This window comes from Centropristis striata, chromosome 11 (genome assembly GCF_030273125.1).
Source record: "Centropristis striata isolate RG_2023a ecotype Rhode Island chromosome 11, C.striata_1.0, whole genome shotgun sequence".
Lineage (NCBI taxonomy): Eukaryota > Metazoa > Chordata > Actinopteri > Perciformes > Serranidae > Centropristis > Centropristis striata.
Genome location: NC_081527.1, coordinates 5,822,460 through 5,966,638, shown reverse-complemented (window position 1 = coordinate 5,966,638; position 144,179 = coordinate 5,822,460). Strand labels below are relative to the sequence as shown.

Sequence of the window (144,179 nt, the reverse complement as noted above, 5' to 3'; positions counted from 1 at the left end):
CCAAAAAAAGACACAAAATTACAAAAAAAGACACAAAATTACCAAAAAAAGACACAAAATTACAAAAAAGACACAAAATTACCAAAAAAAAATTATTAAAGGGACCTTCCACACCAGTCACTCACATTAAACTTTCATATCAAGGTGGGGGCCACAAAATATCGTCACGAGGGCCACAATTTGGCCGCGAGTTTGAGACCCATGCTCTACATGTAATGAATCTATATAATATACAAGTTTCACTTTCTGGAATAATTGACAAAAAAAAATTGAACTTTTTCACAATATTCACATTTTTTTTAGATGTTCCTGTCATTCCTTTGTCACAGCCTCATGGAGCCGCTGCAGACGGCCGGGTCGCGGTTACCTCCCTGTGATCTCGTCATAAATCTGTTTATTTAATTAATTAATGAATTAATTAGCTTGTTGACTGTTTTTCTTCTCTCTATTTCCTCGTCTGTTCCAGCTGATCGATGACGCTTCTCACCACGTGTACGCTGACGAACCAGAAAAATTCAACAAAGTGGTGGAAAAAATATGTAGCTCTGTTGACTGACGGCCGGCCAGTATGTGTGTGTGTGTGTGTCTGTATGTGTGTGTTTATAAAGGACTGAAAGTACAAAGACACTTCCTGGATGTGTAACTGCACCACTGGGACTCTAGCATGGGCAGAAAGCTGAACAGTTTTGCGTCGGGGCATATCAAGAGTTTGAATGTCATTTTGTTTTGAATCCTGTTCTGACAGGTTATTTATATTATTGTAGTCAAGCTATCTTGTCATTTTTAAGCAGAATATGTTCATTGTGTTAGTTAATGTGATCCTACAGAGCAATAATGAACCACTGCTTCAGTGCTAAATTATATTGTTCATTGTTGTATTTTAACATTAAGTGAAACACGCTCACCACTCTGGATGCACTGGTTCATGTTTTTACTTTTTATGTGCCTGACATGAAGCATTAAGTACTGTATGACATGTTTCTATTTAATCCCTGATTGTCTCTTAAATGTTTGCCTCGAAGTCAAACAGCTGTTTTTTATTTTATACCTTGAAAACAATAAAAGCTCATTATACAAAAAAAAAAATCTCCATGTGATGCACTTTGTGACCCGGCCAATAGAGGGCAGTAACAGTGTGATTTAATTAGTTTGACAGAGTTCTTCACGCTCTACACCAGGGGTCTCAAACTCAAATTAGCTGAGGGCCGCTGGAGGCAGTATCAAAATGACCAAAGAATGACACAAAATTACTTAAAAAAGACACAAAATGACAGAAAAAAACTAAATTACTTAAAAAAGACACAAAATGACCCAAAAAAAGACACAAAATTACTAAAAAAAAAACACAGAATGACCAAAAAAAGACACAAAATTATTTTAAAAAACACACAAAATGACCCAAAAACAACACAAAATTACTTAAAAGGACAGAAAATGATAGAAAAAAAATGAAATTACTTAAAGACACAAAATGACCAAAAAAGACACAAAATTACTTAAAAAATACAGAAAACGACAGAATAAAACTAAATTACTTAAAGACACAAAATGACCAAGAAAAGACACAGAATTACCAAAAAAGACACAAAATTATATTTTTTTAAAAGACAGAAAAAGTAAAAAAAATGACAGAAAAAAATCTAAATTACTTAAAAAAGAAACAAAATGACCAAAAAAGACACAACATTACTAAAAAAAAAAGACACAAAATTACCAAAAAAAGACAGAATTACCAAAAAAGACACACAATTATGAGAAAAGACACACATCAAAGTGGGGGCCACAAAATATCATCACGAGGGCTGCAATTGGCCCGCGGGCCGCGAGTTTGAAACCCATGATCTAGACTGTCAGCACTGGAAAATGTATAGTGAAGGTATATATATATATATTTATATATATATTTTTGTATATATTATATGGCAACATACGAATATTGTTTTTTAAGCATTTCTGTTAGCAGCATTTTACTGTTGTCCAGGTATTTTAACTACTTAATATACAGTTATGTGTCTTATAAAAAATCTTATAAAAATCACTTTTAATTGATCATGTTTTTCATGTTATTACTCGACCTGAAAAGTAATTAAAGCTGTCAGCTAAATGTAGTGGAGTAAAAAGTACAATATTTACCTCTTAAATGTAGTGAAGTAGAAGTATAAGGTTACACAAATAGGAAAAACTCAAGTAAAGTAAAAGTACCTCAAAACTGTACTTAAGGAAGGTGCTGATTAGACTGCAGCTAATGTAGCGGCAGTGAAAAAAGAGATTACAGCACTACATTGTGCAACAAATAATAGGGGAAGAATGAAACTAAACCCCAGTGTTCCTCTAGGTCATTGATAAAATATTACACATTCAAGTAGCTGTGACGATGTAATAGTCATGCTGAATGTCGAAAGACAGCCACGATGTGTCACCAGCTACAATCAGTATACTTTAACCCTGTGGAGTCTCCAAAAGCTCCAAATCCAGACTTGTTGACTCCATCCAGACTAGAAAACAAAGCAGCGTGGAGCCCTACTGTAAATTTACCTCTAAAGTTCTGGCTGTAAACTCCATGAGGCCAGTTTCAGTTTGATGATGATATACCAAGTAAAACTGGAGACAAGCTCAAATATATTTAGTATAAAATGATAGAACTGGATGGAACCCTCTTATATGTTAGATTTGACACCTTTGGTCACATTTGCAACATTTCAAATTCTTTATTGAGCATGATAGTGTTTTGACAAAAAAGATTTAAAATTGCATTTTATGTTGGACTAAAGGACTAAAAAAGACAAGAAATTACCCCAAAAAACGACACGAAATGACCAAAAAAAGACAGAAAATGACTAAAAAAAGACAGAAAAAGACAGAAAATGACTAAAAAAAGACACAAAATGACTAAAAAAAGACACAAAATGACAACAAAAAGACAAAATGACAAAAAAAGACTAAAAAAAGACACAAAATGACTAAAAAAAGACACAAAATGACAAAAACGACACAAAATTACTTAAAAAAGACAGACAAAGACACAAAATGACTAAAAAAAGACACAAAATGACTTAAAAAAGACACAAAATGACCACAAGAAGACACAAAATGACAAAAAAGACACAAAATGACCACAAGAAGACACAAAATGACAAAAAAGACACAAAATGACTAAGAAAAGACACAAAATGACCAAAAAAGACAAAATGAAAAGACAGAATGACCAGAAAAAAAACAGAAGACACAAAATGACCAAAAAAGACATGAAAAGGCTTCAAAAATGGACAAAATAGCCCAAGGCTCCACAGAGTTAAAATGAGTCACTATACAGCAAATTATCCCTCATTCAGCAAACTTTTTCCACATGAAAAATGGTCGATGCAGAAATGGAAAAGTACAGGTAGCGACTTGCTTCCTCTCTGATCTCTGGATTACGTTATATTTTCTCCCTCTTTCACCTTTATCCAGTAAAGACTTGTCTAATGATGCATGGAATCAGTCAGTCAGGATTTCAGCTTAAGGTTTATTACATCACAGCGCATACAGTAGAGAGAAAAAACACATTCCAGGTAGATATGGTAGAAAAATAGTGTAATGTTAATAAAAATTCTTTTCTTTCACATTTTACTTTGAGTGCTCAAGTTAAACAGACAGAACCAGGTAAAGCTAAGGTGAATTACAAGGTGGTCTGATATGCTGCAATTTACAGCAAGTCCAATTATTCAGATATGCTCAGTGTTATAATACACACATGATGGAGAAACACACAAACACAAACACACACAGGAAAACACACAATCAACAACATCTGGTAGAATTCTTCAGAAGGGAACATTTAGGTTTTGATTTTATAGTTTCAACGTGGAAATCTACATCGTTAATTGGTGGAATTAGTTAATGTTTTTAATAATACTGAAATACAAAAATCTAATAAATTAATTAAAATATCAATGCAGATTCCAGAGACTGTTTATTATAGGAAGTGGATACTGGACCTAAAGATGGTGCCCAATCAGTCCAGTGAGAATTGCTCGTTTGGTGCATCCACCAAGATTTTTCAAATGCTTTTTCTTGGCTCGTAATCGTGAAAAGAATCATAATCGACCAGTTCAAAGTTTCCAGATGTCTCCTATAATGGTAGTCTATGGAGTTATACCAATTATTACTCTGTATTTTTATTACAATCACAGCTAAATAAACCAGGGAGGAACAGGTAACTAACATTCACAGCACGGCATTTCGCATGGTGCATTCAATATCAGAACAGCTATGGTGCTTTCAACAGCATGGGACATATGAAAACTGAATGGAATTTAGTACAATAAACAAGTAAACAAAACTTTAACAGCGTGGGCTTTCTAACAGGAGGTAAAACATTTCTTGCTGCCACTTGGAAAAAATTGCTGCAACACTGAGCGGTGGGACTGATATCCAGTTCTATAATACATCCATGGTCCTCCCCCCAAAAAACAACCCCTATCTCATTTAACACCCATATTTACATTTACTGTTAGGCGTCGCCCTCTAGTGGCCGTAGTAATTATGGAGGGAGCGAAGGCAGAAGTTATGCAGCATGCAGGACCAGTATTCTAGTCAGGCAGCTTAGGAACAGATTTGGGAAGAAAGGCGACACGTCGGACAAAAGCACCATAAGTTTCAATTTTTGATTGGAGCCATTTCATCAAGATTGGGGATCTGAGATGGCAGCCATATAAAATCTATGAGAAGCAATATATCTTCTAAGCCACTCAGAAGGTCAATCTTAGTGTCAAAATATACATTTTCTGGGTCAAAGAATGATTTAAAGGTACTGAGAATATCACTAGATGATCAAATCAATTTTTATATATTTTTTTATATTTTGTATTTTATTGTACTTGAATATCGGACTGCTGTGACAACCGAATTTCTCTTCCGGGATGAATAAAGTAATCCATCCATCCATCCATCCATCCATAAATAGATATGTTCATTTTGGCTACGTATTTACGTAATAATTAGATTCCAAACATTTTCAGCTCAGGATTCCCTGCTGCAGCACTTGAAGTGAGTCGCCTACCTGGGTGAAAATGAACATATCTATTTGATCAAATAATCATCTAGTGATATTCTTAACAGCTTTAAATGATTCCTGGACCCAGAAAATGTAGATTTTGACACTAAAATTGACCTTCTAAGTGGCTCAGAATATATATTTGTTCTCATAGACTTTATATAACTGCCATCTAAACCTAACCAAGTCATTTTGTTGCCTAAACCTAATCAAACTGCGACCATTTCACGTTAACCACATGTTTAAAACGGCAACTGTTACTGTTGATTTTAGGACGTGCTACCGGTGCTACAGGGGTGTTAATTTAGAAAACTTATTTCAGAACAGGAACCAACAACCTGTGTGGTCATATGGTTTGGAGGACTTGCTGTCATATTAACATAATTCGCTTTAAATTCACCTCACAGTTCCGGTCCTTCATATTAGCCATGTAAGATTCATTTTGTCTGACAACACTTCACAAACTCATCTTCCTGTGACAAGCTTTTATAGGAAAAATAAACAGACTGTATTAACACTCGTGTTATCTGCTATTTGACAGTGCTTGGTAATTAAAACACTTCATTTTCTGTGTGCGTGGTTAAACCCTGCTGCATTCTTCACCACAGTTTGACCATTTCAGAGCAAGGCGAGTGTGTAATTATATTATTTTAAGTTTAAAAAATAATACTGACAATGCTACAGTTGATAATTGTCTATTCATAGTTGTAAAAAATAACAAAAATGTTGCTGTAACACAGAATAAAAAGTATAGTTTAACCCTTTATCAGGAAAAGAACTATATTTGGTAACTTCAGGTAATATTTTGATTTAAAGTGGCAAATCTGCACGAAATAGTCGCAGATTTACGAGAAAAAAGTGGGAAAAAAGCAACTTTTTTCTCCCAGATTCACCACTTAAACTCTTAATAGGGCACTTATTGAAATACTTGCAAATTCCAAATTTCAACCCTTGAGAATATTGGAGGATATTACATACAGCCAGAATGTGTAAAAAAAAAAAAAAGAAAATAATATTTTGAGAAAAAAGTTTACGAGATTAAAGTGGCAAATCTACGAGAAAAAAATGTGCAGATTTATGAGATTTAAAGTGGTGAATCGGCGAGAAAAAAGTAGCTTTTCCCCCACTTTTTTCTCGTAAATCTGCGACTTTTTTCTTGTAGATTTGCCACTTTAATCTAGTAAATTTTCAACTTTTTTCTCGAAATATTTCCCGAAGTTACCAAATATAGTTCTTTGCCTGATAAAGGGTTAAGATACAGGAACATAGCACACATTTCATATAGTTAGAGGCTCTCACTTCATTTTATAAAGAAAAAATGATTTGGCAGGAACTGATGTTTCCCCTCATTACTCAAGAACGACAATATCAGCCACTCCATGCACTTGTGTGAGCTGTTTGCAGTCAAGAGACGCCACCAGCTTCCTGGGTCCGGGCTGGGTGGGGACGAAGTGCTCCGTCAGAGTCACTGTAGAGTGGCCGCCTACATCACTGAGAGGGGAAAAAAGAGGAGTGGAATATCAGTCTCCAGAAATGGAAATGTTGAGGGAAATGCGTGGGTGAAAAAGATAAGGAGGCACAGCAGAAGTAGTAGAAGTCGTGTTTTCTTACCCGACAACCACTTCATGGCCCTTCTGCAGACCCAGGCCCTCCACTCTGAACACCACGGCCTTCAGCGTACGTGGTAGAGGGTTGGTGAATGTAATCTTCGCTGCCATCTCCTTTCCAACCACAGCGTCTCCCAAAGGCTAGAAGGTAAATTCAAAATGAGTCAGAAGGGGTGAATTAAACTGTTTTAGTTTAGTTTTTTAGTTTAGTTCAGCTTTTTTATTTCGAACATGTGCGAGTAACACAACAAAGTAAACTGAAAAACAAACGAATCCGAATGAGAATAATCAAAACAAAAATAGCAATAGTCAAAACAAAAGCTATAATGTGAATGCAACATGTCCGAAAAGGAGTAGTAAACCTACCCCATCTCCACTACTCAATTAACATTTTTTTCCCTAAACATACATATTTACATAATACAAATTTACAAAAAATGTTTTTCTCAGAACTGACATGCTTCTTGACAGTTTGCTTTGTACATGTTTTATATGAGACTTCCAGTTTATTTTATCATCAGTTGTTACCCCAAGAAACTTGTGTTCATATACTCTTTTAACGTCCACCCCATCTATTTGTAACTGTACTTGTGTATTCTTATTGCAATTGCTGAATAACATGAATTTGGTTTTATTTAAGTTCAATGATCATTTGTTTCTGTCAAACCACATTTCAGTGGTGATCCTCCCCAGTAGATCCTTTAAATCCCCCCCAGAACAAAAAATACTAGTGTCATCTGCAAATAACTTTATGTTTTACTTTCTAATAATACAGAAGAGTGAATCAAAGGCCTACCTTGATGCTGAGGTCAGGTGTTCGGAGCCTGAAGGTGGTCTGGTTGGCTAATACTTGCTGGGTCTCACTGACTCGTCCAGACAGGGTCAGCATCAGAGCGGCCTGATCCACCAGCTGGTTTTGGTACTCTTGGTAGGGCAGCAACCACTCAATGGTCTTCTCTGTGTGGTAGAGGAAAGGGTTAAACATTTTTATGATGCAAGTTTCTATTTTTATTTTTTTAGCAATATTTGCTTATTAGCTTAACCTAAAGTCTTCAAACATCTAGCAAAGCCTTAAAAATGCTAATGCAGAAATGCCTAAAACCTGCAAAACTGATTGTATAGAGGTTTATCTATTTTATGTGTGGTATAGAAAAGGGGTTAAACATTTTCACAATCTAAGTTTCTTTTTTTAGGGCAATATTTGCTTATTAGCTTAACCTAAAGACTTGAAACAACTAGCAAAGCAGGAAAGACCTTGAAGCCTTAAAAGATGACAATGCAATAATGCCTAAAACCTTCAAATCGGATTGTATAGAGGTTGATGAGAAAATCAGTATTTTTTTACATTGAACATGTGATTATCTATAGTCTATAGATGGATATAGTCAGATTGCAAGAGAAATACAGTAAGAATTTCAAGAATTTACAAGCACTTTATCCAAAATCCAAGCACTTTTTAAACCTTTTTTCAAATACAACATTTAAATTCAAGCATTTTCAAGAGAAAAACGAAAGAACCCTGATTGTTCGTATAAAATGTTGATTAGAGCAGCTTTAAACCAACCTTCATTGGGCAGCAGCTCCACAGGCAGCTGCTGCTTCTTGAGGGTTCCCTTCAGCACACCGGTGTAGTACATGACGGCCACCTGGCTGTGCAGAGTGGTCTTACGAGGCTCCGAGCTCATGTTTTTCACCAGGATGCTCAGCTGGGCGTCAGCACCCATCTTGGGCCCCTCACCCTCCATCTTCACTTCCACGGTAACATCCTCCGCACTGGGCGCTGAGTAGACGTTTGGCTTGGTGCCGTAGCGACTGGCATTCTCCACAGCGATGCGTTCTTCTTCTGAATCTGATACGGAGGGAGGAGAATGTGAGTAAACCTCATTCTGTCTGATGTTTCAGGACTTATTGACAGATACAAGAAATATGTCACACAGTCTTTCAAACTAAGCAAACAGAGAAAACTATTTGAATGTTGTGAAGAGCAGGTGAACAGTTGAGGGTTCAGATGAGGGAAATGTACAGCAAAATGATCTACACAGCAAGAAAATAATAAATCATTACATTTTAAGATAGTTCCAGGTAAGGGAGAAATAATTCTGTCTAGTTCTGGAACATCAACCTGGGGTAGAAATGCAATTCATTTTTTTTAGATTTTTTTTTTCTTGTCCTGTCCTTTTTGTTTCATCTGCTTTGTTGATTTAGGGCTCTCCTTGTTTACGTGATATTTATTTTTGTCATTAGTCTTTTTTGTCAGGGATTAGTTTTTCTCACCTTCTGTAAAAAACAAAGGAAACATAACTGTCGACTGTTAATTTCTCTGTTAACCTAGTCCTTACAATTTAATACCACAATTTACAGCAGGGCTCTCAGACTCAAATTACCTGGGGGCAGCTGGAGGCAGTATCAAAATGACCAAAAAAAGACACAAATGACAGAAATAAAACTAAATTACTTAAAAAAGACACAAAATGACCAAAAAAGACACAAAATTACAAAAAGACACAAAATAACTGAAAAAACACTAAATTACTTAAAAAAGACACAAAATGACAAAAATACACAGAATTACCAAAAAAGACACAAAATGACAGAAAAGACACAAAATGACAGGGGGAAAAAACTAAATTCCTTAAAAAAGAAACAAAATGACCAAAAAATATACACAAAATTACTAAAAAAGACAAAATTATTTTAAAAAGGCACAAAATTACCAAAAAAGACACAGAATTACCAAAAAAGACACAAAATTATTTTAAAAAGACACACAATTATTAAAATAAGACACAAAATTACCCAAAAAAGTAATTAAAGGGACCTTCCACACACAGCACCATTTATATATAAAACTAACATTAAACTTCAGGTCTTAAACAATTAATTGAGCATATTTGTGGTTTTTATTGTCATAAATGGTATCATTTTATTTCAGATTTCATGATTTTTGTGTATTTTCAGGCTCAATATGTTAATAAAGTGGGTTAAAGTGAAAAAATAATTGTCAGATCATGTTGTGCTGAGAAAACACCAATTAACAAACATGGGTATAGTATTTGTACAGGAAGGTGTTACATCCTGCTGGGCATTGCTGCCTGTCGCACCTCCTCCGGTGCCCATGGGTCGGGAACCACCATTCACCAACGTTCCGCTACTTTAATCCCGGAACGTCTCCTGGTGGCGTAGAAGTGACAGGGACGTCTCCCTGTCACCCCCTGCAGCTGATAGATGTTGTCCCTGCGGCTGTTGTCTGGGGCCTAGGTGTTGTTCCCCCAGCTTCTGTCCTTCCTCCGCAGCCAGAGCCAAAAGCTCCCTTTTTCCGCCTCCTCCGCCAGTTCCTTTGTTGCCTTCTTTAGCCTTCCTCCAGTGACTCCCACATCCTTCAGGAGGCGTATGGTCGACAACCCCATGAAGCCTCGGCATCCGACCTCCACTGGGTAGATCCAGCCCGCCTCCCGACACTCAGCAGCCAGGTCGGAGTACTTGGCCTTTTTCCGTTCAAAGGCTGCCTCAATCCCTTCCTCTGTTGGTACAGTGAGCTCTATGAGGGCTACCGCTCTTGCCTTTGCAGACCAAGCCACTATGTCTGGCCAGAGAGATGTGGTGGTGATCTCTGTGGGAAACTGAAGCTTTCTGTCCAAGTCCACCTTCATGCTCCACTCCTGGCAGGGAGTGAAGGGCCTTGTTGTTTCTTTTTGCCTGATGCTTCCAATTCCTCCTTCCGCAATAAAGATGGTGGGGTCCTCTGCTGGCGATGGTATTCTGCTACCCTGTCTGCACTCCCCCAGCACCTCGGCTAGCTTTCTCAGGACCTGGTCGTGGCGCCATCTGTAGCGGCCCTGAGAGAGCGCGATTTTGCAGCCCGACAAGATATGCTGGAGGCTTGCGCTGGGAGCACTGCAGAGTGCACAACATTCCTCCTTTCCGAATCACTGGCTGAGGTTCCGAGGACAGGGAAGCGTGTCATACGTTGAGCGGATAAGGAAGCTGATTCTTGCCTGTGGGATCTTCCACACGTCTGACCAACTGATGTTTCTGTTTGAGATTCCCTCCCAGATAGTCCAGCCTCCTTGCCGACCCTGAGACACGGCCTTGATCTTGTAGCGGTCTTCCCCCATCCTTGTCACCTCCGCCATCACCATCTCCTTCCTTTCCTTGCGGGGGGCCTTGGACCAGAAGCGTGGTGCATCTCCCCATCCTAGGCCTGCTCTTCCTACCTGGACTCTTCCCATGATTTCCTTGTGTTGCAGCCGACTGACAGCTTGGTCGACCTCGGTCTGGGCATTCCACTTGCGGCCAGTTAGGACCCTGGCGTTAGCTTTCCTCACTGACTCGTCTGTGGACTCCCAAAGCTCGAGCACCAACCTGGTCTTTTCTTGCCTGTAGCCCAGCTGCAGAGATTTCAATGGTAGCTGGAGCATGTTTCTCCCGAATAGGCCGGTTTCGGAGAAGCACCGTGGCAGCCCCAACCACTTTCGGATGAATGAGTTGGCTTTCCCATCCATCTTACTCACAGTCGATGAGGGGATCTCACTCATTTTCAGGGGCCACATTACTCTCTGGTAGAGAGTGTATTGGTAGCACAAGACCTTGTACTTCCCCGGGAGTTGGCTTTGGTCGATCCTCGCCAGGCCGTCAGAGAGCTGCTTCATGACAGCTTTCCCCATCTGCTTATCAGAAAGCTCGGCAGCTTTTGATGGGTTGCTCTGCGAGTAGTGGGATCTTTTCAACAAAGGTGGTGTTGACGTTCCTGGCTCCTCTCCTGAGTGACAGGCTACGGGACTTGGAGGGCTTGATCTTCATTCTTGCCCATGACATCAGCTCATCAATCCTCTTCAGAAGCCTTGATGTACATGGCGCTGTCTGAAGGAGGGTGGTGACGTCGTCCATGTAGCTCCTTAGCGGGGGAAGCCTCTGGCCAGTTGGCAGTTTGATTCCTCCTGCCATTTGCCTAGCACCGATGAGAATTATCTCAAATGTTGCGACAAATAGTATCGGAGAAATGGCACACCCCATCGCTATTCCGACTTCAAGCCGCTGCCACCCAGTGGTGAAGTCTTGGGCAGAAAAGCACATCTGCAGGTTGTTAAAGTAGCATGCTATCATGTTCCTAATGCAAGTGGGCATGTGGAAGAACTCCATGGCGTAGGTGATCAGTTGGTGTGGGACTGATCCATATGCATTGGCAAGGTCAAGCCAGATGACGTGCAGGTCTGTCCTGTCCCGCTTAGCTCTCTGGATCTGGTCCCAGATCATTGTGGAGTGCTCCACACATCCTGGGAAACCTGGCACTCCTGCCTTCTGGCAGTTGGTGTCGATGTAGTTGTTTTGGAGCAGGTAGTTGGTCATCCTTCTGGCTAGCACTGAGAAGAAGATCTTTCCTTCTACGTTGAGGAGGGCGATGTTACGGAATTGGCCAATCTCTGTGGAGTTTGCTTCCTTGGGAATGAAAACTGCTACAGCTCTTTGCCACTCAGATGGAATGAGTTGTTTTTTTCCAAATGGTTCTCATTAGGTACCATAGTAGCTCCAGTACCTTGGGGCAGTTCTTGTAGAGCTTGTAGGGGACTCCGTTGGGGCCTGGTGCAGAGGAGGACCTTGCCTTCTCCACAACTTGCCTGACCTCGCTGAGCTTGGGAGGCATGATGTTGAACTCAGCTGTTGGTTGTGCAGGCCGCGGTACGTATCCTGGTGTTCCTAAGGGGACACTCCTTTGTGGATCACTATACTGCTTCCTGACGTGCTGTTCCAACTGCTCCCTGGTGGTTTCGAGCTTGCCAGTCTTCTTTTCCTCCAGCAGCTGTCTGGCATGCTTGAAGGGGTCCTTGAAGAAGCTGTCTCGCTCTTTTTGCTTCCGTTTGCTGCGTTTTCGGATGCGTTCAGCTCTGCGTAGCATGGTTAGCCTCTTCCTGACCTCCTCCCACAAGGCTTTCAACCCTTCTTTCTCTGCCAGCGTTGCCTTTCTCCAGTTCTTGCGGAGTTGCCGTCGCCTTTGCACCAGTTGGAGGATTTCCTTTTCTCTCCTTCCCTTCTCTCTTTGGATGGTCCTCTGTCTGGGAACAATCTCACCAAACCTGTCCTTGCAGGTCCGGTATATGATGTCCCCAATTAGATTGAGCTTGGCCTCTGCCCCTCCATGCAACGACTCCTCAAGGATCTTGATCAAGTGTGTGTCCAGTGTGCGCCATGCCTCTGCTTCGCTAGACTTTTATATTATGTGGTATATAAAGGGCAAATAGGCTCAGACCCCAGAGGGTTAAGTGACTGGTTTCCCAATAAACATACTGAAACAGAAAAAAAAGAAATGCAATTAGAAAAGTATGATGTTTGCCGTTACCTTCTTGGTGTTTGTACAGGTGTGTGATGTCGGCCCGCTCCTCAGAGCCCACTGCTTTGGTGCTGATGTGGTGGCCGACAGCTTTCTTCTCACTGTGGATCTGGCTGAAAGTACCGTCCAGATTCCTCTGCCAGTAGATTTTATCACTGTTTACCTGATGGAAAAATACCAGCAAGCGCATGAGAAATTTGCCTTTTCATAATCACACTGTAAAAAAAATCTGTTGCTTTTACAGAAAAAAATGGCAACTGTCGTTACCAGAATAATTCTGCAAAAAAATACAGTACAAATGTAAACAACTGAATGTTAATTTACTGGTATTCAATGCACAATAAGCAAAATCTTCATGTTAATTTTGCATAAATAATTAGTATAAAAGCAGCATCATCCTGTTAAATTAGCAGTAAAGGACGGTATAATCTACAACTTTTATTTTTTTAATTATTTTTTTTAATTGCTACAGTTTTAGGATGTAAAATTTATAAGTTGTTCTGTAAAGATGTTGACATATGTACTGCATTTTTTACGGAAATATTCTGGTAACCACAGCTGCCAGTTTTTTTCTGTAAAAACAACGGGACATTTTTACAGTGCATGATAAAGTTGAACCCAAGTATGCATGTTCATTCTCATTTACTATTCATATTTTCTTTGTACCAGTGGCTAGGGAAGAAATCTATCTCTGCTATTCCCCTGTGAATAACATGGCCGAGAATTGGGGACCTATTAGTAGTCCATTTTAGGAAAAATAATGCATGCTGTTAGAGAAAGTGCCTGCTGAGATGCACTAAATTATATCCATTAAATCTAAAAGATTCACAATTTATGCTTGATAATGTAATTCCAGCTGCAAAGTCCCTCTTTGATCACAGTTCTCTCACTTTGGTAATACATCAAAATGAACCTCGAGAAATCTTAACTCTACGCAGTTTTGGGCTATTTTGTCCATTTTTTAATCCTTTTTATCCTGCCTGTATACACCATTTAAAAAATGTTTAAATGCCATGTTGGTATATATTTTTTTCACCTATATGACCTAATGATAATTGATTTTTTATTCTGACGTACTGGATTGAAACATTTTGAACCAAAAAGAAACAAAGAAAAACCAACATAAATGTGATCTTGTGATTGTGTGTGATTCTGTCATCAACTCTGGTTTTTATTATAGTGGGACTCTATTTTATTTGTGTCTTGTGTGTTTAGCGTAACAATTTTGGTCATTTTGGGTATTTTTTTTGTGGGTTTTTTTGGTCATTTTATGTCTTCTTTTTTTCCCTTTTTGATCACTTTGGTCTTTTGTTGTGTCTTTTTTTGGTCACTTTGTGTCTTTTTTTGTCATTTTGTGTCTTTTTGTGTCTTTTTATGTCATTTTGTGTCTTTTTTGGTAATTTTGTGTCTTTTTTGTTATTTTGTGTCTTTTTTTGGTCATTTTGTGTCTTTTTTTAGTCATTTTGTGTCTTTTTTAGTCCTTTAGTCCAACATAAAATGTGATTTTGAATCTTTTTTTTTTACTTTCAAATCGCTATCATGCTCAATAAAGAATCAAACTGAAACTGGCCTCATGGAGTTTACAGCCAGAACTTTAGAGGTAAATTTACAGTAGGGCTCCACGCTGCTTTGTTTTCTAGTCTGGATGGAGTCAACAAGTCTGGATTTGGTGCTTTTGGAGACTCCAGAGGGGTAAGGACAATTTCTAGCACTCACCTCAGCGAAGACGAACGGCGTGTCGTGTTTGAGGTAGACCTGGCCGGAGCGGATGGCGTTGACGGAGGCGGGGCCGCAGCGGAAGGTGCCTTGACTTGTTTCCTGGGGCGTCGAGTCAACGGCCTGCCAGCCTCCGTGACCGGGGGGCAGGTCGGGTCTCGCCATCCAGCAGTCGTTCCATACGTGGAAGTTCCTACATGGGGTTTAAATTCTGTTATTCTGAGGTCCTATTTAGAATAATTATTTGACAATTTGAGAAATAGGCTTTTTGGGCAAGAGTTAAATATATTAGCGTAGTGTAAAGTTAGCTAGCTTGGCTCTGTCTGCTTTTTCAGAATTGAAAATTTGAATTTATATGCGATTAAAATGCGATACATTTTCGATTAACTAATTGCAAAGCCTCTAATTAATTAGATACATTTTTTTTAATCGAGTCCCGGCCCTATTATTTATAAAAATGAAGCTGGCTAACACTGCTACTTTTAGCTACACTGCAGCTACTACACTTTATGTCATGCATCATTCTATAGGGGCGTTTTAAGGACACAGTAGCACCAGATAGCAGAGGGACACCAGATTAGCCTCCGCCGCCTGAGAGGAGTTGCAAATTATTGAACAAGCATGACGTCTCTGAGGTTTCAAGTTAGAGGGGACTGCTAAATATACGGCGCATTCCTAAGGCAGCTATTCTCAACCTTGGGGTCCCGACCTCAACTGGGGTCCCGAGATGATTTCTGGGGGTCGCCAAATCATTTTGGAAGTCAGCTCTGTCTCCACGGTGTTAAAGTGTTCATGTGTTTTAGTCGTTTTGGTCATTTAATGTCTTTTGTTTTGGTCATTCTGTGTTTTTTTGGTAATTTTGTGTCTTTTCTGGTCATTTTGTGTATTTTTTAGATCATTTTGTGTCTTTTTTGGTCATTTTGAGTCTTTTTTGGTCATTTTGTGTATTTTTCTGGTCATTTTGTCTTTTTTAGATCACTTTGTTGTCAATTTGTGTATTTTTTGGTCATTTTGTTTCTTTTTTGGTCATTTTTTGTCTTTTTTGGTCAATTTGTGTCTTTTTGTGGTCATTTTTTGTCATTTTGTGGTCAATTTGAGTCCTTTTTTGCTTGATTTAATGTATTTTTTTGGTCATTTTGTCTCTTTTTTTAATCATTTTGTGTCATTTTGTGGTCAATTTGAGTTTGTCAGATCTGAACTGTGAGATTCTGTTCAGTGAGACAACATGCATGTTAAATTGGGGGTCGCCACTCAAAAAGGTTGAGAACTACTGTCCTAAGGTATGGATTTAGCAGCAGGCTATTTTCCTAGCATGCTGTCCCAGCCATGTGAAGTTACACATACCACACAGAGTCACTATTGAGGTAGTCGATCGGCTCCATGTCCTCATCGAGGTACACATCTGTGGTGAGGGACACGTCGGTATCATGAGCCGACTGGAAGTTGGTCACGCTGCGGGCGGGAATGCCGAGACACCGCAGCACTGAAAACACAAGACAGACAGAGACAGATTAATTAAAACTCAATTTACGAGGTCATTCGATAATTGAATTACATTCCCAGATGCTAAGTCTTGAGCATAATGACTTCAGACATTTTTTACTATGGTGGCATTTGCTTGGTTGCATGGAATTTTATTATCCTGAGTGACTGAAAGCAACACATGTGACTCTATTGGTGACAAAAGTAGGTGGCATGACAGGAATGCCAATGCGAGCTATTTATGTGTATATATATATATATATATATATATATATATATATATGCACATGCTATGAGGTGTTAAGGTCAGCTAACTACCATGTGAAGGACCCTACATGCATGCACAATGAATGAAGTATTCTTTTGCAGAGAGATAATGAAAAGGGCCTGATAGACAGGAAGCCCTAATCATGATCTTTTGGCTGGGAGCTTTTTGGTGCTCACTCATGCACACAGCCACATTCACATGAAAAGCAATACTAGGTCTTATGACATGCTTTGGTTAAAAGTATGCCCATTTATCTGAATTGTAATTATGCATTGCATTCAGTAGCATACTTTTATCACATGTACAGATGTGTTGCCAGCATTCCATTTAATAGGAATTTGGTAAAATTACAGCCTCCTGCATGCACAGAGTCTTCTTCTAACATGTGTTAGGAGAAAAAGACACAGAATTACCAAAAAAGACACAAAATTATTAAAAAAAAGACACAAAATGACCCAAAGAAAACACAAAATGACAAAAAAAGACACAAAATGACAAAAAAAGACACAAAATTACTAAAAAAGACACAAAGTTATTTAAAAAAGACACAAAATTAACAAAAAAAGTAATTAAAGGGACCTTCCACACACAACACGGTAAAGTGCCATTCATATAAAACTCACATTAAACTTTAATATCAAGGTGGGGGCCACAAAATATCGTCATGAGGGTCGCGAGTTTCAGACCCATGATCAAGCATAACATAGAAACATTTTATTCACATTATTTTCCATTAAATTCCCATTGATTTTCAGATTTTCACACACACAACATGCTCTCACATCACATATCCTCCCTCGTACTTGCCTGTGGTCGTGATCCCAGAGAAGACCCAGCATTGTCCATATGACACAGGTGTTCCTCTGGACGAGAGGTACTTCCTCAGGATCTCAACGCTGCTGCTCCACGCCGAAGGAGACACTCCATCAGAGTAATCCCCAGACCAGTTCCCCACCAGAACCCCCAGGTCATCCTGAGCATTTATCTGAAAAAGGATGGAGAAACAGTCAGTTAGAAACGACCGAGAAAGGCCAAAGCTGCTTATGAAAACACTTTGTCCCTGGATTGTTTCTCTTTCATAATCTGGAGGGTATTTCATATAGATGTCTCTTGTTTATTTGGTGCACTTGCTGCCATGTTCACATCAGTATACGGGGGAGATAATAAACCATAGAGCATGGGTCTCAAACTCGCGGCCCGCGGGCCAATTGCGGCCCTCGTGACGATATTTTGTGGCCCCCACCTTGATATATGAAAGTTTAATGTGAGTTTTATATGAATGTCTCTTTACCGTGTTGTGTGTGGAAGGTCCCTTTATTGCTCCAGCTGGAGCTTTGTTTCACTTGTTTCTATGAGGACGTAAACAAAAACGAAGGCAGCTACTACCGGACCGTTTATTATCTGCCATGTTGATGTTACCGGAAGAAGTGAAGTGGAAGAAGACGTTTTTTTGGTAATTCTGTGTCTTTTTTTAGTAGTTTTGTGCCTTTTTTTGGTAATTTTGTGTTTTTTTCTAATAATTTTGTGTCTTTTCTAGTAATTTTGTGTCTTTTTCTAATAATTTTGTGTCTCTTTTTTAGTCATTTTGTGTCTTTTTTTGGTCATTTTGTGTCTTTTTTAAGTAATTTAGTTTTTTTCTGTCATTTTGTGTCTTTTTTTTAGTAATTTTGTGTCTTCTTTTGGTCGTTTTGATACTGCCTCCAGCGGCCCCCAGGTAATTTGAGTTGGAGACCCCTGCCATAGTCTGTATGCAACTTCTGATTCATCGTTTATGGCTTACAGTAACTTTGCTGATATTCCTCTCACGTTATGTTTGTTGTCAATCAAAGTTGACAGCTGGCCTTCGGTAAGTAAGTTCCTGACATTTATTCAACTGTTATTCCACTGGGGAACCAGATGAACAGTAAAAAAAAATTCAATTCAAGTAAGCAAGCTGAAAGCTTTTGGCAGAATGATCAAAATCAATATATTTAAATGTTACAACTTCTGGACCAAAAAATACACTATTTAGCATTTTTTCCCCAACATAATTTCATGCCTGGCAGGCTTTTTAAACCATTTCATGTTGGCAAACAAAATCCACAGAAATACAATTGAAAGGTTAAGTGAATAAATGAAACATGAGCACTGGGGGACTCAGAGTCATGACCTCAGTATTTCTAATATCCGGAGATAGTGGGATGGTAATATAAATCTAAACTCACCATGGCTGAAATTACTCTGACCACATTGATAGGATCCCCTCGACCAGATGGAGGCATGTCACTCTTCTCCAGGATAAACAAACATGCTTCCAGGATTCCCTCGTGAAACTACGGCAACAACAAAAAGATCACAAATCATCAGCAAAAGGAATACGTTCATTGAGATGGATGGGGATTTCAGTCATATTATTGGGTACAATTTAAAGACATGTTAGTATTTAAATATTACTACATGGCTTTGTTGAACACTTGATTCTGATTGGTCAATTATGGCATTCTACGGTTATTTCTGAAGAGCAGTCCATTGTTTTGTATCGTACACTGTTGCTATGCAATCATATCAATCTGGATACATTTTTTTAGAAAATATAACACTGAGAATTTTCTACCAGTCTTTAAATGTCAGTGTTTCACATAGATAGATAAATGGATGGATGGATGGATGGATGGATACTTAGATAGATAAATGGATGGATGGATGGATGGATGGATGGATACATAGATAGATAGATAGATAGATAGATAGATAGATAGATAGATAGATAGATAGATAGATAGATAGATAGATAGATAGATAGATAGAAGAGCTTTTCCATTAGAATGGACTGGAAAACCTGCTGCTTGAAATATTCACTAGTGCACCAACTGTGCATTATTCTGCAGATGAAAATAGTCCCCAACAAATACAGCGTTTTCTCATGTTTGAGTAACATTGAATAAAGACTTAAGTTTCCAGTTGTTGTAGAAAATTGCTTAGCATTTCCCAAAAATAAAATTATACAGTTGTGTCCCTGTTTTCAAGAGTGCCACAAGCAGGCACATAATGATCAAAACTGAACGAATCTTTATAGTGCGTACCTGTCCATAGTTCCATGTGCGGGCTCCTATTTGTTTCTCTGTGCCATAGTAAAGCCTCCCAATGTCATTCAGAACATACTCCTTTCTCTCCTCCTCGTCATCCAAAAACACAGTGTCCTCTGAAAAGACAACAACATTATATTATAGCAACTGGCATTATAATACTGATGTTATAGCAGTGAGAGTACAGTTTTGCATCCAAAGCAAGTTTTCCTCACTTTTACACAAAACTAAAGTTAATCCTAACTTCTTAGTTAAGTAGCTTGCTAAGCTAACTACTTAGCTACCTTCTTGGCTAAGTGGCTTGCTAAGCTAACTACTTAGCTAACTTCTTGGCTAAGTAGTTAGCTTAGAAAGCTACTTAGCCAAGTAGTTAGCTATGTAATAATACAAAAACTATTTTTCTTCCTAAAGTATGAGATGCAAAATGGAAATAATGATCTGAAAGATATTTAAAGAATACTTGGAATATTCAATCATAAAAAGAGTTGGTATCAAACAGAAACACACAGCAGCATTAAATAACATGAGAAATGAATGAGACCCATATTGTACATTATAAGGGGGGTCAATATGTTGTGCATCAAAGGGTTAAACCAACAGAAAATACACTTTTCATTTGTAGAATTTTAGGACTTGTTTCAATGATTAGACACCAGTCTAAGATTTTGACTTGCTCTCTTTTTCTGAAACTTAGCCAGATTTCAGGCTTTAATCACCTCTTCAGTGACCAAACCCTTCAGGAATGTGATTCCTTTTCACAAATTCTGTGAAAGAATCCCCAAGGCCAGGAAATGGTTAAGAAACACAATGACTCCATAGACCTTGCAGTGGGGCCCACATTCATTTACGGGTCTATTTTGAGTGACATCACCCTACAGACTTTGGGCGTGCAACCTCCCAAATCCGTGTCTTTGTTTTTCCATGGCTTTTATCTATGCCGCCGTGATTACCAGTGGGTGGTGGGAGAAAAAAAAGCAGTAAAATTATCAGAGTTTTTTTAAGATAGACATGAGAAAAATCAAGTGGAAGGAAGAGGTTTAACAAAGTCATGAGGGACGAGCAAGAGAAAGAGGGGAAGTTATGCTTGGGAGGGAAAGAGAGGGGGAGGGAGGGGGGAGCGTAACAGAGTGTCTTGAGATTTAACAGCAGAGAGTCGAGGCTGACAGCATCTGGCAGCTGTGATAATTATGTTTTTCACTTCTTCTCACTGAATATTTCTGCAATGTATGGAGAAACAGGCACACACACACACACACACACACAGGAGGATATAAAGGAGGAGGAGGAGGTCAGAAAACAGAGCAATGAAGTGAGGTCCGGGTCATCAGATAGCAAGAAGGGAGCAGGACTGGGTGGGAGAGGCTTATAAAGGCAGGAAATACACATGGAGGCAGTAAAAGCCAGGCAGAGGACAGGTTGTCACCAGCTGCAGGATTACTGTGAGCTCGCCCCATGGCGTTTTTATACAGTAATTGTAGGATTTTGAATTTTATGAGCATGAGGGAGAGATTGGTCTTGGGAAGAAGAGATTGAAAGAGGGGAGAGGCGATTGGGCTTGCTGCCAAAAGCAGCCACCCTGTAATGGAAGACAGAGCGTCTTTTTTATCAAATCCAGGCCCACAGTTTTTTTGTTTTTTTTTCCCTTTTGTTGCAAATATATTTCTTTATGTCAAATATCCTGTGGGGAAAGTTTGCAGTGCTCAGCAAACTGCACTCAGCAGAATGAACAATAGATCTAATTCCCTATGGCTTTATTATGTGAATAAGAGAATAATAAGTATGCATAATTAAAAAAAAAACAATTCCACTGACCCACTTAGTGAATTAGACCTACTGAAGAACTCGACAGTCTTATTAAAAGGTGATAATCATAAAGTACATTTTTTTAAAAGTTGGCATTACCATGATGACATCACACATTGGGTGTTATACTGTTTTGAAGCCTCAAGTTTATAATAACAAATGTATACATACTCTCAACATAATTCAAGAAATATTTGGAGAAATGTAATGTCATGCCTTTTTCGCTCTCTTTCTTTCTTTCTTTATTTATTTTTTCCCTCCTTCCCTTTTAACTTAATTATTTTTATTATTCTGTTTAATTTACACCTTTATGCACTTCATTCACTTTGTCTCATATTTATTTATTTTCAGTTTTGTGATGCCAGACTTTGTTTGTTCCATCCAACATGAATGTTCTGACTGTATTTGAATTTCTCAATGAAGTTAAAAAAAAAAAAAAAAAAAAAAAAAAAAGCCTCAAGTTTGAAACACCCTGTGAAGGAGTCTAAGTTGTAAGCCAAAAGCTCACCGAAACAAGTTTAAATGTAAATGTACGCAGTGCTCCATGGTAGCAAATTGTCAATCATAAGTTTGTTTTAGTCCTTAGTCATGCCCAGTTTTATCATCTATTTTTCTCCAAATGGGACCATTATTTACAAAATAAAGTCATGCTGTATTAATGAAAACTTGGAACTGGTGATTGAGACCATAAACTAGTAAGGAAAATGTTTATTGTGGTAATAAAACAAGCTAGAAGAATAGTAATTTTCTCTTAGACTTCTATAAAACTGAACTTCGTGGTCGTAAAAGTGAAGCAAATCCAGAAGTGCCCTTAACCTGCATTGTTTTTAATGGCCAGCAGGGGGCGACTCTGCTGGTTGCAAAAAATAGTATGGTCACTGCTACCAAACTTAATGCTTCAAAACTGTAGTCCAGCACCAATAATGTGATATCACGGTGGCTACATCCACTTTTTTTATTCTGTCTATATTTCAAACCAGTTGACTCATAATAAGAATATTTACTGAGGTCATAAATCAAGTGAGAAATAGAGTCCATGGTCATTATAAAGACTGCAGGCTTAAGGCACTTCTGCATTGGCTTCACTTTTACGACCCAGAGGTTTCTCCTTAGCAATAATAGGGCAGTTGTGTTTGTTTGTTTATGCTGCCCAAAAAAATCTGGTAATGCAGGTTTAACCCTCTGGAGACCATCTATTTATTAGAAAATACACGTTTTATTTACAGTAATAACTTTATTTACATATGATATGTAGACAAGCTGAGAAAGCCAGTTGAAAGTGCATCATAGGAGCTTTCACAGTGTGCCATTTATGTTTCTAGACCATTTGTAAATTGTGAATTGTACTTCTACAATGAAAACTATTACTATTTTTAATTCACATGCAAATAGACTTTTTTAGTTTTATTTTTTATTATTATTTATGCTGTTTTTGTGTGTATAAATGGTAAAAAAAAAAAAAAAAAAAAAAAGGTACATTTCCATAGACACCTGTGTCTTTTGTTTCTGGCAGCTTTATACTTTGTTAATTAAAATAAAATGAAAAATCTGACTGATAGCCAAGTTTGTGTGGAGAAAAAGGAGCCATGCATGTGATGTAAGGACAGACTGAAAGATGCTAAACAGAGACAGAAATTAATGCATAGGAAGTTGACAAATTTCAACCAAAATCTCCTGGACTTCAGAGGTTTAACTAAATAAGAGGAAAAAATACACCTATATCATCTATGGAAAGTTTGAAAATATGAACATGCTGATAAGCCACTAAAATCAGGCCACTGAAGGTCTGTTTCATCTTACACACAGACTGTTTTGAACCCAAACGTAGTTCAACATTGTGCTTAAGTGGCATAACCAAGTGTGCCAGCCGTATTGGATCATAGCCAGAGGAGTTACACAACTCTCCTAGTTCCACACAGGGTCAAGCTGCTGCTTTTTGATGGACAGCAACATGCTCATGGGCTGAGTTGGCCTCTCTCATCCATGTGTTACATTATATCAGGACTCCTCTCACAGATTAAAACACAGTCTGTGCCAGTATGTGCTATCAGAATACTGATGCTTTTCATATTACAGCAGCTATATTCTGGGAACACTTTCTCTGGTAATTGGGCTGTATCAGACAGTTCTTCTGCTGGAAAAACATTGGCTTTTTGAAGTTTTTTTTTGCCTAAAACCTAATAGCAAGCCAGATAATAAATCCTTCTAGGCATGTTATGTAATGCCGTCTGTCTTTTCTGTCTACATTTTTTGCCTCTTGTCACCTTATGACTCTTTTTCTTTCCTTCCACTTTCCTGCCCTCGATCTGTGTGAACCCTCTGCCCCTGTTCAACACCTCCTGCCAATCTTACCTTCACACCAGGGGTTGAAGAGCATGACAATGTTCTTGTCGGACTTGTGAATAGTTGCTGCTTCATCCTTTGTAGAACTAGTTTTCACTGTGAGCCCGTACAGGCCAATCACAGCGCTGGCGGGCGAGTTGATGGACAGCTTGATTTTCTTGTCGTTCTGCTCTACGATCTTGGCCTCCCAGCGTTCGTCCTCCAGGTTGTCCACCAGCGGGATGATGACATGGGTGCCTTTGGACACCAAGGGCTGGGGACCTACACCACAAAGGTTTATATTTCAGTTATGTTGTACCAAAATGATCCAATTAAGAAGAAATGTAAAGCAAATGTGATGAACACAAAGGCTAATCACCAGATTGTGAAGGGTCATCCCTATGTTCACGGGGAACATAGGACCTTTTTTAGAAAAAAGGTCCTATGTGGGTTGGGGTTAGGTTGGGGTTAGGGTTGGGGTTGGGGTTGGGGTTGGGGTTAGGGTTGGGGTTGGGGTTATGTTGGGGTTAGGGTTAGGGTTGGGGCTAGGGTTGGGGTTAGGGTTAGGGTTGGGGTTGGGGTTAGGGTTAGGGTTAGGTTTAGGGTTGGGGTTAGGGTTGGGGTTAGGGTTAGGGTTGGGGAAAGGGCTAGGGTTAGCTCGAGACCTGCAGGTTTGCCACCCCTGACCTAATTTTTCCTCGTCTAGGCTTTTTTGCCATGGAATTTGGCAGTAATGGTGGAAAAACTAACAGACCGGGGAACATAGGACCCTTTTTGGGAAAATAAGGGAAAAAGGGTCCTATGTTCCCCAGTCTCATACAAAGAGGGGAACATAGACACGCTCCCCTAATTAACACAAACTGTGAGTTAGCATCACTGTATCCCACATTGGACAGCTTTTGGCTAACATTCTGTCCAAATTTCACATTAACTACTAATATAAATGATCATGTTATGTTTCCAATTAATTAAGTCGTGTGAAACTAGAGTCTAACTTCTCACTTTCAGACTGTATATATTGCTTCAACTGTGTATGTTAGCCTCTGGTTTACCAGAGTCGGAAAAAGTATGCTAACACTGGTGAACTAGCCGTGAGCTAACTGTATCCCACATTGGACACTTTGATCTCCTTGCTGTAAAACAATGGGGGCTGCTGAGTTTTTCGGGGGAAATTGGATGTTTCTGGGTAAGCCAAATAAATAACACCGTTATCAACCATCGTGTTATAACGTGTTTCTCCAAAAGTTAATGTTGTTTTAACTTTTCTTTGCAGACGCACTACTTAAATTCAACTGAATTCACGGGCTGGTGTATCTTATGCAACACCTCATTTGGTGTGTATGCAACCTACCTCCTTTAATAAGCTTATTTCCCAAAAGGTTAAGATTAAGATTAACTGTATGCAACTGACTAACTGTGAGCCACTATTTAAGTAAACTAGCTCTGTCTCTTGCTCTATACTGTCTAATCAAGACAATCATTTCTTGATTCTCAGCTGTACGTGAAAAAGTGGATTAAATAAAGTTATATAAAATAAGCAGCAGTGGAAGGAGTTCATTGTAATGTGCAGCTGAGAACGGAGAATGTATTATTCAAGTCACAGTAATTGTTAGTCTGTTCCCACAGTGGAGGACCAACCATAGCAAACTGTAAAACACATACAGTATGTACTGCAGCCTTTTCACCCAGCTGTGCATAGTTTGTCTGTGTAAACAAAATTCTGGCTTTGGAAAACCTCCCACACTGCACTTACGCACACATCTTTGCAGCCTGGAATCCATTTCATATATAGCTTGATGTAACAAGCAATGAAAACAACTTAGTACAATCTTTAAGAAAACAAGGTTTAATCAGAGTTCATTCTAACTCATTAGCATGATTACAACTTATTGGATGCTTTCCTCTCAGCTATTTGCTTTGTGGCAGCGTGCAGGGACTTAGATGCCATTTGCTGAAGCGAACATGGAGTTCATCAAGAAGCTATTGTTCTTCATCCGACCTCAGCCAGGACTTCCTCTCTACCTCTGTGCACATGTTCAAAAGGAAATCAATAAAAAAAATCCTCTCTTTTCTGCTGGATGGACCGTACCTTTATTGAAAATTGACTCGAAATCTTTACCCAGCATCCTAGCTGAACAAAATAACAGCTTTGGAAGCAACAATAATACAAAGCATTGCTTTTAGTGCAGCACTTTCAACAATTCACAGCAAATGTTGCCTGTGAAAGCAAAGGTAATGGGAGTCTTTCAAATGTGGATGGCTCACATGGTTAAGTGTGTCGATTCTGTTTCTCATCCACTCCTCCCATGTCACTACCTAAACAGCAGCTACAGCAAATCACCTCTGTGTGTTGATGTAATGGCCATTTATTCCCAAGTGTGCAGTGGAACGTTGTACTATGAGGCCTGTAAATACCAGAGCGAGGTGTCCGCTCTCCTGTCGACTTCACTCCAAATTACAGACTTGAAACTTTCTCCAGTTCTTTGTTTGTCGTTCCAACGTCATGTAAAACCAAAGATATGATTGTTTTAATTTGATGGTACAGAAATATTTATTCAAGTATAAAAGTAGGATGGGACGAGGCAGGCATGGCATTTTGTAAAAATGGAAAAAAAGGGGTCTAATCATCTAACACTGTTCCTATAAATAAATATGCATTAGGGTAATTTTGCTTAGCCTGCTGACCCCGCGACCCGGCCCCGGATAAGTGGAGGAAAATGGATGGATATTTGCAACCACTGTTTTACATTTTTCAGGTCTGAAACAGTTCATTGAGCATATTAGTGGTTTTTATTGTCATAAATAGTATAATTTTATTTCAGATTTCATGATTTTTGGGTATTTTTGGGCTGCAAATGTGCCTTTGATATGCCTTTGTGTCTTTCAAATGTGGATGGCTCACAGGGTTAAGTGTGTCGATTCTGTTTCTCATCCACTCCCATGTCATTACCTAAACAGCAGCTACAGCAAATCACCTCTCTGTGTTGATGTAATGGCCATTTATTCCCAAGTGTGCAGTGGAACGTTGTAGTATGAGGCCTGTAAATACCAGAGCGAGGTGTCCGGTCTCCTGCGGTCTGGAAGCTGTAAACACTGGGGTGGTGGGTGGAATCCAAAACTTGCGGTGTCGCTACGGTTGAACTGCTGCTCGATTTAAACGTGTTCGCTATGCACATTTCCCATACTTTGTTTTGAGTCAGTCTTCCATTCCTCTGCTTTTCACATGGGCTTGTAGCAATTCCTGGCTAAATGGGACACTCTACCAATTCAACACATTACAGTTTATTTATCATGGATAGTACTACCCACATATTGGAAGCTGTGGTGTATAATTCCTTCTGTGGCTCTAAAACTGTGGTTCACAATACTTTTATTAGTCGTTTTTCCACGGGACTTCCTGAGAGGATCTGCCCACTTGAGAGCTCCCCCGAGAACAACATGCATTTACTCTCCCAATGGGAGCGTTGAAGTGACCCAACCGTTCACCAGCCGCCATTGAAACACATTCATTCATTCATAATCCTTAACCGCTTAACCCTTATTCACACTCGGGTCGCGGGGGGCATGTGCTATAGGTTTTTCCTTTACAATGTGTCTCTGTTTACAGTCCCTTACTTTTGTGATTTGTGTGATGTCCTTTTTTTTCGTTTGTTTGTTTGATGGGTGCATGCCTTGGTTGGTTATTTATTTAATATTTATCTTTTTTACACTGACAGGAGAGCTGTGCCTCAATTTCGTTGTGCTAACGTATTTTTTATACTACTGTGCAATGACAATAAAGACTCTATTTTATTCTATTCTATTGGGCGAGAGGCGGGGTTCACCCTGGACAGGTCGCCGGACTATCACAGGGCTGACACATAGAGACAGACAATCACGCTCTCATTCACTCCTATGGGCAAATTAGAGTCACCAATTAAACCTAAGTGCATGTTTTTGGACTGTGGGAGGAAGCCGGAGAACCTGGTGACAACCCACACTGACACAGGGAGAACATGCAAACTCCAACCAGAAGAGCCGCAGACGTGAGTTGAACCGGCGACCCTCTTGTTGTGAAAGAGTGCTCATGGAAACACAGATATATGCAAATAATCTATCAATAAATTTGCTCATTTTATGTTGTTGTTTGTGTTTTGTTTTGTCTATTCTTCACAAAGCAAATACTTGGTTAGGTTTATGTCTGGTTAGGACACAAACAACAATAAGTGAAGTGAAGTTGTTTGATCCATCCACCCTAACTGCCCCCCTATGTGGACTTTCTCGCTCTTTATACTATGTCATCTGACTTCCTCTGGCAGATAAAAAATTACGCTATGTGACAAGTTAGGAATGAAAAGTGCAATGCGAAATTGCTGGAGCGGCCATTTTTTAAGTCTTATTTAGTTTCATTTTCTGAGCTTGCTCGTTTCTGTTTTAGGCAATTTCACCAAGCCACTACAATATGCTGTGATGTGTTTTTTAACCCCCAAACCATGTAATGCCCCCTGGCAGCTACTCTCCTAAATAGTGTACCCAACACTCAACCTCTTCTCTCATTGCTATAATCATATTGATGATTTTCTAACCCTAACCCTAACCCTAACCCTTTTCAAATAATTCTAAGATTCTATTGTAGAGTATGTTGACACCAGTGGTGTAGTCTACGTGATATGCAGGTATACACGAGGATTATAGGGGAGTGACTTGCGTATACCCAGTGGTTTATTCTGCATGATATGCCGGTATACGCCCTATATACTCGCTAGATTTAAAAAACATTTTTTTTCATATATCGGTATATATACGACACATGTATAGACACTGTCCGTCCATTGAATACCTGTGATCAGGTCCAGATGCATCTTGTCTTTGTCAGCGTTGAAGGGCCTGTTGAGCTCCAGCTCTGCCTGGAAGGTCTGTCCTCTGCGGATGATCAGCTCGTCCCCCTGATACAAGTCGGTGTGGTGCTCCAGTCTGTTCTGACCCGTTCTGGAGCTCAGCAGGTCCACAGAACACACCGACAACTTTATTTCTGTAATAGGAAGGTTTCAAATGAGAACATGTCTGTATTCAATCATCACAGTCAAGTTCAACTGAATCCTCTGGGGTCTATGATAACGTAGTTTTTTATAAAGCGCCGTAACAAAAAAACGAGGTGACGTGGAGTGCTGCTGTCGACTTCACTCCAAATTACAGACTTGAAACTTTCTCCAGTTTTGTGTTTGTTGTTCCGAGGTCACGTAAAACAAAAGATATGATTGTTTTAATTTGATAGTACAGAAATATTTATTCAAGTATAAAAGTAGGATGGGACGAAGCAGGCGTGGCATTTTGTAAAAATGGAAGAAAGGGGTCTAATCATCTAACACTGTTCCTATAAATAAACATGTTTTTATAGTAATTTTACTTAACCTGCTGCCCCCGTGACAGATAAGCGGAGGAAAATGGATGGATGGATGGATATTTGTAACCTATGTTTAAATTTTTCAGGTCTGAAACAGTTCATTGAGCATATTTGTGGTTTTTATTGTCATAAATAGTATAATTTTATTTCAGATTTCATGATTTTGGGGGTATTTTTGGGCTCAATATGTTAGTAAAGTGGGTTAAAGTGAAAAAATAATTGTCAGATCATGTTAAAGTTGTGCTGAGAAAATACCAAATACTAAACATGAGTATAGTAGATATTATGTGGTATATAAAGGGCAAATAGGCTCAGACCCCAGAGGGTTAACCTAGTCCTTACAATTAAATACCACAATTTACAGCATGGGTCTCAAACTTAAATTACCTGGGGGCAGCTGGAGGCAATATCAAAATGACCAAAAAAAAAGACACAAAATTACAAAAGAAAAAAGACACGAAATGACAGAATAATAAATAAATAACTTAAAAAAGACACAAAATGACAAAAAAAGACACAAAATTACAAAAAAGACATAAAATAACCAAAAAAAGACGCAAAATGACCAAAAAAGACACAAAATTACAAAAAAAGACACAAAATTACTGAAAAAAACTAAATTCCTTAAAAAAAGGACACAAAATTACCAAAAAGAAAATACACAAAATTACTGAAAAAGACAAAATTATTTTAAAAAGACACAGAATTACCAAAAAAGACACAAAATTATTAAAAAAGACACACAATTATTGAAAAAAAGTAAAGGGACCTTCCACACACAACACCATTTATATATAAAACTAACATTAAACTTTCATATCTAGGTGGGGGCCACAAAATATCGTCACGAGGACTGCAACTGGCCCGCAGGCCGCGAGTTTGAGACCCATGACATAAATTTACAGCGAAAGTCAGTGACATTACCTTCCATTTCCGTTTCCGTTTCCTTTTCCTTTTTCTTTTCCTTTGCCTCTCCGTTTGGTTCCAGCTTTGGGCCGGGGGGGACTTCCGGGGCTACAAGTTTGTCTGTAACATCGTAGGAGATGCTGTTCTGTCTCTTACAGCAGCACGGACACATCTTCCTGAACCAGCGGCGGCAGCCTCCCTCTTCCTGCATCTTCTCGCCCTCTTTGTGAATGGTCAGCTCCACCCTGGTGGGCGGGGCTGCTCCGGGGAAACGCCCCACCTCTCTGCCTCTGATTGTTGACCGCTCGCCTGGCATTCTGGAGACAAATTAGAAAAATGTTATTTCAATTTCAGGAATAAAATGACATGCATACCAATTAAATCATTACTCTGTTATTAGAGCTGGGGGGAAAAATCGATACAGCATAGTATCGCAACATTTTGAATGGCGATATTATATTGATTCATGGCCGCCAAGTATCGGTATTTAGTTTTCCAACGGCTTGTTAGTCAGTATTTTTGCCGCTCACTTTTAGGAATATACTGGAGATACTGGTATCATATGAAACTAGAAGATCTAAGGAATCTATAGGCAGGGAATTTGGTGAAATAATGCTGAGAAGTTCGGCTTTCCTTATGTTTCATTCCAAAAAAATCAGAGCAGTGAAGCTTAAAGTTTTTGAAAGTTTGATAAAATGCTGCAGTTGTTATCGTCCATACATGTTATTATGTAACTTTATACTTTATACTCCACTACATTTTGAGGTAAATACTGTACTTTTTACTCCACTACATTAAGCTGCCAGTTTTAGTTACTTTTCAGGTAAAGATTTAACATAAAAAATACATTTTTCTTTAAATGAAACCTCATAACTGTATAATAAGTAGTTAAAATGAGCCTAGTCTATACACAATTAAAATGCTGCTCACATATGCATCAATTTATTTATTAGAATATAAATAACAATCTGAGTGGGTCCATTCTGCATAACGAGTACTTTTACTTTTGATACTTTAAGTACATTTTGATGCTGATACTTTTGTAATTTTGTGTTGAATGCAGGACTTTTACTTGTAGTGGAGTAATTTCACAATGTGGTATTATTAGAAGCTATTAGCTATTAGTACTTTTACTGAAGTAAGCAATCTGAATACTTCTTTCCACCACTGTCGTGTCCACTAGGGCTGCAACTGACGATTATTTTCATTATCGATTAATCTATCGATTATTTAAATTAATTATCGATTGAATTAATTGATTAGTTGTTTGGTCAATAAAATGTTGAAAAATATCAATCAGTGTTTCCCAAACCACAAGATGACGTCATCAAATCTCTTGTTTTGTCCACAAACCAAAGATATATTCAGTTTATTGTCATAAAGGAACAAAGAAACCAGAAATATTCACATTGAAGAAGCTGAAATCAGAGAATTTGGACTTATTGTCTTTAAAAACTTCTTCTTCTTCTAAAAACTTCTCAAACTAATTATTTGATTATCAAAGTACTTGACGATTCATTTAATAATCGATTATTGTTCAATTAATCGATAATTGTTGCAGCTCTAGTGTCCACACTGAAGAGGTCATTAGCAGAGTGCTACAATTACATTTAATTCCTCTAAGACTTTGTATGTTTGCATAATAATCTGGTTAAAATAACACTCTTCCAGTTCTTCTCCCTTCATTTTATCTTCACATCATGAAACAACAAATGCACTTTCACTTTGACTTTTTTTCCCACAATTACCACATTCCAGACTTCCAGTCTCAAAGCTTTTCTCAAATCGTTCTACACTCCCTGAGAAATCTAACAAACCTCGTACAAGCAGCTGGATTCCATCTGTCTCACCCCAGCTGTTGCGGAGTAATGCAGTTTGTGTGTGTGTCTGTGTGTGCGTGGACATATGGGTGTCGGTGTCCGGTACTGTAGATCATATGAACATTTATCACACTGTCACATCCACACCCTCTTACAGTGCGGTGATAATCACAACAGAATTAGATCATTTGTCACGGTGAAGATAAGTCCGTCCTTCCTGCACATCTGCAGATTTTAAAATCAGATTCACAGGCACCAAATGTCAACATTAGGAAAGAGGAGAAAAAAAATCTGTGTTACATTCCACCACTGATAAAAGGAAGTAATGTAACAAAGTACATTTACTCAAGTACTATAAGATAAGCGGTTAAGGATCAAGGTTATTGTAGTTAACTAAAACTAACTGAATAACAGAAACAACATTTTCGTTAACTGCAATAAAAATAAAAACATGAGTTTTTTTTTATAAAAACGATAACTAACTGAAACTGTATTGTGTGGTTACAAAACTAACTAAAATTATACTGAAAGTGTCCTTCGTTTTCATCTTTGTCAACTTTTTTCATTTGTAAACCTTTTTGGTTGATATGAAATCTATTTCATCTATCTGGTTTTATGACTTAATAAACTTATTTGGGGCTGAGATGGATAATAAAAGGAAATTAAGGCAACATTTATTGTGATTTTTCTTAATCTGGCACCCAACAAATACCCCATTACAGAAAAACTAAAACTAACACTAATAAAAACGAAACTAAAACTAAGCATTTTTCAAAAAATAAAAACTAATTAAAACTAGCAAACTCACTCTCAAAACGAATTAAAACTAACTGAATTTGGAAACAAAATCACAACGAAATTAAAACTGAAACTGATGAAAAATCCAAAACTATTATTACCTTATTAAGGATAATGGATGATTGAATGTACTTAAGTACAATTTTGAGGTACTTGTATTTTACTTAAGTATTTCCATTTTATGTAACTTTATACTTCTACTCCACTATATTTAGAGGCAAATATTGTACTTTTTAATCCACTACACCTAGCTGACAGCTTTAGTTACTTTCCAGTTTGAGATTGAACATAAAAAACATGATAAATGAGTAGAGTGAGTATATAAAGCAATATAAAGCACTGCTCACATAAATGCATCAATACAAATAATCCAATAATATATTTTAGAATATAAATAAAAAGTCTAAGTGGGGCCTTTCTGCATAACAAGTACTTTTACTTTTGATACTTTAAGTACATTTTGATGCTGATACTTTACTACTTAAGTAAAGTTTTGCATGCAGGACTTTAACTTGTGTAATTCTGCAGTGTGGTATTAGCACTTTTACTAAAGTAAAGGATTTGAATATTTTTTCCACCACTGCCCCTTTATCAACATCTGCAGCTTCTCCAAATTAACATAAAAGCCACACAGAGCTGTAGTGTAAAATATTTAACATATATTGCCCTTAACATTAAAGCACCATAGGAGTTTTATTAGCATTCTTTAAAACACCCATAAAGTGTAATGAGATGCAGTAATGTACATAGTCAGGAGAAATGCATGGTGGTGAAGTTATAGCAGATGTTTGGTTTATAGCTACTTAGCTAGCACGACACATATAGAGATGATAATAAAAAGTGGTTGCAGACTTTTAAAAAAAGGGGGGGGAAGGGTCTGTGATTTCACACAAAGGTATGCAGAAGCAAGATTACTATTTTCTAACCATGATAGTATTATTTTCCTTTGAAATGATAGCTCTAGCTAGCACAGTTTACCATCTGCAGTTAGCTAGCTCATTAAGGGGAGTTAGCATCACTGTATCCCACATCGGAGAGCTTTTGGCTAACATTCTGTCAAAATTTCACAAAAACTACTAATATAAATGATCATGTTATCTTTGCAATTAATTAAGTGGTGTGAAATTAGAGTCTAACTTCTCACTTTCAGACTGTACATCGTTTTAACTGTGTACGTTAGCCTCGGGTTTACCAGAGACGGCAAAAGGATGCTAACGTTGGTGAATTAGCCGTGAGCTAACTGTTTCCCACATCGGACACTTGTATCTCCTCGCTGTAAAACAATGGGGGCTGCTGAGTTTTTTCGGGGGAAATTGGATGTTTCTTGGTAAGCCAAATAAATATGATGTGAGGGGCAGTGGCTGAAGAAGTATTCAGTAAAAGTACTAATACAACACTGTGAAATTACTCGACTACAAGTAAAACTCCTGCATTCATATTTTACTTAAGAAAAAGTATAAAAGTATCACCATCAAAATGTACTTAAAGTATCAAAAGTAAAAGTACTTATTGTGCAAAATTGGACCCACTCAGATTGTTATATTTATTCAATCAATCAATCAATGATTTGATTTGATTTAAATGACTTATAATGATAGGGCTCATTTTAACTCTGTAATATAGGTCTACTGTTATGAGGTTTAAAATGTCTAATCACTTTAATTTTTATCATGTTTTTATGTTAAATCTCGACCTGAAAAGTAACTAAAGCTGTCAGGTAAATGTAGTGGAGTAAAAAGTACAATATTTGCCTGAAAATGTAGTGAAGTAGAAGTATTAAGTTACATTAAATGGAAATACTCAAGTAAAGTACAAGAACCTCTAAATTGTACTTACATTCCAGTATTTGGGTAAATGTACTTAGTTACATTCCACCACTGGTGAGGGGTCACCAGAGGCACATATTTCATACAGATAACAGTGAGAGTCCGTGATAAAAGCGCTACTCCTTTTCTATTGATTTTATGGTTAAATATTTGCACAGGACGGGCGTATCCAACAGGCTTAACATGCTGGTTTTTTAAGAAAAAGGCAGTGATAGTGAAGTTATGTGGAAGAGTTCAAAGGGCAGGCAACAGCTGAGGAAGAGGAGGCAGGGAGGGGCGCCTCCCAGTATAAGACTCTCAAAATCCATGTGTGAGTGGAGAATGTGTACGTGTTCACCATCTGTGTGTGTCAAAAGATGGTCACTTCTGATTTCTCAACTCCTCGACTTCCTAAGTTCATCTCCCGGTCACATGACATTTCCCTCCCTTCAAATCCTCCAAATATTTGGCAAACATATTCATAATCATTGTGATAGACACAATGGATGGAGTCAGCTGTGTGTATTGCAACATGATCTCCACCCAAAACTAAAGTCACGCTCATTCACCCCTTCGGTGCTGCTTTGGCTTCTAATTTTAGTAAAAGGGAACCAGTTTCTATAGTTATACACTATGTCTTTAGCAGATTTTTTTTTTTTTTTAGCTAAACTCTTGCTCTAGGAGCACCTTGCTTTCCACACAATGGACTTTTTGTTCAGTACTGTAACAGGCTTTCTCTAACTTAAACTTACTAACCTAATAATTAATGTCGTTAGCTTATATGCTACTTGGCTTTGGAGGTAACACTTGCATTGGGCAAGCTAACGTTTGTGGCTTATGTTATAGCAGATAAACACTAGTGATGTGCCAATGAAGCCTCATGAACCATTTCTTTATTTTTCACCAAAGGGCTGAAAGTACTTCTAATGTTAGTAAAAGGGAACCAACATGTACTCTACAGGCCAAAAGTTTGGAAGCAACTTAAATTTTCTGTTGGGTTTCTTAAAAACCAGTATGGATTCTTTGGATTTCTGGATGTTTACTGCATGATCAGACTTTACCTTTATTGAATTGAACCATTTTTATCAGTTGACCTTTAGGTAAACATTGATGTTAGCAGACCATTGGTGAGTAAATGTTACCAACAGAAAAGAAGGGCTTAGTTTTAGGATTGAGAAGATTTAGAAGAGTCACAACTTCAGTGCAAAAGTAAAAAAAACAAATCACAGTCTGCATTATTCGCTTTAGCTCTTTGGCTTTTAAGAGTTTGGATACAAAAATCCCAATAAATCAGAGTAAAGAAACAGATTTATACATTAAGGAAAGAAGGATACACAAAGTCTAAGCAATAAAAACCCAAAGACCTGATAATTATAGTAAAAATGGGTTCTAATAAGTGACTCCTTATATATTATCACGTTTATTTTGTTATAAAAGTATACCAATGAAACTATGATCTTTTTTTGTACAAATGTGATCTTGCTTCCAAACTTTTGGCCTGTAGTGTACATTGGAATGAGGTGGCAGAATTCAACACATTTGGGTTAGAGAGCAAGGAATCTAACTTTGTAATGTAAACTTTCCTTTTTCTACAGCTAATTGGTGAGAAATATTTGTGGTGATAAAATACAAGATACATTTATCTTTGGGCAAATAGTCCAGCAAATACGGATTATTTTTCAAGTGTAACAACTTAGCAGAAGCTTTCAGGCTTTTTTCAGTAATTTGTGTCTTCACAGACTTTAATAAAGCCAAGTTATCTCACTGCTGCACCTTAGGTGGCCTAAAATTGCCCAATTAGAGTCATCCACTCAACCCCCTAAAACCACAAAAAGCCATTCCACAAGCCTAATTTTTGGCAGCCTTGCTCTTCCCTTACACTTTTATGCACAAACTGAAACAGATTTACAACACAGCCAGCAACCAAGCTTGAAAACAAGTGTTACTTCTTCATCTTCATTTCTCTCTCCCCACGCCTCTCTATCACTACCGCATGTATCACTTCTTCCATTATGCCGTGCACTCTCCCTCTGTACTTCTCTTCAGCCGGTTTGTGTTGGCATGCAGGCACCTCTGGTATGCTCACTGGCCCCTGAGATAAGCGCTTCAAATTCAAGTCACTGTTTCCAAACAACAACATCAGGTTTAAATGGCTCGGCTTGTTTTTTTTCCCTCTATTGGTCCCATGATGTAAAACGAATGAATTGATTAAATTAAAAAAATGTTACAGCACAATAAAATCCTTGAATATCATCAGATGCGGAAAAAATAACCAAGAAATGCTTTAAAGCATGGGTCTCAAACTTGCGGCCCTCGTGATGATATTTTGTGGCCCCCACCTTGATATGAAAGTTTAATGTGAGATTTATATGAATGGCACTTTACTGTGTTGTGTGTGGAAGGTCCCTTTATTGCTGGAGATTTGTTTCACTTGTTTCTATGATGACGTTAACAAAAAGAAAGGCAGCTGCAACCGTTGCTAATTTTATGTCTTTTTTTGGTCATTTTTTTGTCTTTTTCTAATAATTTTGTGTCTTTTTTTTGTCATTTTGTGTATTTTTTTAGTCATTTTGTGTTTTTTTATAAGTAATTTAGTGTTTTTCTAGTCATTTGGGGTCTTTTTTGGTCATTTTGTGTCCTTTTTTAGTAATTTTGTGTCTTGTTTTGGTCATTTTGTGTCTTTTTTAAAGTAATTTAGTCTTTTTTTCTGTCATTTTGTGTCTTTTTTAGGTCATTTTGTGTCTTTTATAAGTAATTTAGTGTTTTTCTAGTCATTTTGTGTCTTTTTTTGGTCATTTTGTGTCCCTTTTTAGTAATTTTGTGTCTTGTTTTGGTCATTTTGTGTCTTTTTTTAAGTGATTTAGTCTTTTTTTCTGTCATTTTGTTTCTTTTTTTGGCTGTTTGATACTGCCTCCAGCGGCCCCCAGGTAATTTGAATTTGAGACCCCTGCTTTAAAGCCACATCTTTCAAGGTCTCTAAGAGAAGAAAAAAGTGAATCAGCTGCAGCTGGTTGGCCACCAACCAAGGATGAGGGCATGAAAATACCTCAGCTGACTGACTGTGTTGTTTACTGAACATGGAAAATGTTTGAACCTGTTCAGATCCCACAGTGATCCACATTATCTAAAGTGGATTGCTATTGAGCCACACACCCTTTTTCAGTAGTCTTAATTATATTGATGCCTCTGTATGACCTCCAAACAGTCATGGAAAAAAAATATTAGACCACCCTTGTTTTCTTCAGTTTATTGTTTGTTTTAATGCCTGGTACAACTAAAGGTGCATTTGTTTGGACAAATATAATGGCAATCTGGTGCTCATGGAACACAGTTGCCACCAGTGATGTCCAAATGAAGCTTCATGAACCATTAGTTGTATTTGTTGACCCCACTAGATGGCGTTCTTGTTTCAAAGACAAAGACTCAAGAAAGGCTAATTCAGTGTGCTTTTAACCCTTTGTTGGACAGATAGCGCCATAGAAAATGGTTCATGAAGCTTCATTTGGACATCACTAGTTGTCACCAAGCTCAACTCAAAATGAAAGCTCCTTGTAGTTGCGTGAAAGTATAACTTTTTTAAATACATAGGCGTTAACCATCCATGAAATATCGATAAACCATGATTTTTGTGGAAAAAAGGTATCTTAAGATTATTTATTATTCATTTTTACTGTTGGTGGTTTCTCACGCTAAGTTCATTGGAATGGACAGTGGAAAAAAACAAAATAATAATAATAAAGTATTGGAATCAAAATGGTTTATTGCTAATAGTTCCTACACTGTAAAACCCAACTTGTTGTTTCAACTTAAATATTTGAGTGTCCACGCTGCAAAAGAATTTCAAGACAACAAAGACAAAGGAGTTAACTCAAATGAATCTTGCAATTTGACTCAATATTTTGGGTTAAAAGGACTTTTTGCACAAATCTTTGTTGTATTGAAAATGAAAAATTAGTTATAATGACAAACAAGCAACATTGGCTTTTACAGTGATAGGTGCATTTAGAGTAGAAATGAACAGTAAAAACATTTTGTGTGTGTTTGTAACATTCTGAAACTGAAAAAAGCTATTCTTGGGTAATTGGAAGGATGGGAGGGTCCACTTCTTATCAAATGCTGGAATTCAGTCAAACTGATAATGGTTTGTTGCAACAAAGTTTCAGCAAGTATACACTGTAAAAAATGTTTGTTGATTTTACAGTGTAAAACTGCTAAAGCATGACAGTAAAAGACCATAAAATGATAAATGGGTTAATTCAGTTTTAGTTTAGCAATGAAACACCGTAAATGTATATATTAGCCAAAACAGTATTTTTTTTAACAGTTTAAAAAAAAACCATTACTCCACTTTAAAATGCATGTGTTTGTAACAAAAACATACTGTAATATACAAGCCATCACTGTAATTTTTGCTTTGAATTTTTGTAAAAATACTAATTTCTCACTGTTAAATGTACTAAACACCATATCTCTAACAAAAATATACTGTAAATTTAATGGTAAAATTTAATTTAATTTATGCAGCATTTATAAAGTATTTTGTTGTCAGTTATATGGCAGCGTTTCTTTCGATGGAATTTTTTTTAATATACCGTAAAATATGGAATAAAATGGCAATATTAAACGTGAAATCAACAGTGCTAATATCATTTTACCATAATATTATATAAAAAAGTTGCATCTTATATATTACGGTAAAGTTCTGGCAACCACAGCTGCCAGTTTTTTACCGTAAAAACATTTTTTTAATAGCGTAAAAACAACGTTTTTACGGTAAAAGAGGCAAACTTCACCCAGAGCTGCAAGACCATGAGAAAATGATGGATGCTGAAGTTCAGTAAATGCAAAGAAATACCTTATAAATAAAGTAAGAGCAGCTTTTATATTGCTTTATATTCTTTGATATAGCCTGTCCTTTTGTAAATGTTCTTAAATGCCTCTGTCTGTCTGTCTGTTTGGGGTGTGAGCCTGCCTCTGTGTGGAGGATCATCCGGTAAACCTCAACTGTCTCCCGTCTAAAGAAGGAACCGTTAGGTCATGCGCTTCAGGTTTACACTCCGCTTAACATCTCTTTTATAGAAGAAAAGAAAAACTTGGATGAGAAAATGACTGGAAATCTTACTTTATCTGTGTGGATTCTTCTCCGGATCAGCGATGAATCCTCTGCTTCGTCTTGAGTAATTATCTCCCTGCGTCAAACTTTTGCAAAGTTTTTTCTTCCTTCACTCGCTCCGATCAGGCTATTTAAATGTCTGGGCTGGAATGCAATGCACGGTACTTTAAGCGGACACACACCCACACAGACACACACACACACAGAGCCCTCTTCCTCGCGGATCAGCCCACCAGCGCCCCACCCAGAGTGTGTGTGGACTGAAATTTCCCACTCCCACCAGGAGGTCCCGTTGCTTTGAGCGCTTTTTGGGCGCGCTGCGTAAAAGTGCGCACGTAGTGTGTATAGACTACATGATGAGAACCACACACCCACCAACTCACACCAACACACACAGTCACACGCTCAGAAAGACTGAGGCCAGAAAGTTTGTGACGCAATATTCACACAGGAAGGGAGTGGAGGCAGACAGTCAAACGAGAGCAGGAAAAGTATTTAATGTATGTATGTGATCAGCCAATAAAACCAGTAAGTCAGAGGCAAAAACTCCAGCAAGTCATACAATGATTTTAATATAAAAAAATAAAGATTCCCTTTACAATAAAGCCAAACAATCATCATGTCAAATATCTTAAGTGAGAAAAAAAGGAAAGAAAGAAAAACATGTTTTCTCCCCCAGAGAACAAAGTGGGTAAAACATGCAATTACTGCCATATTATATGAAAAGATTTATGTTTAGGAGACACATTTAAAGCATAGTTGTAACCACTGGAACAAACCAAAACCACACTTTGAAAGATATGTGTAGAACTCAAGGTTCTGCCCTCCCCTCTAAAGGAAATCCCCTTTGTCAGTTGTTAGATTGGCTCTGAAACACATTGAACTTCCTCTGCGTGCTTTCACTTCTCCTCTGTTGGTCAGTTTTCAAAGAAACCTCAGAGGACAAGCTCACTGTGACCTCCCATCTTAACCCTTTATCGGGCGAGGAACTATATTTGGTAACGTCAGTGGATATCTAAATGGGGTCCCCATGTCTCTCTGCACTGCAAAAAAGCCAACTTGTATTTTTTGTCCTAAAACAGTGATTTAAGTAGGTAAAACTTGGAAATATAAATTATTGACATTTTAGGGCAATTATGTAAGTTAGCGCAACAAAGGAAGCCAGTTGTCTGCTCAAAAACAAGTTTGTGAGTTGTTGTTACTTATATCTTTAAGTTGGGGTTCAAAACAAGGGACAATAGTTCTGCTAACTCTTATTTCATTGTTGTGAAATTCGGTCATTAGCGAAAGCTAGCGGCTAACTGATGCTAACGGCTAAATGTCTCTTCTTGTACAGAAGTACAGGAAGACATGCGGCAAAGGGAGCTCAGGCCGGATTCGAACCCGGCTCCGCCGCAGCAAGGCCTCAGCCTACATGGCAAGCGATCTACCAGTGTGAGCCACCGGGACGCCCTTGTATAGATTTTTTAATGGCTGTATTTTACTTAACTAACTCATTCAGTATATGATATATTAAAATGACTGAGGTTACAGTGAAGACAGCGCTTAATTCGTAGTAATTGGCTTTCAGACAGTAATATGCTCTATTTACAAAAAATGACTGCATTGTATACTGCAACAATATTGCTACTAGCTTCAGCACTATACTGTGTTTTAGTCTACTGTAAAAAATTAATGAAATGCAGGATTTTACTAATTCAGTATGTGGTTTTATCACAGTACCATAGTGTAAAGTATATAACAGTAAGGGAACTTTAAAATTAACAGTAAAATACTGGCAACCCTGCTGCCAGTATTCTACTGTTAATGTACAAGATAATTGTTTACAGTGTAGACAAGCTGAGGAAGCCAGTTGAAAGTTCAATCATAGGAGCTTTCACAGTGACATTTATGTTTCCAGACCATTTTTAAAATGTGAATTTTCTTTCTACAATGAAAACTATTACTATTTTTAATTTACATGCAAATAGACTTTTTATTTTCTCTGCTGTTTTCGTGTGTATAAATGGTAAAAAAAAAATTTTTAAAAAAAGACACCATTGTCTTTTGTTTGTATTTTCAGTTCCTGGCAGCTTCATACTTTTTTAATTAAAATAAAATGAAAAATCTGACTGATAGCCAAGTTTGTGTGGAGAAAAAGGAGCCATGCATGTGATGTAAGGACAGACTGAAAGATGCTGAACAGAGACAGAAATTAATGCATAGGAAGCTGACAAATTTGAACCAAAATCTCCTGGACTTCAGAGATTTAAAGTGGCAAATCTGCATGAAAAAAGTTGCAGATTTACGAGCAATAAGTGGGGAAAAAACAACTTTTTTCTCGAAGATTCACCACTTTAAATCTCATAAATCTGCACTTTTTTTCTTGTAGATTTGCCACTTTAATCTCGTAAACTTTTTTCTCAAAATATTACCCCCCTTTTTACACATTCCACATTCTGGCTGTATGTAATATCCTCCAATATTCTCTATAGGGTTGAAATTTGGAATTTGCAAGTATTTCAATGAGTGCCCTATTAAGGGTTAAGTACAAAAACATCTGAATGCATTCAAACCACAGGAAAAGAATCAAACATTTACATGACGCAGGAGCATGTATTTCTCATGGCATATTGTTGATTTCAGTTCAAAGTGTCGAGTCAGCAACACCACAATGTGATGAAATTACTGCAGGCAACCAATAGGAGCAGACAGGAAGACTTTAGTGCGCTTGTTTATTTTTTGGTTTGGCAGAAGATAATGAAGTCACACGTGGTGTTGATAATGACTTCTGAGGAAACTGAAGATACATATCCAAACATGCCTTCCTCTGTCAGACAGTGTCAAAGGGGGTTACATAATATAAAAGCTGAGAATTACAGTAACAGTAGTGCTAGCTACTCTGTAAGGCTGTACTAAGATACTCTGAACTAAATGCTAATGTCAGCATGCTAACATGCTGATCTTTAGCACAGGGGTTCTCAAACTTTTTGGGGCCAAGGACCCCTTACAGGGGAGAACATTAACCGACCAGCCCCACAGGTGCTGGAGACATGGAGGTGGGGACACGCCTCCACCGCCCACAGCGTCCCTGGCGGGGATCGAACCCAGGACCTTCTAGCTGTGAGGCGAGAGCGCTACCATGCCCTCCATTTAGCTTCATTTTGTCCCTTTAGAAACCTATGGGTGACATCACTACTATGTCCGCATTTCACACATTTCATGGTTGAAAATTTTGATCCGATTCACTGCAAAAAAAGAAAAGTTGGGTGAACTCAAAATTTCAAGGCAACAAACTTCGATAAAATTTTAAGTTGGACAATTAAACTAAATATGTTAAGTTTTGTTTTGTTCAGATTTTTGAACTTATAATTTTACATTGTAATAACTTTTAATCCTTACTTCTGCTAACTTCTGTAATGTGCTGAATTGGCACGATTGTAACGCCGCTATGAAATGTCAGCTAATGTTGCGACCACAATTTTGAGTTAGCATTGATACGCTAATGGCTACTCTTGTAGCTGTAACAAGCAGCGCCGCTAGCATCAGTTAGCCGCTAGCATCAGTTAGCTGCTAGCATCAGTTAGCCGCTAGCTTTCGCTAATGACCGAATTTCACAACAAAGAAATAAGAGTTAGCAGAACTATTGTCCCTTGTTTTGAACCCCAACTTAAAGATATAAGTAACAACAACTCACCAACTTGTTTTTGAGCAGACAACTGGCTTCCTTTGTTGTGCTAACTTACATTATTGCCCTAAATGTCAATAATTTATATTTCCAAGTTTTACCAACTTAAATCACTGTTTTAGGCAAAAAATACATGTATAAATGTAGTACATGTATAAATGTTTTTTTATTCTCATAGCATAACCATTTAAAGTTGATCCATCATCGTCTGAGAGTAGCTGTGTGGATATAAATGGTCCCGTAACAAGCCAAAATACTTTTTTTCTATCTGTCCCTTTGACATGTGATAAAAAGGAAAGCGCAGGTGTAATTAATCACATTAATGATAGCTGAATTATTTCCAGGTGTGCCAGTTCCAGGCTTTGTGTATTATGCATTATGGCTCAGTTAAATGGGATACTGGGGCTCTTAAATGACGCACATTGTTAATGTTATTAACCCTCTGGAGTCGCCGAAAGTGCCAAAGCATGACTTCTTCATCACAACCAGACGTAAAAACAAAGCAGAAAAGACACAAATGGAGTAAAAAAAGACACAAAATGACCAAAAAAAGACATAAAATGACTAAAAAAAGACACAAAATGACAAAAAAAAGACACAAAAAAGACACAAAATGACTAAAAACAGGCACAAAATGACCAAAAAAGACACAAAATGACAAAAAAAAGAAACAAAAAAGACAGGAAATGACCAAAAAATACACAAAATGACTTAAAAAGACACAATAAAAGACACAAAAAAGAAACAAACGACACAAAAAAGACACAAAAAGACCCAAAATGACTAAAAAAGACACAAAATGACCAAAATAGAGTCCCACTTGAATAAAAACCAGAGTTGATGACAGGATCACACACAATCACAAGATCACATTTATGTTGGTTTTTCTTTATTTCTTTTTGGTTCAAAATGTTTTAATCCAGTAAGTCAGAATAAAAAAAAATTATTATTAGGTCATATAGGTGAGGTTGTGCTGAAAAAAATATATACCAACATGGCATTTAAACATTTTTAAGTGGTGTATACAGGCAGGATGAAAAGGATTCAAAAATGGACAAAATAGCCCAAAAAGACTCCATAGAGTTAAATACACCTGTGCTCTCCTGCTATAACAAGTGTCTGGAATAAAATGGCTTTCATTTTTAACTCATTCATAGAAAAAAGGTAATATTTGGCTGCAGTATTATTTGTAAAAATGATTTTTTTTTTCTCCAACAATAGTATCTTGGAGCCATACATCACATTTTTTGTCGTGACTATTTATGTTTTGAAAAATGCAGACCATTTACCGGCCTTATTGTTCATCTTGCCGGCTTGACACCGGTGTGATAAATGGCACGGACAACATTTGTGGCTTCTGCAGAGCAGTGGGCGTGAGAGAAAACATAAAGGTGACGTGGGTTCGCTGAGTATCTGAGCATAACAGATGGGACCGGGTCTTACTCTCACACTGTACGTGGGAAACCAAACAGCCAGCAGCGGGCCAAAGGAAACGTCCTGACTGTGGGAGACATATAAAGATTGGGGAGAAATTTGCCTTTGAGTTATATAAAACGAGTGAAAAACACAACAAAGGAATCGTTCATTGTAAGTGGACAAAATATGAGCCCTGCAAACATGCACTCTACAGTAGGATTGGCCCCGTGTCAAGGAGTGTCAGCGAGAATATTTTTGGTATGCGCTGTATTGACACATCGCTGTTAAATAATAACCAAGTTCCTCTGACCTTTTCTGAACTTATGATGATCAGGAAGGCATACAGAGCTGCAAAAACACTACTAAATTATCTGTTTTACATACAAATAGCCAGATAAAATAGCATTCAGTGGGTGAAAACAGCACAACTGAGTGTCCATAGGAAAAATATAAATGTGGAAAACAGCGATACATTATTAGAGAATATATACAACTAGAAAATTTCCTCTGGGGAAATTCTGAAAGGGCCACGGGGGCTACTGCCGGTATGTGTTCACTATGATGAGATTCTTCATAGATTTCAAACTATGCCCTTTAACCTCAAAATGTGTGTGTGTATGTGTATGTGTGTGTGTGTGTGTGTGTGTGTGTGTGTAGCAAAAATCGCATAAAGTTACCTTTGTGCGTGTTTGAAGCATATGTATGCATGTGTGAGGAGTGTGCGCGCTTACGCACGTGTGTGTGTGTGTGTGTGTATCTGTAACCATAATCACATCAAAGATCAAAGGCAATCAGATCAAAGCAATCAACAGAATTAACTGACACCTGTTCCGGCATAGTGACAGCAGAGGTGGACAGACTGGAATTTCTGGCCTCGAACAGAAAGCATTTTGGCAAAACCAGAATACCTATCATTGATCCGACTTCACTTTGAGCGTCCTGAGTTCTTCCTGAAAAAATAGCTTTGTTAGAGCGATCTAAAAAAAACTGTTAAATGTCCCTCATTCCGAAATCTTCCTGGGTTTTTAATATGGGAGCCATTGAGGCTGTTGGTGCGTGTTGGTGGCGCATCTTTGCGTCCTACGCCCAAACTATAACTCTGACAGCTTTACCAGAGGATTGTGAGTGAGAAGACAAAATTTCCTACGTTTCTATGTATAAATTATTTCTGTAGAGTGGAATTTGCGGCCCGGAGGGCAGTTTTCAAATTTATTTTTTGACAATTTATTCTCTCCCTCTACACTCTGGCGATGATGTCACACACTGTGACACGAACATTCCGTGCAATACACACCCATTATAATCTCAGAATTTCTCCAAAAATGATCATGGTCATTGAACAGGGATTGATAAAAAACGATATGACCTATCGAAACGTGGATTAATACACCGATACACAAGACTTTTGTCTACTGTTTAAAGTTTAAATGGAGTCTCTAGGTGAAATTATGCTGGAGAAGTAGACGTTTAAAAATCTCCAATTATTGTTCTTTTTCGCTCATTTTTTGTCGGCCGTCCCGTTCATTTCAATGCAAAATTTTGGGCAGTTTGAAGTTACCAAATATAGTTCTGTGCCCGATAAAGGGTTAATGTACAAATTGAAAATTGAAAGTACATTTTTATGTACAGACATGGCAGTTTTTTCAATCCTCTCTTCAAACAAGGAAAAAAGCTCATAAAGAGTCAATGCAGTTTCCAGCAGCATTAACTATTGTAATATTACAGGGGAAAGCATTTGCTGCATTGTTTCCGATCTGTTGTGACTAGTATAACCTCTCACCCCGTTTCACCAAAAAAATGACTATATCTTGGCAGGCAGCCAAACCAGAGACCAATAAAGAGAAAAGATGACTTTCATATGTGCTAAAGAATTCATAGCAGCTTGTTCTCTCCCCCACTAAGCAGGAGTGGAGTATTTACCATCAGAAATGATTGCTGTTCCTCTGATTTGTATGATTCATAACCAGGTTCAGCCTGTGGCATCAGGAGCTGTGTGCTTTTTTTACAATGGTGTGATGAAATGTGTCTGCGTGTGTCTGTGCAATTCTTAATCAATTGCAGTGTTCATTCACAGTTTGCTGTGCAGTGGCTGATTCATGCGTCTCTGTTGCTCTGGAGATGAACACAAACATACAAAGCCAACAGGAGCTCTGTTGTTGAACAAATGATTTATCTTCTCTGCCTCTCTGCTCTAAAGCCCCTGCTCCCGCTATTAAAACAAACCCTGAGCATGCAGGTTCACTTTCTTAAACCTAGGTGTTTTCTGAACACATTTTAGATAGGAATTACGTTCTTTCCTGCAAGATATTGAATAATTTATGAAGAGCAGACCAGAATTCAAAGAGGTCAAAACTCAAGCAACATTGTAGTACACAGACCAACTTATTTGGTAGAGCAATGCATGTAGCCGAAACCCGTTGGTCGTACAAATAAGTTGTTTACACTACAATGTTGTTCGACTTTTGACCTCTAAAGACTTCTATTCCTTCTCGATGCACCTTGGAAGCAGGTGAAGTTGTGCCAGAAACTCACTCTACGTCTAGCAGACCAGAATCTAATCATTACTTTCTGTATTTTTCAAATCCCGCAAGCTTTTTTTGCTCCCTCCATATACATCGTCTGTGCAAAGCATTATGATTTTATTACTTATATTCTGTTGCAGCTCCATTTGAACAGTCATCAATCCAACTGTCTGAAAGGAAAAGGAGTCGACAGCCACGCTAGCAGCTCTATGAGGCTATTTTGGCATTGCAGTGCTTTGAGCTAAATACTAACGTCAGTAATATATTAACAATATTAATATACTGTTATGATTTTTAATTTAAATAATGTCTAATCACTTTGTTTTCATGTTAAATTTGGACCTGGTTGCCATTTTAAACACATGGTTAACCTTGTGAAATTGAACTTACTTACTTACTTACTTACTTACTTACTTACTTACTTACTTAATAACTTGCTTGCTTGCTTACTTACTTACTTACTCACTTACTTATTTACTTAATAACTTACTTATTTACTTACTTACTATTACTTAGTTACTTAGTTACTTAGTTACTTAGTTACTTACTTACTTACTTACTTACATACTTACTATTACTTATTTACTTACTTACTTACTTGCTTGCTTGCTTACTTACTTACATACTTACTATTACTTACTTACTTAATAACTTGCTTGCTTGCTTACTTACTTACTTACTAACTTACTTACTTACTTACTTACTTACTTACTTACTTACTAACTTTTTTACTTACTTACTTACTTACTTACTTAATTGCTTGCTTGCTTACTTGCTTATTTACTTACTTACTTACTTACTTTTTTACTTAATAACTTACTTATTTACTTACTTACTATTACTTAGTTACTTAGTTACTTACTTACTTACATACTTACATACTTACTATTACTTATTTACTTACTTACTTACTTACTTACTTGCTTGCTTGCTTACTTACTTACTAACTTATTTACTTATTGTAAGTTGCTTTGGACAAAAGCGTCTGCTAAATGACATGTAATGTAAAAAAATGTACTTACTTACTTACTTACTAAATTATTTACTTACTTACTTACTTACTTACTACTTACTTACTTACTTACTTATTTACTTAAATCTGAATGAGGCTAGCTAAAAATTCCCTACTTCCCTTCAGCTCCATCTCCTTTTTAGTCAGTGTAGATCTAACAAATCACTTTAGCTTGATACGCCTGATTAGTGAACACTGTAAACAGAGTGTTTTACCTGCAGCATATCTGATATTCAACTTTGTTCTGCTGAAGCAGCATACCTGTGGTAATTACATGTCCTGTGTTTCCATTCCCATCAGATATGACTACATCCAACTCTGATTCATTCAACTACACACCCAAACACCGACTGTAGCCAGGGTTAAGTCACATTTAAGAGGAAATATAAGGCTGTCATTACTGTCACAGAGTGGGCAGTAATGACATTGTTTCGCAAGTCAGCAGCAAGTCATCAAGGTTAGAAGTGCTGAACTTTATGTATGTACAGTCATGGAAAAAACTATTAGATCACCCTTGTTTTCTTCAGTTTCTTGTTCATTTTAATGTCTGGTACAACTAAAGATACCTTTGTTTGGACGAATGTAATGATAACAACAAAAATAGCTGATAAGAGTTTAGTTTAAGAGCTGATATCTATACATTTTCCATGGTTTTCTTGATAATGATTTTGGTTATTATCAAGAATTTTTCCATGACTGTAGATGTAAAAATGACAAAAAAGACACAAAATGACAAAAAATAGATTTAAAAATGATCAAAAAAGACACTAAATGACCAAAAATACAATCATGGAAAAAATTATTAGACCACCCTTGTTTTCTCTAATTTCTTGTTCATTTTAATGAATAATTCGACTAAAGGTACATTTGTTTGGACAAATGTAATGATAACAACAAAAATAGCTCATAAGAGTTTAATTTAAAAACCATTTTCCATTGTTTTCTTGATAATAACCAAAATCATTATCAAGAAAACCATCAGATTATCATCAGTTCTATATAAATTTGCAATATATCAATATACATTAACCATTTTTTTTGTCAATATACATTTATAGATCTCATAAGACTGAAGAAACTTACCCTACTTAATATGAATTAATTAATTAATATTGTACCTAAAAATGTCATATTACATCCCCATTCTGTTTACTAAATTGTTCAATTATTATTTGTTATTTATTAGTTGTTGTTTTTTTGTTGTCATTGTAGGGTGACCTTTATTTATTTATTTATTTATTTATTTATTTATTTATTTATTTTAGATATGTTTTAAAATGTAACAAAGCAACAGAGCAGAAACATACCATCAACCAGTTTATCAAATCAAGTTTTTTTTACTTTTTTCTTCTTCATTTATTTGAGCTGATTATTATTTAGTTTTTTTACATTTATATTTAATAAAATGCTTTAGTTGGTGTCAAAAACTGCTGATGGAATCAAATTAGATGAGATAAGATATTCCTTTATTCATCCCCATGGGGGAAATTCAGGCGTTGAAGCAGCACGAGGACAGAGTAAAAACAAAAAATGAAATAGAATAAAGGAAAAAAAATAGTAAGTAGTAAAATAGTATAAAAGAAGAATACAATCAAACAAACAAGACCAAACTAAAAAAACTAGTAGTGCAAACATGTTATGTAATGGAAGCTTTTTTTTTTCTTTTTTTTTTTTAAATTACACAGTACGTGTTCCAACAAAACCATCAAACATTGCAATCATGCCAGAGGATACTTTATGATATGATAATACATGGAAATAATCCTGCATTGTGCTCAACCAAAGACAAAAGGAGAGATGGGTGCATGCAACATAAAGTCGGAATAATTTCGTTTTTTAGACACAATCCTCTGTTAATCTTGTGGTTTCATTTACATTGTGATATGTTTGGAATAAATTTATTAATACAGTTTTGAGAAGATATAAACTTTATCTGTCAAGAATAAATCACATTGTCACAATCATTTCATAAAAAGAGGTCAAATATATGTTATTCCAACTTTATGGGCAACCGTGTACTTTAAATAAATGAAAGAATTTTAAAAAAAGCACTCTGGCTGATTTGTGACATCTATTAACCACTATGCACTATTTTATGTCTTATTCTTTGAATAATTATACATATTTAAATGAGTCTGAGATATAAGACTGCTTCTCTGCAGCTGCTGTGTGTATGATAATATAAAATTAAAATTAAATATATTTTCATACTGTGAGGGTATTAACTCAAACTCTCTATTCTCTATTATATAATCACCTTTTTTTCCTATACACTTCTCTGGCATGTTAAGTCATTTTATAATGATTTATCTAAAGCAGGGATGGTCAACTGGAGGCCCGGGGGCCACATACAGACCTCACCCTCACTTGAAGTGGCCCTCAGTACAACTACATGCATTTGAGCATGAAATCTTAAAAGTGCAGTGTAAAAATGCACAAAATTACTTCTTGCAATTAATGTTGGTCTGCTGCTCTTGCACTGAAAAAAAAAAGAAATCACAGTAAGTGGTTCTTTTTTATTTACTTCAAACCTTTTGTATTCCTATTTATACTGTTAACCCTTTGATGCACAACATAAAAAACACCTTTGTTTGAATATCTTTTTTTTATTACAACACATCATTATATCCATTTTTCCTTTCATACTTTATGAAGAAAAATAGTTTTTGTATTATTACATCAAGTTTACACAAGGGTCAATAATGACTTTGTGCATTAGAAGCATAGTGATACAAAAAAAGGGGGTTTTATTCAAAAAGTTTGAAATGAAAACAAAAAATTAGGACGTATGATGACCAAAAGCAAGTTAATTGAGGAAAACCTGGAATACTGAATGATGAAATTAATTTAGTGCAAAGATATAAAATATAAAAACGTTTGAGCATGAAATATGTTAAGTTACTGCACTGTAAACATATTTAAAATTGCAGTTTCATCATATCTGGTTAAGTGCACGGTCCTATAGGCAAGGCAAGGCAAGGCAAGTTTATTTGTATAGCACAATTCAACACAAGGTAATTCAAAGTGCTTTACATACACATTAAAACAGCAAGACACAATTGAAAACAGTCAAAACAGTCAATTAAAACAGGGAAGATACAGCAGGATAAAAAAAAAAGAGATAAAATAATAAAAAGCACAAGTCAAACATTGTGTAGTTAAAAAGTAAGGGCAGAAGAGTAGAGCAGATAAGTGTTAAAGTTAAGAGTACGCTTCAGTAAATAATAGTGTTTTTAGTCCTGATTTAAAGGAGCTGACCGTTTGGGCAGACCTCAGATCTACAGGTAGTTTGTTCCACAGGTGAGGAGCATAATAACTGAAAGCTGCCTCACCCCGCTTAGTTCTTGTTCTTGGGACACGCAACAAGCCAGTTCCAGATGACCTAAGGGGTTTGGATGCTTCATAGAGAGGGAGCAGATCAAGCATGTGGCCATGTGGTAGTGAACATGAGAAAGTGTGGCCCGAGTCACTGGTGTTAAAGTTGTGATGAAGGTCTCTTTTTGATTGAGTCACCACATGCCTGAGGCTTCAGTCCACACCTCTGGTCGTCACCACCACCCACAGTGAGTGGGAAGTCCACAGTGAAGCTTCAGGGAGAACTTGTCACTCGTCATGAAGGCTTCCACCAGGAGAGTAACCATGCTGCCCCCTGGTGGTTACAACTGAAGCTCGCTGCACTTTATGACACCGCAATTAACATATTGCATAGAACCAATGAGTCATTTTGACTTGTCACTTTATTATTATGTCTATTCATATCTGTCAGCTCGGTCTCTATCAACCATTTGAATCTGTGGCACCTAAACTTTGGAATTCTCTACCTCCACCCTTATGGTCCGCTATTACTGTGGGCAAAAGAACCACCTTAAGACCAGATATCTTTCTAGACAGGTGTTTGGAGGACCAGCCTGCATTGTACATATTATTTTGTAATTTTTCGTTTCATTGTGTTTTAAATGTGTTTTAATTGTCTCATGTTCCCCTTTTTTTTGGAGAGCGCTTTGTGATTTTATCTGTGAAAAGTGCTCTATAAATTAACTTTCTTTACTTACCTTACTTCTTACTTAAAAAAGAAAGAAAGAAAAAAAGAAAGAAAGAAAGAAAGAAAGAAAGGAGAAAGAAAGGAGAAAAAAGAAAAAAGAAAGAAAGGGAGAAAGAAAAAACAAACAAAGACACAAAAAGAAAGAAGGGAGAAAGAAAGACAGACAGAAAAAAGAAAGAAGGGAAAAGAAAAAGAAACAAAGAAATAAAAAAGGAAGAAAGAAAAGAAAAGAAAAGAAAAGAAAAGAGAAAGAAAGAAAGAAAGAAAGAAAGAAAGAAAGAAAGAAAGAAAGAAGAAAGAAAGACAAGAAAGAAGAAAGTCAGAAGGCGCCGCCCATCAATACGTCATCACTACGCGTCCACAACACACCGAGGTCTACACAAGCCACACGTGAGTTAAACTACATTATGTTGCCTTCTGTCACTTTTCCATTATATTTATTCATATTTTGCACCAAGTCAGCTAAATATCACATTCAAATGTTCCTGAACATTTTGTTAAAACATCCACTCGGAAATATCGAGCTAGTTTGTGTCAGGGAGTTAGCATGTTAGCTCCTGAGCTAATACTCCTGTGTATAGATATAGCGGTCGTCTCTAACCAAACTCCTCTTCAGAATATGCCAATTTAACACGCAAACGCTTATCGGCAACTATTCTGACCCTATAAATCATGACTTATTGCACTTTCTGGATAGTACGTAGCCAAAGGTGAATTCGGCATACATTGCTGTTAACCAAATGCCTTGTTTACATATTATTTACTACTTTGTCCCCCTAACACTGCACTAAATCATCAAATTACTAAGGAAATAAACAGATACAAAAATGAACCAGGTCTTTACTATCTACTAAGATGTATTGGTTACAGATGACGTGTTGTCTGCCAGACTTGAAATTTAATTCACATTTGTGTAGTTTTATTTACATTTAGTTTCTATTTGGGTTTTGGCCTGTTTGCAGTTGTGGAATGTAACTAAATACATTTAATCAAGTACTGTACATAAGTACAATTTCAAGGTATTTTTGCTGTACTTAGTATTTCAATTTTATGTAACTTTATGCTTCTAGGTGAATTCGGCATACATTGCTGTTAACCAAATGCCTTGTTTACATATTATTTACTACTTTGCCTCCCTAACAATGCACTAAATCATTAAATTACTGAGGAAATAAACAGATTAGAGCTGGGCGATATGGCCCAGAAGAATATCAATATCATTTCAGGGTATTTTTGCAATAACATATTCTTGACAATAGGACAAAATACTGAAGAATATATCGAAAATATGTTGGGGTTTTTTATTGTTTTATTTTCGAGTCTGTAGAAATAAAAATCGTACAACAAAATAAAAGTCAACCATAAATCTAAATTGTAATACAGAGCATTTACTTCTAGAACATTTACTTCTTGGTGCAAAATGGAAATATTATAAAATAATAAGTAATGCTGCAAATGTTTGACAGCCAGTACCAATTGCAGAAAAAAAAGAAAATTCCCAAGCAGCCATTCCAGCTGTTTATATGTTATTTTAATAATTAAATAATATAATACATCATGATTATCACATTTCATTGTTTTGTTAACAGCCTGAAAGCATATTTTATTTGTTTTGGTTGTGGTTTATTTATATATGTTTTAATTATCTAGGATATTTTAATATTTCTTTTCCACATTTCAATTCCAATGTTTATTAATCTAAAGATTTAAAAATCCATTGCTGTGGAAAAGGATGTAGTTATGGTCTTATATGGTTATAAAACTAAAACAACATTGATACAACGATACTATCATTTATCAGGATAGTTTCTGGGGAAATATATCATCCTATAAAATGTGTTATTGTGACAGGCCAATCGTCATGGTTACTTTCCCTCATCTCTTCCCTGTTTCAGCCAGAAGACATCACTGAGCCTCTTCTCTCTAACAACACCGAGACATTTTACTGGTAGCCTGTTGGTTGTAAGTCATGTTGGCCAAAACGGAGGAAAGGAAGCCACAAACGGGGGGAGGAAAGAAGAGGAGACACCCTGGTGAAGATGGAGGAGAAGGAGGAGAAGGAGGAGAGAGGAAAAAGAGGGGAGGCGAAAAAGGAGAGGGGGGCCAGGAGGACGGAGGCAGGAAGCGTCTGGACGCCCTGAGTGTCGGATATTTCCGCAGAGTTGGAGAAAGACTCGGTGAAGGCTTTGAAGACAATGAGGAGAGAGGTGAGAATGATCATTTTTCTGCAGATCTGAGCTAACGGAGGAGCGGAAGTTGATTTAACCCATTTGGGCCTAAAACGGCTGGAAAACATGCCTGTAAAACCTCTTGGCGATTCTGAAAGAACCCCCTAAAACCTGAAGTTTTTCTGGAAATTCAGCAGAAGATTTCTCAGCCTCTGTAGCAGATAGAAATGAAATTCAAAAAGTATTTGAGAGTTTATACCCCTGGCTTTCATGAGAAGTTGAGTTTAGTTGTCCAAACCTTCAATAAAGTTTTTTGTAAAATCAGCAAACTCAGCAAATGTTACATTTGACTGAAAAAAAGTCCTATTTATAATACTAATACATGCCCATTAGCAAGATGCTAACATGATATGACCACTGGAAGAAATAGACATAGTTCTCATTAGCCTACTTTAATAAAAAAAAAAAAAAAAAAAAAAAAAAAAATTAATAATAATAAATAATAATAATACATTTTATCTATATTGCACTTTTCAGGGTACTCAACGACGCATAAAGTAATATAAAACATAAACAGTCATGATTTCTTATTTCATCATCACAATCAGTTAGTATTATTATTGTTATTATCTCCAGATGGCCACAAATCTGTCTGTTCTTTGGTGAAAATATGTCCAAAACTCAGGTACAATATCTTCACTCTCAACAAAAAACTTAAAATCTAGGGCTGCAGCTGACAATTACTCTCCATTATCAGTGAATCAGTCAATCAATTTGTCTTGAAAATGTCAGAAAATAGTAAAAAATTTAGATTTTTTTTATTTTATTAAATGTCAGATGTAAGAAAACTCTGGTTATTGCAGTTGGGGATTAAACACATCTTCCTTTTTCTTCTGGAGAATGTGATTTCTCTGTAAACACATAATCGGCTTTGTGAGATGCATATGCATAATAACAAAGACTTCAGACAGGCAAAAAGAAAAACGGAGATGGATGAAAGGAGAGATAATTACAGAGAAATGTCAAATTTAAAACCCATCAAACAGGAAATGGCTTCTGGAAGCGACAGGTGAATTTGACTGGTTAAATTCAGAGACTTTATATAACATTATTCTGCTTATTGCAGCCCTATTGCATCATTTTACCTGAAATATAACAAGCAGGATAAGCTGCCTCCATCTGTCCACATCCATCCACTTACTTCATATTTGTCAGTAAATGTCAAATCCTTCATCTCTGCCTGTGTTAAATCTCTTATTTCCTGCGTAGGGATGTTTGTGGAGAACGTCCTCACGGAGGTGAAAGGTAAAGCGTCGGTGGTGGCGATGGACCGAACAGGAAGCATCACGCTGCAGCGTCTGCTCCCGCTCTGCAGCCCCGACCAGGTGGCCGAGGTGCTGAGCGAACTGGGCGGAGAATCGGGGGCGGAGTTTAAGGCGGCGTCCTGTGACCGGTGTGGAGGCCATGTGGTGGAGAGCGCCGTCAGACAGATGTCCAGGTGTACGGGTAAGCTTACATTAGTGGCCCAGTGTTTCCTCTGGGATTTATACAGCAGTGGCCGTAAACTAGTGATGTCCAAATGAAGCTTCATGAACCATTTTCTATATTTTCTGAGCCCACTAGATGGTGCTCTCTGTCCATCAAAGGGATGAAAGCACACTGAATTAGCCTTTTTTTAAGTAATTTTGTGGGTTTTTTTTTTACATTTTGTGTCTTTTTTTGGTCTTTTTTTTTAAACGTAATTTTAAATGTTTTTTTCAGTCATTTTGTCCTTTTTTTTGGTCATTTTGTGTCTTTTTAAAGTAATTTAGTATTTTTTCTGTCATTTTGTGTCTTTTTTTAGTAATTTAGTGTATTTTTTGTAATTTTGTGTCTTTTTGGTAATTTTGTGTCTTTTTTCAGTCATTTTGTCCTTTTTTTGGTCATTTTGTGTCTTTTTAAAGTAATTTAGTATTTTTTCTGACATTTTGTGTCTTTTTTTTGTAATTTTGTGTCTTTTTTGGTAATTTAGTGTCTTTTTCTAATAATTTTCTGTCTTTTTTTGGTCATTTTGTGTCTTTTTTAAGTAATTTAGTGTTTTTTCAGTCATTTTGTCCTTTTTTTGGTCATCTTGTGTCTTTTTTTAAGTAATTTAGTATTTTTTCTGTCATTTTGTGTCTTTTTTTGGTCATTTTGATAGATGGCGCTCTCTGTCCAACAAAGGGTTAAAAGCACACTGAATCAGTCTTTCTTGAGCCTTTTTTCTTTAAACCAAAAACACCATCTAGTGGGGTCAACAAATACAACTAATGGTTCATGAAGCTTCATTTGGACATCACTAGCGTAAAGGTTTATTTGTTCCCTGGATGGTGTGTGCGTGTATACAGGTACATCTCAAAAAATTTGAATCTCGTGAAAAAGTTCAGTATTTTATGTCAGTTATTTCAGAAAGTGAAACTCAGCTTTGTGTCTTTCCGTTCATGTTTAGAGTCGTCACAGACAGCAGAAGAAGAGGAGGAGGAGAGTTGTGGGCTGTTGGAGGCTCAGGTGTTGTCTTTAAGTCAGGTGGTGAGAGAAAACATCGCAGAGTTCATCAAACACGTCCACGGCTCACACGTGGTCCGCACACTGTTACACGTGCTGGCAGGCTGTCTGGGTCCTCCTCGCACTGAGACTCGCCCAGGTAACAACACACTGTTTCACCTACAGTCACTGTCAAGTCACTCAACTATTCTGTCACTTGTCACTAGGATTATTATCATCCTTTGCCTTATTTCTGCAGGGTATTCGCTGGGTTTTAAAAAGTCTTAAAATGTCTAAAATAATCTGACTTTAAGGCGTTAAAATGTCTAAAATTCTCCTAAAATCTCATAAAATGCCTTAAGTACAATTTTGAAAGGTCTTAAAAGCGTATTAACGTTACTTTTTATTTATTTTATTTATTTCAATTTGATGCATGGTTGAAGCCGGTGGATGGAAACATATATGAAGCACACTGCACCTTCTGCAAGAAAACTTTGAAACTTGGAACATTTGGGCATCAAGTCATTGAATCCCATGGCAAATGAGAATTTTTTAAAAACGTTTTTGCCCGTTTGGGTGTGAAATGGGTCTTAAATTTACTGGTTTACCTATATTTGTTTACATTTTGACTAATGGTGCCCATCAAGTATGCCAATTAGCTGTTAGGTGATCCTGTTTGTAGTGAACACATGGACGTAAAGACAACTGTCACCAGATTACTTAAATTCTGGAGAAAACTTAAAAACATGATGATTTGCAGTAGGGTCGGCAGCGATTTCCTTAATTTTGCGGGATCGGCGATTGGCCGATTCTTTCGAAACCAAAAACTCAGGACACTTTATTTATGGTTGCAGTTCTTTTGTTAGTTTGTCCTCTAAATTATTGCTATTTATTTTAAGTTCAATATTTTATTAACTACCTCAGACATTGTGATTTCCTTTATTTGTTAAAGAAAAATACTGCTGTGTTATTGTTTTTCAATAAAATAAGATTCAAACATTGAAGGTGTATGCTGTGAGTTATAAAAGAAAATCGGTAACGGCCAAAATCAGAATCGGCAGATCAGGCTTTTTAAAAATCGGTGATCGGCCAGAAAATTGCAATCAGTGCACCCCTACTTTTCAGGCAGGTCCTGGTGGCAAAAGGAGTTTTTCTATGATTTCTAAGTGAATTTGTGGACGTTATTCTTGCTGACCGTCTTGGTAAAAGCGTGCTCATCGACTCATGGACCAAGCTGCAGGGTTGGAGCCTGGCAGAGACGAGAGGTGAAGACACAGCATGAGGTGAAACACTTCCAGTTGGTTTTAGAACACCTGTTCTCCTCTGGCAGTGTTTCTGCATCTCTCCCATGAACTAGCTCTACAGCTCAGCTCACAGTTTGAAACGCCGCGGCCTACCAAAGCTGTTGTTGAACGTCTGTGACCCGGCGCGGCCCGCTGTCTGACAACACTGGCTCGGGTCGACCCGGCAGAGAGCCGCCGGAGTGGCTGTTCACGCTGGAAAATAAAGGATTCAATCCATTCGGTGTGGTAGTCACCCCAGTCAATAGAGAGAGAGAAAGAAAGAAAGGAGGGAAATAAAGCTTTGGATGTGTTGGCTTTGTCACAGCAGCTCTTTGAGGCGGCCCAGTGTGTCGGGACCTTCACATACACACTCATCAGAGTTCATACGGGGGCTTGAAATCCTTGAAAATGCTTGAATTTTAATGTTTAATTTCAAGGTTTGAAAAGTGCTTGGATTTTGGATTAAGTGCTTGTAAATGCTTGCAATTCTTACTGTATTTCTCTTACAATCTGACTATAGACATTTTCAGTGGAAAAAAATCTATAAAGTGAATAGCCTATATCCTATCTGAAATGAAGACCACTCCGCCTGCGTCTACTTGCTCTGCCCCAGGGGTCTCAAACTCAAATTACCTGGGGGCCGCTGGAGGCAGTATCGAAATGACAAAAAAAAAGACACAAAATTACTAAAAAAAGACACAAAATGACCCAAAAAAGACACAAAACGACCCAAAAAAGACACAAAATGACAAAAAAATGTAAATTACTTAAAAAAAGACACAAAATGACCCCAAAAGACACAAAATTATTTTTAAAAAAAGACACAAAATGACCCAAAAAAGACACAAAATGACCAAAAAATACACAAAATTACTAAAAAAGACACACAATTATTAAAAAAGACACAAAATTATTTAAAAAAAAAGACAAAATTACAAAAAAAAGACACACAATTACCAAAAAAAGTAATTAAAGGGACCTTCCATACACAACACAGTATTTATTTCCAGTATTTATTTATCAGTTTATTTCTGGTAACAACCGATAATAAACGGTCTGGTAGCAGCTGCCTTTCTTTTTGTTAACGTCGTCATAGAAACAAGTGAAACAAAGCTCCAGCTGGAGCAATAAAGGGACCTTCCACACACAACACGGTAAAGAGACATTCATATAAAACTTACATTAAACTTTCATATCAAGGTGGGGGCCACAAAATATCGTCACAAGGGCCACAATTGGCCCGCGGGCCGCGAGTTTGAGACCCATGCTCTACCCTGTATCTTCTTCCTGAAGGAGTTTTTCTAGTTCCTAGTGGATGTGAGGGCTCCTGAACTATTTCTGGTCTTTCCTCCTAGTTTGGGTCGTGTTTAGTTCCACCAGCTGCTGGTTGATGACTTTTGTGAGCTTACTTTTGCTCCTAGCCTCTAGATTCCCATACCAGTATGTTTTATGAGATTAGCAAACTACTTTTAGTTGTTAAAGTGTAATACCATTGCTGGTGGTATGGTTAAGTGAAATTACCCCGTTTAGTATCGAAGTACTCATCTAAAACATGCCATTTACAACCGTTGAAAGGTACTGGAAAAATGTGAAAATGGACCTTGAAAATCTTTGAAAAGTGCTTGAATTTGGCTTACAAAACATGCATTCTCATGCTTGTTGCTTCAGGCTTGTTTTCACTATTTTTGTTTTTTTTTCCAGGTGCAAAAGAACGCAACGCCGCTCCTCAGCTGACAGACTTTGAGATCCCCACTTCGTTTTGGTACGAGCTGAAAAGCCTCACAGAGACACTGATGGACAACGTTAATCGTGAGTTATTAATTATTCATCCGTAGAAACTTTCTTTCTCTTTAGTTTGAGCTATAGTTTGAAGAAGCAGAAGGAGAAGAATGTGTCCATAAAACACTTTTTTGAACAGACCTTTTCAGAGGAAGTGCCGGTATTTCAAATAATCTGTCAGACAGCGCTGCTGCTTCCTCCTCTGACTGCTCTGGCATTTCTCTTGGAATCAGAAAAACATTTAAGGCTGTTAAATGCAAGCGAGGACTCACAGGAGAGTCAAAGGGGAAGAGCTCAAGGGCAGCTGCTTTTTTTTTTTCTTCAGCTGTCAGGATTGTGTTCAGAATTCAAATGATGAATTCGACCTTGCAGTTTAGAAATATCAAAACAAAATGAAATGCTCAATAAATAACCTCGGGGGGAGAGCACGCGCCACATAGAAACCTAAGTGGCTTTTAACCGAACTCTTCTGCTCCGGGATGAAAGGAAACGGCACATTTTAACACCAAACAGAGCTCAGAACTCTCAACTAGAGAGAGAGAGAGAGAGAGAGAGAGAGAGAGAGGACACGTACAGTAGTGTTCAATATAACAGCAGTCCAATGTGACTAACCAGATTAATCCAGGTTTTTAGTATATTTTTTTCAGGCTTTCAAAGAGAAAGAGTGCTGGCTTCATCCTTAAATAGAGGCCACCTGATTCACACCTGTTTTTACACAAAATTATTTTAAAAAAGACACAAAATTATAAAAAAAAGACACGAAATGACCAAAAAATACACAGAATTACCAAAAATTACCAAAATATGCACAGAATGACCAAAAATGACACAAAATTATTAAAAAAAGACACAAAATGACCAAAAAAAGACAAAATTACAAAAAAAGACAAAATTACAAAAAAAGACACAAAACGACCAAAAAAGACACAAAATTACTTAAAAAGACACAATATGACTAAAAAAGACACAAAACGACCAAAAAGACACAAAAACACTGAAAAAAACTAAGTTACTTAAAAAAGAAACAAAGTGACCAAAAAAGACACAAAATTATTTTAAAAAAGACACAAAATTATAAAAAAAAAGACACAAAATTACCAAAAAAAGACACAAAATTACTAAAAAAAGACACAGAATTACCAAAAAAAGACAACATTCTTAAAAGAGACAAAATTATTAAAAACAGACAAAAAAATGACACAAAATTACCAAAAAAAAGTAATTAAAGGGACCTTCCACACACAACACGGTAAAGTGCCATTCATATTAAAACTCACATTAAACTTTCATATCAAGGTGGGGGCCACAAAATATCATCGTGAGGGCCGCGAGGACCCCTGATCTAGTATATAAATAGAAGAATATATAATGATAGTGTTTTTATTATACAGCATGTTTATTTATCTTCCTCTTGTGATGAGGAAGAACAAGATGTTTTTTTCTTCTCTTGGGAGGAGAGAGAGAGAAAACTAAGAAAACATTGATGATTCCCAGAAAAGTGTGGTTTGTTATTATAATAATACTTTTATTGATGTATCACTTTTCAATCTGGAGGCACAAAGTGCTTCCCATAGACGACCTACAATCACAATCAATAAGTCTTCATAAAACATCAATCAAGTTTTCAGCAACAATTTAAAAACAGTTTACAAATAAATTCAAGAAAGATGAGACAAATAATTAAAGAAACAAGCAAGCATAACAAAAAAGCTTCTCAATCAGATAATTACACAACACAGTAAGTAAAAAGATGAAATTAGTTATCAGACGGAAAGGCAGATAACTAATTTAGTTATCCAGATTATGTTGTTTAAAAGGTTCTGAGAGATGTTCTGTGTTCTGCAGTTTAACTTTTATTTATTATTGGGAATGCTGTCAGAAATTCTCTTAATACCACTACACACAACAACCTATTTAACCTATTTAACATGCTAAAATATATTCACTACAATGTGCAATCAATGTGCACACATCATTGTACTCTGTATACCACGGCTGAAATGCCATCTTTGTATGTTCGTATGTTAACTGTGTTTAAATGTTGTAACTTGTCATTTTTTATGCTGCTTTCTTGGCCAGGTCTCTCTTGGAAAAGAGATTTTTTAATCTCAACGAGACTTTTACCTGGTTAAATAAAGTATATATATATATATATATATATATACACTACCGGTCAAAAGTTTTAGAACACCCCAATTTTTCCAGTTTTTTATTGAAATTCAAGCAGTTCAAGTCAAATGAACAGCTTGAAAGAGTACAAAGGTAAGTGGTGAACTGCCAGAGGTAAATAAAAAAAAAAGGTAAGCTTAACAAAAACTGAAAAATAATGTACATTACAGAATTATACAAGTAGGCCTTTTTCAGGGAAAAAGAAATGGGTTAACAACTTAACTCTATGGAGTCTTGTCCATTTTTGAATTCTTTTCATGTCTTTGTAAGTCATTTTGTGTCTTTTGGTGTCTTTTTTTAAGTCATTTTGTGTCTTTTTTTGGTAATTTTGTGTCTTTTTTAGTCCTTTAGTCCAACATAAAATGTGATTTTGAATCTTTTTTTTACTTTCAAAACATTATCATGCTCAATAAAGAATTTTAAATATTGCAAATGTGCATTAATTTCAGAGTACACTGAGACATTAAACTGCATCATTTTCAATTAAATTCTGGAAAAGTTGGTGTGTTCTAAAACTTTTGACCAGTAGTGTATATATATTCTTTATTCTGTCTCCTATATCTATGTGTCTGTATCTTGAGCTGCTGTGACAACTAAATTTCCCCACTGCGGGATAAATGAAATAAATATCTATAAAATTCTCTCCTCCCAGTGAGTGTTGCAGATTCTGTTGCCAGCACCGTGTTCCAGACCATGCTGACGGTGAGTCACAGGAAACGGCCCAAACTCTGCAAACATCTGCTGAAAGGCGTGGTGGAGTACCTGACGAGTCGCAGCGCCGCTCCAGGAGTCAGGTCAGAGACTGTTTCCTCCTTTGTGTCTTTTTTTTTTAGTCATTTTGTGTCTTTTTTTGGTCATTTTGTGTCTTTTTTGGTCCTTTTGGGTCTTTTTTTAGTGATGATTTCAAAGTTCTGGAAAAGTCCCATGATGCATTGCGACACTCCCACATGTATTCTGATGCATTTCATTACATTTTTTTTACATTACATGGCATTTAGCAGACGCTTTTGTCCAAAGCGACTTACAATAATTTTTTGGTCTCTTGGCCAATGAAATTGGCCAAGAGACCAAAAATAGGTGGAAAAATCTACAAAAACTACAAATACTACAAAACGACGTATCTGCTTTCCCGGCTTTAATGGTAGAATAACACAACAGCGCCTCCGGTTTTAATGGTCGAAATGCGATAATGCTTTCCAGGCTTTAATGGGTTAAGACATGTCACGTAGAGGTGGGGGAAAGAATCAATACAGCAAAGTATCGCAATGTTTTGCTTGGCAATATTATATCGATTCATGGCCGCCAAGTATCGATATTTAGCGATTTGACGGCCGGCGGGCCGACAGTATTTTTCGGCACCGATCCAATGCCACGTAATTTATTGAATTAGTAATCTATTTACTGGTTCGCTTCATTTAGGTTATATTGTGGCTGCACTTTAGTTTAAATACATTCCTAGATTTATTTATTTAAGTTGCTGTTGCACTACTGTTTTGTATACTGTTTTATTTAAAAATAAATGTAAAAATAAATGGCTAGAATCTGCTGTATTTATTTATGTTTTACAAAGGGTTTAACCCGAGCCATTCCTTACTACAATGATAATCATATCACAGTCATGCAGGTGTAGTATGATATTTTTTTAATAACATACTGGTATCAGATCGGTACTCGGTATTGGCCAATACCCACAGCACAAGTATCGGAATCGGTATCGGGAGGGAAAAAATGGTATCGGAACATCTCTAATTTTTATTGTACTGTGTGTTGATAACGGTGATAATGATTTTGGCTTAACCAGAATAGGGCTGCAACTAACGACTATTTTAATAGTCGACTAGTCACCGACTATTGAAACGATTAGTCGACTAATCGGATAATTATTAATTTTTTCTTAAATTTAGCATGAAGTTGCTTTAAATATGTGGCAAATGATAATAAACACAAGAAAGATGGGTACTTAAATGAAAAATGCATCTTTTATTCAACAATTCAGCTGCTGATTCATACAAAAAATAAAGAAACCTCTGTCCATTTTTTCTGGACAGGAAAATGTGTTTTATAAAACTGTATTTTTGCTCCATCAAGTGGGTGGAACTGGTTCTGGGTTCTGGATGTAGTCTGGGTTGAACTGGGCTCACCTGTTGGAACCTCGTATCACAGACCAGCACCAGTACTGACTCAGTGAGGAACCTGTTGCTGCTGCACATCTGCTTCTTCTGCAGAAAGGCTCCATGCTGGCTCTCTGCTTCAGACTGCATGCATTTAATTTAAAATACGTTCGTCAGACATCACGTTAAAGCTCTCTTTTAAAGCGAAAAAATGCGCTTATAAACAAAACGTATCGGCTGAATGTTACTTGAATCTCACCGACGCGAGTCAGACTCCGTTTGGTTCAACTGCCCGACGTGCTTTCTATTTAAATGCTCGTGCATCGCAGAGGTTTGCAAACCTTGCAAGTCATTTTGTTATTGGCTGTATCCAGGCTAAAATGCTCCCAAACTTTCTAAGTTTTGGTACGTGTAGTTGTGTTGGACGCCGCCATTTCTGTGTACGTTACCGCTCGGCAGAGATTGTAATGAAGTGAGATGCCTCACTCTGTTGGAAAAACACGTCTGGCGACAATAGTTGACAATGGAATTCATTGTCGACTATTTCTATTATCGATTTTGTCAACAGCGTCGACGAATCGTTGCAGCCCTAAACCAGAACATCACTACCACCTCTAATGTCATGTATGTTGTTTGTCTTCTCTTGTAGTCCTCTTCTGGTCTTCCTAAAGGACCAGGCCTCCAGTCACCTGGTTGAGACCATCATACAGCTTTCCCACAAGTCCCTCCTCCGGGACCTCTACAGGAACCACCTGAAGGGTCAGCTGGTCCCGTTGGCGCTCCACGCCATCGCCAACTTCCCCGTCCAGAGGCTGACGGCCGCCGCCGCCAAACACAAACTGGTCGGTCACTCAGTCACGCTGCACCATTAACTCTATGGAGTCTTTATGGGCTATTTTGTCCATTATTGAATAATTTTCATTCTGCTTGTATACACCACTTAAAAATGTTAAAATGCCATGTTGGTATATTTTTTTCACCTATATGACCTGATAATAATAATAGTTTTTTTTATTCTGACTTACTGGATCAACATTTTGAACCAAAAAGAAACAAAGAAAAACGAACATAAATGTGATCTTGTGATTGTGTCATCCTGTCATCAACTCTGGTTTTTATTCTAGTGGGACTCTATTTTATTTGGGTCTTGTGTGTTTAGCGTAGCAATTTTGTCTTTTTTTGTCTTTTTGTGTCCTTTTTTGTCATTTTGTGTCTTTTTTTGGTCATTTTGTATCTTTTTTTTGTCATTTTGTGTCTTTTTTTAGTCATTTTGTGTCTTATTTAGTCCTTTAGTCCAACGTCAAATGTGATTTTTAATCTTTTTTTTTAACTTTCAAAACACTATCATGCTCAATAAAGAATTGTAAATGTTGCAAATGTGAACCAAGGTGTCAAATCTAACATATAAGAGGGTTCCATCCAGTTCTATCATTTGATACTAAATCTATTTGAGCTTGTCTCCAGTTTTACTTGGTATATCATCATCAAACTGAAACTGGCCTCATGGAGTTTACAGCCAGAACTTTAGAGGTAAATTTACAGTAGGGCTCCACGCTGCTTTGTTTTCTAGTCTGGATGGAGTCAACAAGTCTGGATTATTTGGAGCTTTTGGAGACTCCACAGGGTTAAAACCACCAACTTCTTATTGCAAAGATAACTTAGTTTCTGTCTTCTTCTTTTTTTTCCTGCCTCTTCAGTTCCTGAGGCTGTTCGACGAGCTGATCCAAGGCGTGGAGGCCATCTTGGCGGCGGGTCACATGGGTGTGATCGTCCAGCTGGCGGAGAGCTGTGCAGAGAGCGGAGAGAAGCAGGAGCAGCTGATGCAGAGCCTGCTCGCTGTAAGGAGCCCTGTAATTGAGATGTAACGGTGCACACAGGTGTTAAATCAATAGAACAACACCCTGGTTTTTTATTTATTTCTCCCACTTTTATGAGTGGAATCTAAAGCGCAGAACAACACAATAAAAGCACTTATGGTTTGATTTGTGGGTAATGAAAGGCCGCTCGATGTGTTTTGCCTCCCAGGCGTTCCACTGCGCCGAGCCGGGCTCCAGACACGTCAGCTGCCTGCCGCTCTTCATGTCCCTGATCACCTACGAGGTGTACTACCACTCTGACACAGCAGAGGGCAACATCGACACACAGGTAGAGACCACAGCTAACACCAGGGATGGATTTAAAGCGGGGGTCTCAGACTCAAAGTACCTGGGGGCTGCTGGAGGCAGTATCAGAATGACAAAAAAAGACACAAAATTACTAAAAAAGACACAAAATTGCCAAAAAAGTCACAAAATGGCTGAGAAGACATTAAATTACCAAAAAAGACACAAAATTACTAAATAAAGACACAGAATTATTTTTTTTAAAAGACACAAAATAATTTTAAAAAAAGACAGAAAATGGCTGAAAAAGACATTAAATCACCAAAAAAGACTCAAAATTACAAAAAAAAAAGACAAAATTACCAAAAAAGACACAAAATTACTTTTAAAAAAAACAAAATGACTGAAAAAGACATTAAATTACCAAAAAAGACACAAAATTACAAAAAAAGACAGAATTATTTTTTTTAAAAGACACAAAATAATTTAAAAAAGACACAAAATTATTAAAAAAAGACTAAATGACCAAAAAAAGACACGGAAATACTAAAAAAAGACAGAAAAAGGCTGAAAAAGACATTAAATTACCAAAAAAGACACAAAATTACCAAAAAAAGACAAAATAATTTTAAAAAGACAAAATTACCAAAAAAATACACAAAATTAGCTTTTAAAAAAACAAGCAAAATGACTGAAAAAGACATTAAATTACTAAAAAAAGACACAAAATTATAAAAAAAGACACAAAATAATTAAAAAAAAAAGACACAAAATTATATAAAAAAAGACAAAATTACCAAAAAAAGACACAAAATTACATTACATAACATTTCCACTTCTTCTGGTAACAACAACACGGCAGATAATAAACGGTCCGGTAGCAGCTGCCTTTCTTTTTGTGCTCATGCATGTCATTTGTAGGTGGTAGAAAGTAGCAGGATAGCGAGCGCCTAAAGGACGACTGCTACTGGGCTGTTCATTACCCGCCGTGCTGTTGTTGTTGTTGTTAACATCGTCATAGAAACAAGTGAAACAAAGCTCCAGCTGGAGCAATAAAGGGACCTTCCACACACAACACGGTAAAGTGCCATTCATATAAAACTCACATTAAACTTTCATATCAAGGTGGGGGCCACAAAATATCGCCACGAGGGCCACAATTGGTCCGCGGAGGTTTATGCAGAAAAAAGTAGAAAAAAATATTAATCAGTAAAGTTTTTATTGCTTTTTTTTTAAGTTGACATTTTCAGCCCGAAGGATCTGAAGGATAGTAAATTAGAGTGGGCCCCTGAATGCACCGTGTGGTATATTTAGGTACCGTTCTGGTTTTTCTCCAGGTCCCCCTGTCCTCCATCTGTTACCACGGCTCCCGGCTGGTGCAGGCGCTGGCCAGGTTCAAGGAGCGCTCGCACCTCCTCAGCAGCCTGCGCACGCTGAGCCCGGCCGACCTCCTGACCATGGCGTCGGACCCCGCCGGCAGCCACGTCCTCCAGGCGCTCATCACCACGTCCAGCGACAAGGGGAGGGGCAAGATCCTCAAGAGACTGGAGGTACCTGAACAGGGGCACTCTGAGACCCCGACACTGGCCTGTTAGCAGCTTTAATACACCTTTATTTAGCTTGTTCTTGGTGTATTAATGGTGTTTGTTTACAATAACAAGAATAGAATATCAACAGGCTTTTACTTCTGATCATGTTTCATGCTGTTGCTCCTTTTGAAGGATTTTATTTCTCAGTTACTGCTGAAGACCGACTGCAGCTCTGATTCTAATGCTGCTGCTTCTTATAACTTATGTTTCAGTGGTTCTAAAACTTTTTCAGTCATTCCCCACTTTGGACAAAACAAACCACCGGCCCCCATCGCTAGCCTGGATATACCCATATTGCCCTGCATGCTCGATTTCATTTCGAACTGTGAAAGGGTCTGGTATCTACGGCCGTTTCTTAGCCCTGTTTTATGGATCCAATCACAGAACGGGGAGGGACGGCAAGACAATGACGCGTACTATTGGACAGACGGAGGCTTGTAGTTTTGTAGTTTTCTTACGGATCCAACATGGCTGCAGCAGACACGAAGCTCTCTTTCGATCTAGCTGTAGACAGTGTTTTAAATAGTTTAGAGCCAAAGTTTATTTTAAAAGAAGAACAACGTTTGACTTTAAACTCCCGTTTCACCACCAAAAAAGATGTTTTAGCCTTGCTTCCGACAGGATTTGGCCAAAGCCTAATCTACCAACTAGCCCCGCTACTGCTCGCTGCTGTAACCACGGTGATCTGGCTATGAGCCGGGGGACAGCGGAGCCACCCAGAGACCCCCAGCAGCTCGTCTATTGACCATAAAATCAGTGGATGTGTGTGGCTGAATGACATGAGGGGGAATAAGGTGTAAAAATAAAGAATCTTGCAGAAAGCGAGAACTGGAGAAGCAAAGCAGCAAGCAACACATAACACACACACACCAACACTGCCGGTAAACTGTGAGCTGAAACTACGGAGCAGCCAGAGCCAGAACATGCTGCAGAAAAACGTTGCAGAAGCAGAATCTCAAAATAGAGATGGGCTAGTCTGGCTATGTAAACATCAATTTCTGTTGCTCTACTACATCATCTGGTATAACTGATACGATTGGCTAAGAGCTACCTACAGACGCTTTTGATAGACATTCTAAGCGCCCAATAAACGGCTCTGGAGGATCGTAAACCACACCTCCTCTACGGAGAAATGAATGGCTGGTTTCCGGACTAATCTCATTTGTGACATAGTCTGGCGTTAGCCAGGCTAGTATTTCACAGGGACATTATCGAAACTCTTTTAATTTTTACTGTTCGTCCTCTCAGGGTCAGTACGTCCAGATGGCGTGCTCCAGGCTGGGCAGTCGGGTGCTGGAAGCCGTGTGGAACAGCGCTTCAGTCAGCCACAGGCAGAGCATCGCTCAGGAGCTAGGTAACACCAACCAGCCAGTTAACACCCCTGTAGAACCTGATAGTGTAATAACCCCGATAATGTAATAAAAATCTGCACTTGAGTCCATTGAAAATGTAATAAAACCTGATAATGTAACAACTTCCCGATAATGTAATAAAGTGCATTTCCCAATAATGCAATACAATTTTTACCAATAATGTAATAAAGTGTAACACCAAGCACCTTTAGATTTCAAGAAGCTGTTGAATGCATTCGGTTGTCATGGATACCTCGTTTGTGAAAAACGGATGAACGGGTCAAAAGTTAATAAACATTCAACTTTGACCTGTTGGTGGCGCTAGAGCTCTTGAGCTAGAGTTGATACACAGTATCACCACTTGAACCCAAGTAATGGGTGGTCTGCTGTTAAATTATTACAATATTGGGGAATTATTACATTATCAGGACTTGGGAAATGAAGGCTAACCTGATAATGTAATAACCTCCCATTAATGTTATACTTTATTACATTATTGGTAAAAAAAAAAAAAAGTGTATTACATTATTTGGAAATGCACTTTATTACATTATCGGGAAGTTATTACATTATCAGGTTTTATTACATTTTCAATGGACTCAAGTGCAGATTTTTATTACATTATCAGGTTCTACAATCCCTGTCACTGACTTCCTGTCCCGCCTCTTCCCTTCCAGTGCTGAGTGAAAACCAGCTGAGGTCCGATCAGTTCGCTCGCCATGTGTGGGCCAAGTTCGCCCTCAGCCACTTCATCCACCGGAGGAACCACTGGCAGGAGATCCAGACGGGAGAGTCCAAGAAGAGGAAACTCTTCAGTGACATCCTTGAGTGAAAAAAGAAATCATATTTATATCATCTGTTGAAAAAAATAAATGAACAGATAAATTCCTTATTTGTGTTCAAAAGTCCTGGTGAAAGCTTGTCAATGCATCATTTTGTTTATTTGTTTATTTAAAAGGATCCCCATTAGCTGACGCCAAGACGACGAGTACCATAGGTCAAGTCATTATAAAGATATATAAAAATGAAAAAAATAAGAAAAGAAAAAGAAAGCATTATACAGTCTTCTATCACAGCCCAACCACACTCAAATAAAATGATGATTTGATTGATTAATTTTGGCAACAACTGTTAGTTGAAGTATGAAAAATCTGTTATAGTTCAGTAACAATATCAACTCTATTTATAGTTCTTCTCCAAAACGATTAAAAAAGGGCTTTACAAAGACACAAATACAAGAGAAATAACCAGATAAAAGTAGAACTGATAGAGTAAAAAAAAAGTGAGGCCTCAGGTTTGGGTCAACCCCAAATGTGCTTTAAAAGTAATTCACATTTTAAAAGAATGAATATACTATCATCGGTTAGGGTTTTTTTGCAATGTGATTGGATATGAAAGAAAGGAAAAGATATATCCCTTATTTGTGTTGAACAAAAGCTTGTCAATGCATCATTCTGTGTTAATTTCAGATTTTATAAGATTAAAAATGGCAATGTACAGCAGTTTTATCCACGCTGGTGTTATTGGGTGTAACGAGCAGTTTGGCCACTAGGGGGTGCTAGTGTACTGTTTAATCTCTGATCTTGACTTCTTTTGCCCAGTAGTTAAAATCAGTAGAGCAACACTAGTTATAAAAACGTAGAAGACACTGTCACAAAGACAAATGCTGCATAATAATGAGAATAACAAAGCTAAAGCAGTATGAAGTAGATCTGAAAATCTTTAAAACAATATCTCATTATACAGAAAATGAACCCAAAATGTGGACATTGTATAGTTAAATAAAAGCAATAAAAGCTTGTGTATATTTAAAAAAAAAAAAAAGATCATTCTCACTGTACTGCACCTTCAAAACAAAAAAAAGTAATTGTGCACAAAGATGAGAAATACCATTGTCACACAAAAATAACTCTTAACAGGGATTTCAGTCTTGTGTAAAGACTTGTTTTTAGGATTGACATTGTGAGTTTTTTCATGCTTTTCAAGCTATTCAACTGTTGAATATGGTGAGTTTTTACCTAAAATATATCCAGTTGAGAGTTTTAGTTGCATACTATTAAGACACAAAAAGACCAAAAAATGACACAAAATGACCAAAAAAAGACACAAAATGACCAAAAAAGACACAAAATGACAAAAAAAGACACAAAATGACAAAAAAAAGACACAAAATGACCAAAAAAGACACAAAATGACAAAAAAAAGACACAAAATGACCAAAAAAGACACAAAATGCTGCATAATAATGAGAATACCAAAGCTAAAGCAGTATGAAGTAGATCTGAACATCTTTAAAGCTCTAATTGACTCTTGTGTTCCCCTGAACGGCATGCGTCTTTATAATTCGGTAACAGAAACAAATGGAGGCTGTTAGGAACCAGTCCGTGCCTCTGCAGCCAGCTCCTTTAGTCGCAGGCCTGTGGGAGATGCATTGATTATATATCGATTTGAAGACGGAAGGCCTTTATCTGGGCAGATGCTTCCCAGTAGAGGAGAAGCACGCGGCCAAGAGGCAACGCTGCAAGACATCACATGTTACCAGCATGAGCACAACAACAAAAGCCACCAAACCCCAAATACACTTTGAGTCATTCAGCCACAGTTTGATCTGATGCACTGACTGCATTAGCTCCTTATACAGTGGTTCTCAACCTTTTTGAGTGGTGACCCCCAATCTAACATGCATGTTGTCTCACTGAACACAATCTCACAGTTCAGATCAGACAAACTCAGTTGATACGATGAATTTTGGACAAATAATGAAGCAGACAACAACTAAAACATCTCTCTGTCTGTGCATTTATATATTTTTTTATGTTTGATTGTTGCTTTTAATATAAGTCCTTTGCTATCAGTTTAAAGGTCCATTCTGACCTCCTGAGTGTGTAACAGTCAGCTTCAAGCCAGAGACTCCTTGGAAAGAAATAACTTGATACTTTGAGATTTGTCAGAAAAGACACAAAATTACCCAAAAAAGAATCAAATTGACCACAAAATGATCAAAAAAAGACCACAATAAGACACAAATTGACCAAAACAAGACAGAAAATGACCAAAAAAGACTGAAAATTACTAAAAAAAGACACAAAAAAAAAAAAAAAATTACATAAAATTAAGCAAAAAGGGACTCAAATCGACCACAAAATGACCACAAAAAGACACAAATTGACCAAAAAAGGTCCATCCCTGATGTATGTTTTGCAGTAAATCAGCAATTTATTTGACCTTTTAAAATTTATTTTCAGTTCTTTTTTTCTTTTTTAGTGAGTAATATCCACTCTGTCTTGTGCTTGAATGTCTTGAATTGTTAAAAACTCTACATTCCGTGTCAACTTTTTTTTTTTTTTACCACGAGAAGGCATTTTAGCAACAAGGTAACTCATATGCACATACGTAAATCCCCTTCAAAATAAAAGCACTGCGGTTGTATTGATTTCTAATTTCTGGGTAACCTCATGTGGGCCGGACAAGGAGAGTCAACGGGCCGTATCAGGCCCCCGGGCCTCCAGTTGCCCACCCCTGCCTCACAACAATTAAGCCGAAGGAAAGTTGTGTGGTGATCAAAGCGAGTAGCAATGATTCCCTTTAAGAAGTCCACATCAAAGTGTCAGTCCTGAAACACAATCCTTGTTATATGGGCCTCCACGGTCTGAATATTAATGTCTTCTTTTTAATGCCTTGACCTTTCCTCTTGCAGAGAATAAAACCAAAGTGCCAACAATGCACAAAAGATATTTAGTAACCCTTTATAATAAGGTTTCAATCACTCGCTTAATTAATGCATAAATAATTACTGCAGAACATATGAACAATTCCTTTTGTTCACCATTACAAATGATCTGTGAGTTGCTGTCATAGTTAATGGATCATTAATTAATGAGCGTTACCTCTTAGTTACTCTCTGAAACCAGAACATTAACTGTTCTTATACAAATATGTTCTGTCCTAATGGCTCCTGCTTCATGTTGTTAATTTGGCGGTGTGTATAAATTAATGACTGAATTAACAATAATTGCTAAATGATGCATTAGTCACATAAGTGTCTTGATTATTTCTTAATAATGGACATCAGGAATACATGATACATGCATAATGCATTCGTTTGTGCATTAAATCACCATGACTGATGCACCAGCTATGCATTACTTAAGTATGTGATTTGTCGTTCTATCAGATATTTCATAGTCTTGCATATTGCCGAGCCTTTAATACCCACACAGAGATGACACGGCTACAGTTTGCTGTACTTCACTGCTTCACAGCACGCCAAGCCTTCATTAGTTGAGTTTTGATGGTGGCTTCACATCAGGGGAGAGCAGCACTGTCCCATGATGCTGACAGTCTGTTCTCAAACCTATCTGGCTCTTAACTCATTCGTCTTCTCACTCACAATCCTCTGGTAAAGCTGTCAGAGTTATAGTTTGGACGTAGGACGCACAGATGATCCACCAACACGCACCAACAGCCTCATTGGCTCCCATATTGAAAACGCAGGAAGATTTCTGAAAAAGGAAGATGGAACAGTTTTTTATGATCGCTCTAACAAAGCTATTTTTTCATTTTTCTTAAAAAAAAAACATATGTAGACGTTCAGGAAGAACTCAGGACGCTCAAACTGAAGTCGGATCAATGATAGGTATTATGGTTTTGCCAAAAATGCTTTCTGTTCAAGGACAGAAATTCCAGTCTGTCCACCTTTGGCTGCTGTCACTGAGCCGAAACATTGGCAGGTGGCAGTTATTTCTGTTGATTGCTTTGATCTGATTGCCTTTGATCTTTGATGTGATTACAGTTACAGATACACACACACACACACACACACACATGCGCGTAAGCGTGCACACTCCTCACACATGTATACACATGCTTCAAACACACGCACGCGCACACAGGTAACTTTATGTGATTTTAATTACACACACACACACAGGTAACTATGCGATTTTCGCTACACACACACACGCACGCACACACGCGTAAGCGCACATACTCCTCCAGATACACGTTTCACACACACACACACATACACACACACATTTTGAGGTTAAAGGGCATAGTTTGAAATCTCTGAAGAATGTCATCATAGTGTACACACACCGGCAGTAGCCCCCGTGGCCCTTTCAGAATTTTCTAGTTTTTTTCTGTTATTTTGTGTCTTTTTTTAGTAATTTTGTGTCTTTTGTCAATTATTTCAGAAAGTTTCAAAAATGCTTAACTATCAACTTTTGTTTTAGCTCAACATTATCACACAAACTGGAGATAACTTCTCATCTAACTCTCTGTAAGAAAGCCATTAAGCATATCTCCCAAGTTCTCCAACTATTCCTGTACAGAATGTGGTTCTGAGTATGTATTTTGCTGTTGTTCAGACAGAGAAACTAGTTTTTCTTGATGGATTGCACAGTGTCCGAGACATTCCCCATTACATCCATGGAAGATGAGATCAATACTAATCTCATGATGGCATCTAGTTATAGTTTGCAGAACACAATCCGCTCTCACCCTTTGACCTTCTATTAATCCACATTACTGGTAGACGAGGGGAGCCCAGCACGGAGCTCAGACCCATAATGAGGTTGATTTGTGCCTTCGTCTTCAATCTGCCTTTACAACCACTTGGCCTTACATTTCACTCTGGGCTTTTTTTTTTTGCTTTGGCCAAACCAGTTTTAATCACACATGCTTCATTCTGAGCATGATATTCATGCGAGACTGGCCCAGCTCTTTGTCGCTCCCCTTTATTGTTGGGTTATTATTATAGCTCTGTGCATGTTTAATCAGCTCTGTGCACTCGGGAGACAAAGCAGAGGAACAATGACCTTTTGGGTACAATGAGCGACTGCTCGTTGAAAACAAATCACACGGATTCTCCGGGGGATTCGGCAATGCGTCCTGTAATGCCACTCAGAGTCTGGGCCACACCAGTATATATGTCCATCACTGCAGCCTACACACACACACACACACACACACACACACATACACACACACACACACACATTCTTGTACTTCTTTCTTTGTGGGGACCCTCATTGGAACAGTGAATTCCCTTGCAATGTTATAATAGTTTTGGATTTTTCATTGGTTTTAGTTTTAGTTTTTATTAGTTTTAGTGTTTTGTAATGGGGTATTTGTTGGGTGGGAGATTAAAAGAGGTCCCAGTAAATGTTGGCTTTATTTCCTTTGTCTTATCCATCTTCATTATGTATGAAAAAAGTTGACAAAGACAAAAACGAAGGACATTTTCACTATAATTTTAGTTTAGTTTAGTTTAGTTTACTTAGTTTGTTTTTGTAACCACACAGTACAGTTTCAGTTTAAACATGAACCGAATTGTAACCTTTAACCCTTAAAACAAAGTCTGAAATCTCAAAAAAGCCTTTAAAGAAGTGAGGACCGGCTGGAATGTCCTCACTTTTGCAAAAATGTCCTCACTCTGTTGGTTAGAAACGCGTTCTGGTCCTCACTATGTAGAAAGTACAAGAACACACACACACACACACACACTTGTACTTCTATCTTTGTGAGGACCCTCATTGGAACAGTGAATTCCCTTGCAAGGTTATAATAGTTTTGGATTTTTCATTAGTTTTAGTTTTAATTTTGTTGTGAATTTTTGTTTTCAAATTCAGTTAGTTTTAATGAGTTTTTAGAGTGAGTTTGCTAGTTTTAGTTTAGTATATATTTTTTAAATGATTTAGTTTTAGTTTAGTTTTTATTAGTTTTTTGTAATGGGGTATTTGTTGGGTGGGAGATTAAAAGAGGTCACAGTAAATTTTGCCTTTATTTCCTTTGTCTTATCCATCTTCATTATGTATAAAAAAGTTGACAAAGACGAAAACGAAGGACATTTTCACTATAATTTTAGTTAGTTTTGTAGCCACACAATACAGTTTCTGTTAATCATCATTATCATCTAACCTTTAATCCATAAAACAAAGTCTGAAATCTCAAAAAAGCCTTTAAAGAAGTGAGGACCGGCCGAAATGTCCTCACTTTGCAAAAATGTCCTCACTCTGTTGGTTAGAAACGAGTCCTGGTCCTCACTATGTAGGAAGTACAAGAACACACACACACGGACAGGTCTGGCCCCAGATTTCCAATATTCCCTCCTAACTAACATGCCTCCACCCACACCTCAGGAAAAATATGCATCTCATTAGCGATTCACAGCGCTCACTGAAAATAGTCTTTCTTTGGTGCAAAGTGAGCAGCAAGTTCGACAGGCTTTCACTGGCACACAGTAGGTGGCTTTTCCTCTTTTAAGCTCCTTCTGTCTTCCCTGCTCTCGAGAAGTATTCTTTTGCCCGAAAATCACAGTGAAATGCCCACAGAATGAGTCAGCGACAGAAAGACAGAGAGAGGGAGGATTTGTGTCACGATTTGAGACTGATAGGGTGTCACAAAAAAAAGAAGAAATTGTATCATATTGTCCTCGTTTTCCTCTGCAGCTGTCAGATGTATGCTCTTATCTGACAGCTATCTGACCTGTTTAAGGGTGATAAAATCCTTTTCATTTTTTCATTATGTGAGACATATTGTATAAAACCTGCTCGTCTGCTTGTGTTTGAGCAGTTATTATACTTATCGCCACCTGTCTCACTCACCTGCTGAGGAGGAGGAGGGGGAAAAAAGTCAAAACAAACAAAACCTCCTCCTCTGAAAATCAACATAAATATAGGACATTTGAGATGCCAAAGGACTCTAGGACTCATCGTTTCCTTGACAACAGTCTCCAAGCAACCATTACTCCTCAAAGCATTCCTCCAACCCCGTCTCTCTCTCTCTCTCTCTCTCTCTCTGTCTGACTCTCTATCTCTCTTTATCTTCAACCCCTCTCTTTGCCAGTTTGCCTTCTTCTCAAGAGTCCTCCCATTTATCCACTCCAGATAGTTACTATACCGGCATCAGCAGCTATCTGATGTGATCGCGTGTGATTGGCTGTAGGGAACTACTGTGTTCTTGCTTTTTTAGCCTGAGGCGCTTCTCTACACCTGCTAAAACTAAAACTGGGGTGGAGCAGAAACAGAAACAGGCTGACGGAGATGTTTTCTGGGTTATTTGTGTCATTATTTTTGGAGACTCCACTCAGTGAAAATGCTCCTTTGCTTTGTTTTGGAGGGAAAACTGTTGTAAATCATCAGCTGTGGTACTTAATGCTAGTTAAAGAGGACACACGTATCAAGTGATGTCCAAATGAAGCTTCATGAACCATTAGTTGTATTTGTTTACCTCACTAGATGGCGTTCTTGGTTTAAAGAGAAAAGCCCCCCCCAAAAAAGCCGATTCAGTGTGCTTTTAACCCTTGATTGGACAAAGCGCTATCTAGTGGGCTCAGACAACATAGAAAATGGTTCATGAAGCTTCATTTTGACATCACTACTAGTGATGTCAAAATGAAGCTTCATGGACCATTAGTTGTACTTGTTGACCCCAATAGATGGCGTTCTTGGTTTAAAGAGAAAGGCACAAGAAAGGCTGATTCAGTGTGTTTTCAACCCTTTGTTGGACAGAGAGCGCCATCTAGTGGGCTCAGAAAATATAGAAAATAGTTAATGAAGCTTCATTTGGACATCACTACCCGTATCCAATTTTTGAATCTACTTAAGTTTAAAGTATTGTATATTCAAGATTCTCATTTTAAAACCAAGTGTAAACAGGGTCAAAGTATATGAGCAGATACCTGTGCAGACACATAATAATATTAATAATAATAATAGTAATAATAATAATAATATGATAATAAAGTTAATATACCCTCTTTCTCCACTACCAACATTACAGTATCTTACATTTCTGTGTTTAAATGCAGGTGCATCTCAATAAATTAGAATATAGAAAAGTTTATTTATGTCAGTAATTCAATTCAAAAAGTGGAAATAACACATTATATAGATCCATTACACACAGAATGAAACATTTCACGTCTTAATTTATTTAATTTCTTCTAATTATAATGATTATGGCTTACATTTAATGAAGAGCTAAAATTCAGTGTCTCAAAAAAAATGTAATATTACAAAAGACCAATTTTTAAAAGTATGTTTAAAATGGAAACTTTAGCCTGTTGGGGCTGTTTGACTTGAACTACTGGAAATGGACTTTTCCATCATATTCTGATGTATTGAGATGATCCTGTATGTAATTTTAGATACGTTGACCTACCAATCATGACACTGGCAACATAGAGATGTAATGTAAAACTTCCATAAAGAAGCTGTGCTACATACTACATAAAACAATGCACATTCAGATCTACAGTCACAGTATAAAGTATCATCAAAACTCAAAGAAATAGGCCTAAAGTCGCACTTCTGACCAGACATAGTCAATCATAATTTAGGATTATAGGAAGGCCAATCAGATTTCTCCGTGTTCACCACACTTCTGGTCCAGATATCATACATGTAACTGATGTAACTGACTCCGTTTTTGGAGCAATGCCAGGTAACCAACTGCACCACTGCAGTTATTTTTAGCTGCAGACTGTAGTCTCCTATGGCCTCCGAACTTCTTTTGACGGAGGGAGAGTAATATTTGTGGACACAGTGTTTTTTAGGCCAGACTGCATGAAAAATATGGCTTTTTTATCAAACTAGTGTGCTCCAAGTTCTCTATGACAGTGGTTCTCCAGTCGGGGTACGCTCAAAAATCATGGTGATTTATTTGACCTTTGACCTCAAAAATTTAGTTACTATTGCACTATTGCACTTAAGGACTTGGACTTTTTAAAACATTTTACTTAGATATATATTTTATTCATACATATATTGCTGATACCGTTGATAATGTTGTGTTTTGTTTTAAATATTTTTCTCATATTGATATAAATATCAATATTTTGAACTGTGCAACTGGAGGAGGACTGCTCCAAACAAAATTTTGTTGTCTTGTACAATGACAATAAAGTTCTATTCTATTCTATTCTATTCTATTCTACTGCACTCTGGTTTTGCTGTAAAAGGTTCTAATGGTAAAGCACGAATATTCATAATATACTGTTATAAGATTTAATTGAAAAAAAGTCTAATCACCTGGAAAGTAACTGAAGCTGTCAGATAAATGTAGTGAAGTAAAAAGTACAATATTTGCCTAAAAATGTAGTGAAGTACAAGTATAAAGTTACCTATTATGGAAATACTCAAGTAAAGTACAAGCTTCCTCAGAATTGTACTTAACCCTTTGATGCACAACATATTAACACCTTCTAATGCACAACATGGGTCAAAAAGTACCAGCAGTATTTTTTTAATATTATTTCATGCTTTTTGTGTGTTTTGATATCTTTTTTTATTATTACATAAGATCATTATATCCATTTTTCCTTTCATACTTTATGAAGAAAAATAGTTTTTGTATTATTACATCAAGTTTACACACATGGGTCTAAAATGACCTTATGCAATAGAAGCGTAGTGATACAAAAAGTGATACACGAAATTAACAATTTGAGTACATGTGTAACTGTTTGTCTTATTTTGAAAGTTTAACTTTAAAAGAGTTGTTAGAACCACCAGATTACATTGGAAAATCACATATTTTAACATTTGAGACTTATTAGAGCCACCAAATAATAATTTCCATTGGAAAAACACCAATTTAACAAAATAGGATAGTTAATATTTGTGTCTTCTTTGTCAGGTTTTAAATTGGTGACAACATATAAACACCTTCTAATGCACAACATGGGTCAAAAATGACCTTGTGCATTAGAAGCATAGTGATAAAAAAGGGGTTTTTATTCAAAAAGTAAGAAATGAAAACAAAAAATTATAACAAGTTATTTGAGGAAAACCTGCAATACTGAATGATGAAATGAATGTATTGCAAAGATATAGAATATAAAAACTTAGTCGGGTCACTTTAGACCATGTTGTGCATCAAAGGGTTAAGAACAGTACTTGAGTAAATGTACTTAGTGACTTTCCACCACTGTATTCCCCTGTGATACTATCTATTTTCAACCTGAGATTTTGTTTCGGACACCAAGTGCTGACATTTCATCTTTTGGCTGCTTGGTCCTAAATGGAGCCAGTGTCCTGAGAGAGCAGGTCACCGTCTGTCTAGAGGAGCTGTGAGTCATCTGATGAGCTGCCACGCCATCCCTCAACCTGGTAACGGCCTTAACCCTTTGATGCACAACATGGTCTAAAGCAGGGGTCTGCAACCTTTACTGACAAAAGAACTATTGACGGCCAAAATGAGAGAAAAACAGTCGAAATGGAGCCGTAAACCTTATTTTAAGCCTTAGAATAAAGATAACACAGCCTACTAGGTCTAAATTAGCCTACCAACATTAATAATAGGTCATAATGAGCATTTCTTTTTTATGATTCTGTATGATTTTTGTATGAAATATCTCAGGAGATTTGGAATCGAAAGCTAGCCTAGCGAGGGAAACTCAAAACTAGACTTGAAGTTGGCACAATTTAGAATTTAAGGTGCCGACCAGTAGACTTACATCTATATAGCTATAATGCACATTTTAGTTTATTAAAATGTTTTAAAAACATTTTTTACAGCCATGTAATCTACACATTTTCACAATTGAAGAATACAAATGTGAGGTTACTGCTAGGTGAGGTTGCCGCTAGGTGAGGTTACCTCTAGGTGAGGTTACCGTTAGGTGAGGTTACCGCTAGGTGAGGTTACCGTTAGGTGAGGTTACCTCTAGGTGAGGTTACCGTTAGGTGAGGTTACCGCTAGGTGAGGTTACCGTTAGGTGAGGTTACCTCTAGGTGAGGTTACCTCTAGGTGAGGTTACCGTTAGGTGAGGTTACCGCTAGGTGAGGTTACCGTTAGGTGAGGTTACCGCTAGGTGAGGTTACCTCTAGGTGAGGTTACCGCTAGGTGAGGTTACCTCTAGGTGAGGTTACCGTTAGGTGAGGTTACCGCTAGGTGAGGCTACCGCTAGGTGAGGTTACCGCTAGGTGAGGCTACCGCTAGGTGAGGCTACCGCTAGGTGAGGTTACCTCTAGGTGAGGTTACCGCTAGGTGAGGCTACCGCTAGGTGAGGCTACCGCTAGGTGAGGTTACCTCTAGGTGAGGTTACCTCTAGGTGAGGTTACCGTTAGGTGAGGTTACCGCTAGGTGAGGCTACCGCTAGGTGAGGCTACCGCTAGGTGAGGCTACCTCTAGGTGAGGTTACCTCTAGGTGAGGTTACCTCTAGGTGAGGTTACCGCTAGGTGAGGTTACCGCTAGGTGAGGTTACCTCTAGGTGAGGTTACCGTTAGGTGAGGTTACCGCTAGGTGAGGATACCTGTGTATACTGCAGGAGGGATGTTACACATGTCCTTATTCTCGCGATATAGCCTTTATTAACTTTTCTAGAATGATTTTTCTATTTAAACAAATGAATAAATGTTTAATGTAGCCCTTATTTAATTGTTTTTGTCCCACTAATGAATTAAATGCTGACTCATCTATATTTAACACATTCGATTTGTTACATCCCTTAGAATCACTGCATTAGAAGGTGTTTATATGTTGTGCATCATAGGGTTATTCAGACATTCATTTCATAACATTGTGATAAAAAAGAAGGACAAGACACTCGTATAGGATGTCAAACAAAAATTAATTTATTCTCAGTGGAAAGACGAGAGTGTTTAGTAGACTGTGACAAACGAGTGAACATGTGTCGGTGACGCCCGCCACGCTCCACGAGACATCCAAACAACGTTTCCAGAACGTTCTCTTTTGGGTTCACCTGTGTGGCCAGCCCCCACAGAGTCCAGTCTCAACACACACTAAAGTAATAATGCCGGTGGGTAAAAAGAGAGAAATGAAAGACATCAAACAGCCACAGGTAGATTAGGTTTTCTCTTGTTTGTCCTCCTGTGCTTCAAGAACATCCCAGTGTTCTGTGACTCAGCGTCTATTGAAGAAAAGTTCAGTCTGGTCATCCCTGCTTACGTCTTAACTCCTTATAGCCACTTTGACCTTTTTTTTCTTTTCTTTTTCTCGTTTCGCCGCTCCGGTAAAGGGATCTCTGTGCTGATCGCTCAGCGGAAATATGGCTTGGGTGGTGATGTTTTATATAAAAATCATCAGAATGCCATCAAACACTTCAAAATCAGGACACAAAAGGTGGATGTGGATGCAGTGTGGCTTTTAAAAAATATAATAATAATGCGCAGACAAGGAGCATTTCTTACTAAATAAAGGGGTCTTGCCTTAGAGATGGCATTGCTAGAGACACTAGCTGGATTGTGCATTAGCTATTGGCCACTGAGGTTCAGTCAATCCAGAGTCATGTAACTGTAAAACCTACAGTAGGGATGGGCAACTTAAATACTGGAGGGGGCCACAATTTTTCATGGACACTACCACAGGGCCACATATAGGACCGTGCACTTAACCAGATATGATGAAACTGCGATTTTAAATATGTTTACAGTGCAGTAACTTAACATATGTCATGCTCAAATGCATGTAGAACAGTATAAATAGGAATACAAAAGGTTTGAAGCAAATAAAAAATAACCACTTACTGTGATTTCTTTTTTTTCAGTGCAACAACAGCAGACCAACATTAGTTGCAAGAAGTAATTTTGTGCATTTTTACACTTGCACTTTTAAGATTTCATGCTCAAATGCATGTAGTTGTACTGAGGGCCACTTCAAGTGAGGGTGCGGGCCGTATGTGGCCCCCGGGCCTCCAGTTGCCCATCCCTGACCTACAGGGTCTGAGATCGTCTACTCGGCATGCTATAAAACAGGGTTTTCACGATAGGTATACATTAGATTGCTATCAGTCTCTACATAATCAGTTTCGTGCTACTTGTGTTTATCTGTGACACCCCCCTCCCCCCTCCCCCCCGTTTCGCCACGGTAAGCGTCCAATCAGCATCTTCATGTGACTCTCTCCACCGTTGCTAATTTCGCTCTCTTCCTGCTCTCATCAGGTAATGAGAACTTGCTGATTTTTTGCAAGCCGGAGCTGCAAATCAAGCACCTTTATCTGTTTGTTTTTCTCTCCAAAATGGCTTCTCAAAATCCAGTTTCAGAAGATAAAGGTTCAAGCTGCGAGTCAAGTTTTTCCTCCTTTTATTTGCCTCTAATTCTCCCACTCATGTCCGTCTCCTTCCCTGTTATCATCCATCTTTCCCGCCCAATTCCTTCCCTCCTGTGTGTGTGTTCATGTGTGTCTTTGTGTATGCGTCTATGTCTATCACAGTGCACTGAGGTCGTGGCAGGAGCGAGACTTCTGGCGGAGGATCTTGCTGCCCCGGTGGCGGCTCATCTCCCGGTATCGCCCCCGGTCCCGGTCCCGGTCCCGACCGTAGGAGCGTGGCACCAGCCCCGACAGGAAGCGCTTGGCCCGGCTGGTCAGGCTCTCCCTGCGACCCGCCCCGGGGTCCCCGTCGGTCCAGCCGGGGCCCACGCAGTCGCCCCTCGCGGTCCGAACGGCGGCCTCCAGCAGCTCGTTGGTGCCGTGGTCCAGAGAGGCGGAGAGCTCCATGTAGAGGCAGTCGAACATCATGGCGCTGGACTGGGCCTCTGGTGAGAGAGAGAGGAAGATGTTTGCATGGCACGCTTTTTATATACAGGGTTCGTACGCTTTAGCAGTGGTCAAATTCAAGCATTTTTCAAGGACTTTCAGGTCCATTTTCAAGCTTTTCCAGTATCTTCCACCTGTTGTAAATTGCATGTTTTAGATGAGTTCTTACATACTAAAAGGGGGAGATTTCACTGAACCATACCAACAGTGATGGTGTTACACTTTTAGGAGGAACAGTCTTCATTTCCACAAAATTACCAAAAAAGACACAAAATTATTTTAAAAAAATACACAAAATGACAGAAATTACCCAATTACAAAATTACCCAAAACTGTCACAAAATGACAGAAAAAAGACACAAAATGACAAAAAAAATACACAAAATGACAGAAAAAAATAAATTACTTAAAGAAGAAACAAAATGACCAAAAAAAGACACAGAATTACCCCAAAAAACCCCCCACAAAATTATTAATAAAAAAGACACAAACTTAGCAAAAAAAAGACACAGAATTACCAAAAAAGTAACAAAATTATAAAGAAAAGACACAAAATTCCCCAAAAAAGTAATTAAAGGGACCTTCCACACACAACATAGTAAAGTGCCATTCATATAAAACTCACATTAAACTTTCATATCAAGGTGGGGGCCACAAAATATCGTCACGAGGGCCACAATTGGCCAGCGGTCCGCAAGTTTGAGACCCCTGCTCTAGATGGATATAGTCAGATTGCAAGAGAAATACAGTAAGAATTTTTCAAGCACCCGTACCAACCCTGTTTATAATTGAGGCTTTACACACTGGCAGCTGCAAATGGCAATTAGATGCAGCAGTTTGAGATTTAAGGACATCGGATCATAGAACCATTCTGTTAACAAGCCAGCTGCTGTGTGATGTGTAATACTACAGGATAATACCTCTGGATCAACAGCTCACACACTGCTGTTCTGGAGACTCTATTACGAGACTTTAGTGCTAATTTGGTTCCTTTTTATGCTCCAAATTGAGACAAATGGAGTCAATCTACAGCATCTCACTCTGTTTAGAAAGGACACTCGTCTCTCTTTAGTGTGCTCCAAATGTTGTCTGATAGCCATGACAGTGAAAGACAAATTAGTCATAAAGGATTAAATGTTCTGGGGGATTTTTTTTCACAATGGATTTTCACACAAAATAGACACATGACTTGCATGATTTGTTTACAAAGCGTACGATAAATATCAACATTTAAGATAAGCATTAATCTATTCGTGAAAGAACCAAACATAAACAAAACCATCCAAATTTCAATCATGTTGCACTTTGACTGTCTCCCCCCCAGCAGCTTAAAACGTATCATACCATCATCACATACCCACACTTTATCACAGCCCCAGAAAACTGCCGTTTGTATCATGTGGTTTGATTTTGATTTGATTTAAAGATACATCACTTTTGTTCATTCCACTGCGTAGCTACCGTAGCTACCGCTTTGCATCACGCTTTAATAATAATAATAATAATAATAATTATAAGTTTTGCCCTTTTATTTTAGTTTTTTCTATCTTTTCTTGCGCCTAACCATGTACTTTCCCCCCCCTAACCTTATCCAAGAAGTTTTGTTGTTCAAACACAACCAAACTTTTCACAACATTTCAAAGGGTGAATATTGAAACATGTAAAACATACAGCATTAATTGCATTGCAATGTTACTAAAATGAATATTATGTATATTCCTTTGGCAAAGAACCAGAGAGTCATTGACATTTTACCTCACGTTTTTACCTCAAAATTAACCTCAAGTTTTACCTCACATATTACCTCACATTTTACCTCATGCTTTACCTCACGTTTTACCTCATGTTTACCTCACGCTTTACCTCATGTTTACCTCACATTTTACCTCACATTATACCTCACACTTTACCTCACGTTTTACCTCATGTTTACCTCACATTTTACCTCATGTTTACCTCACACTTTACCTCACTTTTTACCTCACGCTTTACCTCATGCTTTACCTCAAACTTAATGTCACGTTTTACCTCACGCTTTACCTCATGTTTACCTCACTTTATACCTCACACTTTACCTCACGTTTTGCCTCATGTTTACCTCACGTTTTACCTCATGTTTACCTCACGTTTTACCTCACGTTTTACCTCATGCTTTACCTCATGCTTTACCTCATGTTTTACCTCACACATTACCTCACATTTTACCTCATGTTTTACCTCACACTTTTCCTCACGTTTTACCTCATGCTTTACCTCACGTATTACCTCACGTTTTACCTCATGCTTTACCTCACATTTTACCTCACATTACCTCACACTTTACCTCAGGTTTACCTCACACTTAACCTCACGATTTACCTCACATCTTTTCTCACGTTTTACCTCATGCTTTACCTCACGCTTTAACTCACTCTTTTTCTCACGTTACCTCGCGCTTTACCTCACGCTTTACCTCACGCTTTACCTCACGTTTTACCTCATGCTTTACCTCATGCTTTACCTCACGTTTTACTTCATGTACTTTTCCCCCTAACCTTAACCAAGTAGTTTTGTTGCTCAAACCCAACCAAACCTTTCACAACATTTCAAAGGGTGAATATTCAAATGCACAGCATGAGAATAATTTTTTTTAAACTTAAAAGCACATAAACATACAGCTTTAATTGCATTGTGATGTTACTAAAATGAACATTCTTCATATTCCTTTTGCAAAGAACCATGAAGAGAGTCAGTGGTGGCAGGATGGGGTTAATGTTGCCTCGAGCTGAGTTGTATAAGCTCAAATCTCTTTGCTGCAGCTCAAATGAAAAAACGATTTCCATCTCAATGTGACTCTCGTGGATAAGGACAGGTGACTAAATGTGTGTCTGTAAAAGCTCCTGTTTGTCCCTGGTCAAACACGCGTAGATGATAAGGAAAGCTAACAGATACAGATCACTCTGCAACACGCGGCTTCCCTGTCAGCTCAAATAGCTTTTTATCCCCCAACTATACTTCATCTTTTTTCTTTATCTGGATTGCCTCTGCTCTGCTCTAACTGAGCCGGCATCTGAGTGCGCTTGAGCAGCTGTGTGCAGAAATGACTTTATTATTTGTAGTCATAATAACTGTATAAGCCCTACACTGCATGAACTCAAAATGACTGCAGTGTGTTGGCAGCCATGTCGCTGCCACAGATGAATTTTATGTGGAGTTGTCAAAAGATTTTCTCTGAAAAATCTGCAGGAAGGAAAAAGGAAAAGACCCAGGTTGTTGAATAACAAAACATTCCATGGTAGCTGTAACTCAAAGGCCTCTTACTAACTTTTTCCGGTGCTTTCAGCCACATGATGGTGTTTGCTCCAGCTACGGAAACAAGTAAGCAGTTCATAAGCTTTACCTGAAGATGATTTACGAAACACTCATGCCTTATTAACCCTCTGGGGTCTGATATACCACATAATATTTATTATACCCATGTTTTGTATTTGGTATTTTCTTAGCACAACTTCAGCATGATCTGACAATTATTTATTTATATTATTATTATTTATATTATATTATTATTTATATTTTCACTTTAACCCACTTTATTAACCCTTTGGAGTTTGGGGCTATTTTATGGGTTTGGACTATTTTTCATTCTGCCTCTATAAACCACTTAAAAAATGTTGGTATCATTTTTTTTCAACACAACCTCACCTGATTATTTTTTTGTAATTTTGACTTACTGGATCAACATTTTGAACACAAAGAAAACCCCACAAAAAAAAAAACATAAAACACACACAAAAAAATAGAAAAAACATACATAAAAAACACATAAAAACACAAAAAATACACAAAAACATACAAAAGACACATTTAAAAACACAAAAAATTGCAAAAAAACAGAAAAAAAACACAAAAATCACACAAAAAACATTAAGCAGAAAATATTGCATTAAAATGCTCAATGCACACTGCAAAATTCAATAAAATCTCTGCAAAAACTTGTGGAGGTTTTTACCTTTGCTGAAAAAGAGTTGATGTGCGCAATGTGACATGGAAACTTGTGGAAAAGCCAAAACTTTAGACTGTTTTTACATTGCAACGTCATGAGGTGCCATGCTCCGGTGCTTTCGTGGACTCCAGAGGGTTAAATCTAGTTAAATCCTTGTGAGGTCATTGCAATGTGACATGTTAATCTGGTTTTTGTGTGGCTGCATTTACACGCTATGAACATAGAGTGAATGCAGCAGGTATTATAAAAAAAAAAAAAAACAGAGCTCGATTAGATCGGGGCGTAATAATCCAGCCGCACAGCAGCTGTCGACCCAAAGCAGTGTCACTTAATAGTGTGTGAGGTAAGAGAGGGAGGTAAAAAAGACAAATCCCAAACCAAGTCAACACGGCTTATCCTAATACCTACAACAGCTGATTGAATTGAACTAAATCTTTATAACCTGTTCAAAGAGTTTTGGGGAAATTGAATTGGCAAGGAGAGGAGGGGGAAACGAAGGGAGGAGAGGAAAGATGAGGATGAGGAGAACAGAGGAGACAAGGGGAGGAAACACAGAGAGGAGAGGAGGGGGGGACAAAGGGAGGAGAGGAAAGGTAAGGAGGGAACGAGTAGGCTAGGAAACAAAGGAGAAGAGGGCAGATGAGTAGAGAGGAAATTAGGAGAGGAAGTTAAAGTATGTATGAGAGGGGAGAAGAAGAGAAGAGTCAAGGAGACAAGTTTTACCTCACGCTTTATGTCACGCTTTACCTCATGTTTTACCTCATGCTTTACCTCACAATTTACCTCATGTTTTACCTCACATTTTACCTCACGATTTACCTCACACTTTACCTCACGTTTTACCTCACAATTTACCTCATGTTTTACCTCACGCTTTACCTCACAATTTACGTCACATTTTACCTCACGTATTACCTCACATTTTACCTCATGCCTTACATTACGTTTAACCAAACGTATTACCTCACGTTTTACCTCACGTTTTACCTCACATTATACCTCATGTTTTAGCTCACATTTTACCTCACGCATTACCTCATGTTTTACCTCACGCTTCACCTCATGTTTTACCTGATGCTTTACCTCACGTTTTTCCTCAGGTTTTACCTCACGCTTTACCTCACGTGTTACCTCACATTTTACCTCACGCTTTACCTCATGTTTTACCTCACATTTTACCTCACGATTTTATCCATGTTTTACCTCACGATTTACCTCACGTTTTACCTTGCGTATTACATCACATTTTACCTCACACTTTACCTCACATTTTACTTCACGCTTTTCCTCAGGTTTTACCTCACGCTTTACCTCACACTTTACCTCACATTTTACCTCACGCTTTACCTCATGTTCTACCTCACACTTTACCTCACGTTTTACCTCACACTTTACCTCACGCTTTACCTCATGTTCTACCTCACGCTTTACCTCACGTTTTACCTCATGTTTTACATCACACTTAACCTGACGCTTAAACGAGTAAACTAAGGGAGGAGAGGAAAGATGAGGGTGAGGAGAACAGAGGAGACAAGGAGAGGAAACACAGGGATGAGAGGAGGGGGGGCAAAGGGAGGAGAGGAAAGGAAAGAAGGGAACAAGTAGGCTAGGAAACAAAGGAGAAGAGGGCAGAGGAAGTTAAAGTATGTATGAGAGGGGAGGAGAGGATGTGGGGAGGAAAGGAGAGGATGTGAGAGATGAAGAGTGGAGATGAGGGCAGGAAAGATGAGTAAGAAGCATCAGAGGAGAAGAAAAGGGTCAAGGAAAAGTCAAGGAGACGAGGAGAGGACAGGAAATGACGAAACGAGTCAAGAGGAGAAGAAGCAAAGGACTATAGAGAAGAGGACAAAAAAAGGAGATAAAAGGAAAACAAGAGAGAGGAGGAAACAAAGGCAAGAGAGGAAATGAAGAAACAACAAAAGAGAGCAGAGGAGAAAGGAAGAGAGAAGGAAGAATAAGAAAGGGAACAAGGAGGAGAGAGGAGGAAATTAGAGGGAAGAAGAAATTAAACAAGGGGAGGAAAAGAGACCTGAGCAAAACAAAAGAGAAACTAGAAGGGGAGAAAAGATGAGAAGAGGATTAAGGAAACCACAGGAGACAGCGAAGCGGAGAGGAGAGAAGGAGGGGACCAAATAAGGAGGGAAGAGGAGAGAAAAACAAGGAAAGGAAATGAGGGAAGAGGAAGAACCAAGAGAGGAGAGGAGAACAAATGAGGAGGACAGAGGAGACAGCAAGAAGAGCAGAGTGGAAACAAGGAAAGGAAACAAGTAGGGGAGACAAGGAAATGAGAAAGGAGAGGAGAGGAGAGTAAACAAGGGAATGAAATGAGGAAAGAGGAAGAAACAAGTGAGGAAATGAGAGGAGAATAAATGAAGAGAACAGGAGAGAAAAAGAAGAGCAGAGTGGAAACAAGGAAAGGAAACAAGTAGGGGAGACAAGGAAATGAGAAAGGAGAGGAGAGTAAACAAGGGAAGGAAATGAGGAAAGAGGAAGAAACAAGTGAGGAAACGAGAGGAGAATAAATGAAGAGAACAGGAGAGAAAAAGAAGAGCAGAGTGGAAATGAGGAAAGGAAACAAGTAGAGGAGACAAGGAAACAAGGGAAGGAAATGAGGGAAGAGGAAGAAACAAACAAGTAAAGGAGAGGAAACAAGGGAAGGAAATGAGGGAAGAGGAATAAACAAGGAAGGAGAGGAGAGGAAAGGTGAGGAAATGAAAGGAAACAAGGGAAGGAAATGAGGGAAGAGGAAGAAACATGCAAGGAAAGGAGAGAATAAATGAGGAGAACAGAAGAAAGAGCAAGAAGAGCAGAGTGGAAACAAGGAAAGGAAACAAGTAGAGGAGACAAGGAAACAAGAAAGGAGAGGAGAGGAAACATCCAAAGGAAACAAATAGAGAAGACAAGGAAGCAATAAAGGAGAGGAGAAGAGAGTAAACAAGGGAAGGATATGAGGGAAGAGGAAGAAACAAGCAAGGAAACGAGAAGAGAATAAATGAGGAGAACAGAGGAGAGAAAAAGGAAGTGAAAGCGAGGAAAGGAAACAAGTAGAGGAGACAAGGAAACAAGAAGGAAAGTAAACAAGGGAAGGAAATGAGGAAAGAGGAATAATCAAGCAAGGAAAGGAGAGGAGAATAAATGAGGAGAACAGAAGAGAGAAAAGAAAAGCAGAGTGGAAACAAGGAAAGGAAACAAATAGAGGAGACAAGGAAACAAGACAGGAGATGAGAGTAAACATGCAAAGGAAACAAGTAGAGGAGACAAGGAAACAAGAGAGGAGAGAAGAGAAGAGGAAACAAGGAAAGGAATTAGGGAAGAGGACGAAGGAAAGGAGAGAATAAATGAGGAGAACAGAGGAGAGAAAAAGAAGAGCAGTGTAAACAAGGAAAGGAAACCAGACAGGAGAGGAGGTCGGGGCCAATCAAAGGTCCCTACCTGTGTGCTTAACAAAGACGAGGTTATGGAGAAAGAGACAGACGGATAAATAAGAAAAAAAAACCTGAGTGAGTCACAAAGAGAGAGGAAGGGGATGATGACAGAAGATGACAGGCAAAAGGAAAGAAGGAACGAACAAACAGGAGAAGAAGAAGAAGAAGAAAGGGACGGAGACAGGAAGAGTGCAGACTAAGCAAACGGAGCCAGAGTGCACATTAATCAAAGCCCTGAGGAGCAGGGCCACACTGCAGCCATATTGAGCAAATGATAAATAAGTCCCCAGTGAGTGTGTCACTGTATGTGTTAGGGTTGGAGAAAGAAATGTCGCAATGGGGGGAAGGTGAGAGATAGCAGAATAAAAGTGTCACTGTGCATGCCATAAATAGATTTTATGACTTCAGCACTCTGAGCCGGGGCCCCGGGTTCTTTAACCCTTAATAGCACTCACTGAAATACTTGCAAAATCCAAATTCCAACCTGAGAGAATATTGGAGGATATTACATACTGCCAGAATGTGTAAAAAAACAAACATACGGACCCAGGGGAAGGGGGGTAATATTTTGAGAAAAAAAGTTTACGAGATTAAAGTTGCAAATCAACCTGAAAAAATGTGCAGATTTATGAGATTTTAAGAGGTGAATCTACTAGAAAAAAAGCTGTTTTTTCCCCCACTTTTGTCTCATGAATCTGTGAGTTTTTTCGAGCAGATTTGTCACTTTAAATCTCTTAAATCTGCACATTTTTTTCTTGTAGATTTGGCACTTTAATCTAGTAAATTTGCCCCCCGGTTTGTATCTTTATTTGAACCTGGTCTCACAGGAATCCGTGAACTAGCCACGGATTCGCTTAACTCAAAATCCGTGGAATAGCCACGGAATCACTCAAATTTCTGTGAAACTGACACGGATTTCGCTACAATGCAAGTTAATGACAGTCATATCCCGTGGCTATTCCATGGATATTTTTTCCTATTGGTTTGTTCCAAGTCACGTGACTTTCAAGGTTCCGCAAAAAACATGGCGGACAGTTCTCTCATTTTTAGTGAAAAAATCAATATTTTGACTTAGTTTCTGCATAAAAATGGATTTTGATCACATTTCTAGTGAGAAATATATGTTTTATTTTCTAAATATTCACTCAGTGAATGTACATAATCACTTTGTATGTTGGAATAGCCACAGGATATGACTGTCATAATGAATGTCATTAACTTGCATTGTAGCGAAATCCGTGTCAGTTTCACAGAAATTTGAGTGATTCCGTGGCTATTTCACGGATTCCTGTGAGACCAGGTTGCCACTGAAGTTACCAAATATAGTTCTTCCAATGAAGGGTTAAGGAGGATGTTATTCAGCCGGGCGGTCCGGTCTGCTTCCTCTGTCAGGCTCACATATCAGAATAAATACATGTGGTCTGTCCACAGAGAACATAAGAACATCGTTGTCAGGCGCCCCGGGAACAGAGACGCAGCATTTCCATATCGCTGACCACATCGTTGCTCCTGGGTTGTTGTTGTTGTTGTTGTTTTTTTATATGAGGAGAGAATATGCTGAGTATAGCCATCTCTTATTATTATTCATTCCTCGCCTCCTCCCTCCTCCTCCTCCTCCTCCTCCTCCTCCTCCTCCTCCTCCTCCTCCTCCTTCTACACGTGTCATTAAGTATACAACAAAGCCGTGACCAAAGTTGAGTCGACAGCGATGTGCAGGCACCGATGCGCACAGATTTTACACTTGCTGCCTCTGTTTAACTCGCACAACAAAGCAAACAAAACAGGATTTGACCCCAGACTGTGGTTTCTACACTTCCAGACAATAAGCACACATACACAATAACAAACACACACACTTTTCTATTTTTATGTCTTTGTGAAAATCTTCCACTGACTGTATTCTTCCTCTGCTCAGCCCTCACTGTTATACGCATGAAGTAATTCCAACTTGTCTTAAACAACTAGCTCAAACTTTTAATCATAACATTAATGAAGCCTTAATGTTGTCAGAACTCTAATTATTATCCAACCTAATCATATTCCTTAATCCAGACTCCTTTTACAATCACTCCAAAATACCAAAAGGACAGGGTGAAAGCAAATAAGACAATACACATTTTGATAGTATATAGTATATTTTTTCAAAATATATTTTTAATCTGCTGATAATAATCTGCAAGAAGAGTACATCCCCAAGCTCCCTTTTATACTAAATACAAAAATATTGCAAACATATTAGGAACTCTTGTAAGCGTAATATTTGAGAGACATTAATAACCCAAATAACATTAAAGCTGGACTCAGTCATGTCACCATGTGGAAGTGCCTTAACCAGCAGGGGGCAGCTGCACAGGCTGTTGAAGTATTGTATAGATGTCTATGAGAAAATTAACCTACTTCTGACTTGACTTATTCCCCCAGTAAACACTTTTCTAATGTGTTTATGATCTCAAACAACAGTTTTAAGTCTTCTTCAATACAGCATGATGTTCACGTTGTAAATTATGGTCATGCTTAAAGTAATAGACAATAAAGCCACAATGAACTGTTTTTGATCATCAGTCTTCAGTTTTCAGTTCATGAAAGCTAATCGTAACATTTTCCGTTGCTTACAAGTATCTTGTTCACCGTTTTGTTCTACCAAAAGACTACGAAACTACATTTTGCTTTAAGTCTGTTTGTCACTAGCCAAAATTAGCATTATAATTAGCATAAGAGTTGATGTGATATATGGCTGTACCCAGTATTCAGATCCCTTACTTAAGTAAAAGTACTAGTACCACACTGTGAAATTACTCCACTACAAGTAAAAGTCATGCATTAAAAACTGACTGAAGTAAAAGTACAAAAGTATCAGCATCAAAATGTACTTAAAGTATAAAAAGTAAAAGTACTCGTTATGCAGAATGGACTCATTTAGATTGTTTTATATATTCTGAATATATTGTTGGATTATTTCTATTGATGTATTTATGTAAGCAGTGTTTTGATTTTGCTAAGATAATTTTAATTACTAAATGTACTGTTATGAGGTTTAATTTAAAAGAAATGTCTTTAAAATCACCTAATTGATCATGTTTTTTGTGTTTAATCTCGACCTTAAAAAAGCAGCTAAATCTATCAGTTTAATGTGGTGGAGTAAAAAGTACAATATTTGCCTCAAAATTAGCTTCCTAATTAGCATAACAGTTATGGCTGGACCTTGCCAAGCAAACTAACTAGCTAGTATTTGCTTTAGCTAGCTGCTACCTCTCATCCAAATATAGTCAATTCTGGCATAAAAAAAACCCCAAGATGGTCAACATGCCAAATTTGAAGCTTTAAAATGGTAACAAACAAATAGCCTTACTTAAACTTAGAAAACTATTTAACACTTAGCACACATTAGCATGTATTAGCATGTTTAATTCTTTCTTTCTCTCTCTTCCTTTTAATTCTACTTTATCCTTCAGCAACCTTTTTAGAAAAATATCAGGGATTTTAGCTTTCTAGATAACTTCCCAGCTGCTGGTTTACTTTGACTCTGCTGTTTTTTTTATTCAGCTACACTTAGATAGCTACTTTGCTGTGATTTTATATGGTGGTTATGTGAGAGCAGTCATTTAATTCAGTGACAAAATGTAAAAAAACGCTTAACTGTAAAGTCAAGGGAAGGCTAACATTACATTGCTATCTGGATGGCTCCTTGTGAAGAATCCTAATTTAGACTTCTATTTCATCTGAGAGTTGAGTTCACCTCTGGTCACTGACACTTTCTGCAGATTGCAAATGAGGCAATTTACCTTTAAAAGGCTGTCAGGGCCAGCAGCAGTGGTTTAAGAGGGTTATATAGCTGTTTCTGGCCACTATAAAGGGCAGAATTGGACAAAATGGAAAAGGCTATTTTATCCAGTCTGTGGGAAAAGGCCAGGATCGTCTTTCATTAAAGAGCTGCAGAATAACTTTTAAAAAAGATATTCCAAAAAGAGGTTGTATGGAATAACAAATGTATCGATGAAATGCCAGCTAAACAGTCTCCCTTTGTAAAAGAATTCTCAGTCTGAAGGGTTTTAAAACTCAAAGTGGTTCTTTCAAGGACAGAAACACACACACACACACACACACACACACATTCCTTGTACTTCTATCTTTGTGAGGGCCCTCATTGTAATAGTGAATTCCCTTGCAAGGTTATAATAGTTTGGGATTTTTCTTTAGTTTTAGTTTAGTTTTTATTAGTTTTAGTTTTTTGTAATGGGGTATTTGTTGGGTGGGAGATTAAAAGAGGTCACAGTAAATTTTGCCTTTATTTCCTTTGTCTGATCCGTCTTCATTACGTATGAAAAAAGTTGACAAAGACGAAAACGAAGGACATTTTCACTATAATTTTAGTTCGTTTTGTAACCACACAATACAGTGTCAGTTAATTATCATTATCATGTAACCTTTAACCCTTAAAAAAAAGTCTAAAAATCTCAAAAAACCCTTTAATGAATGCCCTAAAATGTCCTCACTTTGCAAAAAAGCCCTCACTCTGTTGGTCAAAAACATGTTCTGGTCCTCACTATGTAGGAAGTACAAGAACACACACACACATTCAGCATTTCATGCATCTCTTTGATTCTCGTGCATTCGTCCTTCCCTCTGTCACTCCTCCTCTTATCACAGTCTTCTTCGCTATAAAACAGCCTCGCAGACATCAGGAGAGACATGCATCTGCTTGTGTGTGTGTGTGTGTGTGTTCGCTGCGTCTGCGTACATGCAGGGCAGTTGTGTGTGTGCACGTATGTCGAATACAAACACACATAAAGATAGTAAAAAAGCAGCAGCAGCGTCCTGTAAGCGGGAGATAATCCCAACAGAGATGTGCCATCTGGGAAAAAACAACACAACAAAACAAAAAAAAAACAAGGACCCAAAGGACATAGAGAGAGAGACAGGGCTTCTCTAGAGGATTAGACAGAAAGAGAGGGGTGGGAAACCATGTGTCTTTATGCTTGATCATGTGACAGCAGAGAAGTATTGAATTTATATACCAGAACTGTGAATGCAGGTTCAAATCAAGGTCAGACTGCTCTCTCTCAGTCTGTTATCCCCTGCTGATAAGCAGCTGATACAATAGATAATGCAGAAAACAATGCTTGGCGTTTGGTATTCATTACAGTTTAAGTTCTATTATTTTTATTTTCCAGATAGTGATTGACTTTTGTTTCTTATTTTGGCCTTGGAGACCCTGAAGATTTAGCTGCTTCCTTTTTCTGTGTTACTTAGTTGGTTTATCTCTGTTTATTCCTTTTGTCTGTTAATAGATATTATAATTGTTCATCTTTGAGTCCCTGCAGCCATTTTTCTGCATATTTTTATGTAACAAATCTTTATTTAAATGGTCAGCAATTGACTGACACTGAATATATACATTACTGATATTCATTTAGCTGTTTATTTTATCTTTTTTTTTTGCTGTTAACATTTCTAGAATGTAATACAATCAGTGGTGGAAAGTGACTTAGTACATTTACTCAAGTATTCTACTTCAGTACAATTTTGAGGTACTTGTACTTTACTTGAGTATTTCCATTTCATGTAACTTTATAAAATTATGCATTTTAAGGCAAATATTGTACTTTTTACTCCAATATATTTAGCTGACAGCTTTAGTTACTTTTCAGTTTGAGATTTAACATAAAAACATGATTTTTTTTTTAAATCAAACCACATAACAGTATATAAAATAACCCTACCTTAATAACAGTAAAATGCTTCCTACAAAAATGCATCAATAATAATGATCCAATAATAAACTTGGAATATATAAAACAATCTGAGTGGGTCCATTCTGCATAATGAGTACTTTTACTTTTGATACTTTAAGTACATTTTGATGCTGATACTTTTGTACTTTTCACTACAGTAAGTTTTGAATGCAGGACTTTTACTGTAGTGGAGAAAAAAGAAAGAAAAACCACAACACAAATGCCCAAGAAGGAGAACATCACCTCTCACCCCGGAAGACCTAAAGTCCCTTCACAACAAAATAAACTAGTTCCAAATTAAATAAATAATATCCATCCATCCATCCATCCATCCATTTTCCTCCACTTATCCGGGGCCGGGTCGCGGGGTCAGCAGGACATTCCAGATGTCCCTCTCCTCAGCCAATAAATAAATAATAAATAATTAATGTTTATTACATTTTACAAATCGCTAATATTATTTAAGTAAACTGAAAATAAGAAAATAGGCCGAGTTAATAAAAATAATTGTGAAACTAACTAAATCTCATATTACAATAGTGTTAAATATTCTCAAATAGTCAAAAGTTATTGTCTAAGAAAGTAGACTTCTTTTTAATAGTCATATCAGTGCACACATAGAAAAGGTACTTTATATTTATTCCAGCTCAAAAATGCACCATATCAGTGGCCATATCTGTAATCCTCTAATTTTTTCCCCTCTTAAATCAACATCGGTCCCAAAAATCCCAAACAAGTCAGATTCTACTGTTCCTCCGCACCCACTTTCTATTCAAAACAATAATGAAATTCAGACAATGGCATGGCCTGCTAGTGCTGCATTAAAAATACTCATAAAAGTCCAACAAAAGTGTAACCTGCCTGCTGTCTGATCTCTGTTCAATGGATTTTCTGGCAGCACTAAATGGATTTAGGACAGCATGGTGCGTTTGTTCTTCTGTGTATTTGTTTTGCCAAGACCTTTCTTCAGAGTTGTTTGCCAAAATATATAAAGGTCTTTTAAAGCTTGCTGTTCAATGATGGCTACCAGAGTAAAATGAGCTCTTACATTCACACAATTTATTCATTTTCCATTGTGAATTGTGAATCAAAACAACACTTCCACATGCTGAGAAAATATTCATCCCCACGGACTTTTTAAAAATGTTTTCTTTTCTTTCTTTTTGTGCGCTGAACCGCAGCAGATGGAAGTGGGATTTCTTGACAGTGATCGACCGAAAAATACACCTCTCACACAAAACAAATCTCACGCACATGTACCTAAACTGAATACAAATATAGAACACAAAATAATCAACTGCATTAATTATTCATCCCCATCCATATTTAATAGGAGCAACTTTGGCAGCAGTTAAAGCCTTTAGTCGACTGAATGTGGATCATCTTGTCTTCGCTTGCACACACAGGCTTTGTTTTGTTTATACCCATTTGTAATTGTGAGATATTGAATTTTGAATGCACCATTGTCTTCATAATGATGAAAACCTACTTTTTATCCTTAAAAATGCAGCTGTATTATTTAGTACACCTGGATTACACAAGTGATTTAAGTTTATTATGGCAACTGAGTAACTTGAGTCTGTCATAGTAAGTAATCCTGCAGAAATGAACAGCTAAATGCTAATTTGTTATATCATACAAAGAGGGGAACATAGACATACTCCCTGACTAACTAGCTAATCAAGCTAACGTTAGCTCCATGACTTGGCTGAAAACTGATTTTTCAACCAAACATAAAACAAGAACCATGTTAAATGTGTCTTAAATAGAGTGCCAAAGTGAAACTTTGAAACGTAACAGATCCGTAAAGTCTATTTCAAAATCCTACTGACAACTGTAACAACTAGCGTAACTGTATCCCACATCGGACAGCTTTTGGCTAACATTCTATCAAAATTTCACATTAACTACTAATATAAATGATCATGTTATGTTTCCAATGAATTAAGTGGTGTGAAACTAGAGACTAACTTCTTATCTTTCAGACTGTACCTATATCGTTTTAAACTTGTACGTTAGCCTCAGGTTTACCGGAGTCGGAAAAAGGATGCTAACGCCAGTGAATTAGCAGTGTGCTATCTGTTTCCCACATCGGACACGTGGATCTCCTCGCTGTAAAACAATGAGGGCTGCTGAGTTTTTCGGGGGAAATCTGTTATATTATTATTATATCTCATATTATTTATATATTATGGAGATTGCATGTTCTCATCCTGTGTCAGCTTGGGTTCTCACCAGGTACTCCGGCTTCCTCCCACAGTCCAAAAACATGCACTTAGGTTTAATTGGTGACTCTAAATTACCCGTAGGAGTGAATGAGAGTATGATTGTCCGTCTCTATGTGTCAGCCCTGTGATAGTCTGTTGACCTGTCCAGGGTGTACCTCGCCTCTTGCCCTATGTCAGCTGGTTTCGGCTCCAGCCCCCACGACCCGAGTGCGGATAAGTGGTTAAGGATAATCAATAAATAAATATTATGTAAAATTTAATGGGGTTAGGATTAATTAACTAATTATGCTTGGTAACAATGCTAACATGCTGACATTTAGTAGGTATTGATTGTAGTGAGTGTTTTCACTCACTAGTGTAGTGAGTTAACTTAACAACATTTCCTTATTCACATTTGCGTTGAAGGTGGGCCCCCGTTCATTCCTATGAAGGTTTCTATTTGGTGACTGAAGCCAAAAAACTTTGATTTCCATATATAAAATTAACTGGATTTCCTGTATTTTTTGGGCCCATAGAGCAAGTGATGCGGTGTTTCCTCCCAAACACTCAATATTTGCCTTATGAACATGAATGAAAGAAGGAAAATATTTCTCGATTTGGCTCTGAGAATGTATAATGCATAATGTATGTTTTTTTTGGCCCTATAGGTGATGAATCCAAGAAAAAGGACACAAAAAAAGGGGAAATTTATGTTTAGTGTTTTTCTTTTCTTTTTTAATTTTGTGTGTTTTTATATTTGTTCCACACTTTGGTCAATTTATTTACACCCCGTTTGATACAATCTGGGTAAACACTAAAACATAGAAAAAGCCACAGGGCTAAATAGATTTTAGAGGCGTCTTTATTCCCACCCCTTCACAACAATAATAGATGACAGAATTTTCTTCCCACAAGGAGTTTACCAACAGCGCATTTACGGATGTTGTAAACAGTGAAGAAATTGATTTTGCTGATCAAAGATAGATCCCCCAAGAGCCTTTCTAATGGAGACTGATGTCGGCTTGAGGGAAGATTTATAGTAAAACACCAGGCCGGAGAGACAGATGAGCCAAGGCGGAGAAAGATAGAAAAGAGGGTAAATAGAAGGGATGGATGAGTAATTGCACAAAACACACTACCATTGTTCTCCAGGGGAAATGTGACTGTATGTGTGCATATACACATATATCCACATATCCATTATAACCAGCAGAAAAAGGCATCAGCATCCAGCAGATCATTGTAATTACAAGAAATGTTCCATTTGGAGAGCTGTTTAAAGAGAATTAATGAATAGCTAGCAAAAGAGTACATTTTAAATCTCTGTGGTGTGTTTCCTCTCTTGCATCATTTATACAGCAGTCTGGCATTTGTTCAGCATTGCTTGTGTCTGGGCAGATGTAAACTAAGCGTTTGCTAAACCCTCCTTGGTTAACTTTTATATGTCTTCAGTTCTCATACGTGCCTATGCAGTTTAGAATGATAACAGTGGCATCTTCACAACAATAATTTTATTTATGAAATAACTGTCCCTTAATAATAAACAGAGACAAAAGTAAAATTGTCATTTGTTGCTGCTGATCGCTAATTGTGTCTGCTGAAATTGGCAGATTTTTTTAGCAGTGGCTAACTAGTTAATCAAGCTAACGTTAGCTCCATGACTTGGCTGAAAACTGAATTTTGAACCAAACTGAAAAAGTTTCCATCTGAATTATTATTTGAAACCAAGAACCTTGATAAATTTGTCTTAAATAGCGTACCAAAGTGAAACTTTGAAACGTACAAGATCAGTAAAGTCTAATAATAAATAGAGACAAAAGTAAAATTGTCATTTGTGGCTGCTGAACGCTGATTGCGTCTGCTGAAAATAGCAGATTTTATTTGCTGTGACTAACGAGCTAATCAAGCTAAAGTTAGCTCCATGACTTGGCTGAAAACTGATTTTTCAACCAAACTGAAAAAGTTTCCAGCTTAAAACAAGAACCATGTTAAATGTGTCTTAAATAGAGTGCCAAAGTGAAACTGTGAAACGTAAAAGATCCGTAAAGTCTAATTTAAAATCCTTCTGACATCTGTAACAACTAGCGTAACTGTATCCCACATCGGACAGCTTTTGGCTAACATTCTATCAAAATTTCACATTAACTGCTAATGCAAATGATCATGTTATGTTTCCAATGAAGTAAGTGGTGTGAAACTAGAGACTAACTTCTTATCTTTCAGGCTGTATATCGTTTCAAACGTGTACGTTAGCCTCGGGTTTACCGGAGTCGGAAAAAGGACGCTAACGCCGGTGAATTAGCCGTGCGCTAACTGTATCCCAGATCGGACACTTGGATATCCTCGCTGTAAAACAATAAAACAATGGGGGCTGCTGAGTTTTTCAGGGGAAATTGGATGTTTCTGGGTAAGCCAAATAAATGTCAACGTTATCAACACACCCGGACAGTACTTCTGTCCTTCACAATAAAATACAGTACAGTAAAAATACAGATGTACTTTTAAGATCGTGTCGCCCAAGTGTTTTTTCTGCTTTCTCTCATCAGAGTTACTTTCGTATTGTAATTAGACATGTAAATCTCCATGTACATAAACTAAATTTCCGATGCGGCATTGCAGATGTGTCCGATCAGGGATATAAGCGCCGAACGTTGTCCGATGTGGGCTACAGCTATAACCACAAAACCAGGCTATTTCTCAACGCTATTGTGTTTCTCTGTTGTGTTATTTGTCTATACTGTATAGGGTTGTTGTTGTTTTTATAATGTTGCTAACGAGTATTTCTTTTTTTTTTTTAGCTGTCTTCAACAAACACCATTTGCCATTAGCCCTGGACATTCACGGGCTGAATTTCACGGCTTGAGCAGAGAAGCAATTTTCATGTACCCAGGGGCTGCTTAGCTCAGCATTGGAAGTTTAATGAGTATGGACGAAACCAATTCATGGTGAGTATGTGATTTCTTAATGTCCATGGGAGCTTTAGTATCCTATGTGCTCATAAAGTAAGTCTTTAACTTTGATGAAAAAACAAACTCAATAGGTTTCTAATAGCAAGTGCTGTCGTGGCTGTAAGGGTTAGGGTTAGAATAGGAACCTTGAACATGCTTCATTTTTCAGACGGATAGATTTTATACAGTATGTGGCACGAACAGCAGCTAGCCCTGACATGATGTCGTGACTCCGTGACTGTCAGAATGCACCTGATGGACTATAACATTGATAACATTGGATAAGAGGATTATCTTCTCACCAGTGATTATCTAAGTGGGAGACATGGAATTAAATAAACACTGTTTTCATATTGTAGTGTAATACTAGTTGGTCCTAGTACTAGAAGTATAATGAAAAACATGATTATGCATTCCATTTTATCATAACTCCTGCTGCTTAACCTACATACTTGGAAGCAATACAGAGTTCAGACTCATGTTTTCAGACTCAGGGCCTGTTTAGATGGAGACGATCTGGACAGAAAACGCAAAAAAGTGGCGTTGCGTCTCACTTTTATTGCACGTTTAGACGTTCGTCTTAAGGGGGAAATCTGCGTGCATGCGATGGTGCAAAAGTCTGTGAAATTCAATGTAGTATGCAGCCAGGTGGCTAGGTGGTACTGTGAAGCACCACCAAGAGTTCCCACTGTATAAAGTATAAGGCTGCCAGGAACCCAAATATACCATTTCTTTTTAACCATTTATACACGCAAAAAAACAGCTGAAAAATAATTAAAAAAATAAAACTACAAAACAGTCTATTTGCATATGAATTAAAAATAGTAATAGTTTTCATTGTGGAAAGAAAATTCCCATTTTAAAAATGGTCTAGAAACATAAATGTCACACTGTGAAAGCTCCTATGATTGAACTTTCAACTGGCTTTCTCAGCTTGTCTACATATCATATGTAAATAAAGTTATTACTGTAAATTAAACATGTGTATTTTCAATAAATAGATGGACTCCAGAGGATTAATTTCTAATGCCACATTAGAAATGGCTTTTAGGAGAAGGACTAATAAATGTGTTTGGAGAAGTGTAAACTCAAAATCCAAAAAAGACCAGGGCAGGGCTACTTACTTATTTATTTTTGGGGACTTTTATTTTATTACTATCCATTTTTGAATTTCAGGGGACTTTTAGGCTCAAATTATGTACGTATTATAGGGGTGTGCCATATCGTATCGTTCACGATAATATCGGTATATTTTTTTTATGGTAAAAAAAAATGCATATCCTGTTATTAGCAACGTTCCTACTTCTTGATGTAGTGGTTAAAGTTGTTTTAATCACAAAAAGCTACTTACTCCCTGTCGCTAAACAAATGCAGCTTTCAAAATAAGAGCACAGTGTGTTAAGAGAATCCACCACAGAATTTACAAGAAGACTGTCAAAATAAGATGCCTTAGATAAAACATACAATAACCTTTATTCTCCTTTACAAAATGTCATTAAAATATGCCCCCGAAAACCCCTAAATGGTTATTTTCATTTTTTGCTCATACTCAAGAGTCAAGAGTATTTTTTTTTTTTTTGTATTTGGCAACTGTTGAGATTTGCACTTCAAACTACATTTTAGATTTTTAATTATTTATACAAATCATATTTTCTATATCTTTTTAAGTATTTCCTAATATCGTCAAGAATATCGTTCCCGCAAAAATAGCCTGAAATATTGTGATATTTTTTTAGGGTCATATCGCCCACCCCTAACGTATGCCTTCAGCATGAAGACATGACATCCTAATAGTCAGGCGGCTTAGCTAAATAAAGGGGACACGCTGGACAAAAGCACCAATTTTTTTCCACGTGCTCTCTATCACCATAGGTTTCAATTTTTGGTAGGAGCCACTTCATCAAGATGGCCAATCCGAGATGGCACCCATATAAAGTCTATGAGAACCAATACATCTTCCAAGCCACTCAGAGGGTCAATCTTGGTGTCAAAATCTACATTTTCTCGGTCAAGGAATCATTTAAAGCTGTTGAGAATATCACTAGATGATTATTTGATCAAATAGACATGTTCATTTTCACCCAGACTGGTAGGCAACTCGCTTCAAGTGCTGCAGCAGAGAATCCTGAGCTGAAAATGTTTGGAATCTAATAATTATGTAAATACATGGCCAAAATGAACATATCTATTTGATCATCTAGTGATATTCTCAGTAGCTTTAAATTATTCTTTGACCCAGAAAATGTATATTTTGACACTAAGATTGACCTTCTAAGTGGCTTAGAAGATATACTGGTTCTCATAGATTTTATATGGCTGCCATCTCCGATCTGCAACCTTGATGAAGTGGCTCCAACCAAAAATTGAAACCTATAGTGATAGAGAGCATGTGGAAAAAATTTGGTGCTTTTGTCCGATGTGTCCCCTTTCTTCCCAAATCTGGTCCTAAGCCGCCGGACTATAAACAGACATGCCATGCCTGGATATGGTTGCTAAGTGATGATTGAACAAGCCCTGCTTGGGGGGAGGGGTTTTGGCAAATGGCCAGTTGCGTGCATATATGACAGGTCTAAATTACTGACACTGTACTCACCCTCTGAGCTGATTTCACGGGAGCGGACAAGGTCACTCTTGTTGCCCACCAGGATGATTGGTGTGTGTGGCTGGGACTCCCTGAGGAGGAGGCGGAGCTGGGCGGTGCGGTGGAAACTTCGCCTGTCAGTCACCGAGAAGACGAGGATACACACATCACACTGTAGAGTGGACAGGTCCTGGACACACACACACACACACACACACACGGGTGATTATCATGAACATGGTACAGCTCATAGCAAAAATCCAAGAGCATTGAATACATATTTTCTTTGAACCTTTATAACATATACAATCTAAAGGCACTCTTAAATATGAATTTATAATCAATTTAAAAAATGTTAAGGTCTTTTCTGACATTTTTAGAGACACTGTGAGCAAAATTCATTACCGAACAAAAGATAGTTTTTTTTCTTTGGCAAGCACTTAAATATGCTCAAGGTTAGCTGCTATCACAAAAATGTATTTTATTCAAATATAAACATATTTTAATGCAAACAATTCTATCGTTACCGTAATATTTCACCATTTTTTTCTCATCAATTTTCATTCAGATTTTGTTCTTTATACATTGTTAAAAACCATTATGTTTGATTATATTCTGCTAAATATGTTTATTAAATAAAGTTTAAAAAAGTTTAAAGTTTAAAAGTTTATTAAATATTTATTGTATATAAGTGTAGGGAAACCATGACATTTTTATCTGGACCCATTACGGTAATGAATTTGTGAATCAAAAATATGTTTAAAAATAGAGAAAATATTATTTTAACAGAAAACAATGAATTGTGCCTCATTATAGCTATATTGTTCATTCATATAAAAGTGAAATATATTTAGTTCAATAAAGTATATCCTTGTAGAACCTGATAATGTAATAAATTCCCGATAATGTAATAACCCCGATAATGTAATAAAAATCTGCACTTGAGTCCATTGAAAATGTAATAAAACCTGATAATGTATTAACTTCCCGATAATGTAATACACTTTTTTACCAATAATGTAATAAAGTATAACACCAAGCACCTTTAGATTTCAAGAAGCTGTTGAATGCATTCAGTTGTCATGGATACCTCGTTTGTGAAAATGGATGAACGTGTCAAAAGTTAATAAACATTCAACTTTGACCTGTTGGTGGCGCTAGAGCTCTTGAGCCAGAGTTGATACACAGTATCACCACTTGAACCCAAGTAATGGGTGGTCTGCTGTTAAATTTGGGGAATTATTACATTATCAGGACTTGCGAAATGAAGGCTAACCTGATAATGTAATAACATCCCATTAATGTTATACTTTATTACATTATTGGTAAAAAAGTGTTTTACATTATTGGGAAATGCACTTTATTACATTATCGGGAAGTTATTACATTATCAGGTTTTATTACATTTTCAATGGACTCAAGTGCAGATTTTTATTACATTATTGTGAATTTATTACATTATCAGGTTTTATTACATTTTCAGTGGACTCAAGTGCAGATTTTTATTACATTATCGCGGTTATTACATTATCGCGGTTATTACATTATCAGGTTCTACAATCCTTATAATCTTCACAGACAGAACTTGGGCTGGCTTCATGAGAATCACCCACGTACGCATTAATAAAACAGCACCTCAGTGGAGCAGATTAGTGCAGCATACATAAAGAGAGAGGTCCGGTGACAGCTGAAGAGGTCTTGGATTACACGTTACGCAAGATCCTTTACATGCATCAACAAATTAACAATTTGTCCTTGAACTAAACTCAAACTCCTCCCTAAGTTGTTGTTTTGTTGTGCTGGAGTGGAGCCATCGAAAGGACATCAGTGTCAGTGCTCGGCAGGCGGCACTCAAGTTTTTATCATTTTCCCACGAGAGGTCACAGAGGAGACTTTGCTCAACTTGACTATGTACACGACACACTTCACTTTGAATCTCCTGACCCTTTTAACAGGGACCACCAAACATCCCACAGGGGCTTCCTGTCACAGAGGCTCAATTAGCCCGAGTGGCTCTAGCAGAAAACAAGCAGCTCGGAACAGCCTAGGACCAACTTTGTCCTCCGTCTCTTTCTCTCTCCCAATTCAATCAGCCACGTTTACATCTGCTGTTGTGGCTGGGGAGAGGGGCGCCTGGAATGCCCTGCTTAGCCTGCTGCCCCCGCGACCCGGCCCCGGATAAGCGGACGAGAATGGATGGACGTTTACATCGGACTGAAGGGGATTCACGGGTGTAAAATAGGTCATGAAAGGTTGTTCTGGCTCTAGCTTGTGTGAAATCTCAACTAAAGTCATCATATCCAATGAGAATTAAACCTTTGGGGTCTGAGCCTATTTTGGCAGTTTTTTGGGGTTTTTTAATACTGATTTTGCCCTTCATGTACCACATAAAAAATGTGGTAACGCTTTATATTAAGGTCCTTGTAATAACCATTAATTAACAAGTAATAAGGCCCGTGTAAGTCCTTACAAGATGCTTATTAACATTATTGTGTGTTTATAAGCTTATATAAGTGTTAATAATGGCATTACAAACACCCATGACCCACCCATTATATCTTTGCCATGCCTTTATTAATTTTATTTTGTTTGCTTATTGATATTAAAATATACTTTATTGCTCATCTATTATAAGTTAGCTATAAGTTAACTATGCTTTTTGCAACTACCGGATCTAAAGCGAGAACAATGCCTTATTACTTGTTAATTAATGGTTATTAAGGACCTTATTCTAAAGCATTACCAAAAATGTTTACTATACCCATATTTGGTATCCATTTTTTCTTCACCTATATGATTTGACAGTTATTTTCTCACTTTAACCTACTTTATCAACATATTGAGCCCAAAAATACACAAAAATCGTGAAATCCGAGTTGAAAAATTATACTATTTACTACAATGAAAACCACAAATATGCTCAATAAACTGAAAATAGACATAGGATGCATATATGAATATATAAAAAAGTAAACATTTAAATATAATCAAACTATATACAAAAAAGTCTCATAAAAACATTTATATTTTTAGGTGTTTTTCCTTTTTAGCTGCAACTCTTCAAAAACAAACTATGTGCCAAATGACATATTATCATTATTATCTTATCTTATTATCATATATTTGGTTTTACATGACCTGGGAATGTCAATGTTGAATGATTTTTGTTAAACTTCACATGATCTGATCAGGATCATAGAGCCCAGAGGGTTAATGGTCAAATCCCTCCGAGCTGATCATTTGTTGACCTAATTACTTATCAGTCAAAGGTCTGCTAATTTGCTGAGTAATATTTAAACACAGGGGCTTTGCCATATGGTTCAGGGTTTAGAGAAATGAATTCCCTGTGGTTGTGAACTGCAGAGTGAAATGCAATCCAATTTTGGATTTAAGTCTGAAGCCTGTGGTGATGAGGATTAGCACCATTTGTGTCACACAGCATTGTAGCTGTTATATGATTCAGTTTTGTTGAGAATGCGGTCCAAAAAACATTAACCTTTTGTGGTCTCTATATTTCCCTTAATCTGCACTAATAAATATCTATAAGGTCAAATGTCTATGTGTAGTATGAAAGACGCCCCTCATAGAGAATTACCACCCAAATTTACAGTTCCCCTCGGGTCCATGGAGCATTTTAGCACCTATCACAGGGGTCTCAAACTCAAATTACCTGGGGGCTGCTGGAGGCAGTATCAAAATGACCAAAAAAAGACACAAAATTACTAAGAAAAAAGACACAAAATGACCAAAAAAGACACAAAATGACTAAAAAAAGACATAAAATGACCATAAAAAAACACAAAATGAGCCAAAAGGACACAAAATAACCAAAAAAGGACACAAAATGACCAAAAAAGACACAAAATGACTAAAAAAAAAGACACAAAATGACAAAAAAAGACACAAAATTACTAAAAATAGACACAAAATGACTAATAAAGACACTAAATGACTTATGAAATAGACACGAAATGACCAAAAAAGAAACATAATGACTAAAAAAGACACAAAATGACCAAAAAAATTACAAAAAAAGACACAAAATGACTGAAAAAACACTAAATTACTTAAAAAAGACACAAAATTATTTAAAAAAGAAAAATTACCAAAAAAAAAAACCATTCAATTACCAAAAAGTAATTAAAGGGACCTTCCACACACAACACAGTAAAGTGCCATTCATATAAAACTCACATTAAACTTTCATATCAAGGTGGGGGCCACAAAATATCATCACGAGGGCCGCAATTGGCGCGCAGGCCTCAAGTTTGAGACCCATGACCTATCAGCATATTGTTTTGTTTTTATGGCCTGAAACATTGTGGTCTGGAGTATTCACACCAACAAAAAGCTAATTTTCACCTTGCATTATCCGCAGGAGGTTTGGCCCCTGGACCTCATTAGGATCATTTCTGTATTGTTCCAGGCAGATGTTTTCTCTTCTCTGACACACTGACTGACCTGTCCAGCACCAAACTTGCCAACTAGCAGGTTCTTTAGCATTTAGCTGCTAAATATGTCCCCTCAGGAGATGGAGGAGACCAAAAAAGAGGTTAAATATATTAAATTTTCGCTTTTATTGAATACTGGACTTCGAAACATGACTCCAAAAAATGCTGGGTGTGTAAATAGACAACTGTAATCTACTGCCAAAACACGTCCAAACATATATAAATACTGCTTTAAAATTCCCTTAACCCTCTGGAGTCCACAAAAGCACCGGAGCACATAAAAAAAAGACCAAAAAAGACTCCAAATTACAAAAAAAAGAGACACAAAATGAAAAAAAAAAAGACACAAAATTACAAAAAAAAAAGACAAAACAGACACGAAAGGACATGAAAAGGATTAAAAAAAGGACAAAATAGTCCAAGACTCCATAGAGTTAAAGTAACAACAAAGTTAGATACAGAAATATTTTTTCACTCTGGTACACAACAACACATTTTTCTCTGCTTGATCCTAATTTTTAGTGATTCTACAAAACTAGGATTTGCATCAAATGGAAAATATTAGAAGTCTTATTTTTTATTGATCTAATTCACTACATTTACATTTCTAGGACCTGTGGAAATTGACAATGCTATTCCAGGCCTGTGGGATTGAAGAGGTTAAAACTCAAGTCATTTCATATTAAGCTGGACAAGCACAATCAATACAAACAATTTTTTCTCCCAAAGACAGAAACCTGAGACCTGACTCCACGGTATTATTCCAGTCAAAGTCCCATTCTCTGTGGAGACCCAGTATAGAATTAGAAGTCATACAGGAACAAATATTTTATATCCTTATGCGTTTCTTGCAGGCTCGTGAAGCACAAACTCTACTAATGCAATTCAAATGCATCTGTGTCAAGAAGTATTTCTGTTCACTGTTTGTGGGCCAACAGCAGAAAACAAAGATTATATTACAGTCTCAAGCTCAGAAGTTTTTTTTTTCTTGACTTAACAGTAAACATGCTCCGGAGTTGAATTCTATTTAAAGCAGGGGTCTCAAATTCATATTACCTGGGGGCCGCTGGCAAACTAAATTACTTTAAAAAGACACAAAATTACTCAAAAAAGACACCAAATTACAAAAAAAAAAGACACAAAATTACCAAAAGAAAGACACAAAATGACAAAAAAAGATACTAAATGACCCAAAAAAATACACAAAAAATACACAAAATTATCAAAAAAGGACACAAAATTACAAAAAAAGACAGATTACCAAAAAGACACAAAATTATTTAAAAAAGACAAAATTACCAAAAAAGACACAAAATTACAAAAAAAGACACAGAATTACTAAAAAAAAGACACAAAATTACCAAAAAAGACACAAAATTACCAAAAAAAAGTAATTAAAGGGACCTTCCACACACAACACAGTAAAGTGCCATTCATATAAAACTCACATTAAACTTTCATATCAAGGTGGGGGCCACAAAATATCATCACGATGGCCACAATTGGCCCGCGGGCCGCGAGTTTGAGACCCATGCTTTAAACGTTAAATCTATAACTATGACAATCCATTGTGCTATTTTGGAACACTGCAAAAGTCTGAACTGCAAACACAATCAAATCGTATCTCAACTGGAAATAGTCCTCTGAAGCTATAAACACTGGTGGCTGAATCAATATGAAAACACATTTCCACCATATAACCCAATCTGCCCGCCAGCTCTGGACTATATATTGTCTTTGTGTGTGTGTGTGTGTGTGTGTGTGTGTGTTTGTGTGTGTGTGTGAGTACGTGGATGCCCTTGCCCTACATCCACAGCCCCTGAAGGTAAATCCCCGCCCTCCAGAGAGTTTCAGACGCCTGAAAAATTTACATTGTCTGAATCGGGCCAAGTAGTATCAGATCAGACCCCGGAGCAGGAAATTCATGGGAGCGCCTTGGCACTCTGTCTGTTTGACGGAGCACAGGAAAAGACAGGGAGCGGAGAAAAGGAGGAGGGCAGGGAGCCATTGGCACGGAAGGTAGCCACCTGTCACTGTCTGATTTGGGGATGAGGAGGAACGAAGAAGAAGAAGAAGAATGGAGACAAGAAGAGAAGAGAAAAAGGAGAGAAACTGAGACGCTAATCTTTGTAAGCAAAGGCGTACAAACAGAGCGTGGACATTGATCAGGAGAGTGATGGAGCGCTTCAGGAGAAAAAACTGTGACCAAGTAAATACACCTCTCTATCAAACGGAGACAGAGGAGCTCAGGACAGTGCCAACTCCCTCCCTCCCTCTCCCTATTTTTCTTTCTCTCGATTAAGCAGCTCCTCTCTGTTCACAGGGAGCAGGCCATCTGTCAATACCTACTCCCCACACACACAAACACACACACACACACACGGACTAACAGACAAAAACAAAAGCCAAACCCGTGGAGTAATATTCAAACCACATGCAAATACACACAGATCAGTGAGCATTTGGGAAAATACCAATGACATCATCTTGATAACAAATCACAGACTGTAAATAAATAATGGACGTAGTGACCGTGATGTCACCCGTTGGTTTGTGACCCGTTGGAAGCATTGAGTTCAGAATAAAATTCCATTAACCCTCTGGAGTCCACGAAAGCGCCGGAGCACGTCAAAAAAAGACCCAAAGAAGACCAAAAAAGACACAGAACACACAAATTACAAAAAAGAGACACAAAATGACCAAAAAAGACACAAAATGACCAAAAACGACATAAAAAGACACAAAATGACAAAAAAGACACAAAATAACAAACGGACACAACAACAGACAAAAACAAAAGCCAAACCCGTGGAGTAATATTCAAACCACATGCAAATACACACAGATCAGTGAGCATTCGGGAAAATACCAAAGAAATCATCTTGATAACAAATCACAGACTGTAAATAAATAATGGACGTAGTGACCGTGATGTCACCCGTTGGTTTGTGGCCCGTTGGTCGCTTGTGAACGCTCCAATCTTCCCAATCATCTTGCTAGGAGTGAATTAGATCCTACATTAAAGCTAGCCTGGCTAACGGCAGGCTATATCACAAATAAGATATAGTCTGGATACTACCAATTCATTTCTCCGTAGAAGAGGCGTGGCTTATGATCCTCCAGAGCCGTTTATTGGGCGCTACGAATGTCTATCATAAGCGTCTGTAGGTAGCTCTTAGCCAATCGTAACAGTTATACCAGATGGCGTATGTAGAGCGACAGAAATTGATGTTTACATAGCCAGACTAGCCCATCTCTCCTTTGAGACTAAAATGCTCAATTCTGCTTCTGCAACGTTTTTCTGCAGCATGTTGGCTCTTGCTGCTCCGTAGTTTCAGCTCACAGTCTACCGGCAGTGTTGGTGTGTGTGTGTGTGTGTGTGTGCATGTGTGTTGCTTGCTGCTTTGCTTCTACAGTTCTCGCTTTCTGCAAGATTCTTTATTTTTACACCTTATTCCCCCTCATGTCATTCAGCCACACACATCCACTGATTTTACGGTCAGTAGACGAGCTGCTGGGGGTCTCTGGGCGGCTCCGCTGTCCCCCGTCTCGTAGCCAGATCACCGTGGTTACAGCAGCGAGCGGTAGCGGGGCTAGTTGGTAGATTAGGCTTTGGCCAAATCCTGTCGGAAGCAAGGCTAAAACATCCTTTTTGGTGGTGATAAAGGAGTGTAAAGTCAAACGCTGTTCTTCTTTTAACATAAACTTTGGCTCTAAACTATTTAAAACGCCGTCTACAGCTAAAGAGAGTTTCACGTCTGCTGCAGCCATGTTGGATCTGTAAGAAAACTACAAAACTACAAGCTTCCGTCTGTCTATTACGTGTCATCGTCTTGCCGTCCCTCCCCGATCTGTGATTGGATCACTAAAACGGCTAACAAACGGCCATGGACACCAGACCCTTTCACAGTTCGAAATAAAATCGAGCACGCAAGGCAGTATGGGCATACCCAGGCTACATAAAAGCAGTTTTTTGACACTTTTGTTTATTTCACATGAGATACATTTCTGATACTTTGCCTGTGTCAGTTTGCCACTCATTTGAGGTGGGCGGGACATCAATCCATACACCACTGCTACACACCAATAAAGAGTCAGAGATATTTAAATCAGTGAGATGACAGTTGGAACATCAAGTGTGAACGCCATCCAACATCCAACATTAGTGCCCAACTTCTCTAAACACTCCTGTGGCTGAACGGGAGCAAATCTCAACAGCCACGTTCCAAAATCTGGTGGAAAGCTTCCCAGAAGAGGAATGGAGGCTGTTATAGCAGCAGATTAGTGCTCATGGTTATGAAATGATATGTTCAACAATCACATATGGCTGAAATGTTCAGGTGTTACTCATACATTCACCCATCTGCTGCTCTAATACTTGAGTGTATATAAAGTCAGAGGCGGAGCTCCTCACGCCGAGATAATTACAAGTCATAAATTCACTTCTGATTTGTATTCAAAGCTACATGTACAATGCTGGCTGGCTCTATATTGAAATTATGAATAAATAATGGTGGGTGATTGTTGCTTTGGGCTACATCCTGGATAAAAACTGCCTTGTTGTTGCTCATCATTCATGACTGTGGATTATGATCTATGTGACTGACACTTTATCGGGCAAAGAACTATATTTGGTAACTTCAGGTAATATTTCAAGAAAAAAAGTTGCAAATTTACTAGAATCAAGTGGAAAATCTACAAGAAAAAAAGTCGCAGATTTAAAGTGGCAAATCTGTGTGAAAAAAGTTGCAGATTTACGAGAAAAAAGTGTGTGTGGGGGGGGGGGGGAATCAGCACTTTAAATCTCATAAATCTGCAAAATTTTTTCTCGTAGAAGTCTGTATGTTTTTTTTTACACATTCTGGCTGTATGTAATATCCTCCAATATTCTCTAGGGTTGAAATTTGGAATTTGCAAATATTTCAATCAGTGCCCTATTAAGGGTTAAGTTTCATAAAACTTCTCACTGGTGCTGAATCCATAAATGTAACATAATATAAACACCAATTCTAGCTAAGGATCCAAGGTATAAGTGACTATATTCTACACTCTAGTATCTATCTATCTATCTATCTATCTATCTATCTATCTATCTATCTATCTATCTATCTATCTATCTATCTATCTATCTATCTATCTATCCATCCATCCATCCATCCATCCATCCATCCATCCATCCATCCATCCATCCATCCATCCAATACATATTTTTCTTATTTACATGTCTGAAATATACACAAATACAGATGTATCTGTAATGAGCTATAATTGGCTGATAATATACCTTTTGGATATACTGCTGGAGCTCTTTTTACTTCTCTGTTGCAGCTTTTCACTGTTTAAACACAGCCCACTGGGGCAATCAATAAGGCCTTCAAACATCACAATAAACGGACAGAAAGGCCTGTCTGTTCCACCAATAAAATGCGTCACAAACCAGGCTTTCTATGAATTACTGTTTCCACAACTTCCTGTTTCTGGCGCAGATGTAGATAAGACAAACATAAATCAAATAAAACCTGACAGAAAACAGGGTTTCCAACCCTTCTTTTTTCAGTGCAACATACAGAGAAACTATTTTTTTATTTTTGAAAAGGAGATTTATTATGTCAGTGCCCATAAGGTTAGGATTTTTGAGACCAATACTGATTTTAAAGGCATAAAATTCACTGATTACCAATATGGTGGCCGATAGGCTTTCTCTATGCATGATTGTTGTTCATGCATTGAACATACAATGTACTTTTTTTAGTTTAAAGAGCCTTTGAAGGTACAACATTGGTTAGGTATTTATTTAAAAGGAAAGATAAGAGCAAAGAACATTTATTTTTTTAATTTACTGAGAGTAACCGCCATGAAGCAGGTGACTAAAGCATGGAAACAATCAAATACACCATAATTAGTAGCATGGGTATTAACAGCAGAACAAAGTTTAGAGATGGAAAGACTAACTTTTAGAAATAGGGGACAAATACATATTTAGAATAAGTTATACTGTAAAGAAAGGCTGATAAAAAAAAGTGGAAATATTTAATCAAATTAGTGGAGTAAAAAGTACAATATTTGCCTAAAAATCTATATGTTTGTATATATATATATATAGGTCAGGGACGGGCAACTTAAATGCTGCAGGGGGCCACAATTTTTCATGGACACTACCACAGGGCCACATATAGGACCGTGCACTTAACCAGATATGATGAAAGCGCAATTTTAAATATGTTTACAGTGCAGTAACTTAACATATTTCATGCTCAAATGCATGTATAACACTATAAATAGGAATACAAAAGGTTTGAAGCAAATAAAAAATAACCACTCACTGTGATTTATTTTTTTTTCAGTGCAAGAACAGCAGACCAACATTAGTTGCAAGAAGTCATTTTTTTGCATTTTTACGCTGCACTTTTAGGATTTTATGCTCAAATGCATGTAGTTGTACTGAGGGCCACTTCAAGTGAGGGTGCGGGCCGTATGCGGCCCCCGGGCCTCCAGTTGCCAATCCCTGATCTAAGCTATATGACATCATTTCTAAATCCCCCCAAGCTTCATTTCCTGCATTATATGTTGTGTAAAAAATGTATATTGTAAAACACTATATATATATATATATATATATATATATATATATATATATATATATACATATATGAGTGCAGGTCAATGGTAAATGGGTCGGGCTCTATAGTTTTTGCAGTGAGAAGCTGCAGCTGAGTTTCCTAAAGCTATCAGTGGCATTGTGGTTGAAAAACAGCCACAAAGTGGAATTTTCCACGTTTCAGAAGCTTTTTACATGCACAGAAACTATACACATTATACACATTATACACATTAACATGCACTCAAAAACACACTCACACCAACTTGCTGGAGCTGGGACTCCATCAGTTACCATTAACAGTGAGGACAATGAATCACTTATCAGGCGTCATTTGCATAACATGCTGTGGCTCTGCAGGCACTCTAACTATTATTTCTTCCAGTTGTGAAACAAGGCAGAAAAAAACAGCATTTGGCCATATTTTAAGAGTGTGTGAGCATGTGTGTGTGTGTGTGTGTGTGTCCTTCGTTATACAACATGCCCCCCGACGGCCGCCTGGAACACACAACCTGAACTATTGCAATCTATTGGCTCCCAAGTAATTTGCTTTGCAGAACAAGATACATGAGTAAAGCAGCTTACGGCTTTTACATGGAAATAAAAGGTCAAACACACCCCCACCTGCTTGCACATAGCCGCACATGCACACGCACACGTGCACGGATAAATAAATAAATAGAGGTTAACGCTGCTATTTCGCCTTATGAAAAGCAAACACGTGTTCCTCGCACATCTGCTTCTTTGGCTTGTTTTCTATCAGTCTGACTGCCTGTCGGAGCAAAATGAAAAAGCAGGCGGATCAATAAAGATGCAGCAGTGATGAATGAAGAGGGATGAAAGAAAGACAGTATAAAGGAAGGAAGGAAGGAAGGAAGAAGAGGAGGGGGAGCAGGAAGGGGAGATGGAAGAGCACCTTGCTCTGGTGGCTCAGTCAAAATCTGATAATAGGATGACGAAGCTTAGTGCAGATGGAATGCTGAGTTAGTAGGTTTGTTATTTTTCTCTCACTTACTTACTTTCTGCTGCACAGAGACAACGCTTCCCTAAGGAAATATATTACAGAGGCCATCTGGCCTGCACTGGTTAGGCCACACACACACACACACACACACACACACACAAACACACACACACACACACACACACACACATGCAAGCACATATGCATAAGTAGTGTGTAAGCCGAGCACAACTGACCACCAGCACGGTGCAACACGCAGACTTTTGCTACAATGACCACCAACCACACACACACACACACATTCTTGTACTTCTATCTTTGTGAGGACCCTCATTGTAATAGTGCATTTCCTTGCAAGGTTATAATAGTTTTGGATTTTTCATTAGTTTTAGTTTTAATATTGTTGTGAATTTTTTAATTCAAATTCAATTAGTTTTAATGAGTTTTTAGAGTGAGTTTGCTAGTTTTAGTTTAGTATTTTTTTTTATTTAAATGCTTTAGTTTTAGTTTAGTTTTTATTAGTTTTAGGTTTTTATAATGAGGTATTTGTTGGGTGGGAGATTAAAAGAGGTCACAGTAAATTCTGCCTTTATTTCCTTTGTCTGATCCATCTTCATTATGTATGAAAAAGGTTGACAAAGATGAAAACGAAGGACATTTTCAATAAAATTTTAGTTAGTTTTGTAAACACACAATACAGTTTCAGTTTATTATCATTATCATGTAACCTTTAACCCTTAAAACAAAGTCTGAAATCTCAAAAAAGCCTTAAAAGAAGTGAGGACCGGCCAAAATGTCCTCACTTTGCAAAAATGTCCTCACTCTGTTGGTTAAAAACGTGTTGTGGTCCTCACTATGTAGGTAGTACAAGAAGACACACACACACACACACACACACACACACACAGGGAGGTGCCGTGTGTGTCCCTGCATGACCCAGATTCAGGCTTTTACATTCGGCATGTGGAGCCTCCACCCTGCTGAAGTGTTCATTAGCAAATCCCTGAATCCCTGAATCCCTACTGGTTTCAGGGATGCTGTTCCCTAGTTGACCTCTGACCCCTCTGCAGGGAGGATAAACGAGGATTTCCCTCCAGGACATAAGCACCACATTAAATTATAATAATTTTGTGAGACGAACATTGGCTAACTAGCTATTCTTTCTAGCTAGAGAGCAGGACTCCGAGAATAACTTGTGTACTACAGTAGTACCTGTCCAGTGATTTGTAGTTTACAGCTGCATCTCAATACATCAGAATATGATGAAAAAGTCCATTTCCACTTAACCCTTAATAGGGCACTCATTAAAATACTTGCAAATTCCAAATTTCAACCCTAGAGAATATTGGAGGATATTACATAGAGCCAGAATGTGTAAAAAAAAACAAAAAAAAAACATATGGACCCGGGGGAGGGGGGTAATATTTTGAGAAAAAAGTTTACGAGATTAAAGTGGCAAATCTACGAGAAAAAAAATGCGCAGATTGATGAGATTTAAAGTGGTGAATCTGCGAGAAAAAAGTTACTTTTTTCTCGTAAATCTGTGACTTATTTTGCGCCGATTTGCCATTTTAATCAAGTAAATTTGCAACTTTTTTCTCTACCCCATTTAAAGGGTTAAAGTGAAATAGCCCCAACCAAGTATTGAGTCATATAGATGACATACTTTTCAGAGGCCAACATTTACATATTAAACATCCATTTTCCTCTGCTTATCCGGGGCCTGGTCGCGGGGGCAGCAGGTTAAGCAGGGCATTCTAGACGACCCTCAATTGTTTGAGACACTGAATTTTAGGTCTTCATTAAATATAAGCCTAATCATTATAATTAGAATAAATTAAATAAATTAAGACATGGAATGTTTCATTCTGTGTGTAATGGATCTATATAATGTGTTATTTCCACTTTTTTGAATTGAATTACTGACATAAATAAACTTTTCTATGATATTCTAATTTATTGAGATGCACCTGTAGTTGTATACTATCTAGCAGTATAGTCAGTTCAAAACCGTCGTTAAAAAACAAAGTGACAAAACTTAAAACATGTCCCTGAACTGTTTTCTGTCCCCAAAATATCTTAAATCATCCTGAATCAAAGCTTTTCTGTCTGTTCTCAGCTGGAGCCTGCCGCCTGATCACCGTTTAAAACTTTTAAGAGGATTTTGCTATTCATCTTTTAAATAAAAATGCAGCATGTAGCTTTTTCCATTCCTTTGTTTTGGTTCACACAGAGTATTTTACACAGATAAATGGAGCGCTGACTCCCAGCAGAGACTAAAAACAAACAGAACTGTTATGGTATAATAGCTTATATGCAAGAAATGAGGAATAGTCAGTTGTCCAGAACGACTCTCATCAGGCTGCAGAAGCCGAGCAGCAAAACAGGAAGGAGAGAAATGTCCAGAGGAGAAACACCCTGGAGACGACGCCAAAATCTGTTCCTGTTCCAAGAACTGGATGGTGGAACGATGTTTTTCTTCCCTCTTAATCGGGCAAAAGAATGTGGTCAAGCAGCAATTATCTTCTCCCAAATTGCATCCTGGACTTTTTCTCTAATTTGCCTTAACATAATAAACGATCCTGCAGCCAATTCTCCTGACTGCACGCTGATAAACACACACATATACATCACTAACCCTATATTTCTACAGGCCTCAGGCTGAACCGTTTGTTTTTTCTTCAATGAATATTTCAATTTAAAAGCTATCAAATAATAATGGAAACTCCTAGACTCCTTGACTTACTGCATCAACATTTTGAAACACAAAAAACACACAAAAAATATATATACAAAAAACACAACAAAAAACACACACAAAATGACAAAAATAAAATTAAAATGAAAACATACAAAAAAAAATGTTTAAACAAAAAACACACATAAAAACACATAAAAAACACACAAAATCACAAAAATAAAATAAAAATACAAAAATTAAAAAAAATAAAATTTCAACAAAAAACACACAAGAAACACAAAAAAACCCACAAAAAAATATATACAAAAAACACATAACAAAAAAACACATACAAAATCACAAAAAAAATAAAAATAAAAATACAAAAAACATTTTTTTAAACAAAAAGCACACAGAAACACACATAAAAACACATAAAAAAAACCCCACAAGAAACACACAAAAAAACACCAAAAAAATTGCATCCAGGAGTTTTTCTCTAATTTGTCTTAACATAATAAACGATCCTGCAGCGAATTCTCCTGACTGCACGCTGATAAACACACACATATACATCACTGGCCTATATTTCTACAGGCCTCAGGCTGAACCATTTGGTTATTCTTCAATAAATATTTAAATTTAAAAGCTATCAAATAATAATGGAAACTCCTAGACTGTCTCAAGTTCAGATTGGATTCAGTCACAAAGACACTGAGACGGATAAACACGCATTGCAGAAAAAGGGTGTGTGGTTCCCCTCTGGTCCTCTGTGACCTCAATCTCCCACTTGGTTATCTACATTCTGAGCCCAGTCGGGTGTTTAAGAGATACATTACACAACCAATGTCAGTCTAAAGGCGAAGGGCGGCGTGGACAAGGCCAAGTGTGCCAGTGTTTCTATTTTGGGCTCATGGATGACTTATTTAAACCGTCCAACCCCTGTGACGTCAACAACACTCACAACGTCCCAGCGTCTGGCCGAGCAGACTCTCAGCCTTCTGTGGATGTGTGTGTGTGTGTTTTTTTTTTTTTTTTAACTCGCTTCTTTATTTCACAAGATGACAAACATACACACACATGCATTAAGAACACACATAAGGAGGTGCTATTACAGTTTCAGTTCTAACATATAATCTAGGGCCGGGACTCGATTAAAAAAATAATTTAATTAATTAGAGGCTTTGTAATTAATTATTCGAAGTTAATCGCATTTTAATCGCACTTTAATCGCATTTTATCGCATATTTAATCGCATATAAATATTTGACCTGAGAACAGTGAGAAGTCATTTTTTTCACATGGATTTTTAGTATACCATTGAATAATGACTGAATACATAAGCTTAAGCAACAAAAATATGGTTTATTTTGTCCAACAGACCAGTGCAATTTTTGCCATTAAGTGTAGCAATAGCATATTTAGAAATATAGTACATTTCATAAATCCAGGTAGCCTATAGGTAGGTAGACCTTCTGTAAACTAGAATACTTTGGTTTTTTAAGTAAAACACAATCCACGCTAGCTACCACACTAGCCGCTAGCTGCTATATGTTTAGCATTGAGGTGATACTTGAGGCTGGATGTGCTGCTATGGTGATATGTGAATTCCTTGTTGCATAGCAACACAACCATGCTCTTATGGATGCTTCCATCCGTTGGTTTTTAGTAACTAAATGTCCCATCATCCACGGGGCCAACCAAAGGTCTCATCAGCTTCTTCCTTCATGTTCACTGTGGTTTGTTGTTGTCTCAACTCATCAACGCTAGTTGGTGCTCCAGTATAATCGGTCCGCCTGAAACTCATCCAGTGAGAAACGTTACGCGTTGCAAAAAAATAAACAATATTTTTGTTGCTTAAGCTTATGTATTCAGTCATTATTCAATGGTATACTAAAAATCCATGTGAAAAAAATTACTTCTCACTGTTCTCAGGTCAAATATTTATATGCGATTAAAATGCGATTAATTTAGATTAATTAATTACAAAGCCTCTAATTAATTAGATTAATTTGTGTGTGTTTTTACATTTTGACCATTCCCACACACACACATCTGTCCGCAGAGTGAATATATCTAAATGTGTGTTGTGCACTCACACTATAAGCTCTAACTACCTACAGTTTGTTTTGCGCCGCTCCCTGCACTGCAGTTGGGAAAATTACAGCTCCAGCTAGACCTTCATGTGTCAATCAGCTGTGAGTCAAGCCAAGAAAGCACTTGAAGGAACAATCGCTGAGTGTGAATGTAACAGTTTTTCATCGTTTTTGGCAGTTTGTATTGCAGGGGAATGATGAGGCGCTGGCCACCGAACATAAGAAGCCCCGCAGCCAACAGCGTGGAACAGTGCTGACTGTTCTAGCATGATCTTATGTGTGAGTGAGTGATTAAGTCAGCCCTGTATGTGTGTGTGTGTGTGTGTGTGTCTTTGCTCGTTGCTATGGTAACATGGGTGTAGGTTGGGGTGCCCCATGGAGAACGCTTGCCTCTTGGGAGTGGCGGTTAATGTTGTGCCAGTTTGAAGCCACAACACATGTTAGGCAGCTGGACAGCATCTGTCTGCTAGTTTGGCATCTGTATGTGTGTTAATGAGAGTGAGTTCAAAACCGCACACTAACCTGCTGACAACAAAAAAAATAAGTTGGGATGCTTTGCATGTCAGCGTGGGTTCTCTCCGGATCCTCCGGCTTCCTCCCACAGTCCAAAAACATGCAGCTTAGGTTTAATTGGTGTCTCTAAATTGCCCGTAGGTGTGAATGACAGTGTGAATGGTTGTCTGTCTCTATAGGTGTGTTTCAATGAGGCACTTTTCCCTCTAGTGTGACTTTGGAGAGAGGATCCGCCCCAACTTCAGGCTTCTCAGGTTCAGGTATAGGCTCAAGTGCGGTTGAGGCAGGATATGACGTGAGTAGAACACATAACAGCGAATGTCTTTCATTTATTTCACTCTCCTCATCGATGGTAATTGGTAAATGGAGTGCACTTACAGTACAGGCCAAAAGTTTGGACACACCTTCTCATTCAATGTTTTTCCTATATTTTCATGACTATTGACATTGTAAATTCATCAAAACTATTAATGAACACATGTGGAATTATGTACTTAACAAAAAAGTGTGAAATAACTGAAAACATGTCTTATATTCTAGTAAGCAAAGGGTGGCTACTTTGAGGAATCTAAAATACAAGACATGTTTTCAGTTATTTCACACTTCTTTTGTTAAGTACATAATTCCATATGTGTTTATTCATAGTTTTGATGCCTTCAGTGAGAATCTACAATGAAAATAGTCATGAAAATAAAGAAAAACGTATTGAATGAGATGGGTGTGTTCAAACTTTTGGCCTGTACTGTATGTAGTGCTTTACACTACACACTACTACCATTCACTCACCTATCCATTCACCCATTCACACACACATTCATACACACCTGCCACCATTGGGAATTCATTCACACACCGATGAACGCAGCATCGGGAGCAATTTGGGGTTCAGTATCTTGCTCAAGGATACTTCGACATGAAGCTGCCATGGTCGGGGATAGAACCACCGACCTTTCGGTTACTGGATGAACGCTCTACCAACTGAGCCACAGCATCCTTGTTGCACGGTCTCCAAGCCCAGGCGTTGTTTCTCACACTGTCCTAGTCATTCTCTGTAAAGTCGAGCCATTTACGCACGTTCTTCTGGGCTTTTTAGTAGTTTAGACATTTTAAATCCTGCTTCAAATTAACATTCAGCGTGCTGTTCATTGTTTGTTTACATCCCAGTACTTCCAATATGGCCGACATCCGGGTAACTAGCTACAATGCGCTGTGTAAAACACTCTAAAAAGTGCCGGTCAGAGCTGCTCTGATTTTCTTTTTTTAATAAAAGCCTCCTTCAAATAATAGCCTGCCCCTATTATTAGCCGGGTCCCAAACTGATTTTTTATTAACAGAAGCCCCGGCTACTATTTTAGGAAATACGGTAAGTGCAGATCCATTAACAGTTTACCAACTGCAAGTAAAGACTCTACCATGCAAAAAGAAAACCATTTGTCTACAACACCCAGAAACGCTGCCAACTTCTCAGGGCCGGGGCTCATTGGAGATGGACTGATGCAAAGTGGATGTGCTGTGGTCTAAAGCAGTATTTCTCAACCTTTTTGAGTCGCGACCCCCAATTTAATATGCGAGTTGTCCGCGACCCCCGCTCACTGAACAGAATCTCACACGCACAGTTCAGATTACCCACAAAAGAAACAAAATGACTCAAAAAAGACACAAAATGACAAAAAAAAGACACAAAATGACCAAAAAAAAACCAACACAAAATTACCAAAAAAAGACATTAAATTGCCAAAAACACATGAACACTTTAACACAGTGAAGACAGAGCTGACTTCCAAAATGATTTGGCAACCCCCAGAAAGCATCTCGCGACCCCTTTTGGGGTCAGGACCCCAAGGTTGAGAACCACTGGTCTAAGGAGTCCACATTTCAAATGGTTTTGGAAATCATAGATATCTTGTCCTCAGGGCTGAAGAGGAAAAGGACCGTCCTGATTGATACCAGCACAAAGTTCAAAAGCCAGCATCTGTGATAGTATGGAGGTGCATTAGTGCGCATGGTATTGGGAACTTGTACATCTGTGAAGGCTGAAAGTGGGTTTTTTTAGCAACATATGCTACCATTCAGATGTCTTTTCCAGAGACGTCTCTGCTTATTTCAGAAAGACAACGCAGAGCTACATTCTGCACTTGTTACAGCAGCATGGCTTCAAAGGGAAACAGTGCAGGTACTAGACTGGCCTGCCTGGAGTCTCCCTTTGAAAGTGTGCAGCGCATTATGAAACACAAAGAACTCAAAACAACAGAGACCCCGGACTGTTGAGCAACTAAAATTGTACATCAAGTAAGAATGGGAAAGAATTTCACTTTCAAACCTTCAACTATTAGTGTCCTAAAAGAAATGGTGATGTAACAGAGAGGAAAACACGCCTCTGTTGCAACATTTTGGAGCGTGTTGCAGGGATAAAGAGTATATGTCGACAATAAACAACAAAAGTTTTTACAATACAGAGGATTAGAGAGAATTTTGACAGCATTTTTTGGATAAGGGTTGTATTAACCCATTTAATCCCACCGGTCACAATAGTGACCGTAAAAATATTTCTTAGTTACCGTATTTTCCAGACTATAAGTCGCAGTTTTTTTCATAGTTTGGCCGGGGGTGCGACTTATACTCTGGAGCGACTTATGTGTGAAATTATTAACACATTATTACCGGTATATCATTTCTCAGTTATTTTCACACTAAACCGCAAGAGGGTGCTCTAGGCCGAGTATGAGGATGAGTCTGACGTAAGCATCGTAGAAGAAGAAGCGCAGCATCTTCTACCTCCGGAGTTAGCGGAGTTGTTTAAAAGTGACACAGAGGATGAAGATTTCATTGGATTTTAGTTATTTGGAGTGACACGGATGGTTTGGTAAACTTCTTAGCATGTTATTTATTCTATAGTTATCTGAATAACTCTTAATATGTTATGTTAACATACCAGGCACGTTCTCAGTTGTGTCATGTAACGTAAGCATACCGTACAATTATTCAGCCTGTTGTTGCCTCTATTCTATTTTTATTTTAAATTGCCTTTCAAGATGACATGTTTGTTCTTGGTGTTGGATTTTATCAAATAAATTTCCCCCAAAAATGCGACTTATACTCCAGTGCGACTTATATATGTTTTTTCCTTCTTTATTATGCATTTTATGGCTCGTGCGACTTGTACTCCGGAGCGACTTAAAGTCCGGAAAATACGGTATAAGGCTCTATTCCTGCAGAATATGTCAAACAAAGCTGCCCTGAGCCAATGGATGTTCTCTTCCTCCCATCACATTGGAAATGTCCAAAAGTAAAAATGTTATGTCTGTTACAATAAAGTAACAATGTTGAGTTAGACCAATAACTGCTTTTTTTGTTTGCTCTACGTATTGTCCTCTCAGTATTCATATTGGTTATATATTTGATAATGTAGGCCAAAGTCACACTAGAATATTATTCTAGTGGCAATATTGGAGACTACCAGTAACAGAATTCTACATTTGTTAATAACTGGAAAGGGAAATATAATAATTTTTATGACTCCATAGGAGAAATATGTCAATGTAGTCTATAAATCAAATAAAAAAGTCTCACAGGAATCCGTGAAATAGCCACGGATTCGCTTAACTCAAAATCCGTGGAATAGCCACGGAATCACTCAAATTTCCGTGAAACTGACACGGATTTCGTTTCAATGCAAGTTAATGACAGTCATATCACGTGGCTATTCCATGGATATTTTTTTCTATTGGTTTGTTCCAAGTCACGTGACTTTCAAGGTTCCGGCGGTCAGAACAAAAAACATGGCGGACAGTTCTCTCATTTTTAGTGAAAAAAATCAATATTTTGACTTAGTTTCTGCATAAAAATGGATTTTGATCACATTTCTAGCGAGAAATATATGTTTTATTTTCTAAATATTCACTCAGTGAATGTACATAATCACTTTGTATGTTGGAATAGCCACGGGATATGACTGTCATTAACTTGCCTTGTAGCAAAATCCGTGTCAGTTTCACGGATATTTGAGTTATTCCGTGGCTATTCCACGGATTTTGAGTTAAGCAAATCCGTGGCTATTTCACGGATTCCTGTGAGACCAGGTTGGAAATTCAGTTAGTCTGGTAACTCTGAAGAATGAGACAGCCTGATGGGTAAATGGTAGATACAACATCACTATTGTGACCGAACATAAAACACACTTTTTTTTTTCTTTTTTTTTTCCCATGAAACTAAGGGTTGATTATTTCAAAGGAGTACTAATGACACATCATTTGGATATTTTCATGTCTGGGAAAATGTTGGGATTAAATGGGTTAACTGTATTTAGCAAGGTTTGGCCTGGCTGAATATCTCCATTATTACATGTACAGTCTGAAGAACTGCAATGCAGTGGGGCGGTTGAGTGAACTGATGCTGCATACTCAGATATTCTCCCAATATAGTTTGACATCTGGACATTTTTTTGCATGCACAAAATCCACATACTATGCAGCGTGAACGCACTACATACTTAGTATGACAAGTCTGAGAGTGTGCGATTTCCAGCACAGCCTATGTGTCTTCTGTCAGTGAGCACTGCCTCAGAAAAAAGCACAAAAACATGAGCATGAATTGGCGGATGATTTGGGAAGCTGTCCAGTCCTCTCCGCCTCCCCCCACCGCTCACGGCCCTGGAGTTATTCCAAGCTTCCCGCTGGCCTGGGTCTGTTGCTTCAGCCTTAATGCCCTGCCTCGTATTAACACGCACAGAATAACAAATGTAATTAACTCTCAGCGAGATTTAACCGCGGCAGAAAAGGGCCAGTGGAGAAACGGGCGAACATGCCCCACAAAAAAAGCAACAAAGACAGTGAATGGACAGGGAGATTTGGAGATGATGACAGCTGCAACAGAAATTGGGGGTGAGAGAAAGGGAGGATAGAAAAGTGAAGAAAAGATGTAGCTTTCATTGGAGTTCCCCAGAGCCAAATGTAGCTGCGTGTGAATAATTTAACCTTACGGGGAGAGTCCCTGCAGGCCGAGTGGACATCTGAAAGAAGATGCATTAGAGATGATCCACCCAACACACTAATTAGAGTGCTCCATCCAATTATTAATAGGCATTAATGACCGCATGCTTTTTAATATCCCACAATGTCGCCTGGGTGACGAGGAGCTTTCTGACAAGCTGTTTTTGCAGCTAAAGTTTTTCCTGTTCAACTCACTCACACTGCTCCGCTCAAAAGGTTGATGATGCATAGCCGCAGCAATTTTAGCCCTCATCAAAAAAAAAGTCCTTGTTAACCGAAGACTCGAATTGAAAGAAAGAGAGAGTGATTTCCACTTTTCCAAATGAGAGAACTTCAAAAAGCTCGAGTACAGTGAGCGCCGCCGCTCCTGCAGGATTCTCCGTATAGTGCAGCAGCACACAGACACACACTTTAAAGATAGTAGAAAGCCAAAGTATGCACACACCATCACAGAGATTTGACAAATGGCTTTTTCCGCACCAATGTCTGTTGATTATCTAGAGCAGGAGTTTCAAACTCAAATTACCTGGGGGCTGCTGGAGGCAGTATTAAAATGACCAAAAAAAGACACAAGATGACCCAAAAAATACACAAAATTATTTAAAAAAGACACAAAATGACCAAAAAAGACACAAAATGAATGAAAAAACACTAAATTACTTTAAAAAAAGACACAAAATGACCCAAAAAAGACAAAATTATTTAAAAAAGACACAAAATGATCAAAAAAAACCACAACATTACCAAAAAAAAGACACAAAATTACTAAAAAAAGACACAAAATGACCAAAAACAGACACAAAACGAATGAAAAAAACACTAAATTACTTTTAAAAAGACACAAATTTACCAAAAACAGACACCAAACGAATGAAAAAACACTAAATTACTTTAAAAAAGACACAAAATTACCAAAAAAAGTCCTTGTTAACCGAAGACTTGAATTGAAAGAAAGAGAGAGTGATTTCCACTTTTCCAAATGAGAGAACTTCAAAAAGCTCGAGTACAGTGAGCGCCGCCGCTCCTGCAGGATTCTCCGTATAGTGCAGCAGCACACAGACACACACTTTAAAGATAGTAGAAAGCCAAAGTATGCACACACCATCACAGAGATTTGACAAATGGCTTTTTCCGCACCAATGTCTGTTGATTATCTAGAGCAGGAGTTTCAAACTCAAATTACCTGGGGGCTGCTGGAGGCAGTATTAAAATGACCAAAAAAAGACACAAGATGACCCAAAAAATACACAAAATTATTTAAAAAAGACACAAAATGACCAAAAAAGACACAAAATGAATGAAAAAACACTAAATTACTTTAAAAAAAGACACAAAATGACCCAAAAAAGACAAAATTATTTAAAAAAGACACAAAATGATCAAAAAAAACCACAACATTACCAAAAAAAAGACACAAAATTACTAAAAAAAGACACAAAATGACCAAAAACAGACACAAAACGAATGAAAAAAACACTAAATTACTTTTAAAAAGACACAAATTTACCAAAAACAGACACCAAACGAATGAAAAAACACTAAATTACTTTAAAAAAGACACAAAATTACCAAAAAAAGTCCTTGTTAACCGAAGACTTGAATTGAAAGAAAGAGAGAGTGATTTCCACTTTTCCAAATGAGAGAACTTCAAAAAGCTCTAGTACAGTGAGCGTACTGCAGGAGTCCCCGTATAGTGCAGCACACAGACACACACTTTAAAGATAAAGTATGCACACACTGGAATACACACAAATAATTTGCCCCATCACAGAGATTTAACAAATGGCTTTTTCCATTTCTCACGAACAATGTCACAGCAGAAGAAGTGAATGGTGGCTTAGAGAGAAGAAAACAGGCAGCCGGTTTAAACCGTACGAGATAAAAAGACGGAGTGACTGAGGTGTGAAGCTGACACTAAGTATAACTCACCGGTTTCCAGTTGTCGAAAATGATGACTTTGCTGTCCTCGTCGTCCACCGTCACTGGGCACTCGTAGCCCTCACCTGCAAGAAAACACCCATGTCACACACATCTGTAAACAGTAGGAGCCCTATCTGTTAAAACATTAAAAAATCAAATGCCAGTGGCCTGAAAATTGCCTGAGAAATTCATCTAGGTCTTAAAAAATGTCCTTGACCTACTCTGAAGAGTTTGGAAAGTGTTACTGCAACCCATTTTAGACATCTGCTCCTTATCCTTATCAGGACATTTTTATTTAGACATTTCTGTTCTCCAACTTATGGGAACAGTTCACCACAAACACAAGATACAATAGTAAGAATATGTTTCCAACAGTGACACCAATGTCTGTAGATTATCTAGAGCAGGGGTCTCAAACTCAAATTACCTGGGGGCCGCTGGAGGCAGTATCAAAATGACAAAAAAAGACACAAAATTACAAAAAAAAGACACAAAATGACAGAAAAAACACTAAATTACTTTAAAAAGACACAAAATTATTTAAAAAAGACAAAAAATGACACAAAAAAAATAAAAAAAATTACCAACAAAAGACACAGTTACCAAAAAAGACATAAAAAAAGACCAAAAAAATACACAAAATGACTAAAAAAAGACACAAAATTACCAAAAAAGACACAAAATTATTTAAAAAAGACATAAAATGACGCAAAAAGACACAAAATTATTTTAAAAAGACACATTATTAAAAAAACACAAAATTATTATTTTTTAAATTATTAAAAATGACACAAAATTACCAAAAAAAGACACAAAATTACTTTAAAAAGACAGTTACCAAAAAAGACACAAAATTATTAAAAAAGACACAAAATTATTTTCAAAAAATGATTAAAAAAGACACAAAATTACCAAAAAAAGAAGAAAAAATTACCAAAAACAGTATTTAAAGGGACCTTCCACACAAAACACGGTAAAGTGCCATTCACATAAAACTCACATTAAACTTTCATATCAAGGTGGGGGCCACAAAATATCATCACGAGGGCCGCAATTGGCCCACGGGCCGCGAGTTTGAGACCCATGCTCTAGAGTTAACAGTTCATGATATCTTGAAAAAGACAGGGCTGTTGAGCTTGTCATACAAATATTTTTTTATAGTGCCATGTACTGTAGTTTCATCAACACCAAAACAATCTAGATTGGTAAATAGAACCACAGGGAAGAGGAAAAATATGTATTTTTGATATTGGGGTGAACTGTCCCTTTAAAGGATAGGCCTGGTTATATTTTTCATTTTTGTTAATGTCAAGAAATCCCATGAAAAGGAACAAAACTAATAATATTTTTCAACACTTTCCGTTTTCTCTATTAGAAAAAAAATCTAATTGTGATTGTTTTGGTTGATATTGAATTTTTGATACGATTCAATAAATTGGGGAGAATTATCATTTTGCATCATTATGCTCATTTTCATTAAAAAAAATGTTGATATAATCATGGTGTGATTTTTTGTGAGGATCTCATCAAACAAAGATATTTTTTTTCATGACTAATAAATACGATTTGTAGGCTGGGACCTGTCTGCAGCACCACAAGACTTAAAAAGTGGGGCATTGATAAATATTTTATTACTAAAAAATAGTCATAAGTTTCCTAAAAAAGCTGGGAACTGTAGTTTTTAAATAGTATATATTTGTTGGGGACTATTTTCAGCAGTGGATGAATAAACATTTAATGCAATATTGAGTTTGTGCGGCAGCAGGAGGGGGTATGTGGGAGTGACTCAAAATAATCTACAGCACCAATGTTTATCTGTTGGAAGGAAAATGTCGCTTAGTGCAATGGTGTGGATCAGAGACATGGTTTATGATATATCAGGCTTTGACTACACAGACAATACCAGCAATGAGGTTGTAGCTTTTCATGGAGTTTTATGACTATAATATATTGTTGCAAAGTTTAAAAGGTAAAACTTAAAAATGTGTTTTTATTAGGGCCGGGACTTTAACGCGTTAATTAAGATTAATTAATTACACAAAAATGAATGCGTTTAAAAAATTGACACATTTTAATCACACTTATTTTTGCACCGCGGAACGTTTCTCACTGGATGAGTTTCAGGCGGACCGATTATACTGGAGCACCAACTAGCGTTGATGAGTTGAGACAACAACAAACCACAGTGAACATGAAGGAAGAAGCTGATGAGACCTTTGGTTGGCCCCGTGGATGATGGGACATTTAGTTACTAAAAACCAACGGATGGAAGTGTCCATAAGAGCATGGTTGTGTTGCTATGCAACAAGGAATTCACATATCACTGCAGCACGTCCAGCCTCAAGTATCACCTCAATGCTAAACATATAGCAGCTAGCGACTAGCGTGCTAGCTAGCGTGGATTGTGTTTTACTTCAAAAACCAAAGTATTATAGTTTACAGAAGGTCTACCTACCTATAGGCTACCTGGATTTATGAAATGTACTATATTTATAAATATGCTATTGCTACACATAATGGCAAAAATTGCACTGGTCTGTTGGACTTGAACAAAAATAAACCATATTTTTGTTGCTTAAGCTTATGTATTCAGTCATTATTCAATGGTATACTAAAAATCCATGTGAAAAAAATTACTTCTCACTGTTCTCAGGTCAAATATTTATATGCGATTAAAATGCGATTAATTTCGATTAATTAATTACAAAGCCTCTAATTAATTAATTATTTTTTTTAATTGAGTCCCGGCCCTAGTTTTTATCCTTTAAACTGTGTCGATACACGGTGAGACAATAAACCACCTGAAATCTCACAGCAGCTTTTAGAAGATGCATTAACCCAAAAAAAGCCTGAAATAGATTGGAAAACCCACCATGATAAATGACATGTCTATTTTAACTACAAGCCCACCATATCTCTGAAGTCGTGCTGTCTTTTACTGGTAATTACTTTGTGGACACGTATTGATTGGTGAGGTGTAAACCCACTCACAGAGCTGATATGGTGCTAGAGCATCTGGTCAAAACGATTAAAAAAGTGTTAATTAAATAGGTGTTGATTGGTGTTTTTTAACACTTTGCAATTTTGTCGTGTAGCTTATAGAATAATGTAGCACTCTGCTAAAATCTGGAATGAGGATGAGGGCGCCATCATGGAAACATGTACCAGCTCCTTGGATGGAAGAGCTTTTTCTGCCCATTTATGATGCATGAAACCCAGTGTACTACATGGGCGGTAATGAATACTGTATGGCGTGAGTCAGAGACAAGTCAGCTTCATGCATGAAGGAGAGTAGTCGTCTCTTAGTGACACTGACTTATCGATTGGCTGCGACCAGGCCTGATTATCTTTGGTGTTGCACTGAGCTGACTGACAGAGGCCCAAGCAAAACGCTTTAAAGGGAATATGCCTAAAGGGAAATATATGGTTATACATTTTCTATTGAGAGTTAGATGAGAAGATTGATACCACTCTAATATGTCTGGTAAATGTGAAACCACAGCGAGCAGGTGGTTAGCTTAGCTTAGCTTAGCATAAGCACTGGAGAAAGGTGTTTTAAGGCTGTGTGTAAAGGTAACACACATGTCACCCAAATGGAAATAACATAGCATGGCTTTGTCCTGAGGCAACACAAATGTATCCACCTGCCAATCAATACCACTAACTAAATATGCAGCTAAAGCCAGCATGCAGTTAGCTTAGCTTAGCATACAGACTGGAAAAGGTGGAACCAGCTAGCATTGCTCTATCCAAAAGTAATGAATAAAAACCACCTACCAATCTACACCACAGTAATGTCTATGTGCTAAAATTTAGTTAACTCAATCAGCTAGTGAGCTTAGCTTAGCATAAAAACTGGGAAAACTTGGAAACAACTAGCATGGCTGTGGTTACAAAAATAAATCCACCGACCAAACAATACTACTGTTATCTGAATGCTTAATATGCAGTTAAAGGCAGCAATCAGTGAGATTAGCTTAGCATATAGACTGGAAAAGGTGGAAGCATCTAGTATTGCTCTGTCCAAAAGTAAGGCAAAAAAATCCACCTACTAATCTATATCACTGTTATCTGAACGCTTAAAATGCAGCTAAAGTCAGCATCCATTTAGCTTAACCTAGCTAACTTAATCTTAGCATACAGACTAGAAAATGTGGAACCAGCTAGAATTGCTCTGTCCAACAGTAATGCAAGAAAATCCACCTACCAATCTATACCACAGTTATGTCTACATGTTAAAATGTGGTTAAATCCATCAGCTAGTTAGTTTAGCATAGCATAAAGACTGGGAAAACTTGGAAACAACTAGCATGGCTGTGACCTGAGGTAACACAAATAAAGCTACTGACCGCCCAATACCACTGTAACGCTTAATATGCATTTAAAGCCAGCATCCAGTTAGCTTTACTTAGCTTAGCATACAGACTAGAAAAGGTGGAACCAACTACTATTGGCCTGTCCATGTCTGCATGCTAAATATGTAGTCTAGTAGCAAGCTAGCTTAGTTTAGCAGAAAGATTGGAAACGCGGAAACAGCTGGTGTTGCTATGCAATCAACTTAACAGGTGCTCAATGCAATGTACAACAATTCATGCTTGCACTGTATGCTAAGCTTAGCTAACCAACTGGTCAATCCAGCTTCATATTTAGCGTCCTGACATGAGAGTGGTGTCAATCTTCTCATCTAACCTTTTTTAAGGTCACACTGTCTGAATAAGGCTTTTTTTTTTTATTTAAAAATTATTATTTTCTATCCCACGATTTTTTTGTAACCCATTTAATTTCCACCCAATTTCCTATCATGATCCTGGGCGCTATCTCACCCTGAACTGGGCTCATTTTTTAAAGTTAACCCTTAAGACTGATTTAAAAAGGTTAACATAGGAACACATAGACACAAAAACACAATCCACCAATCCCTATCCAGGTCTTTACCACATGCTTGTGTTTCAGAGTCTATGGAGAGGGATCTGTCCGACTGCCCGGCCAGAGATAAGGCTAACGACGACTTGCCCACGCCATTCTGTCCCAGTAACACTATCCTCAGTGCCCCGCCGTGGCTGTGGTAAGCCGATTGGGCGGCTGCTGATTGACTGAAGGACTCATCCCGAGGCACCGCTGTGTCGCTGATAGGCAACGTGGCAGGTTCCTCGATGCCCGGGATCCAATCGCAGTCCTCGGACACGGCCTCTTCCCTCCGCAGCTGGTGTTTGAGAGGCAGGGGGGTGCTTCCACGCCGGAGGGGGGGCGCCGTGGTGAGAAACATACTGTACTGAAGTGAAATTGAGACAGATAACAAAGAGGACATAGTCAGGTGGTTCTACAGTGTACACTGTGTACATAGTGAAAATTTTGACATCTTATAGTATGACTTTTTTTTCCAAATTTCAAATTTTGGACGTCTCAAAATATGATGTTTTTTCTGACATTTCTGGAAAAGCCCCCCCCCCCCCCCCCCTTTTTAAAATTGTACGACTTTTTCATGAAATTAAAAATTGTATGACTTTTTCATGAAAAATCTTGACATCCCATATAGCATAAAAGATAAAAGTTTTGTATGTGATGTTCTTTAATATAGTGTAGTGAAGTGTTGTGTAATTCGTTAATGTGAATTACTGTACAGTACATTATAAGAATATCAGGTAACGCTTTATAATAAGGTCCTTAATAACCATTAATTAACAAGTAATAAGGCCCTTGTAAGTCCTTACAAGATGCTTATTAACATTATTGTGTGTTTATAAGCTTATAAAAGTGTTAGTATTGGCATTACAAACACCCATGACCCACCCATTATGTCTTTGCCATGCCTTTATTAATCTTATTTTGTTTGCTTACTGATATTAAAATATACTTTATTGCTCATCTAGTATAAGTTAACTATAAGTTAACTATGCTTTTTGCAACTACCGGATCTAAAACGAGAACAATGCCTTATTACTTGTTAATTAATGGTTATTAAGGACCTTATTATAAAGCGTTACCGAATATCATATAACAGTATAGTATACTATAAAGTATACAATAGGTATAGACATAAGTCAAGAAAAGAGGGCGGTATACATAGTCCAATAGGTCCAAAAAAACAGTCTGCAGATTTACCTGAAACACTGTCTGTTCTGGTAAATGTTATCACTGAAGAATGGGGGAAGGGTGTTTCCAGTGTGTGTGCTGATGTGTGTAAAGAGAAGAGAGAGGTGATAACAGTGGAGGTGAGTCAGATAAGTGGCAGTGTGAGAGAAAGATGCTGATGAAGATGCAGAGCGTGTCAAAGGGAAACCTATGAGAGGATGAGAAGACGAGGGAGACAAAGGGCAGGAGGAGCTGCTGAAAGAATGACAGAAGATAAGACGATGCTAAAAGACAGCAGGTTGATAAGGACAGAGGCAGAGAGAAAAGAGAAAAGAAGAGGAGAAAAGGAGGCAGATAGAGAAAGAAACAGAAGGTGGGGACACTGGAATAGAGGCTGCAGCTGTGTGTAATGAGGGTGTAAGTGCTGTCAGGTGGTTCTATACTGTACACTGTGTACATAGTGACCTACGCATGAATTCACATGAAAATGGGTCAGAAACATAACGTCTCCAATCCCTAGTTATTTGAAGAAAAAAAAAAAAAAAGCTGTCAGCGGTTTTCTCCAGAACAATAGTTCGGCTGAGAAAAGTGTGGATAAGTGTAAGTGTGCATAATAGTGTGTGTGTGTGTGTGTGTGTGTGTTTTTAACCAACAGAGTGAGGACATTTTTGCAAAGTGAGGACATTTCAGCCGGTCCTCACTTCTTTAAAGACTTTTTTTGAGATTTCAGACTTTGTTTTAAGGGTTAAAGGTTACATGATAATGATAATTAACTGAAACTGTATTGTGTGGTTACAAAACGAACTAAAATTATAGTGAAAATGTCCTTTGTTTTCGTCTTTTCCAGAACTTTGAAATCATCACCAAAAAAAGACACAAAATGACCAAAAACAGACACAAAATTGTATTGTGTGGTTACAAAACTAACTAAAATTATAGTGAAAATGTCCTTCGTTTTCGTCTTTGTCAACTTTTTTCATACATAATGAAGATGGATCAGACAAAGGAAATAAAGGCAAAATTTTCCGTGACCTCTTTTAATCTCCCACCCAACAAATACCCCATTACAAAACACTAAAACTAATAAAAACTAAACTAAAACTAAAGCTTTTTTTTTTTAAATACTAAACTAAAACTACTAAACTCACTCTAAAAACTCATTAAATTAACTGAATATGAAAACAGAAATTCACAACAAAATTAAAACTCAAACTAATGAAAAATCCCAAACTATTATAATCTTGCAAGGGAATTCACTGTTACAATGATGGTCCTCACAACGATTGAAGTACAAGAATGTGTGTGTGTGTGTGTGTGTGTGTGTGTTTGCAGCCACAGCAGGTCAACCATAGAAGACCCTCATCAATATTAATGCAGCAATTAATGTTGGTCCAGCAGCACCCATGGGGTTCTGTGGCCCAGCTTCTGCTGTGACAAAGTACAGTATTGGTGCTTCATTTAAAGGCTATTGACACAATAACAGGAGCACATTAGAATGTAATGCAATCAATTTTCAACCATGGAGGAAAGTGTCAGAAATGACTATGAGCTCAATAAACACTTCACACTAACACTGGAGATCTACGATTCACAAGGCTTGGTTGTATGGATTGCATTAGATTGTTAAAATTGCAAAAGACATAGCAAAGATTTCATGCTTTTGCTTGTTTTCATAACATTCTTCAAAAAAAATATAATGGTAACACTTTGCAATAACCAACTAAGTGTTCTTTATAGGTTATAGATCTGAATTTCTCCATGTGGATGAATGAAGTATCTATCTATCAGTGAGTAAGTGAAATTACTTTTTAATTAGACAGTATACAATGTATTTATCAAGACTCAAAATGCATAAGATTCAAACCAACAACCTTTATTCTTCTATCTCCCTCAGCTATCTCCTCTGACACTCTGCTGCTGTTTTTGGTCGTATTTGACTTCTTCATTGTGGTGTTAGACCTTAAAAAGTCTCCCTACTACATGTATCAACAGACTATAATTAGTTTTGTATGTGATGTTCTTTAATATAGTGTAGTGAAGTGTTGTGTAATTTGTTAATGTGAATTACAGTACAGTACATATAATTGTAAGAATATCATATAACAGTATAGTATACTATACAGTATAAAATAGAATAGTACAGTACAGTATAGTAGTAGTAGCTATAATACAGTATAGTATAGTGGATAATAGTTGTGTATGTGATGTTCTTTAATATAGTGTAGTGAACTGTTGTGTAATGTGTTTATGTTTACTACAGTACAGTATGTATGATAGTAAGAATATCATATAACAGTATAGTATACTATACAGTATACAATAGAATAGTACAGCATAGTAGCTATAGTAGTTGTGTATGTGACGTTCTTTAATATAGTGTAATGTGTTAATGTTTACTACAGTACAGTACATATAATAACAACAATATCATATATCAGTATACTATACTATACAGTATAAAATAGAATAGTACAGTATTAGTAGCTATAATACAGTATAGTATAGTGGATAATAGTTGTGTATGTGACGTTTTTTAATATAGTGTAGATGTGTTGTGTAATGTGTTAATGTTTACTACAGTACAGTACATATAATAAGAAGAATATCATATATCAGTATAGTATACTAGAATAGTACAGTACAGTATAGTAGCTATAGTATATTATAGTATAGTGGATAATATAGTTGTGTATGTGACTTTCTTTAATATAGTGTAGTGAAGAGTGTAATGTGATAATGTTTACTACAGTACAGTACAAATAATAATAACAATATCATCAGTATAGTATGATATACTGTATAAACTAGAATAGTACAGTATAGTAGCTATAATACAGTATAGTATAGTAGATAATAGTTGTGAATGTGACATTCTTTAATATAGTGTAATGTGTTAATTTTTACTATAGTACAGTACATATAATAATAAGAATATCATATATCAGAATAGTATACTATACAGTATAAATAGAATAGTACAGTACAGTATATTAGCTATAATACAGTATAGTATAGTAGATAATAGTTGTGTATGTGAAGTTCTTTAATATAGTGTAGTGAAGTGTGTAATGTGTTAATGTTTACAACAGTACAGTACATATAATGATAATATATAACAGCATAGTATACTATACAGTATAAAATAGAATAGTACAGTATAGTAGCTATAGTATAGTAGATAATAGTTGTGTATGTGACGTTCTTTAATATAGTGTAATGTGTTAATGTTTACTACAGTGCAGTACATATAATAACAACAATATTATATACCAGTATACTATACTATACAGAATAAAATAGAATAATACAGCACAGTATAGTATAGTTGATAATAGTTGTGTATGTGACATTCTTTAATCTAGTGTAATGTGTTAATGTTTACTACAGTACAGTACATATAATAATAAGAATATCATATATCAGTATACTATACTTTACAGTATAAGAGTACAGTATAGTAGCTATAATACAGTATAGTATAGTAGATAATAATTGTGTATGTGACGTTCTTTAATATAGTGTAATGTGTTAATGTTTACTACAGTGCAGTACATATAATAACAACAATATTATATACCAGTATACTATACTTTACAGTATAAAAGTACAGTATAGTAGCTATAATACAGTATAGTATAGTAGATAATAGTTGTGTATGTGACGTTCTTTAATATAGTGTAATGTGTTAATGTTTACTACAGTACAGTACATATAATAACAACAATATCATATATCAGTATACTATACAGTATAAAACAGAATGGTACAGTATAGTAGCTATAGTATAGTAGATAATAGTTGTGTATGTGACATTCTTTAATATAGTGCAATGTGTTAATGTATACTACAGTACATTACATATAATAATAATAATAATAATAATAATAATATATAACAGTATACTATTCTATACTATACTATACAATATCAAATAGAATAGTACAGTATAGTATAGTAGCTATAGTATAGTAGATAATAGTTGTGTATATGACATTCTTTAATATAGTGTAATGTGTTAATTTATACTACAGTACATTACATATAATAATAATAATATATAACAGTATACTATTCTATACTATACTATACTATGCAGTATCAAATAGAATAGTACTGTACAGTAGCTGTAGTATAGTAGTTAATAGTGTTGTGTATGAGCTGCTATATATTGTTGTCTACTATAGCACATACACAGTACAGTGTAGTTCTAGTAGTCTTCAGTCTTTCATACATACATTGAGGTGTGGCTGCGTGTCACAGTTCCGTCGCTGCTTAACACACACTGTCTCTCTCTCTCTCACACACACACACACCCATGCATCATTCACACAGACTCACTCGGGTAGCTCAATTAACCTAATTGAACGAGCTAATCAATTAAGCATGGCCTTTACTGTCAGCGGCGCTCAGGGGAGCTATACATGCAGAGACAGGAAACTCTGACCGCGGGCTGAGCCGGGGTGTCAGGGGTTAATCTCCTTCTCTCGCCAGGCTGTCGAGAAACTAGGGCAAACAACAGTGCACAATACAAAATTAATACTACAGGCAATGTTTTTATTCTGCCGTCGTTACAGCCAAAATTACAGTTCACTGTCTGCTGCTGCAGCCCAGTTCTGTCTGCTGTACTTTCTTCTAATAAACCATGTTTACTGTGCGCATCTGTATAATCCAACCTGAAGTCTCTATGAAGGAATCTATGGAAATAAAGCGTCCATAATGAGAAACACACATATAGATATAGAGATATTATAAGACACAGTAAGGATAATGTCAGTCAGAGTCGCACAGGTACACTAGAAGTCTGTGTAATAATATTTAAGAGGGAAAAAAACATGAAAGTAAAGATGAAAAATGCGCCAAATTCCAAACTGGATTCCCACACATGAATAGTGTGACGGTGAGAAAGTGTGCAGCAAAAACACTGATTAGATCTCGTGTTATTCTCACACATTAGAGGGTGTGTGTGTGTGCAGCGTGTAGTCAAAGCTATTGTGCAGAGCGCACGAGGTGGCTCAGGTTAAAGGTAATAAAAATAAATAAATAAATACATATATGAGTCCTTACCTGGTCAGCCATGGTTATCAATAAGTCTTCTCTTTATGGAACAAGTGGTGGAGTTACAACCGCCTGTGCCGCCCGGTTCAAGTCATCTGTGCTGGGTCTCACATTCACAGCAGCAGCGGCGGTGACAGACGGCGTAGAAAAGAGACGCGCCACGTTTCATTTAACATCATGCTATTCTTCCTCACTCCGGCGCGTAAAATCCTCCTCCGGTGGTGAGGTGCGGCGCGTGGAAAACTGGGATAGGTAGTAGTAGTAGTAGTAGGCTGGAGGGGTGGAGGTGAAGAGGAGGCTACAGACACCTGCGTCTCAATAAGAAGCGAGTTGTTATAGGAGGAAAAAGAGAGAAAGAAAGGCATCAACACAACAACACATCCCCTCCTGTCCTTTTGGCGTCCCCACGGCCAGCAGAGAATACACTTCCCTCCCTCCCACCTCCAGCTAATACCTGCATCTCTCTCTCTCTCTCTCTCTCTCTCTCTCTCTCTCATGCAAAGTGTGTATTGGGGGCGCGTCCTTGACTGGATGATGTATTGCTGAGGTGGGAGGTGGATGGAGGATTGGTTGGGGGTGAAGTACAGGCTCTCCTTCCTTTCCACTGTGAATTGCACGGGTTTTTATTATCAAAGATGAGTGTCGGTCAAACGTCGGGCTGGGCTTTTCCCGGTGTCTTCTTTCTTTCTTTCTTTTATTTCAGGTTGCACGGCAGAGAATCACAGTTTGTGGCTGTGAGGTGAAGCGGCCGCCAGAGGGAGGCAGAGTGACGCCTCTTGGAGAGGCGACCAGTCAATGTTTGCACACAGGAATGAGGTTTTATTATGTTCCCAATACCTCATATGACCAGAGTTTTCGTAAAGGATTTAAAGAGGCAGTCCACCGACTTTGCACATGAAAAACTTGTCAGATACTGAGGCTCAGTCATGGCCCTCAGTGTCTGATGTTGACGCGCAAGGCACCCTTAACCCTGTGGAGTCTCCAAAAGCTCCAAATAATCCAGACTTGTTGACTCCATCAGACTAGAAAACAAAGCAGCGTGGAGCCCTACTGTAAATTTACCTAGACTAAGGGACTAGAAAAGACACAAAATGACAAAAAAAAAGACACAAAATTACGAGAAAAGACACAAAATGACTTAAAAAAGACACAAAATGACATAAAAAGACACAAACTGACCAAAAAAAGACACAATATGACAAAAAAAGACACAAAATGACTTAAAAAAGAGACAAAATGACAATAAAAACACACAAAATGAAAATTAATAATCATCACTATTCATTTAACCCTCTGGAGTCTCCAAAAGCTCCAAATAATCCAGACTTGTTGACTCCATCCAGACTAGAAAACAAAGCAGCGTGGAGCCCTACTGTAAATTTACCTCTAAAGTTCTGGCTGTAAACTCCATGAGGCCAGTTTCAGTTTGATGATGATATACCAAGTAAAACTGGAGACAAGCTCAAATAGATTTAGTATAAAATGTTAGAACTGGATGGAACCCTCTTATATGTTGGATTTGACACCTTTGTTCACATTTGCAACATTTAAGATTCTTCATTGAGCATGATAGTGTTTTGGAAGTTTAAAAAAAAAAAAAAACTGATTGAAAATCACATTTTATGTTCGTTTTTCTTTGTTTCTTTTGGGTTCAAAATGTTGATCCGGTAAGTCAGAATGAAATAATTATTATCAGGTCATATAGGTGAGGTTGTGCTGAAAAAAATATACCAACATGGCATTTAAACATTTTTTTACAGTGGTGTATACAGGCAGGATGGTAAAAAGATTTAAAAAATGACAAAATAGCCCAAGACTTCATAGAGTTAAGTGTCTGCATTAGATGCAAAAAACTTTCCATGAATTCCTGTGTAAACTCAATATTTGACGCTATTATAACAGATGAAATGTAAAGAGCATGAAGGTCCATTTCCGGTGGGTAGGAGGGATGGTGCATGGGTTGAATAAACCCCACACACAGCAGGGAAACCACTGAAATCAAGAGTCAGAGTTGTTTTTGGAGTCTTAGTAATTGCAAGGTTTTTGAGCCCAACCATGTTCTTTTACCTTAAACTTAGTCATCTGGTTTTATTTGTTAAAGTTAACTGTTTCCTGTTAACACAGAAGTTTATTTTGAAACGTCATGTACACTATTGGTCAAAAGTTTTAGAACACACCAACTTTTCCAGAATTTAATTGAAAATGATGCAGTTTAATGTCTCAGTCTACTTTGAAATTAATGCACATTTGCAACATTTAAAATTCTTTATTGAGCATGATAGTGTTTTGAAAGTAAAAAAGAGATTCAAAATCACATTTTATGTTGGACTAAAGGACTACAAAAAGACACAAAATGACCAAAAAAAAGACACAAAATGACAAAAAAAGACACTAAAAGACACAAAATGACTTACAAAGACATGAAAAGAATTCAAAAATGGACAAAATAGCCCGAGACTCCATAGAGTTAAGTTGTTAACCCATTTCTTGTTCCCTGAAAAAGGCCTACTTGTATAATTCTGAAATGTACATTATTTTTCAGTTTTGGTTAAGCTTACCTTTTTTTATTTACCTCTGGCAGTTCACCACTTACCTTTGTACCCTTTCAAGCTGTTCATTTGACTTGAACTGCTTGAATTTCAATAAAAAATGGAAAAATTGGGGTGTTCTAAAACTTTTGACCGGTAGTGTATGTATGTAGCGGAAAAACCGACATTCTGTCCCTGACACGTCCAAAACTGATGGAAAAGGATGTCTGGTATTAGATGCAGAAGGCTGTGACAACGTGTGGAAAAGTGAAACTGCAGGCTTCGCTGAATGAATATTCAGTCTGTTATTTGACACAGAATGTGCCTGTTTCTGTCAACCTCCTCATTATCTGTTCATGTTTTTTTGTTTTTCTGATATGTGTTCTAAATCATAAAACCCTGTGTGAATCCATGCTGGCTCTGATTCTTTTGTTTAAATAGAGGTAGGGAAAGCAAAATTAAACTTTTTTTTAACTCATAGGATAATATGACTTAAAATTTAATGAAAAAAAAAAACACAGTATAGTATGTCATCAAATTCAATCAATGAAGTCATAGTAATGTATCGTGTCAAAATGAAATAAAAAGTCTGCCATGAAATTTCATGAAAAAGTCATAGTGAAGTATGTCATCAAATTTGATTTTATAAAAAAGTTCTAGTATTGTGTGTCGTTAAATTTTGAATGAAAATGACTTTTTTTGGGTCGGTCATTTTTGGACATTGCATGTGTGGTGTTTTTTTTTTGTCATTTCTGGCCATATTATAATCTAATATGTATTAACAGTCTAAAATCGACCCATTTGAAGCTTTTTGAAATCTGACCATTTTTGACTAAAATCGACATACTATACTATGATTTTAGTTTGAGGGGGTCATTTTTGGACATCGCATAATTTGGTGTTTTTTCGCTGTTTTTGGACAGTCTTTACTACTACAGACAAGATAAATTAAAGCTGCAAGCAGTGATGAACTGGCCCGGGCAGAGTGTACTGCAAATTTTTTGTTTCTTACCAAGATAAAAAATAAAAAAAACTTTCGATTTAGAAGTGTTAGATAATTTGGTAACACTTTACAATAACCAACTAAGCCAAACCAATTATTAACCATTTACTACATATTTAATCTTTAAATGTTTTCAACCAATTTCTTAAATGTATATGAATCTTTTCTAAATCATTAACATGCTTAATATGGTGTTAAAAATGTTATAATCGGTGCAACTTAAACTATTAATAAACTAAAAATTATAATTTAATTGTTTCTTAATGGAAAAGTAACTATAAACTTACATTAATATACCATCTATTTGCCATTTATAAATTATTAAGTTAGTTAAACATTAATAAATTATCTATTTACCATTCTAAATGGTCTATATACGGTTAATAAATAATGATTAAACATTAATAAACTATCTGTTTACCATTTATAAATGATGGTTATTGTAAAGTGTTACTGATAATTTATCTTAATTTTTTTTTAGACACACCTTTTTTGCAGTGTGGTTCATGAAGCTTCGTTTGGACATCACTACAAGCTGAATATATATACACTGTACCATATGACCACAGTGTCCCCAGTTTGCAATATCCATCTATCGCTCCTTATTATTTTTAACAGAGCTGCCAGAGTAACACCCCTTGTGACTGTGTGTATTAGCTAACTGGCTCTCTCAGTGGAAAATTCATTGGTTCAATTTATTTACAAAACCACTCTTGGGCCGACATCTCAGCCCCAGATCCTATCTGTCAAATAAGTGAGAAATAAAATCA

General features: G+C 37.4%; 4 protein-coding genes across 4 annotated transcripts in view; 2 read left to right on the top strand and 2 right to left on the bottom strand.

Annotated features, from left to right (window-relative positions):
* abhd4 (abhydrolase domain containing 4, N-acyl phospholipase B) overlaps positions 1–1,043 on the top strand; it is an 11,975-nt gene extending 10,932 nt beyond the window's left edge. Inside the window, exon 8 of the mRNA XM_059344210.1 lies at positions 467–1,043. Within this exon, the coding sequence (XP_059200193.1) occupies positions 467–556 (90 nt within the window). The 3' untranslated portion in view covers positions 557–1,043. The remainder of the gene's footprint in view (positions 1–466) is intronic.
* Positions 1,044–3,491: 2,448 nt separating this feature from the next.
* On the bottom strand, positions 3,492–40,122 carry tgm1l1 (transglutaminase 1 like 1). The gene is made up of 14 exons (XM_059344209.1): positions 39,458–40,122; positions 29,931–30,229; positions 28,443–28,634; positions 23,654–23,905; positions 19,496–19,614; positions 18,638–18,745; positions 17,241–17,418; positions 16,028–16,166; positions 14,684–14,876; positions 12,977–13,130; positions 8,207–8,491; positions 7,439–7,599; positions 6,647–6,783; positions 3,492–6,526 (listed from the first exon to the last, which is right to left on the bottom strand). The coding sequence occupies exons 2-14, from the start codon at positions 30,226–30,228 to the stop codon at positions 6,385–6,387; spliced, it is 2,358 nt and encodes a 785-aa protein (XP_059200192.1). The 5' UTR covers position 30,229; positions 39,458–40,122; the 3' UTR covers positions 3,492–6,384.
* Positions 40,123–52,472: 12,350 nt separating this feature from the next.
* On the top strand, positions 52,473–71,244 carry LOC131979764 (nucleolar protein 9). The gene is made up of 12 exons (XM_059343779.1): positions 52,473–52,497; positions 54,003–54,314; positions 55,545–55,781; positions 56,743–56,937; positions 59,762–59,869; positions 62,661–62,802; positions 64,769–64,961; positions 65,817–65,957; positions 66,145–66,264; positions 67,559–67,771; positions 69,059–69,164; positions 69,840–71,244. Exons 2-12 carry the CDS (start codon positions 54,077–54,079, stop codon positions 69,992–69,994), a joined length of 1,848 nt encoding a protein of 615 aa, XP_059199762.1. The 5' UTR covers positions 52,473–52,497; positions 54,003–54,076; the 3' UTR covers positions 69,995–71,244.
* An 11,734-nt stretch (positions 71,245–82,978) lies between these two features.
* On the bottom strand, positions 82,979–140,312 carry rem2 (RAS (RAD and GEM)-like GTP binding 2). The gene is made up of 5 exons (XM_059344988.1): positions 139,888–140,312; positions 133,687–134,023; positions 128,761–128,834; positions 104,554–104,731; positions 82,979–83,665 (listed from the first exon to the last, which is right to left on the bottom strand). The coding sequence occupies exons 1-5, from the start codon at positions 139,897–139,899 to the stop codon at positions 83,337–83,339; spliced, it is 930 nt and encodes a 309-aa protein (XP_059200971.1). The 5' UTR covers positions 139,900–140,312; the 3' UTR covers positions 82,979–83,336.
* Between the last annotated feature and the right edge of the window lie 3,867 nt (positions 140,313–144,179).

Bases quoted from the DNA above. Each gene is read 5' to 3' on its own strand.
- LOC131979764 (XM_059343779.1), top strand. From the start codon at position 54,077: ATGTTGGCCAAAACGGAGGAAAGGAAGCCACAAACGGGGGGAGGAAAG. The intron at 66,265-67,558 runs GTAGAGACCACA...GTTTTTCTCCAG, and splicing joins AGGGCAACATCGACACACAG to GTCCCCCTGTCCTCCATCTG. The intron at 69,165-69,839 runs GTAACACCAACC...CTTCCCTTCCAG, and splicing joins GAGCATCGCTCAGGAGCTAG to TGCTGAGTGAAAACCAGCTG.
- rem2 (XM_059344988.1), bottom strand. The intron at 128,835-133,686 runs GTAAAGACCTGG...GTTTTCTTGCAG, and splicing joins CTCTGAAACACAAGCATGTG to GTGAGGGCTACGAGTGCCCA. The intron at 83,666-104,553 runs GTGAGTACAGTG...CTCTCTCACCAG, and splicing joins CCGTGAAATCAGCTCAGAGG to AGGCCCAGTCCAGCGCCATG.
- tgm1l1 (XM_059344209.1), bottom strand. From the start codon at position 30,228: ATGCCAGGCGAGCGGTCAACAATCAGAGGCAGAGAGGTGGGGCGTTTC. The intron at 17,419-18,637 runs GTGAGTTTAGAT...ATCCTTTTTCAG, and splicing joins TCAGAGTAATTTCAGCCATG to ATAAATGCTCAGGATGACCT. The intron at 8,492-12,976 runs GTAACGGCAAAC...CCTCCGTATCAG, and splicing joins CCTGTACAAACACCAAGAAG to ATTCAGAAGAAGAACGCATC.